General features: G+C 46.7%; 11 protein-coding genes and 2 long non-coding RNA genes across 21 annotated transcripts in view; 8 read left to right on the top strand and 5 right to left on the bottom strand.

Moving 5' to 3' along the window:
- LOC120641020 overlaps positions 1-2,531 on the top strand; it is a 4,753-nt gene extending 2,222 nt beyond the window's left edge. For both annotated transcript variants that reach the window (XM_039916973.1, XM_039916972.1), the window contains 2 exons: positions 1-1,670; positions 1,867-2,531. The exon at positions 1-1,670 is cut by the window's left edge. In XM_039916973.1, the coding sequence (XP_039772907.1) occupies positions 1-1,670; positions 1,867-1,870 (1,674 nt within the window). In that variant the 3' untranslated portion in view covers positions 1,871-2,531. The remainder of the gene's footprint in view (positions 1,671-1,866) is intronic.
- Positions 2,532-20,348: 17,817 nt separating this feature from the next.
- On the bottom strand, positions 20,349-21,494 carry LOC120643034. Its single transcript, XR_005662834.1, has 2 exons — positions 21,037-21,494; positions 20,349-20,615 (listed from the first exon to the last, which is right to left on the bottom strand). It is a non-coding gene; the product is annotated as an uncharacterized LOC120643034 (long non-coding RNA).
- Positions 21,495-22,007: 513 nt separating this feature from the next.
- LOC120641019 lies at positions 22,008-25,380 on the bottom strand. 3 transcript variants are annotated; one of them, XR_005662110.1, is made up of 4 exons: positions 24,968-25,376; positions 22,729-23,429; positions 22,384-22,479; positions 22,008-22,296 (listed from the first exon to the last, which is right to left on the bottom strand). It is a non-coding gene; the product is annotated as an uncharacterized LOC120641019 (long non-coding RNA). The 3 variants fall into 3 exon arrangements; XR_005662111.1 differs by having other exon boundaries at positions 22,008-22,291; positions 22,384-23,429; positions 24,968-25,380; XR_005662109.1 differs by having other exon boundaries at positions 22,384-23,429; positions 24,968-25,379.
- Positions 25,381-26,316: 936 nt separating this feature from the next.
- On the top strand, positions 26,317-27,885 carry LOC120641018 (disease resistance protein SUMM2-like). Its single transcript, XM_039916970.1, has 2 exons — positions 26,317-27,021; positions 27,218-27,885. Exons 1-2 carry the CDS (start codon positions 26,348-26,350, stop codon positions 27,219-27,221), a joined length of 678 nt encoding a protein of 225 aa, XP_039772904.1. The 5' UTR covers positions 26,317-26,347; the 3' UTR covers positions 27,222-27,885.
- Positions 27,886-54,691: 26,806 nt separating this feature from the next.
- Positions 54,692-56,006, bottom strand: LOC120641017 (flocculation protein FLO11-like). Its single transcript, XM_039916969.1, has one exon. The coding sequence runs from the start codon at positions 55,975-55,977 to the stop codon at positions 55,126-55,128; it is 852 nt and encodes a 283-aa protein (XP_039772903.1). The 5' UTR covers positions 55,978-56,006; the 3' UTR covers positions 54,692-55,125.
- An 8,718-nt stretch (positions 56,007-64,724) lies between these two features.
- LOC120641014 (protein EI24 homolog) lies at positions 64,725-70,407 on the bottom strand. Of its 3 annotated transcripts, XM_039916965.1 has the most exons (11): positions 70,195-70,407; positions 69,973-70,038; positions 69,323-69,473; positions 68,589-68,641; positions 67,784-67,903; positions 67,652-67,715; positions 67,431-67,516; positions 67,230-67,312; positions 66,601-66,677; positions 65,443-65,555; positions 64,725-65,169 (listed from the first exon to the last, which is right to left on the bottom strand). In XM_039916965.1, exons 1-11 carry the CDS (start codon positions 70,293-70,295, stop codon positions 65,124-65,126), a joined length of 960 nt encoding a protein of 319 aa, XP_039772899.1. In that variant the 5' UTR covers positions 70,296-70,407; the 3' UTR covers positions 64,725-65,123. The 3 variants fall into 3 exon arrangements, with proteins under 3 accessions (XP_039772899.1, XP_039772897.1, XP_039772898.1); XM_039916963.1 differs by lacking the exons at positions 69,973-70,038; positions 70,195-70,407 and having other exon boundaries at positions 69,323-69,966; XM_039916964.1 differs by lacking the exons at positions 64,725-65,169; positions 65,443-65,555; positions 69,973-70,038; positions 70,195-70,407 and adding an exon at positions 65,768-66,321 and having other exon boundaries at positions 69,323-69,966.
- Positions 70,408-70,482: 75 nt separating this feature from the next.
- On the top strand, positions 70,483-72,611 carry LOC120641015. 2 transcript variants are annotated; one of them, XM_039916968.1, is made up of 3 exons: positions 70,483-70,503; positions 70,574-70,721; positions 72,173-72,611. In XM_039916968.1, the coding sequence occupies exons 2-3, from the start codon at positions 70,646-70,648 to the stop codon at positions 72,385-72,387; spliced, it is 291 nt and encodes a 96-aa protein (XP_039772902.1). In that variant the 5' UTR covers positions 70,483-70,503; positions 70,574-70,645; the 3' UTR covers positions 72,388-72,611. The 2 variants fall into 2 exon arrangements, with proteins under 2 accessions (XP_039772902.1, XP_039772901.1); XM_039916967.1 differs by having other exon boundaries at positions 70,500-70,721.
- A 999-nt stretch (positions 72,612-73,610) lies between these two features.
- LOC120641013 (protein disulfide isomerase-like 5-2) lies at positions 73,611-76,327 on the top strand. Its single transcript, XM_039916962.1, has 5 exons — positions 73,611-73,913; positions 74,449-74,552; positions 74,637-75,007; positions 75,174-75,481; positions 75,700-76,327. The coding sequence occupies exons 1-5, from the start codon at positions 73,689-73,691 to the stop codon at positions 75,946-75,948; spliced, it is 1,257 nt and encodes a 418-aa protein (XP_039772896.1). The 5' UTR covers positions 73,611-73,688; the 3' UTR covers positions 75,949-76,327.
- Positions 76,328-84,588: 8,261 nt separating this feature from the next.
- LOC120641012 (cytosolic invertase 1-like) lies at positions 84,589-87,299 on the top strand. The gene is made up of 4 exons (XM_039916961.1): positions 84,589-85,268; positions 85,546-85,977; positions 86,062-86,620; positions 86,716-87,299. The coding sequence occupies exons 1-4, from the start codon at positions 84,834-84,836 to the stop codon at positions 87,009-87,011; spliced, it is 1,722 nt and encodes a 573-aa protein (XP_039772895.1). The 5' UTR covers positions 84,589-84,833; the 3' UTR covers positions 87,012-87,299.
- A 248-nt stretch (positions 87,300-87,547) lies between these two features.
- LOC120641011 (DExH-box ATP-dependent RNA helicase DExH7, chloroplastic-like) lies at positions 87,548-117,107 on the top strand. 3 transcript variants are annotated; one of them, XM_039916960.1, is made up of 34 exons: positions 87,548-87,964; positions 88,048-88,159; positions 88,406-88,605; positions 89,099-89,198; positions 89,333-89,706; positions 89,812-90,030; positions 90,257-90,368; positions 90,459-90,659; positions 91,205-91,284; positions 91,385-91,507; positions 92,490-92,576; positions 92,871-92,971; positions 93,265-93,322; positions 93,919-93,984; positions 94,079-94,161; positions 94,284-94,467; positions 94,937-95,095; positions 95,183-95,284; positions 95,381-95,533; positions 95,594-95,698; positions 96,106-96,246; positions 96,642-96,731; positions 96,942-96,998; positions 97,120-97,203; positions 103,726-103,824; positions 103,899-104,036; positions 104,179-104,249; positions 113,614-113,683; positions 114,071-114,169; positions 114,659-114,871; positions 115,256-115,348; positions 115,747-115,869; positions 116,137-116,223; positions 116,663-117,107. In XM_039916960.1, exons 1-33 carry the CDS (start codon positions 87,641-87,643, stop codon positions 116,215-116,217), a joined length of 4,302 nt encoding a protein of 1,433 aa, XP_039772894.1. In that variant the 5' UTR covers positions 87,548-87,640; the 3' UTR covers positions 116,218-116,223; positions 116,663-117,107. The 3 variants fall into 3 exon arrangements, 1 of the variants encoding a protein (XP_039772894.1); XR_005662108.1 differs by lacking the exon at positions 116,663-117,107 and having other exon boundaries at positions 114,696-114,871; positions 116,137-116,500; XR_005662107.1 differs by lacking the exon at positions 116,663-117,107 and having other exon boundaries at positions 114,663-114,871; positions 116,137-116,500.
- A 2,049-nt stretch (positions 117,108-119,156) lies between these two features.
- LOC120640132 (GRAS family protein RAM1-like) lies at positions 119,157-123,078 on the top strand. The gene is made up of 2 exons (XM_039916011.1): positions 119,157-120,472; positions 123,036-123,078. Exons 1-2 carry the CDS (start codon positions 119,157-119,159, stop codon positions 123,076-123,078), a joined length of 1,359 nt encoding a protein of 452 aa, XP_039771945.1.
- An 8,555-nt stretch (positions 123,079-131,633) lies between these two features.
- LOC120641010 (phosphoribosylglycinamide formyltransferase, chloroplastic-like) lies at positions 131,634-133,460 on the top strand. Its single transcript, XM_039916958.1, has 5 exons — positions 131,634-131,991; positions 132,077-132,188; positions 132,431-132,607; positions 132,880-133,006; positions 133,125-133,460. The coding sequence occupies exons 1-5, from the start codon at positions 131,649-131,651 to the stop codon at positions 133,236-133,238; spliced, it is 873 nt and encodes a 290-aa protein (XP_039772892.1). The 5' UTR covers positions 131,634-131,648; the 3' UTR covers positions 133,239-133,460.
- A 363-nt stretch (positions 133,461-133,823) lies between these two features.
- Positions 133,824-138,878, bottom strand: LOC120641009 (serine/threonine-protein kinase SAPK7-like). Its single transcript, XM_039916957.1, has 9 exons — positions 138,528-138,878; positions 138,339-138,413; positions 138,141-138,242; positions 137,998-138,051; positions 137,782-137,874; positions 137,456-137,548; positions 134,669-134,773; positions 134,464-134,562; positions 133,824-134,388 (listed from the first exon to the last, which is right to left on the bottom strand). Exons 1-9 carry the CDS (start codon positions 138,876-138,878, stop codon positions 134,056-134,058), a joined length of 1,305 nt encoding a protein of 434 aa, XP_039772891.1. The 3' UTR covers positions 133,824-134,055.
- Positions 138,879-140,733: the final 1,855 nt, after the last annotated feature.

Below are 140,733 nucleotides of genomic sequence, written 5' to 3'. Positions count from 1 at the left end.
AAAATAGATCTGGAAATACTTGATTTGTCAGGTAACAGAGACATGGAAAATCTGCCAGCAAACTTATCAATGGCAAAGAGCCTCCAGATGCTTATCCTTGATGGTTGCGACGGGTTAGAGAATGTTGCTGTGCCAGACGGGCTTCCCTCTTCCCTAAGATCATTTAGTTTTGATGGATATGGACCGGCGACCAAATGGATGTCATCCTTTAAGCTGCCCCAAGAATTTTCCGAACCGAAGCAGCCGCATGATGCAGATAAAAGAGATGCCAAAACCTCCAAGATATCCCTACAAGGCTGCACGCAATTGGAGAATTTGTTTGTACGCGGACTACCTAATCTTGTGGAGCTAGACCTCTCAGGAAGTGCAATCAAGGTACTTGACCTCAAAACTATGGTGGTAGATGTCCCAGAACTCAAGCGGCTCTTTTTGCTAGGTTGTGAGAACCTCCGTGCAATAATTTGGGGATCATCAGATGAGCTAAAGCTGGAAGAGGTGTGCATAGACACACGAGCTAAGAGGACACTTGGACTTACTCGGCCGTCCCTTGCCCAGCATAAGCATTTCCGCTTGCAGTTGCATGCTGTTCTCGCAGACGCGAGGCTCGGCAGGTCCTTGTTTCGCCTGCTGTATGATCAATATTATTCGATTGCAAGAGATATTTATTTCAATATCCATGTCACCTCTTCAGTTGAGTACGGTGGGGGTGTTGGGCTCGAAACGACAATCAAGGAGAAGACTGCAGGACCTAGTGATGGTCCCCAGCACCATGTTCTAGCGAGTCCGTATGGTGATGTAACCACCAAGATCGGCAACAATAATGTCCCAATGCTGGTGTTTCCACAGCCCCCGGCTCAACGGTCAGATCATCATATTGAGATTAGTAACGAGAGCCGAAGCTTGGGTACTGAACTGGGGGCAGGTGGCCGTACTTTAGGTTGGCTAACAATACGCTACGCCGAATCCCTGCACGTCCATGATGCCGCAACCAGCAGTAGCATGCCCTCGGGATACTGGGATCGCCTTATGTGGTGCCACGTGGAGAGGTGCCCCAACTTGGATACCATCTTCCCTGGAATCCCTGCAGAGGCGTTCGGTGGACATCAACTACAGACCATCTGGGCATCAGATCTCCAGATGGCCCGATGCATTTGGAGCCAAGGTGTCAGAGGCCACTATGCTTCCTTCCAAAATCTGCAGCACCTGCACCTGCGTTCCTGCCCGAGGCTCCAGTTCGCGCTGCCGGTGTGGGTCCCCTCCTTCCCCAGCCTGAAGACCCTCCACATCATCCACTGCGGCGACCTCACGCACGTCTTCGTGCTGGACGAAAAGTACCCGGAGGAGATAGTCGCCCGCGGCGTACCGTTCCCGAAGCTGACCACCATCCACCTGCACGACCTGCCGAAGCTGCGGCAGATATCTGAGGTCAAGATGCTCGCGCCGGCGCTCAAGACCATCAGGATAAGGGGGTGTTTCGGCCTGCGCCGGCTGCCGGTCTTGCAGGGCCGCGAGCCCGGCGTGAAGAGGCCGGCCGTGGAGATGGAGAAGGACGTGTGGGACGCGCTGGAGTGGGACGGGCTCGCCGCCGGCCACCACCCCAGCCTCTTCGAGCCGCCCGTGCACTCGCGCTACTACAGGATGAGGCGCCTCCTCAGGGGCACCGTTCTCAGGTACGCACACGGCACACTGCTCTGTAGTCTGCTGTACACCAAGTGTACATTGGTGAAACATTTTTTTTAATGGTTACGTTGGTGAAGTGTAATATGTTCTATTTGTAGGAATAAAATAGGCTCTCTTTCATTCTTCCTATCGACTGCATACTCATCACTTGCCATTTTATGACTCTCTGCCTCTCACATTGTCTAGGTGAATCCTGAACCGTGCGTCCACACTACTGCCGCTGCTGCCACGGGAGATGGGAGACTCGTTCGCCCTCTACGATGGACGCTGGTCGGGCAGGATTGCTGGCTTGCTGTGATGATACTGATGATGCTGCTGCAGGCTGCACAGCTGCCTTTGGTTGTGTTTGTTGTTGACAAGGGCAGGGGCCTCAGGTTGGCTTCCTGCTTGCGCTGCGCCGTCGATGGCCGAGTTGGCCTAGCGGTTGCCAAGTGCTTTGGAATAAAAATGCCACCGGGCTTTCTGCCTGCGCGCGTGTTGCGCTCAGACGGTCAGACACCGGCCGGCGTGTGTGCTCGAGTCGAGTGTGTGGCTTGCGATTGGATCCGAGACAATGAAGCAGCAGCAGTAGCTGGGTCTGGGTGTGTGCTGCTCAACTGCTGTGTGCGTGTGTTTGATGTTGTGTGGCTTGATGAGTGCCTGCTACTCCGTTTGAAACGGAGTGGTGAGCTAATAAGCAGCAGCTGCGTGTGTGCACGCGCGCAGGCGCCTGTTGTGGATGCACTGAGTTTGCTTGCTATGTAATGTTTGATGAACCAAGAGACAGCTGGTTTGTGTGCCTGATGCTGGCTGCTGTGATTTGTGAACCATTTATTGAGCTTCAATATATGGTGTTTGTGGTGTGTGCATTATTCTTGCGACAATCAGCTGCCATGCATCTGTTTCCACTTGGGACATGTTTTGGCATAGCCATCAACAGAAGAATTAGCTTGTGATGCGAGACTGAAGTGCCACAATTCTGATGAATTCTTAATTTTGCTCGAGTAAGGAGACAGGTTTTGTTTTCATGTCTGTGCCATGCATGCAGAATCCTTGCGTGCATGCTCTGTTTCTTCTTGATCCGCAATTCAATGAGCCGCAAGCCCGCTAAGTTTACTTGTTCTGAACATCTGATTCCGCTTCCACGGATCATAGCTCTTTTAGTCCTTTTTATATGAAGGGGTTAAAGAATGACTTTGTGCCCGCTAATCCGTTTCAGCTTTCAAGGCCGAGGGGCGGATCTCAAGGGGGGGCTAGGGAGGCTCAAGCCTCCCTACCTTACCAAGATCAATGGATACCCCCCTAAACCCCCTCTCAATTTTTGGGACCAAAGAATAAAGAAGGGGAGAGGAAGAAGAAGAGAAAGAGAGAAAGAAGAGAAGGGAGATGAGCTCCCTCTTGATTTGGTTGCTGGATTCGCACTGTTCCAAGGAAAAGGGATTAAAGAAACTATTTCCACAATTTCGTTTCCATACTTGAACAAACAACCCAACGATCATAGCTCTTTTAGTTTTTTATATGACCCTTCCAAAGCAGAAAAACAATGGAACAACAAAGCGCTCGAGTCTAGACTCAATGACTCCATTACGAAAAAAAAACAGATATTCATCGCCCTTTTAGTGATTGCTTTACTAGTGAGCATGTGCTTTGCTGAAGCTGGATGTCTTGCCATGTATTAAGGAAGCTCGGAAGTTTGTCACTGTCACCCGCTCTTCCACGCAAACTGTGAAATAAATCACAGCAGGCCGCATATATTCTCTCTGTTCCAAAATAACTGCAATTCTAGAGTTTAAAATTTGTCCTATAAAAAACACAAATTTTGACTCACCTATCACAAATGACAAGACAATTTTTCAGAAGATTCTCACAAAGGATAACTAACATCTCATTCATTTATCACAAAAGACAAAAATATTTTTATAATTTTACATATAGTATTGATTTGCGTGCTCGGTCCTAAAAATATATTTATTTTAGAATGGAGGAGTATGTGGGTCAAAAATAATTAAAAAAAGCCAAGCGTGTGTGTCACGTGCCAGCAGCACCACCATCTCATGGATGGGCCGTGGTGGCGGGCGCACCGTGTCCATGTACACCGTAGAGCTACTTGTCATCATAGGCATAGGGCCAAAGGGGGCCATGGCCCCCTGGATTTGCAAATTTTACACTAAATGAACAGTAATTTCGACATTGTTTATTACTGTAGCAAAAGGGTCCCCTCATTCTTCGATCAAGCTCCGCCATTGCTTGTCATCACGAGTTCCCCCGTGTGATCAGCGCGTGCCTCCGTGAGGCACGGCACCGTCCACGCTACACAGTGCGGGACTAAAAAGTCGTTGCCTCTAGGCATGGGCTCGTGTTTAGCCCACTAGTCAGACGAAGCGAATGAGAATCGGCCCAAATGGTGTCCAGTAACAGCCGGCCCAAGAAACCCCAACAGCGTGCGCGCCCACGCGCTTCGTCGTCAGACGTCAAAGCCGCGGCCCTAGGCGGCAACCCGCGCCGGCTGGCGCGCCGGTGCCGCTCGGCGTCACATTCGATCGGTGAGTTCGTCCTCCTCCGCTGCTGGCGCAAAATTGAGATCCGAAAATTTCTCCCTTGTATTGGAGCATCGCGCGCTTTTGGCTGCTCCAAGTCCAAGATTAGTTCAGTTATAGTAGTTTTAAGAGTTGCGTGATCATAATTCTAGCAACGGCCATTTATGATTGCTGCTTTAATTTTCAGTGGTTGAAGCTACGTGAGGTTTAGAGAATTTGCTGGCGATCGCGTCATGACACAACTAATTATTAATGAGCCAAAAAAGAGAGAAGAGTTTGACGAGGACACGAGGTTTGCTTATGCGAGGCTCATACCTGAATTTGTGTACCCTTAGCTTCTTCAGAATGCTAGGCATTGATCTTTTCAAAAAGAATGCTAGGCATTGATCACTGTCCTGACATGCGTGCGCTTCTATCTCGTCGAGGAACAGTTTGTTTAAGAAAAATGCAAACGGTGAAGAACTGAAGATCAAAAGATTAACAAACCAAAAAAAAAAGTTGGTGGTTGCTAGTTGCACACATGTCGTGCGCAGATGATCGTTCTGTTGCGTTTGCAGGACAGTGGATGCGTAGTTTCACGACCGTCCTATCCATCCATTAGCAACAGAACGAGTATGATAGCCACAAAATTCAGGTTACAATAGCAACACAAAATACAATTTTTTTTAGGAAAAAGTCTAAATTACTCCCCTCAACTATAGCCAAAGTCTGGATAACCCCCTAAACTATTGTTTGGTTCATTTTACCCCCCAAACTATCTCATTTGATTCAAAGTACCCCTTACTGTAATTTGTCTTTTTCATTTCTCCATGCATAGGTGGAGTTTTAAGTTGAAATTTTACAACATAATAGTACACACCATAACACATGTTAGCAAAATAAATCATAATTTTTTATCATTATTTTGATAGGTTAGGATATTTAATAATAAATTAATCATTGGGGTTCAAAATTATACGAAAACTAATGGGGGAAAATTATAAAACTTTTTCTAAATATGAATTGTTATGTCCATTGCTACCCAGCAAAATTTGAAATTAAAATTCAACTTGTGTATGGAGAAACAAAAAAGATAAATTGTGTTATGGGGTAAAATAAATCAAATGACATAGTTTAGGGGGTAAATTGAACTAAGTTATAGTTTAGAGGGTTATCCAGACTTTGGCTATAGTTGAGGGGAGTAAATTGAATTTTTTCTAATTTTTTATACAAGATTACAAAATTTGTTACACACACAATGCTGCAGCAGCAAGCAGCAAAAAAAAAAGACAGGGGGGGGGGGGGGGGGGGATCACATTTCCGTAAGATTGACCCGGCGGCGCGGGTGGCTGACATTTTCAACATAGTCATTGCGTCGCTGAGTGTGCATGCCGCACACGGTGCCACCTGCGCCAAAAACACGGAGAGGAGGAGGAGCGTCCTCGCCGTGAGTTGGGTGTGCCTCCATTGGACACGCAGCCAGTCCGCCCTCGGCAGCTTATGAAGCCGTGCGCGCCTGCTGATGTTTACGGTTTGGTACCTTAATTAGCTTCTTCTTTGCGATGCTAGCACTGCAGCGCGTGGGGGGTTGTTGCTTTTGACGTTGGACTGGAGAGACTTTGGAAAGGAAAAAGGAAACGGCCGGCCTAGCCCAGAATGGGTGGGCAGTGCACCCGCGCGGCCCAGTGCGGTGGGCTGCTGCTTCATTGAGTACATATACTAAAGCTCCAAGATTTGGAGCGCTGCCGTGAGTCGCGGCCCCACGTGGGCCCGGCGGTACTGTTCATGCGGGCGGGGGTACTGTAATTCACCTCTATACATGTGGGCCCCACGTGTTTAAATGTTTAGTTATTCTTTATACACAAAAATAAAAAATTGTATACTACATTCACCTCTATTACTTATTGGATTTTGTTTTCACTTTGTGAACTCGCAAAATATAATTGAATCATTCATTCATTTCTAATCCTAATCTTATGATTTTTTCTACCAAAATTAATAATTAGTGCAAGCTAATCCATCAACTATATCTGTTAACATACAAAAAAAAATTCCTACATGTACTATTTATACAGAACCAACGTGGGTCCTGTGTGGTATTCAGGTGGTACCCACATAATATTCAATTGGAATTCATTCATAAAATATATTTAATTATTTATTTACACGAACATAATAAACATCAATTACATCTACATGTGCTAGCCCCTACTACTTAATGGATTTTAATTCGCAAAATATAATTGTATGACAATTCATGAACTATACCTACTACAAATTACTAAATTTTTCTTTTACCCTACCAAAATCAATAATAAATATAAATCAATTCACATAACGTACCTACTAACATAAAACAAAAAAACCTAAAAATATATATATCTATACATTTAGCGTGCTCTCAGACTTTAAACTACTATACCTATGTACTTTAACTTTCAGACTTCATTCAATACATCAACATATTGTTAAAATACATCAACACGATATTATTTTAACTATAGCACATAATAATATATTTTTATTATAATTTTAGATCAAACCTTTTGCTACAAGCGCGCATAGCGCGCCAACCTATCTAGTTATCCTGATCTGCCGGCCTGGCGCTTTGAGCTGTAGGAGTACCAACCAGCAGCCACACGCACGCCACGGCGTCAACCATTTCCGCGTCCCAATCGGCAATCAACCGCCGCCGGCGTCGTCCGGCGATTCGGTCGGTCTGCCATGCCCGTACGTGCTCCTCCAAGTCAGCATTGTGCCCCCCACCCGCCCCTGCCGGCCTGCGCCGCTGACTGACCGGCCGGGCGGTGCCGTACGCGCCGGTGACCGCCTGCCGACGCTGCCGCGCGCGTCGAACGGTGAAGCGGACGCGAACTGAGCTCATAAATGGGGCCGCAAATTTCTAGCTGGGGGCAGACATATCCCGGCCGCGACGTGATAGCTAGGAAAAGGTTGACGAAGCTGTGAAGCGCCGCCGCCGCGCGCTTTTGCACCGACGGCCCCGCGGCCGGGCGGCACCACCCGTGCACCCACGCGCGCGCGAGCACCCCACGTACGATCCGCTACTGTACTGTACGCGACCTGTGTACGGAGGATGTGGCTTGGGCGTGTACGTATACAGACGACGACGGCCGGGCCGGGGGATCGGACCTGGTCGATTGGCAGTTGGCGCACGTACGTGCTCTCGGTCGCGAGCCGGGACGGAGGAGGAGGAGGGCGTGCGTGCTGCCAGTCTGCCATAGTTGGAGAATCGGAGATGGGGTTGCCGGGGGGATTTGGCCGGCGCCCGTACGGTACCACCCGCGCGGATAATTCTTCGATCGGGACGGTCCTGGCCGGCGGCGACAGCAGCGCGAGATGCGGATGCAGCTCGTGGTAGTGAGGGTCGGCGCCAAACCAAACGGCAAACGCATCCAGCTAGCCGCCGGACCGGACGGGGTCGGCCGTTGGGTTCGCTAGCTGATCGACGATAGGCGCCGTTCGGTCACCACTCGCAAGGATCGGAATCGATCGCGCGCGCGTCACGTCCCACGACCGACTCTATCTGTACGAGCGAGTCGATCGACGCGCCCATCCGGCATGCACGCATCTCCCTCGCCGCCGGCCCGATCTGTACGGGCAGGGACGACGCCGCCGGTGGCCGGCCGGGGCGGTGGGTGACACACAGCACAGCTGCTACCAAGTCAAGGCACGACACGGCGCTACGACTAGGAGCGCGCTCGTGAGTGATGAACAGCACCACGCGCTTTACACTTGCGATCGACAGCTCGAGGGGGAGAGCACGTACATGTGATTCTCCGGAAAGATCACTCTGGATCGATGGAATCTCGGCTCGTGCCCGCGCGCGCCCTCTGCCCGACGACGCTGGACGTCCGTCTCGTTTAGCTGGGGCTTGCAGTTAGGGAGGCCAACCAACCAGCCGCCGACGATCGATCGTGACCCAAGCCCAAAATTAAACTTACGAGGCTGATCTACATCCTAATTAAACACGCCTTCTATCTCTTGGCTTGACCGTGGCCCCAATCTTCGTCAGCTCGCCTCGATCGATAGGCACTCTGTTCGCTGCAACCAGCCAACACTGTTTTTTATACCAAACCAGCACCAACCAACAGTTATCAGTCAACCAGCAGTATTTTTCTCTCACAACAAATCAGCAGCAACCACCAGCCACAGCCAGCCAAACAGAGTGAGGGTTGCATTTGGGTGGCAGTAGTTACGTTTCTTAGTTTTATGTCACTGCAATTATATTGTGCCAGCATTTAATTTTGAACCCCTGATAACATTCCAAACAACTTTTAATATATATACTACTTCTCAATCCTGAAGAGGGGTAGAATAATTCAACTTGCGTTACGCGCAATCCTTTTCTTTTGATACCCAACCCTAATCCGCGGTCAAAGACTAAGCACGTACTGTATTTAGGAGTAGCATGGATTGCTTAGCTTGTTGCTAACTCCACTTCACCTAGCGCTTGTTGCCACAGTACGTATGTAAGGATCACCGAGGTGTCCGACCTTAGAGGGGGAGGGGGTGAATAGGGTCGCTAATTGCTTTCTAACCTAGGGCTTAATTTATTTGCATAAAATAAACCTAACACGTCCTACACATGCTAGTTATGAATAAGGTTTATCTATACAACTCTCTACTTACCCCTAAAAGACTTACAACTTATAGCCAATCCTAATCAAACTAACTAAAAAAGTAAATGCACGCAAGATAGAGTAAATGCGGAAACGTAATACGGTAAGTAAAGAGGTAAGAGAGAGAATATGCAAACTCCAGTGAAGACACCAAGACACACAATTTAACGTGGTTCAGTTAGGACACCAAGTCCCTCCCTACATCCACGGCCACTTGTCCAACAAGAACAAGTGTGATGCCAAGTCTCTTCGCTTGATCACCGTCTTGCGTTCGCCACCAAGGCTTCCAGCAAGCAAAGGCTAAGTGACGCCAAGTCACCAAGACAAGGCCACCTCCACCGTCTCTCTCAAAGCGTCACCAACGGCACCGTCTTCACTATTGGAGCTTCTCACCAAGAGGGGTCTCCTTCCCCACACAAAGTGTCGTTGCCTCTTTACACCAAGTCGGAGGGTCACACGACGAGTACACGATTGTTTGCCGCAACAAGACTTTGCTCAAGGGAGCTCTCGCAATAACTAATCCCTATACAAGTGCACAAAACACTCTCTCAAAGCTTCTCACAAGCTAGATATGACACTAAGCTTTGCTAGGATGGTTGGAGATGTTAGTTTGCTTGGGCAACACTTCCTTCAACTTTTCTGGCGTCCAACCATATGCAGCAACCGGCCTTAGGGGGTTTATATAGCCCACACACCCCAAAAGAATCGTTGGAAAAGTGTCTGTCAAAAAGCGCTATCACCGGTTAAACCGATGATCCACTTTGTGTCATCACCGGTTTGACCGGTGAGCACCTTTTTCCAACTAGCCGTTATACTTCAACGGCTACCTTAATCAACCGACGTAATCAACCGATGAATGCATCTTCATCGCCGATTTAACCGGTGCATGTAACTATCCCCGAGTTCCCGAAAACCAACTCTCTGGACAACTACACCGACGTTCGTTTTGCCTTGACCGCCGGTTTAACCGGTGCCCGTAAAACTCCTGCTGCTTCTTCGGCCTCCAAGTCCATTACACCGGTGAGTGTAAAACACCCAATGCCGGTTAATCCGGTGCCAAACCCTAGCTCGCAGCTTCTGTGTTCATTGCACCGATGAGTGCAATTTGCTCATCATCGGTTTAACCGGTGATAGCAAATTGTCTTCGTTTTGATCTTTTCGACTTGGATTTCTTCACGGTCTCTTCAATTCTTATCCTTTGGAACCACCATAGGTGCGGCCCTTCGGGCCTAACTACGCATATCTTCTCTTTGTCATCAATTAAACCTAAAAGTCTGAGAATGGTCATCTTAACAATCATATGTTAGTCCAAGTGTTGTGTGTGTCATCAATCGCCAAAATATTATATTAAAATATGACATGAGAGGCCATTTTCGCTACAATCTCCCCTTTTTGGTGATTAATAACAACACAACCAAAGCAAGCAAGATAAATTGCAAGAATATGAAATTGATACCAATTTGAAAAGTTAGAAACTACTTAGCTTGCTCGGATGACATTTCAATGCTCAATTTAAAAGCTACCGGCATTTGATTAGTCCATAGGACGAAATACTTCCGGCTTAATAGCAATTGTGAAACAATGGCTTGTGGCCAATGTAAGACAATTGTGTGGTTTGAACCATATGAGCAATGAAATTTTTTTTATACCTTAGTCCATAGGATCATCTCAAATTGCACTTCTCCCCCATATTGACTATGTACCTCCCCCTGTCACCATGCATCTTTTTGCATTGTATTTTCCATTCCTCCCCCTTGCTAATGGCATTATTTACTCCAAACTATTTTCCTGCTTTTAGGGTACATTTCTCCCCCTTTGTCATCAAACACCTAAAAGCTTCATAATCACTAGCAATAAGAAGCATTAGTAACAAAAGAAATTGACTAGTGATATAGTGTTATACCCACTAAATTTGGCATATCTCCCTTTGTTTGAGCAGGCTCCCCCTGTTTCAAAGCTTGTGGTACTCCTCATCTTAACCAATTGTAATGCCAATTGTGACTCGTAGGGTTAGTGTTCAAAAGAAATTTGAACTCATGGAGATAGCTCTAGGTGACTACAACAAATAACACTTGTAAAGCATATTAGTCACACAAACGTAAGTTATAGAGTTAGCTCCCCCTAAATGTGTGCATTAGTGTTTGAATCACTTTAAACAAATGTATGCACTTGTAATTCACATAATTGGGATTTTAACTTTATAACTTACTAATCATGGCACCATAAGCAAGCAATTGATATCAAATGCATTTTTACCACAAATATGAGAGATATCAAATTACAAGATATGCTATGAAGGACAAATGCCATGTGAGAGAAACAATTAAGCTCATGTAGGTTGCAACAAGATATGATAAAGCATAGACAACCTACCATATGAAATTTCTAGGAAAGCATATCAAATGAAAGATACCAATAGTAAAGATAAGATCATGCAATCCTAGAGAGGCATTGAGCTACAATGATGCATGAAGGATGTCAAATGAATTGAGATCATCCTTTTAGTTTGCTCATTACCTCATATGTAGGGGAGGGGAATTTGGGTCACTAATCTTTAATCCATAACTTGGCTTTACTTCAAATTTGCATGATGCATCCCTACTCATGCATCCCAAACCTTGTCAAGCCTCCAAATTCCCCGTTGTACTTGTTTGGTGCCTAAGTCTTAGGGACCCAAACCTTTTGAGAGCCATCCATGGTATGAATAATATCCTTGGGCACCCAAATAGGCCGGTTCCATCCATATGTTCTCCACCCCATGACATGAGCCACCACCTTGCCATTCTTCTTCTTTTCAAGTATGTAGTGGTTGCTCTTTTGCTTGATCTTGTGGGTGGACTTGGTGTACATGTATGAAGCCTTCAAGTATGGAGATGTGTTTTTCTTGATCTCCTTAGCCTTCTTGTGTCCCTTCTTGCTCTTGTTCAAGTTCTTGGGCTTGCCATTTTCTTTGGCCTTTGCTTTGCCCTCTTTCTCCTTACATTGGTAGGACTTGTGGCCTTCTTTGCAACACTTGAAGCAAGTCACAGTTTCTCCTTTCTCAAGCTTCTTCACGCCCGCGGAGGTGTTATCTTGAGAAGGTTGGACTTGCTCTTGAGTGTACTTTCCTTTGAGCCGCCTCAAGTCCGCCATTAGCCTTTCTACCTCTTGTTTGAGCTCATCATTTTCCTTAGCAATGAGATCATCACATGTTTCTACAATCACATCCTCATTGCAAGTGGTTAGATCACAAGAGGTAGACGCATCTACCTTGATGATAGGTGTTGCACAAGGAATATTGCAAGGAAATAATTTATCCGATGATGATTCATTTTTAGATTCAAAGCTCTCATATTTTATTTTAAGTTCTTTATGCTCATTGTCTAACAAATTGAATTTGTTTAGCAAATTCTCATATCTTGAGACAAATGAGGCATGAAGTTTTTCTTTAGCCTTAAGAGCTTTGATTTCTTCATTTTGTTTAGTGAGATATTCTTCTTGATTATGAAGAACCACCGTAGGTGCGGCCCTTCGGGCCTAGCTACGCCTATCTTCTCTTTGTCATCACTTGAACCTAAAAGCCTGAGAATGGTCATCTTAATAATCATATATTAGTCCAAGTGTTGTGTGTGTCATCAATCACCAAAACATTATATTGAAATATGGTATGAGAGACCATTTTCACTACAACGTATATATGCGCAAAATTATGTACACAACCTACTCCGTCTTTTGTTTTGAGCGAAGCGCAACTTGTTACATTCTCTCCAGCTAGTGACACGCCAACGAATTAATTCCATGCCTAGGAAACCTGCGAAAAGAGACGGGTCGCGTGCTGGTATCCTAGAGTAGTTCAAGAAACAACTGACAGCATAATTAGGATCACACGAATTGGGTAGTCCATTAGACCTTCGTTCAAGAAGAACTAGCAAGGTGTCCCGTGCAAATAGCGCGGGTAGCTAGTTTTTTGGTTCTATGCGTTATTGTTTTTATTACTTGAAAATAGATGCAGATAATTTTTTCAGATGATCTAAACCGATATATCAGTTCTGCCTTTTTCTCATTGCATATCTTGTGGACTATTTTTTTAACACTACGAAGTATTTTGGAACATGAATTCTAAGAATAGGTAATATGTTATATGCAAACATATATTTTGTATTTATGTAGCGCCTTATGTTTATATTATATAGAATATCATGAGCAAGAATTCATGTTTACATTTTTGACTGATGATACACATCCTTCCTTTGGAGTTTTCAACGTTGTACATATTTAAAAAAGATCTCCATGAGTAAATGTATACAATAGGAATAAATAATCTTCTTTCTTTTCTTTCCTCTCCAATCTCCAGTACCTAAACCCCTATGCATGCATGTCCCATAATGTCTTACGACTGATGCATTTTTTCCAATATATATTGTGAACTGGGTTTGCATATTCACTATCTCAGCCAGAGGTAGTCTTCTCCTTTGTGCTTGTGCCATCTCTCTTGCTTCTGTTCTCTAGCACCAGACGGTGCATGACTCTTTTTCCTTTTCAATCACTTCATGTAGCTTTCTATGGATGGGCATGGATTTCAAACATCAACTTCCAAACTTATTTGTTCTATATTACATCGGCGTTGCACATGACTGCATCACCTATCATTCCTTCTCTCCTTAATTTTATGAATCACAATTGTCCACTAATCACAATGCTACACACCAAGAAATCATGATCTTGCTACTTCTAGTTGTCACACCTTTCATTTTTATATTTCCCTTGAAATTTGTATATATTATTTTAATTTTAAATTAACCAATGTAATAGTGGTATTCAACAAACTTTTCATATTAATTTGAACCATTAAATTATCTAAAAATCAATGTTATCTGTCACCTTTTTATTAGTGTGGAAGTTTCAAGCCATATTTCTAAACACCGCTTAAATAATTTGCATATGTAATTTGTTTCACAAACTTAATAGAATTTAGCTATTTACTAATGATATTCAGTTAATATATACACTATTGTTAAGTGCTATTTTTATTATTTTTTAATTTCAAATTTAGTTATTTACTAATCCTATTTGAAGTGAACTCTTTGGTTATGTTCTAATTTTGTTTATTTTTTAATTTCTAATTTATCTATTTACTAATAATTTTTGATCATATTATTTTATTCTTAATTTTATTTTTTAATTTAACTATTTATTAATTAAATTTTGATTTGAACTCTTAAGTAGTTTAGACCGTTAGATCTTTATAAAATCTAATTGTGTAGATCCTTCTCATTTTAGATTAATATGAAAATTTCTAGACTCTCTTGGCAAATATAGTGGCTAACTTACGTTGCATAGTCGCAGTTTAGAACATCTGTTGTAACTTTGTTCTCTTTGCATTTGTTTTGTTTCGTCCAAACTCTGCTGGTGTTGTTTGTAGTTTGTGAACCGGTAGCGTCAAGATCTGCTATATACATAAATATCTGATGGTTGTTCCGTGACCCTGCTTGCCTGATGATTCTGATGCATATTTCACGCTAATCATGTGGCACCACCATGCAGTTAGTGTTTATGAGTTTATCTGATAGAGAACAATATCTTCTAAGAACCTAATTTGTAAGTTGCAGAACACCCTAGAAACTTCTTAATTAACAGCTTGTTGGTGAGTACTTCCTCTGTCCTGAAATGCAGGGTATTCTAAAGTTCAAATTTGTACTCAAATATAAGGTATCCAGAGTTGAGAGTGAACCCAACCATTTTAATTGTGCTTCGTTTTCGAGTTTTTCGCAATAGAAAGACGTGCATGCAGCTATCTATGGGGTGCATGTGGAAAAGGTGTATGAGAAAGAGCAAGCTACTTTAATTAGCACATAATCAAATAGAGTCCAAATGCTTAATAATTAGGGGTAGGAGAGTTTTTTTTACAATCATAATCTTTTCTAAAAACTCCAGAACGCCTTATATTTGAGTATGGAGGGTGTATTGCTTAATGGCATAAGAATGCTACAATACCTATTAATGCACACTTAAGATCATAGTTAAACGGTCCATTTGTTTAGGGCTGAACGTGTATTTATTTAATTTTAGCTCCCTCAAAAACCCTCTAGATAAGCAAGTATACGATACGTGGCCCACGTGGCGCGGCAGCTGGCTTCCATGCGCGCCGCCTTTGCTCCGTGAGACCGCGACCGTGAATCATCGGGTGCCCCGCCAGAGTGTGCCGCTACTGCCCGCCTGCCCGGCCACCCGCTCCGCGCTCCCCTATCACGACTAATTGAGTGCCGTGATCAGGGCTGGGCATCTGAAAACAGGCCACGCAAGCTGATGCCATCGTTGCCGTGCACGCCAGCTGGCTCATCCATGCCATCGACGTCGCGGCCGCGAAGGATTGCTCTAGGCGTCCAAGGCTCCAAGCGTGCGGAGGGAGGCGCGTCCTGGCGGCGTGCATGGCTGCGCTACGGCGGCGCCATCAGCGGCCTGCACCACGGCTCGACAAAGTTCCGGCATATGGGAAACGGCTGGCCATATAGTTTGGAATGCCGAGAGATAATGGACTGCTGGTCGGTCCCCACGTTGTCCAAGCATCTCCGGCTTCAATCTCAACAATTTTGAAATACGAAGACAATAAATTAATGGTATACATGTTTTTACTTTTTCACGAACTAATGTGCTGATTTTTAAATTAGAAAAGTAATTCTATTAGATATGGACTATTTGGTCTAGTCTAGACCATTAGATCTTCATAAAATTCAACAGTGTATATTTTTTTCTTTTTCGGGCTAGCTAGACCGTTAGATTTTCATAAAATCCAACGGTGCAGATTTTCTCTTTTTTAGATTAACGTGGAAATTTCTAGACCCTCTCGGCGAACGTAGTGGCTTCTTTTAACACTATTATATTAAGATAATAATAGATAGATACATATGATCTATGTATAGTCCTATCCTTTTCTTTTCAAAACTTACGGAGAACTAACAAGATTTAATTAGGTTGGATTTTGTTTCAAACGATCTCGGAATAGACCTGCACGTTATAGTTGAATTGACGTGACCTCTCTTTATTGAGTACATATACCAAGGGGCCAAGAATCGGCGCAACACGTGAATTCTGGCCCACGGGGGCCCACACAGCACTATTTCACAGCGGGCCATATGACTGTTCACAAGTGGGCCCATATGCACTGTTTAGAACTGTTCACAAGTGGGCCCACATGCACTGTTCACAAATGGGCCCCTCGCGACACTGTTAAGTACTGTTTGTGAGGGTTTTTTTTTACCTTTCCGGTATAAGTTTGCCTTCTGTTTTTTTTAAAGAAAAAACTTCCCAATATTTGCTTTCTAATATTTAAAACACTTGTTATCTAATATACACTTGAGACTTCCTAATATTTATAGCATCAGTTATCTAATATACACTTGAGACTAAAGTTCTAACAATATTTATTTATATGAACGATCCAGCATATAAAGGAGTAGCCTATGAGTTAATTTTACATCAACTGAGAATTTTAGATCGTTAAAAATATTTACCATCTAACTAACTGATTGTACTAAACCAAACTTAAAAAATATATCATAGCATCTTATCTGTACTATACGATCTCATAAGTCCATGATGTCCATAAAAGACAATAATACCTATCGTTACACACTACAAGTCTATTGTAAAATAAAAAATATACATTTTTATAAAAAAATTAATTCCGTATTTCACAGTAATATATTTTTTATATAATTTAAAACATCGTACGATCCTCTTTCGAAAACAGTAAAAAAATATTACTTCGAGATAGCAATTTCCTATACGGGCGCGCATAGCGCGTCTACCAAACTAGTTTTCTTTATTTATCCTGAATGGAGCTAGCATGCTAGAGTCCTAGTACAGCACAACCGCTAGACCTGTTATGCCGCTAAAACATTAGAGTCCGAATCTAATAAGGAATACAAATTTTTAATCCAATGTGGACTTTTATGTTATATGGATCTTTTATATGATATAAAATCTTCAGAATAATATAGACCGTTAGATCTTCATAGAATCTAACAGTCCAAATTTTCTCTTTTTTAGATTAATGTGAGAATTTCTAGACTCTCTCGGCGAATATGGTGGTTTCTTTTAACACTATTGTATTAAGATAATAATAGATAGATATGATCCACGTATAGTCCTATCCTTTTCTTTTCCAAACTTACAGAGAACTAACACGATTTAATTAGGTTGGATTTTGTTTCAAACGATCTCGGAATAGAACCTGCACGTTATAGTTGATTTGACGTGACCTCTCTTTATTTTCTTTATTTATCCTGAATGGAGCTAGCATGCTAGAGTCCTAGTACAGCACTACCGCTAGACCTGTTATGCCGCTAAAACATTAGAGTCCGAATCTAATAAGGAATACACATTTTTAATCCAATGTGGACTTTTATGTTATATGGATCTTTTATATGATATAAAATCTTTAGAATAATATAGAATGTTAGATCTTCATAGAATCTAACAGTCAAAATTTTCTCTTTTTTAGATTAACGTGAAAATTTCTAGATTCTCTCGGCAAATATGGTGGTTTTTTTTAACACTATTGTATTAAGATAATAATAGATAGATATGATCCATGTATAGTCCTATCCTTTTCTTTTCAAAACTTACGGAGAACTAACACGATTTAATTAGGTTGGATTTTGTTTCAAACGATCTCGGAATAGAACCTGCCCGTTATAGTTGAATTGACGTGACCTCTCTTTATTTTCTTTATTTATCCTGAATGGAGCTAGCATGCTAGAGTCCTAGTACCGCACTACCGCTAGACCTGTTATGCCGCTAAAACATTAGAGTCCGAATCTAATAAGGAATACAAATTTTTAATCCAATGTGGACTTTTATGTTATATGGATCTTTTATATGATATAAAATCTTCAGAATAATATAGACCGTTAGATCTTCATAGAATCTAACAGTCCAAATTTTCTCTTTTTTTAGATTAATGTGAGAATTTCTAGACTCTCTCGGCGAATATGGTGGTTTCTTTTAACACTATTGTATTAAGATAATAATAGATAGATATGATCCACGTATAGTCCTATCCTTTTCTTTTCCAAACTTACAGAGAACTAACACGATTTAATTAGGTTGGATTTTGTTTCAAACGATCTCGGAATAGAACCTGCACGTTATAGTTGATTTGACGTGACCTCTCTTTATTTTCTTTATTTATCCTGAATGGAGCTAGCATGCTAGAGTCCTAGTACAGCACTACCGCTAGACCTGTTATGCCGCTAAAACATTAGAGTCCGAATCTAATAAGGAATACACATTTTTAATCCAATGTGGACTTTTATGTTATATGGATCTTTTATATGATATAAAATCTTTAGAATAATATAGAACGTTAGATCTTCATAGAATCTAACATTCAAAATTTTCTCTTTTTTAGATTAACGTGAAAATTTCTAGATTCTCTCGGCAAATATGGTGGCTTTTTTTAACACTATTGTATTAAGATAATAATAGATAGATATGATCCATGTATAGTCCTATCCTTTTCTTTTCAAAACTTACGGAGAACTAACACGATTTAATTAGGTTGGATTTTGTTTCAAACGATCTCGGAATAGAACCTGCCCGTTATAGTTGAATTGACGTGACCTCTCTTTATTTTCTTTATTTATCCTGAATGGAGCTAGCATGCTAGAGTCCTAGTACCGCACTACCGCTAGACCAGTTATGCCGCTAAAACATTAGAGTCCGAATCTAATAAGGAATACAAATTTTTAATCCAATGTGGACTTTTATGTTATATTAATCTTTTATATGATATAAGTTAGATCTTCATAAAATCTAACAGTTCAAATTTTCTCTTTTTTAGATTAACGTGAGAATTTCTAGACCCTTTCGGTGAACGTGGTAGCTTCTTTTAACACTATTGTATTAAGACTAGTAGGGTGCACGTGCGGCACGCACGTGTTCGAAGAGTGATGTTATAAAAAAATGATCAAATTAAATATTAGGAGCCACCAGCAACTAAAACTCAGCTTTGGTGAAAACATATATAATTTCGTGGTGACGTAGTCTCGATTATGGGCCTAATAAAAATCGTGATTTCAATATATGAATGGAAACCTAATCAACAATCGTGATTTTAGAAATCCTGAAGGACGAACAAATTATCAATATCAACTTGTCAATGCAATGTTTACATACTTCTTATTTGGATGCACAGCAAGTCGTACAATATCCTAAATATGCATGCCTCAACTGCTCCCCAAATAACATGAGAATCAACTCAAATGATGAAGGAGATTCACTTGTCATCACGATTTGACGTCTATCTCCGATCCCAATAATGATTATACGATGTGTCCATCTCCACTATCATGGCACCATGAAAGCATGTCAAGAAAAACTAATAGCATTGATACTTCAAAAAAAAAGTATATATCAAGTGAAATACCTGTATTCAAGTATGAATTTTCAAGTATGAAAAATGTCTCTAAAAACAATAATTTTTGTACTTCTACCAGTGGGATCCACGTCCGAATTTTCAAGTATGCAAAATGTCTCTGAAAACAATATTTTTTATACTTCTACCAGGGGGATCCACGTCCTTGTTAGGATTGGCCAACATCTATGTAGTTGAACGTGAAACATCTCTTAATAAGGCAACATATAGTTGTCCATGAGAGAAAACAGGCTCTGGAAGATAGATCCCAACATTCGGTATAATTTGATCCTAAGCTTTATTTAATGGTACGTCTAATGTTATATTTAGATATTTTTTCCTGTTTGTCACTCACAGACATTGCGGCATATCGTTTCTTGTCCTTTTCTCTCCTAATCTCTGCTGGTGTTTTTTCATCATATGTTTCTGAAAAAAAATGTAATTTGAATTATTACAAACTCATAAATATAATACAATTTTGAAAATACCACAATAATAACACATTTATTTAATGTATTACCCATAGATTCAAGTGTGAACCCGAACAAAACACTGGAAGCACAAGTAGATTGAGGTGTAGTTTCTTCACAGTACACTGAATAAACAAATAAATTAAATTATCACTGACAGCATTATTAAACATATAAAATTAAATCAAAATCTGTACAAATCAATACGATTGTACCTTTTTTCAATTTATTTCCCATATCTTCCGGTGTGACCACCAACGTTTCGTTGGAAGCAAAATTTGCACTGTAACCTTATTTGGAAATCATGTTGTTATCATTCGAAGCACGCGCGAAATTGTGTTAAACCTGTTGACAAAGTAAAACCCTGATCAGAAACAATTGATTACATATTTTGCGTCGCGTTCGATAGACCGAATATATACAGGATACGTACCTGATGATGGATCAGTGGTGCCGTGAACAATAACCACATACAAGGAGATGATCAGGACAATTCTTTAGAAGAAATATAGCACACATGGTGGAAAACGTTAGTCATTGCCTTGCATACCTAGGAGCTAGCAGAGTAGCAGTGTCACCATACCACACAACTCTTAACCTGTGATGGGCGCCATGGCTCATGGCTGCAGCCATCCTATACTCCTATACTTCTGATTTGAACTTAGAGGAAGGAAAAAGACGTCGTGTATTCGATTTCACCATAGTATCCTTACAAGATCAGTGAGCTTGGGGAGTGAAAAATCCTATCATGCAATAGCCCGCTTCTGACCGTGGCAGCACAAGGCATACTATTTTTCCTCCTCTCCAATGTCATTTAGCAACTGTCTTTTTCTGAACTCATATATCAGCTCGACGATTCTCAACATAAGAACTCCCCCATGCCTCCCACAGCCACCAAACAACACCAAGATGAACCATGATTAGTAATTTCTATCTGCAAATTAAAAAAGGCACACCGAACTAAAAAGCAGAGGACAGTGTGGGAATGATCTCTGCAATCATTTAACAAGATTATGATAAAACATATAATTTCAGCCCTACTTATTTCTGCACCTGATTTGTAAGTCCAATGGAAAATATTCTTGAATATGTGATCATGTTTACTACATCACCTTCTCTTAGCTCAGAATAATTATATTACTGCTTTACGAGGCTTCATGCTAATAATGTCTAGGTGCAATCCTTATTTGCTAAGGTCAATGTGATGTTTTAATAATATTCAAGTTCAACTCTTAATCAGTTGTCCTTACTATAAGACATAATGATCTTTATTTCAGAAACAATCTACTTGCCTATCTGGTTGCATTTGTGATGAGCTACAAAACTGGAAAATCGAGGAATTCTTGTTTAATCACCTCCAAGAAGTAGAGATCACTGAGTTCAGGGGATCTGAAAATGAAGTTAACTTTGTGAAGCAGAGCTTTCTGCAGAGCTATAGATGTAATGCACCAGTCATTTAAAACCAACCTGTCAACATAAAGTTTTAAGAGAATGAACATGAAATATTTGACTAAAAGCAATAATTTCAACCATGTAAAGCAAAAGCCTCAAATGCATTAGATATAATGTGCCTGCTTGATTAGCGACATTCCTAATCAGATAGATTGACGAACACGTGGAAGAGCAGGTTCAACTTGCAAAAATCGAAGCTCAAGTTTAAAAAAACTACACCAGAAACAATGCCAGTATTCGTGCCCCTGAAACACGACCGGTCATCCTAACTGAAGCTCGGCCAATCAGTTTTTGCAAAACCAAAGTGTTTCAGCTGCAACTTGATGACTTCTGAAAGCAAATGAAATTTCAGGTATAGCATGTTGGTGTTGACAACCAAAATTGGCAGCAGCCTGTACAGACCGGTTTGACCGGTGCGCTCAAGCGGTCTGATCGGTTGAAGCGTCTGTAGCTGGTCTGGCACGACCGACCAGTCTGACCGGTGGGCCTGACCGGTCCAAGTGGAATCCGAGTACAACTAGGGTTTTTTGATAGATTTAGATCTTGTAATAGGATTTCTTGCGGGATAAGTCCATCCCACCCTATAAATATAAAGGGTCACGGCCGATTAGGGTATCCAATCGATCAAATACAAAAACTTTTATTTTTTTACTTTCTTTTTGCCCTAGTTTTTTCCCATCTATTGTCTGCTGTTCCTCCTTCGTCTCTACGTCGATTGAGGGCATTCTAGGTGGCCTGCCGACCCTAGAACAACCCTGCGTGCGCCTGCCCCGACGGGTCCTTCCCGGGCGACGTTCATTGGTTTCGCCGCCGGCCTGCCCGGCGACAACCGGTCTGACCGGTATACCCGACCGGTCTAACCGGTTAGACCGGTCTGAGCATCGGCGCTGCATCGTGCCGTCGCTCGCTGCGCATTCTAGCGCTTTGGTGTGTTGGCTCCAGATCTGCGTCAACAGTTGGTAATTCCATGATGCAGAAGAATGTAATATTTAAAAAACAATAGTTTTTGCTAGGATGACCATTTCCTGCAGGTCAATCGATTGAGCACGATGAAAAATCAACTACAGGCAAGTAAGAGCTTCGAGTCTACAGCTGCTGTATTGGATTTAGAAGGGCGCGGAGCAGTTGGCCTCTTCCCAGGAGAATACCGTCAAACCGCTGGCCTAAGAGAAAAATAATTACTAATGTACTATGATAATTTCTCTGGAGCATAAGTCATGTCTAAGAGAAATGTAATCACAAACTCATACCGTACTGTGGTGATACAAACAATTAGGAAGCTTGGCTAATTTAGTGATTCTTGATCAGTTCGCTGTAATTTTATTGTGGCACAAATCAGATTGGAACTGCAGATGTACAATTTCAAGAAAAAGTAAGTCCATATGTGCAAAACAAAATAAAGGAAATCCACGGTTGAACTTGGCCAGTTGGCCCTCTAAAGTAAAATAAAGTAACTTTTCTTTTCAAATTAAATTGTTCTGATAAATTGTGGTAAAGAGGACAAGTAACAATATAGTTTCTACATCAATTTATCATTCTCAAGTCAAACAAATTTGAAAAGTGTGTAAACTGCATGCATGGTATAAGTTGCCTACCTATGTTACCAGAAGAGCCTTCACTAACTCATCTTGAGATGATGCTGTTGATGGAATGAACATATTCAAATAAGGAGAGTCATTTGGAGAAAAACAGTATACAAGCACTGCAAGGGCCAATATGTTTCTTAGATTGATTGACACCTTTGATTGGGGAGCCATTCAGAATAACAACTTTTCCACGAATCGCAGTGAAAAGCTAAATGGAACAAACAGCATGAGTCCTTACAGCTGCCTCTACAATTTCAATTTTGATGGCCATTCGGATGGCAGGCTTTACCCTTGCAATAAGCCAATAAGAACCTTTCAATCTCTAGAGTCTCACATATTATAGAACAAGCAAGGATCATGCATACACATGTCAATTCCAACCAGAACAAGAGCGTTACAATTCACATACTTTTAGGGGCAAAACGAACTCCTGCACTTACTGGGAAGGGGAGCCTGACATGGTTGCCGTCCTGGATCCAGAGCTGCATGGGCCCGGCGAGCTGGAAGGGTGGCAGGGTGGGCTCGACGACCCCCACCCTCCAGATCTCAGCGAGCACCATGTCGTCGGCGTTGGCCTGGGAGACCCGATGGGGAGGTCATCGAAGTCCCAGCGGTTGATGTCCTCGAGCAGGCGCGCGAGTAGGATCTTCTTGCCGTCCTCAAGTCAAACTCGTATGACACCGCATGCCAAACACCTTGAGCCTCTCCGCCTGGAACCCCAGCCCCTTCAGGGTTTTTTACATATTTACCACTATTAGGAGAGGCATTCGCTCGTTTAGCACTCTTAAAATGACTCTTACATATTTAGCACTACTGTAGCTGCAGCTCCTATATTTTTACCACTTCGGCTGACGTGGCACGCCATAGAGGCATGCCACGTTGGCGCACAGTCAGCAGGGTCACGCGAAATGTCCTTCCTACCCCTGACCAGTTCCTCTCTTTCCCCCCCTCTCTGACAGCTGGGTCCCACAGATCCTCTCACTGCCAAGTGGGTCCCACTCGTCAGCTTCATCTTCTACCTTTGGTAAGCACCGTGATGGAGGGCGAGAACCTGAGCTGGGCTGGGTGCTCGATTCAAGAATTCGGAGCAGTATCTCAGCTACGGCCTTCGGTCTCCACCCAAACACCAACTCCATGAACCAATCCAGTCTCCAGTCAAAAAAAAAACTCCATGAACCAATCCCCACCATATCCACAAGCTCCATGGACGAGCTTCCCCGTGGGCACCCTGCCCGACAAGGTCCTCGTCGGGCTCACGCGCCTCCGCGCGGCGGACGCCCCGGACGACGCCATCCTCTCGGCACCGGAGACGAGCTGCCCCATCTCGGTGGCAAGGGACGTGACGGCCGCGACTGGACCCCGCAACGGTAAGCTCGAGCGTCTCGCCGGCGAGCGTCTGGTGGGAGAGGAGGGAGGAGGGGGCGAGGTGGATGCGGGCGGGGAGGACGTGGAAGAGGAGCAGCGACGCGAGGAATTTGGCTTTTGGGGCTCGGGAGGAGCACCACCCACCGAGTCCTCCTACTAGCATCAGCCAACTAACCATGCGCGCAGCGCGATTAGGAAGATGAGGGGGAATGGTGCCTGGCGCTCGGCTCCGGCGGCCCCAGCAGCAGCGCAGTCGCGGAGCGACGCAGTGAGCCGGTTGCGGGGCTGGCCGCAACGCACGCCCGCCAGCGGGCGGGTGGCGCCACATCGCATCGCGTCGGGGCGGGGCGTCGTGGAGCAGGCGAGGCGAGCGGCGGTTCCTCCAATCAACCTGACGCCCGCCGGTGCCGGCGCCGAGGTGGAGGCCCTGGTAGGCTTGGGCGGCGGCGGCCGGGCCCGCGGCGGAGTCGAGGAGGCCCTAGTAGGCGCGGGTGAATGGAAGGGGGCAGGAATCGGAGGTAGGAGATGAAACTGACAAGTGGACCCCACCTGACAGTGAGAGGATCTGTGGGACCCAGCTGTCGGAGAGGGGAAAGAGAGGAACTGGTCAGGGGTAGAAAGGACATTTCGCGGGACCCTGCTGACTGTGCGCCAACGTGTCATGCCTCTGTGGCGTGCCACGTCATCCAAAGTGGTAAAAATGTAGGAGCTGCAGCTACAGTAGTGCTAAATATGTAAGAGTCATTTTAAGAGTGCTAAACGAGCGAGTGCCTCTCCTAATAGTGGTAAATATGTAAAAACCCCGCCCCTTCACGATTCACGATTAGAGCAGACCGTAGAACAAACGAACCGCAGCAATAGGGGAATTTGTGCTCGAGCTCACCGAGATGGCCATCGGCACGGGGGACTTGGGCGCCGCCGCGGCGTCCGGCGTCGCGAGAGGCAGAGCGCCGAGCCGGCCAGGCAGGACGCCGTGGATGGAAGGAAGGCATCGAGGCGGGTCTGTTGCCGCCGCATCTGCCATGGAAAGGGAGGGAGGGGGTCGCCGCCTCGTTGGGCTAGGGATGGAGGCGGCATCGATGGGGAGGCGGCGGCGTGGGGGTAGCGCTTCCGCGAGGGGGAGGCGCCGCCGCCGTCCTCCGCAGGCACCTCGCGGATGGCATGCTCGCCGTGTCCTCCGTCGCCGTCTGCCTCGGCGGCGCCCAGGAGGCGATGACGCCGCTGGAGCTCGGCGTGGTCGGCGCCATGGCGGTCGCCAGGAAGACAGGGAGGACGAGGAGAGAAATCTCGCTGGGATGGGATGCGAAGAAGGAAAGAAATCGGGGAGAGAGGGAGAAAGAGATGAGCGTGCGATGTGATTCGTGGGAGGGCGAGGATCCGGGGCGACGATGGAGGGCCAGGAGCCGCGTTTGGAAGGTAATGACGCTGATTATTTGGGATGGGCAACCAATGGCCGGGCGGGAAGGTAATGACGCTGATTATTTGGGATGGGCAACCAATGGCCGGGCGGGTACACGAAGGTGGGTAGACGGAGGCGCGGTGTCAAAAATTTTAGAGTTTTGGGGGAATTGTGTGGCGCCGTGTGACGAAATCAGTTCACCAGGCCTTCTGTCAGCCATTTTGCGCTTACGCGTGAGTCTTAAAGTGGTGGTTTGTGAGAGGGGTGGATAGAAAAATCTTGATAAAATGTGTTTCAATTGTTTAGGTTCTTTATAGTATGAAATAGATAATAGATTGACAACGGACTAACGACTTTACTGGGCGAGCACAACGGTTATCTGTCTCTGCCCCCGCGCGCGCGTACACCCAAGCCAGAAGAAAAGGAAAATGCCTTGGCAATCTCTTCTTTAAACAAAGGAGAAATGTCTGCTGCTCTCTTTACCGGGCCATCCATGACTGTCTTTAACACAAATTACAGCTACCGCCGGCCATCTTCCAAATAGAAGAGGGGAACTATCCATTGCTTTGGAATAAAGAGAAGGGGGAATGCTTTGCTTGCTGTGGGAAGCAACGCACCCAGCAAGCAAAACGTACATGGAGGAAGCCAGCCAGCAAGCAAGGAACCATGCGTTGTGCAGAGAGAAAGGAACATAGCTGCCGACCGCCGTGGTGCCTCACAACAGTTAATCATCATATTGAGATTAGTAACGAGAGCCGAAGCTTGGGTAGTGAACTGGTGGCAGGTGGTGTCGGTACTTTAGTTGGGCTAACAAGATGGTTGGCCGAATCCCTGCACGTCCATGATGCCGCAACCAGCAGTAGCATGCCCTCGGGATACTGGGATCGCCTTATGTGGTGCCACGTGGAGAGGTGCCCCAACTTGGATACCATCTTCCCTGCAGAGGCAATTGACTTTGGAAATCAACTACAGACCATCTGGGCATCGGATCTCCAGATGGCCCGGTGCATTTGGAGCCAAGGTGTCAAAATCAACAGACATATGTATGGTTCCTTCGAAAATCTGCAGCACCTGCACCTGCGTTACTGCCCGAGGCTCCAGTTCGCGCTGCCGGTGTGGGTCGCCTCCTTCCCCAACCTAGAGACCCTCCACATCATCCGCTGCGGCGACCTCACGCACGTCTTCGCGCTGAACAAAAGGTACCCGGAGGAGATAGTCGCCCACGGCTTACCGTTCCCGAAGCTGACCACCATCCACCTGCACGACCTGCCGAAGCTGCGGCAGATATTTGAGGTCAAGATGCTCGCGCCGGCGCTCAAGACCATCAGGATAAGGGGGTGCTTCGGCCTGCGCCGGCTGCCGGCTTTGCAGGGCCGCAAGCCCGGCGTGAAGCGGCCGGCCGTCGAGATGGAGAAGGACGTCTGGGACGCGCTGGAGTGGGACGGGCTCGCCGCCGGCCACCACCCCAGCCTCTTCGAGCCGCCCGTGCACTCGCGCTACTACAGGAGGAGGCGCCTCCTCAGGGGCACCGTTCTCAGGTACGCACACGGCACACTGCTCTGTAGTCTGCTGTACACCAAGTGTACATTGGTGAAACATTTTTTTTAATGGTTACGTTGGTGAAGTGTAATATGTTCTATTTGTAGGAATAAAATAGGCTCTCTTTCATTCTTCCTATCGACTGCATACTCATCACTTGCCATTTTATGACTCTCTGCCTCTCACATTGTCTAGGTGAATCCTGAACCGTGCGTCCACACTACTGCCGCTGCTGCCACGGGAGATGGGAGACTCGTTCGCCCTCTACGATGGACGCTGGTCGGGCAGGATTGCTGGCTTGCTGTGATGATACTGATGCTGCTGCTGCAGGCTGCACTGCAGCAGCTGCCTTTGGTTGTGTTTGTTGTTGACAAGGGCAGGGGCCTCAGGTTGGCTTCCTGCTTGCGCTGCGCCGTCGATGGCCGAGTTGGCCTAGCGGTTGCCAAGTGCTTTGGAAATAAAAATGCCACCGGGCTTTCTGCCTGCGCGCGTGTTGCGCTCAGACGGTCAGACACCGGCCGGCGTGTGTGCTCGAGTGTGTGGCTTGCGATTGGATCCGAGACAATGAAGCAGCAGCAGTAGCTGGGTCCGGGTGTGTGCCTGACCACCTGCTGCGTGTGTGTGTGTGTTTGATGTTGTGTGGCTTAATGAGTGCCTGCTACTCTGTTTGAAACGGAGTGCCGAGCTAATAAGCAGCAACTGTGTGTGCGCGCGCGCGCCTGTCGTGAATGCACTGAGTTTGCTTGCAATGTAATGTTTGATGAACTAAATGACAGCTGTTTTGTGTGCCTGATGCCGGCTGCTGTGATTTGTGAACCATTTATCGAGTTTCAATAATGTATGGTGTTTGTGGTGTGTGAATTGTTCTTGCGAGCATCAGGTGGAGATGTTTGTATCCATGCATATGTTTCCATTTGGGAGTTTTGGCATAGCTACCAACAGAAGAATGTTGCTCTAGTACGGAGGCAGTTTCTGTTTTCATGTCTGAACCATGCAGCATTGCCTGCATTCTCTGTTTCATTTTAATCCGCAATTCAATGAGCTGCAAGCCTGCAAAGTTTATTAGTTCTAAACGTCTGATTCCGCTTACAAGGAAAAGGGGTTAAAGAAACTATTTCCGCAATTTCATTTGGGTCAGAATCTTTTTCCCAAAGCGGTGCTAGAACGTTAAAAGGTTACTTGTTTCAAGCATATTGTAGTGCGAGTGGAATTGCTTTGGCAAATGCTTCGTATGGTGGATATGGCTCTTTTTTTTTTTTGAAAAACCATGGTGGGTATGGCTTTGACGAGGTACGTATGCAGCTGATTGATCAAGCATGCATCAAGGCTAAATCTGAAAGTATAGCAAAGCCAGGATAATTGTTGCCAGTAGATGTTAATGCAGAATTAATCTCATTTCGTTTCACCATCGTTTCAGTGTTGTTTTTCTTTTGGCATGACCAAATACATCATCGATACATCAATTTAACAAGTTGTTGCACTCAATTAGACATTTTATAAATTGTTGGATCAATATGCACCCATATCGTGGGTGCAATTTTTTTAAAAAGATACTCCCTCCATTTCAAATTATAGTTCGTTTGATTTTTTACTGCAAGCTCGATCACTCGTTTTATTCAAAATTTATGCAAAATATCGCTTCTTTTGTTATTGTTTGCTTCATTAGTAAAAGTTATTCAAGAATAATTTAAATTTTACTATATTTGCATAGTTTTTTGAATAAAACGAGTGGTCAAACTTGAGGTTAAAAAAGTCAAACGAATTATAATTTAATTTGGGACTGAGGGAGTATACTTATTTAGATGCAAAAACTTTATCCCGTAAATATCACATTGGATATGCTGGCACACATTTGAAGTATTAAACATGGACTAGTTACAAAATAAATTATAGATTCCATCTGTAAATTATGAGACAAATCTAATGAGCCCAATTAATCTGCCATTAGAGCATGTGTTACTGTAGCAATTTAGAGTCCAATTATGACCTAATTAGGCTAATTAGATTCGCCTCGTAATTTACAAAAAAATTATGCAATTAGTTTTTTATTGTGTCTAGATACTACATACATTTGACGTACACATTAGATGTGATAGTTTTGAAATTTTATATTTTGCATCTAAACAAGGTCACATTAGCTTAGCTGCGACCGAAAGGCTCGGTCCGGCCTGGCCTAGCCCAGTCCGCTCTTCGACGCAAACCGCGATATAAATCACGGCTGGCTACAACTGGGTGGATCGAAAAATAATCTATATCTCTATCTATAGTATTTCTAAGGCGAGTGATGATTTCTTGGTCTGGGTGGGTCGAAAAATAATCTATATCTCTATCTATAGTATTTCTAAAGCGAGTGATGATTTCTTGGTCCATCAATCGAAATTCTAATCGGAACCGGATAAATCAATCGAAATTCCAATTAGAATCCGGACAAATTAATCAGAACCCGGATGATGAATGCCTCCTACGGTCACGACACGGCATGTACTTGAAGTGAAAAACCCGTAGCAACATACGAGCACTGTACTGGTAATAGAAAAATTTACCATAAAAAAGGCCAAGCGCGTATGTCACGTGCCAGCAGCACCATCTCGTGGATGGGCCCCGTGGGTGGCGGGCGCACCGTGCCCATATATAATGCCGCGTTGTTTGGTCGGCATTGCATCTGGCTCTGCGTGCGTGCCGCACGTGTTGGCCACCGTAGAGCTAGTTGTCATCACGAGTTCCCCCGCGTGATCAGCGTGTGCCTCCGTGAGGCACACCACCGTCCCCGCTTGACCGCCTTAGCCTATCCACACTCATTGTCCTTTAAATTCATTCTCTAAAGGAATATTCTCATTCTGATCATCGAGATTCTCTACTCTGTTCTCAATTTCACTGCACCTATTCATCCTCTATATTTCTACTCTATATCCCGGTCATCATCATTTTCTACTCACATCAACTCTACCATGCTTTCTATAGAGGCTGACGAGTGGGACCCAACCCTCCACTCCATCTCCAAATGCCGTCTCTCTCTCTCCACCCTCTCCAATTCTCCATTTCCTCTCCGCTCGGCGCCGTGCCCACGATGGCGGCGCCTCCTGCAGCCTCCCTTCGTCGGCACAAGGGTCGGCGGCTGCATTGCAGCTCGATACCACAGCCAGCGCCCCATGGGCATGCTGTGGTACGCGGTGGCGCCGCGGGAAGCGGTGCAGCGGCGGCTCGCGGTGGCACAGGCAGCCCGGAGCGGCGGCGTGGCGGCATTCCGGCTGATTGGCCGGCGAACGCGAGGAAGTAGGGAGAGCATGAGCGTCATGGGGGCGAGGGGAACCGATTTCTATACCTAGCTCGAGCAGAGAGAAGACGAGGGTAGGTTGTCGATGTGGAGGTGGAGCTCGGACGGTAATGGAGGGTGGCGGCCGAGGAACACTCGAGTCCCGGCGAGGTGGGGGTCGGGGCTGTGGTTGGAGGGGTTGGGGAGGGAGCTATGGAGGTCAGTGAGCCTCGGGTGGGGTGGATTTGAAATCCATGAAGGAAATCAAACGTATTTTGCCGGAGAAGGAGAGCTGCTCGAGCTCTGTTCTGCCCTACTCGGCGTGCGGCGTGCTGGCGCGGAGGCGGCCCGCGGCGGGCGTGTGCGCGGGCGGGCTCACGCGCGTGGCCGAGCCTGGGTGTGGCGAGGCGGCGGGCGGCACTGCCTCTCCTCCTCCGGGATCGTTCCCCCTACGGTGGTGCGGGCGCGCCCCTCCTCCGACAGCGTGGCGAGCAGGGCCGGGTGCCGGTCTTGTTTTGGCGGAGGGAAGGAGATACGGCCCTCACGCGCCCCTCCTCCCCCGCGGCGGCCGGCACGCCGCGTCTAGCTTCGCCCCCGCGCGCCCCTCCTCCCTCCTCTCTTGCGGCACTCTGCTCCGCCGCTGCGTGGCCCCGCGCTGGGCGGTTGGGAGGCCAGGGGCACGGCAGATCTTGGTGGCCGACCGACGGCAGGGCGGAGCCAAAGCAGTTTAGCACGGGAGGATCGGGCTGAGGCAGGGCGGAGCCTCAGACGGAGGCATCCGGAAAGATAGCGTGCAGGATAGCGAACGCCGCTGCGGCGATTTTTTCACTAAAGTGATCCTGGAGGGAGCTGTGGCGGGCACCGGTGCAGATAGCCTTACGAAGCGCTGCGTGCTTGCCACGCAACACGGTACGAGACTAAAAAGTCGTTGCCTCTAGGCATGGGCTCGTGTTTAGCCCACCAGTCGGACGAAGCGAATGAGAATCGGCCCAAATGGTTTGCACATGTGTCTAGTAACAGCCGACCCAAGAAACCCCAACAGCGTGCCCGCCCGCGCGCTTCATCGTCAGTGCCGCGCCCCTCGGCGGCAACCCGCACCGTCAGCTGGCGTGCCGGTGCCGCTCGGCGTCGCATTCGATTGATGAGTTCGTCCTCCTCCGCAGCTGGTGCAAAATCGAGATCCGAAAATTTCTCCCTTGTATTGGAGCATCGCGCGCCTTTGGCTGCTCCAACTCCAAGATTAGTTCAGTTTTATAGTTTTATAAGAGTTGAGTGATCATAAGTAAACTTATATCGCTCAACCAAAACGTGGCCTCCGGAGGCCTTAGCGCTATGTCGGCCAATTCCCTGCCTGCGTGTGTCGCTTTGGATTGTTTGCTTCTTACGATGCTGGTGCATGGCAGGTTTTGGTGGAGTTTGATGGACCTCACGTGGTTGTCCCTTTGGTTTGCATGGGGTGCTTTTCGTTGGCCCAGTTTGGTTTTCTGCGCTGGTTCTTCTGTTTCTCGTGTATGGCCATCATTTCGGCCTTTTCTGGTCTGTTCCATTCATCTTGCTCGGCGGCCCGCTGGGGCTGCGTCCATCCCACGCCACATCGCCTCTGTCAGCTTCCCTGGTGGCATCACCTTCATCTTCCACCTGTACCTGGTTTTTTTAGGCTGCGCCGCCGCTGGCTGCTCCAGTTCGGCGTCTGCAGTTCCTTTCCTTCTTCGGTAAGCTCTTGTCCCTGTTCTTTTTCTTTGGTTCCTTTCGGCGAGCTCTTGGATTTCCAAGCTCTATACTGCTTTTTGGCCTTGCTTTTCGTTTCAGTGTTGTACCAGTTTAAGGTCCTCCCTCGCCTTCCTTGTGATTCCCCTTTTTTTGGCTTCCTCTTGTTTTTTCTTGGTCTTAGTAGCGTTGCACCATTCATTTTCTTCAACTGCATTTTTCTTCCTATTATGGATGACAGCCTCATGTCTTATTCTCTTTTTTTTTGGCTAGGAATCATCCGCCTCCTTTGTGCTGCGCCCCTGGAGGTTCGAGGGCCTCTGGTACTTCAGGTGAGATTACTTAGTGCTAATTCTAGACTCTATCGCTCTTTATTATTTAGTCGCATTTCGTTGATGTACCTGATCTTAGTTATCGCTCTTTCTTTTCTTCTTTGATTGTGCCTGATACATCCTTTTGGGCATGTGCTATCAAAGAGATTTTGTTATTTCCATTATTTGTGTTGTATGCATGTTAATCCTATGCACACTCTGTTCAGTTGCATGTTCTGGATTGCAAACTCTTTCAAATAACATTTCATTACTGTTGTGCTCATTTGTGGCCTGCAATAGCTGTCAATTTGGTATGTTGTTTTGCTGTGCTCTGCTTTTCATGTGATTAGGTTCCCAGTTTACTGTCACAGAGGTTTCCTGCTACTTATAATGTTGTTGGCCTGCAGTGGCTTTTTTTTAGGGGTTCCCATTTTTGGTATTTTGCCTAAGGATTTTGTCTGCCCCTGATGTTCATTTTATCTATGGCCCTGTCTTCCTAAATTGTTGTTTATTTCCCTTTTTCAGTGTATCTATTTGTTTGCGTGAGTTGCGTACCTGTCTTGGAGTCAGTTTCCATGCATTCTAAAAGGCGAAAAAAAACTCGGTCGGCTGCATGCGCTTCATCTTCTACGTCAGCTCATTCTGGGTTGTCTGTTTGTCGTGTGCGTGATAGTGATCCAGTAAGTTTTCGTGACCTTAGGGAAGGCCGCCCAGCTGCATTCTTGTGTGCAGGTCTGTGGTTCATTTGGGGTCATCTTGCTTCAGTGTGATTCATTTTTTGCTCGATTGCTTCCTGTTCATGTCCTTGCTCGGTGTGTGCTATTATTCATTTGTTCATGTGTGATTTATCTATAGTTTTGCTGACACGAATAGTTGTTCTTATGAGTGTTCATGCTCTATTAAGTGCAGCCTCCTTGGCTGTTCCTCCATGGGGCATCATCGTCAGTTAGTGACTTCTCTTCAATATGTTATATATTGTTATGCATATAGAATTTTACTCCATTATTGAGTTCATCTGTGGTGGTATATTATTCATATAGGGGACCATTACTATCCTTTGGTGGCACCTGCTGATTCAAATGAGAATTGTGCTAAAAGAATGAGTTGTAATAGAGTCAAGGTGGCAGCGAGGCAAGGTCTATGTGTTTCCTCATTGACTGCCTGCTCTATTTGTTTCTCTATTTAATGCCTGCAATTTTGTGGCCGATATTGTTTGTAGATCGACTTTATCGTGCCCCTTTTGCTGAGCCTGTATTTTCATTTCCTAAGGAGTATATTGAAAGCAGGGCAAGCCTCCGATGGAGCATGAATGAACACAGCAGGAAAGTACTTTGAAAGATTATCATACTACTAGAAATAACACCCAAATCTTCACGTGCAGTAGCGTGAATAAAAATCCACAGTGAAGAACTGAAAGAAACACTGCAAGATACACATTGCAATACCCAACAGAATACCTGCCGAGCATTCTTGCCATAACGTTGAGCCGGATCCCATTCAGCAGCCCTCTTCACACCTGTCATCCCCTCTCTCACTTCCTTTGCTGAACCTGCCGCCATCGATGCCTCCAAGAAATGTCTGCTAGCTTCAGAAACCCCCACAGCCCCACTTGCATTGGCGCACTACATAACAGCCTTGTGGCCTCTCTAGCTGACAGAATGGGCATAGGTGGCAGCCATACTGCAACGCCACCTCAGCCAGTCAGGCACACCCCTCACCCAAAACCGTCCACGACTGCGCTCCATCCAGCCCACCCTTTCTTGCCCTCTGTCATCAGCAACTATAAATGGGCCAACATCATCCTTGCGGCACCTTTTGCACTACAGCCAAGGAGCCCAAACAGGCCACATTAGCATACACACACAACACATACAGGCGCAGCAATAGCGCCTATAGTGCGCCAATTTTCCTAGTAATTCTAGCAACGGCGGCCATTTATGCTTGCTGCTTTTCAGTGCTCGAAGCTCCGTGAGGTTTAGAGAATTTGCTGGTGATCGCGTCATGACACAACTAATAACTAACGAGCCAAAAAAAAGAGAGAAGAGTTTGACGAGGACACGAGGTTTGCTTATGCGAGGCGCCACCTGACATTGTGCGAGTCTTTTAAGTGTATGCTCTTATGAAAGTTGGTGCCGACCTCTATGCCTCTAAAAAATTTGTTCGCACTTGTGTGCCCTCGTATTTTTTTCGTGTGACCTCTGTGCCCTTTTGGACGGAATCGAGAGTAACGGTCACTAACGGAGGTGGAGAAAGACGTCCTTGCCCTTCTGTGGGAGGCGCTGGACAGAGAAAGAAATGTCTGTGCGCGGACCCCTTCGTCCTTCGTACCCGTCACCAACGGCCCAGCTCCGTGCTGCGCGAAAGAGGGCCGCGCCGGGCCGCGGAGCTTGGCCGCTGGCGCCATGGCGACGCACAGGAAGGGGCGGATATCAGAATGCCACGGCGAGGAGGGAGGAGGGAGGAGAATGGCCGGCGGAGCTCGAGCTCGAGGGAGACGATGCCTCGTTGGCTGCCCCCGCTCCTGCTCCGCTGCCACGCCCGGAGGGGCTGCTTCTCGCCACAGCCCTGCGTGGGCACCCACCATGGCCCCCACGCCATGGCTTCCGCGTCGCGGGCTGCAAGTGGGGGCCGCCCTGCCATGGCCACCGCGTGGGTGCCGCACTTGAGCCACGCCGCCCGCCCGCCGCCATGGCCACGGCGCGGCAGGGTGCCCGCGCAGGCCGTGCGAGGGCAGCGGGCGAGTGTGGGGGCCGTGCGATGTGCGGCCATGGCCTCCGCCGCAGCGCCTGCCTCTGCCATCTGACGCGCGCGCTGCTCCGCATGGGGTCGGGCGGGCGCCGGCGCGGGGAACAGGCTGGGCCGGCTGGCGCAGCCGGAGGGAGAGGCGGCGGCGGGGGGAGGGGGTGCGCCACGGGCTTAGGTTGGGTAAAGAGGCCCTTCCACTTACAAGGGCAATTTGGTCTTTTCACTACTCAGTTCTACCTATCAGAGCTTCTTTACCGTTAAGTTCTAACAGAAGGGCGCACGTGTCACGGAAAAAAATGCGAGGGCATACATGTGTGATCAAATTTTTTAGAGGTATAGAGGTTGATACCAACTTTCGTAAGAGCATACACGTAAAAGACTCACATTGTGTACCCTTAGCTTCTTCAGGATGCCAGGCATTTCAAAAAGAATGCTAGGCATTGATCACTGTCATGGCATGCGTGCGCTTCTATCCCGTCGAGGAACCGTTTGTTTAATTAAGAAAAAAGCAAACGGTGAAGATCAAAAGATAAAAAAGAAAAAAGTTGGAGGTTGCTAGTCGCACACACGCGAAGATGATACGGAACACAGGTTGTTTGTCGTGTGCCTGTAACACACGGCAAATAGTGGCAGGCAAAGAAGCTGTTTGCCGTGAATTTTATATCGGGCACACGACAAAAAGTTTGCCGAGTACTAAAAAGGACTCGGCAATTTTTTTTAAAAAAAAACTGATTTTAAAAATAGAAAATGATAAAAATTTAGGGCACACGGCAAAGCATGTATTACAGACGGCAAGCACTTTGTCGTGTGTAACACACGGCAAACAGTGGCCGGCAAAAAGGCTGTTTGCCGTGGTTCTTATATCGGGCACACGTCAAAAAGTTTACCGAGTGCTAAAAAGTACTCGACAGTTTTTATTAGAAAACTGATTTTAAAATAAAAAACAATAAAAATTTAATTTGGGAAGGACCCCACCGGCCAGCCACCCATCTGCTTCATCGAAGTCACAAAATTTTTTTGCGCTACGCGGCCGGTGATATTCGCACTCTGCACCACACACTCATTTATGTCTATACTCAATTTTCTTTCCCCACATATTATACTAAATCTAACGTAAATTGCTTGTTTGAGGCTCTAAACAAATTCAAATTTAAAAATTATCAACTACAAAGTTTAATAACTTTATGAGATCTACAAGTTTTATTTTGGCCTTTTTCCATCCGAAGTCATCTACAAAATTTTAAATTCACTTTGCCGTGTGCCCGATCTAGAGCACACGGCAAAGCCTGGTCATTTGCCATGTGTCAGATCTAGAGCACACGCCGTGTGCCCAAAAAAACACACGACAAAATAAAGCACACGGTAAAGTATGACTGTCATGTGCCCAACATTTGCCGTATGTTTTTTGAATGACATATGACAAAACAGTTGTTTGCTGTGTGTCTGAAAAGTTGTCCATGGCAAATTTTGGACACACGGCAAATGCGCGGTTTCTCGTAGTATCTGTTGCGTTTGCAGGACAGTGGATGCGTAGTGTCACGACCGTCCTATCAATCCATAAGCAACAGAATGAGTATGATAGCCGCAAAATTCAGATTACAATAGCAACACAAAAAACACATTGGGATACAATAGCCATTCGATTCAGATTACAGCAGGAGGGCTTTTTTTTTTGAATGTCGAGCAGGAGGAAACTTGTTTGATTACAAAATGTGTTATACACACAATGCTGCAGCAGCAAGCAGCAAAAAAAAAGAACAGCAGAGATGTAAATGGTACGGATATTTTCCGACCGTATTCGAATTCGATCCGGTCTGAAAGAGTTTTTATCTGTCCGTATCCGATTCCGAGTATCCAATATCCGTAATCGATCTGTATCCGAATACTAAAAAATTATATTTTTATGATGTCGATATCCATTACAATCTTATGCGACAAAAATTAATATTATTTGTATCTGACTCTGTATTCGAATATAAATATGAAAATAAATATTTGTCCGTACCCGATCCGTTTTAGGAAGAAGAATCGCCAAGCGCACTTGTCGTGCGCCAGCACGCCAAGTTCCGTAAGCTGGACCCGGCGGCGCGGGCAGCTGACATTTTCAACATAGTCATTGCGTCGCTGAGTGTGCATGCCGCCCACGGTGCCACCTGCGCCACAACACGAGGAGGAGGAGTGTCCTCGTCGTGAGTTGGGTGTGCCTCCATTCGACACGCCGCGAGTCCGGCCTCGGCAGCTTATGAAGCCGTGCGCGCCTGGCGGCCTGCTGATATTCACGGTTTGGTACCTTAGCTTCTTCGCGCTGCTAGCACTGCATCGCGTGGGGCTTTTGCTCTTGACGTTGGAAACTTTGGAAAGGAAAAAGAAAATGGCCGGCCTAGCCCAGAATGGGCGTCTTTTTCTTTTTTATATTTAAAAAAATAAAAATTTCAAAAATATATGTCAATTTTGAAAATTTTCGAAAATACCCCCGGTCGCCCGGCCCAGGGGCGACAGGGGTCCTGTCGCCCAAGCAACATGCGACATGACCCTAATGTAATTTTTTTTGAATTTGCAAAGAGGTCCCTGGCCGGGGAGAGGGCCCCCCAGGGGCGACAGAGCCACCCCGACGGGCGACGGGGTCTCCCACCCTATATAAGCCCTGGCCTCTATTCCCTTCTCATTTGAGACAAAAAATTGCACCAAAAATTCAGAAAAAAGAGAGGGGTGAGGAGAAGAAAAACGGCGAAGCTCTGCCGAATTCCGCACTTGTGATCTACCGGTAACTTCCGTATGAATCCGTTGATATTGCATAACAATTTAAATTAATTAGTGGATTAGCTGAATTAGATTTGGTACTTTAGAACACTCGTTTAGTATTACAATTTTAGTACTATTACAGAGTTGTTTTTAAATTAATTATGAATTAGAATAGAATTATAACAGTACCTTATTGATATTGTAGCATAAGGCAATAGAATTATGACAGTACCTATATTTTCACACATCGATTTAGTATACGATAGGTGCATTATTGAAATCATTGTTCGTTATTTGGCGCACCACACTATAGCGTCAATGTCTTCGTCAGGATCAACCTACATTTCGTGGAGCAAGTGTGAAGCCACCGTACCCGAAGGAATTGATGTGCCAATGTGCTTCTGCGGTTCGTTATGCAAGTTCATGCAATCTGAGGTTTCAGGAGATGACTACGGCATGAGGTTCTTTATTGTGAGAACTACGAATATGATCCACCTAAGCGATACGGCAAAGACCGGACCAAGGTAGCAGGACAACAGACGCTATTTGTCTTTGTGACCTAACATTGAGTTATGATTTTAATTTTTGTTGGACAAAGTCTCCTCCGCCTCTTTATAATTTTATGCAGTGGTTCAACACCGTGCAGTCGCAGCAGGCAAAGGACTTTGTGGAACAACAAGCAAGGTGGGCTGCTGAATGAAGCACGAGGAACAGCAAGAGGAGAAGCGCAAGAAAGAGCAAGAAGAGAACCGCAAGAGGATGGAGGAGGTGGATCGTAAGGCAGCGGCGGAACGTGAAGCTGACAGGGAGAGAAAGCGAGAGAGGGCACGCCGTGCGAAGGAAGCCGGGCCCGAAATAATTAGGAAGGGCAAATATCCTCGGTGCACTCAGTAGAGTAGTACCATGTAATCCCGGCATTTTATATTCCATAAGGCATGGTAGGTTTAGATGCAACAAGAAATTACCTTATCGCGTGCACATGCCACTGCAGTTAGTTGTTTATGTTTTCAGTTGAGAGCTTGACTCTGTGTGTTGTAATTTTTACCATTAATTTGCAGTTGTAGCCGGGAATCTATGAAATCTTTGAACTTGTCCTTAATATTTTCGGAGCTTTTCATGTCACTAGAACACTAAAAAACACACATTTAATTAATCTAACAATAAGAAATAAGAACTAAGAAATACATTACATAATATGAACCATCAAGTTTACATCATAATACAATGGTAATGAAACACACATCACACATGCAGTGGCATGGCAGAACCCGTTGCAAACTACGGTAAACAGATTCTGGACTAACCTAACATGCCTTAGGTAATTTAAAAAAAACACAACAAACACGATGATGCAGCATGTCACTAGCCGTAGGGTAGTTCTAGTAGCCGTACCCCCACACAGCAAACTGTGTTGAGCCTTCTCCGCAGTATCCATCTATTGCAGATGGTGCAGGCGGTGGTGGCTGAGGCGTAGGGTCCTTTTTCCTGTGACAAGGACAGTTGCAGTAAGGAATAGTACATGGGTCATCCTGTGAAGCGGCCGCATTGCTGCTATCATCATCTTCGTCATCTTTGTTAGCCTCGCTCACTTCCTCGTAATGGTTCACCTTGCATTCTAGATCAAAGATCTTTATCTGGAGGTACTCAATGAACTCCTGAACTGAATCAATTGGTGCAGGATCGACCCACCTAGTAAAACCATAGTTTTCTGGAGCATCGAAAGACTGCAAACAAATTTCATGTAAGGTGTCTCAATAAAGATAAAGAAATGAAACAACCGAGTATTACCCATGCGTGTGGACATTTAAAGAAACGCCGACCGCCATCCATCCCGTCGGTGCACATCTGCACTAAGCAGTCCTCACCATGTCTGCATTTTGGCCACGGTTCTCTACGGTTATCATATTGTCGAAGAGGAGTTTCATTGGTAAATTCACTCTTGTGCTGTGGCGGAAACTCAAACACTGGTTCCGGAAACGAATCAAGTCCAAGAGGCCCCTCCTATATTATGGGGTCTCCTTTTCTTCCCCCTTTTCCTTTTCCAAAACCGTAGTAATTCTTCCCGCTATACCCACCTCCAGACATTGGGTATACAATGAGCTTTGGTGTTTGAGTGCTGCTGGGAGTTCACAAACTTCGGAGTATTTATAGGCGCACAAAGGTCTGATACCCGGAGTGTGGAGTCTAAATGCACCTGAAAAGCGTACATGACAACACAGTGAAGAGGCTAGCTGACCTAACACTGAAAAGGCTATATTCGATTCTCGAACTGACTACCCGATGCATCTCTGTGCATGTAGAGCATCTAAGTGCATACAGACTCACAACTCTGCATTACTGCCGCTCGGTCGATCGCGCCTAGATGCCGCCTTCCCCACTATGCGCCACAGACATTCGTTGTAGAATGACAGGTCCGTCATCCTCGCCAGAGATACTGCTTTGAAGGTGAGCTGGTGTGGTTGCCATGTTGTCACATCTTTTTGAAATGGTGAAAGGGCACTGCTATTGGGTTGTTGTCTTTTGTCACGTATGTCTGGGCAAACAATGCGACATGTGGGAAACTCGTGATCGCCGTGCTGAGCAGTGGCAACCTGTGATCTCGTACTCGCAGCTAGATACACTATGGTCCCTATTTTGAGCTATACGAGCGTGTCACGATGTTTACACTATATGCGGTAGTCGTCGTCATCGTTGGCGGGATCTCGGCCGCTAACTCCTACCGCACCTAACTTGTCCTTCATTAAATCACGGAAAAAATTCGCAAGAACTTCCCTTATTTCACGAGCATTATGGAATCCACAAACATAACAAGTTCACATCAATAGTATCTATAGAAACAAATAACAAGTAAACTACCACAATCATAAACATCGGATGGAAATAAGCGATCCACAGCTATCTCATTACAAATAAACATCAGAGATACAAACATCAGATATATGTAACCACCCCTAGGGCGTCGGACCCTCTTAGCCCTCTGCTGGGCACGGACATGGCCCTCAGAGTAGGTGTGACGATCTGGAGACCTCACCTGTCGCTCAGGACGCTAAACGTGCTGCGGTGTTTGCTGCTGAGAGATCCCAAGTGGTGCTCCTCCTAGCTGTGGATAGCCCAAGACATCGGAGTCACCGTGCGCGCCAGGTGAGTCTGAAGTCAAGCTGTCGAGTTCGTCTAAGGTGAAGCCCTCGTTATCTGGAACAAACATACTCGAAACAAACCCTGCGTAACATATAAACGTAAACCAACATATGTTGCATGGTAAATTAGTGAGTGTATTGAGAGAGTGTTTTGTACCAGGTCGAAAGGAGGAAGAAGAAGGTCCGGCTCCCGCATCGGGGTAGAATCCTATGTATAAAATGCGGATGTTAGCGTACGCTCGTGTCTTTTGTCATGACATGTAGAAACCGAAATACGAAACATAAACTAACCTGTGTAGGCCGGTATCTGTGGCCCCGATACCATCCCTGGATACGGCCCGCCAACTGTTGGTGCCCCTCTAAATATTCCAGTATGGCCGAACGCAGTAGCTGGATCGTATCCTGTTTGTGATATTAGTAAATATGTAACAACACTTGATCTAATTTTAAAGAGATATCTACGTTACCTGGAGTTGGGTAGTACTGCGACGTCGGCCCGTGCACGGTCGCCGGACACGGGAACGACGACGAGGCCTGGGACGACCCGTGGCTGCCTTCGTACTGCACACAGCTTCCCAAGTTGTATACTACCTGATGCAACTGGTCACGCTACATCGACCATGCCTCTGTCTGTTCAAACTGGGTCATTGGGGATCCGGCACGTACCCTCGTCAGGTAAGTCGAGCAGTCCGTCTCCATCATGTTGCAAAGGCGAAACTGCATCCATTCAGTAAAGGAACAGTTAGAAACACATGAATTATCTTATGTATATTAATATATATATATATATATATATATATATATATATATATATATATATATGCAAATATGATCAAGAGACTCACCGCGCCAGCTAGTGCCTCCACGTGGTGCCGGGCATAGCCATCCTGAGGCCTCGCCTGGTGTGGCTGCGGGTGAGTGTCAACATAAACCAGACGAGCCCGAATTCGGGGTAAGTACCAGGTGAGGTAAATGCTAAAGGAGATGTCTGTGTGTGGTCCTGTTGGATGGACCAAGTGCTCGTCTGCATGTTACCATTAGTCCACCCATGGCTGCATCTTGGTGAGCCAATCATCAGAGCACGGCAAGCCACTCCTTGACAACCTACAAAAGTGGACCACGAAGAATCATTAGATTCGATACGAATGTATGAGACAAGTTCATTCATAATTACCTGTGGTCCTGGCGACTGACACGCTCCAACGCGGTGGGCACCGGAAACTCCAGGCGCTGCCCAAACTGTCTCCTGACCCTCCAGGGGCAATATGTCTCATCCGCGATGTCGTAAACCAGGACGGCTGTAGTAAACCACAGGCTCGCATTCGCGGAGCAGTGCGAAGACAGACTTGCTGGTGCACAGGTAGCCACTGCCTCAGGGCTGTAAGGCTCCCAGACAACGTCCTCGGGCGTCAGCATGTCGAGCTCCGAAACAAACTCAGGATATTTGCGTCTAACCTGCGCATGCGCCTAGGACCTCTGCAGTCCGAATAAGGAAAATTAAAAGTGCGCTAATGCATCATGTAACAATGAATAACAAAATTAGATTTGTTGTGAACGTACCTGACACCAGATCCAGAGAGTTCCCATAGTGGGTCTATCGTCCTCCTCGTCGCCGTACATGGCCTCGTGGTAAGGCTCGTGGCTGACGATGGGCTGACCAACGGCTAGCCTCTCGTACGACCAAAGTTGTAGCAGTAGTGGGCACCCCGCCAGGATAGTGTTCCCATGTGTCTTTATGCAGCCGTCGCAGAGTTCACGGTAAGTGGCTGCAAGTACCGTCTCACCCCAGCTGTAGGCCGGTACGTCCTCATCCCCATCCGCAATCTCCCGTGCATACGGAAGGAGAATCCTATCGATCGAGTTGCCATGAGTGTTGTTGAACATGATGTAACCAAACAACCAAAGCAGGTACGCCTCCAGCGATCTGGTCACACTGTACTCGTCGGCATCCGCAGCCAATAGGGTAGGCTGCATAAAAAATTAAGATTAATGGTTTGAACTGACAATGCAACATGTGAATTGTAACAATTAATCTTAAATATGCAATTAATACGTACTGTAAACTGTAGGAACTAGGTCTTCAAAGGACCTGCTGCTCGCGGGTGTGGGTTGATCGGACCTGCTTCTTCCACGCGGTCAACCAAGGCAAAACGGGCCTCCATACGCGGACCTACAGCCTCCCCGACGATAGGGAGGCCGAGGAGGTAGGCCACGTCCTACAGCGTAGGAGTCATCTCCCCACACGGGAGGTGGAACGTGTGTGTCTCCGGCCTCCATCTGTCAACGAGCGCCGTTAGGAGGGATCGGTCGAGCTGAATAGGCCCACCCTCGACAAGATGGCCCAAAGTCAGTAGACCGGATGGCTCGGTGCTCGGTGCTCAACTGCTGCAAAGAAAGACCTGTGGCTCGAGTCAATAACTGGGTCTAGCAAGGAGTCCATCTCCATACCTGCATTCAAAAATATATAAGAACACATAGGTACATATATGTTCCATACAAACTAGACGCACGATATTTATACATTACAGATAGGTTCGATACAAACTCCACGCACGATTACTACATATTACAGATAGGTTCGATACAAACTTCACGCACGATATTTATACATTACAGATATGTTCCATACAAACTGGACGCACGATTACTACATATTACAGATAGGTTCGATACAAACTTCACGCACGATAAGTATATAGGTACAAACTGCACACTGGTGGATCATGACACCGAGTGCCTTCCACGAGCAATTCTCGCCGATGGTCGTTTGAATGTAGGAGGTGCTCCATCTCTGGGATTTCCGGAAGAACCGACGTCGGCAGCATCGTGAAGTGCATTCTGAAGACATTTCTTGTAGTTGTGACCCAATGCTCCACATTGGCTGCAACGCTTTTGTGCCTTACTTACTTCGGACTCGTCCATACCATTCCGAATACGACGTGTCTGACGGCGGCCTTTGCCTTTCTTAGTGGCTGGATCAGGAATAAACATCTTATTCTCATTATCCTGAATGAAAGGTCCCACTATCCAAATCCCGTATACCTCATGTCCCCAGGTGGATACAGCTGCTTCCTTGCTGAAGTAAGGTGAAACAAAAACTCCTGGCTGCAACCCAGACTCTGCACATGCCGCAATGAGATGCGAGCATGACAAATGCAATAACTTAGGCTTCATGCAGGAGAAGAAGGCTTTGCCATCTACTATAATCAAACTCTCCTATACCACCCTATATCTACGGATACCACGACCAGTTCTATCCTTGCATAGAACCTCAAATCTATGCTCCATTGTACCTGTCGATATGACGCAGTGCAGTTTGGTCTTTTCAATCTTCTATTTCATATATTGTGTCACTCTTGTGCAAAACTGAATTTGGGGGTTACTGATGTTTATGATTGCAGCCATGTAACCCTCTCTGAAATACTTCATGCACCCATACATGATGAAGTCAACAATTCCCACAAGAGAAAAGGCACGACAAGAACGCATAACCATATTGAAACACTCTGCATGGTTCGTTGTCTAAATACCATATCGTATTCCGTTGGTATCATAAAGGAATGACCATTTCTCCTTGGGTGCACCTCGAATTCTATGTGAAAATGGCTTCTCAATTGAATCCCTAGCCTCTGCAGCCTGACTCATCCTTGTTCCTGATGCCCTTACCTTCACTAACTCTGCAGTCAACTGATCAAGCATCTGCCATAATGCATTGAATTTTCTCTGTTGATTTTGGGTGCACAACCTCTTAAACATGTTCTTAAGATCCTTGTTCTTGAAGTGGTCATAGAAGTTTGCACCCATATGCCTAATGCACCACCTGTTTTGGACATCGGGCCACAATGGAGGCGTTGTCGCAGTTCCACGTTGCAATTTTAGTATTGATTGTAGCAAACCTGCATGCCTATCACTAATAAGGCACACATCTGGACGTGCAACAACAATGTGAACCTTCACTCGTTCAAGGAACCAATACCAACTGTCTAAGTTCTCATTCTCAACAAATGCAAATGCGAGCGGAACTATTTGGTTGTTGCAATCTACCCCGATTGCGGTGAGTATCTGACCTTTATACCTTCCAGTCAGAAATGTGCCATCAATACAGATCACCAGAAGACAACACTAAAATGCCCTAACACAGGCACCTAGGCAAAAGAAGGCTCGTTGCAGAATACTTTACCCCCTAGTCACGGCTGGTACGAGGTATGTGTCATAAAAGCTTCCAGGATTTCTAGCAGCAACCTAGGATAACATACGAGGTAGGTTATCATATGATGTCTCGTATGTGCCGAACCGCATCTCGAACACCCTTTGTTTAGCCCGCCATACCTTCAAATAACTAATGGAGTACTGGTAAGTCTGCTCAATGTGTCGAACAATTATTTTTGGTTCATAATTTAGGTTGTCCATAATCAACCCATATATTTGCTTTGCAACAAAGTCGCATGATATATTGCGATGCGAGGGAAGAACTTCTGACAGCAAACAAGTGTGCTCTGTCACAATGGAACATTTCCAGTTCGACTTCCATTTTCCCTTGAATGCATGTACTCGCCATGGACATCCATCATTCACACACGTCACCTCATATTCTTTACTGCCAGACTTTACGACTCTAAATTCTCGTTTCAATGATATTGCATATAGTCTCACAGTATCTTTTACGGCTTCAATGTTTGGATTTGTTGCACCTTGCACTACCTCATTCCCTCTGTACTCCCACTCCTGATTTCGTACGTCTTCTGCGACATGATTGCCAAAACCATACTCCTTCCACTCTTTTGGCAATGAGTACTGCTCGTCATCAGATAAGCCCTCATATTCTTCCATCTCTATTGCGGTTTGGTCTTCTGCCTCCATCTCGTCCACAATATTATGTATCCTCTCTCCCTCATCAGCAAGGCCCTGTGGTCCGATGTTTTGGTTCTCTATCTCTTCTGACTCATCTTGCTCAACATAGTTGGTCTCTCTTCGAATACTCGGAGTTGCTTGATCTGCACCATGTTGGATTTCATTTTGTGTCTTCTCCCGGATTTGAACAAGAATGGCCAGAGGCCACTCACGCTCTAAAGCTGCTTGCATGTACTTCTGCCAGTCATCAGTGCTGTGTATCATCATCAATTCCCATAAATCACTTTCTACCTCCTAATTAACAAGAGACTGGACGATCATCACATGTGTCTCCGGATCAACACGGAACCCATGCTGCAGCCACTTACATATGGAACCAAAACTCCTCTCCAGAGGTTTATCTATGGCGCTAGATGTGCACTTAAAGGCAGAAAGGTCTACTCCATTTGGCCCATACAAAATATTGTAGTCACCAAAAAATACTTGAAACTGCATCTTGCTCGACATATCTGTATATCACATAATACTTATCGAGTTATACTCTTAACTTCACTACTTTATTCAATAATCCGTAAAAACTAAGTATGAATTTCAACTACAACATATAAGTATTCATAACTACGTGATGACACTCAAATTCTATACTGCATATGCGAAATTCTATTATAAATCGTAATTAATTTATAAACACGTCTCTAATAGTACTGCAATTGTAATAATAAACACGTAGTACTAATTTTCTAAACTAATTTACTACTACATAACTAAAGTATCATTAAACTCCTACTTAAATGGTTCTACTATAGCACTAATTAAATTAAATTACTCTACAATATCAATGGAAAAATACATAAGCTAAATGTACTAACCTGCAGATCACAAGTGCGCAATTTGGCAGGGCTTCGCCGCTTCCCTTCTCCTCACCCCTCTCTTTTTTTCTGGATTTTTGGTGGAATTTTTGGACTCAAATGAGGAGGAAACGAGGGTAGAATGCTTATATAGGAGGGGAAGGGCCGGTCACCCGAGGGGGGGGGGCGACAGGCCCCCTGTCGCGCCTGTGTGTGGGCCCCGGTCGCCCGAGGGGGGGGGCGACAGGCCCCCCTTCCACCCGCGCGCCCCCGGCCAGGGACCTCGTTGCAAATTTGAAAAAAAAAAATACATTTAGAGCCTGTCGCCCCCCTATATGGCGACCGGGGTATATTTTTGAAATTTTCCGAAACGGACATATATTTTTGAAATTTTAATTTTTTTTATATAAAAATGAAAAAAGCGCGCAGAATGGGTGGGCACCCACGCGGCCCAGCGCGGTGGGCTGCTGCTTCATTCTCCTGATCTGCCGGGCTGGTGCTTTGAGCTGTACCAACCAGCACTCCAGCAGCCACACGCACGCCGCGGCATCAAACATTTTCGCGCCCCAATCTGCAATCATCCGCCGCCGCCGTCGTCCGGTAATTCAGTCGGTCTGCCATGCCCGTACGTGCTCCTCCAAGTCAGCATTCTGGGCCCCCCGGCCCACGTACGATCTACTACTGTACACGAGACCTGTGTACGGAGGATGTGGCTCGAGCGTGTACGTATACAGACGACGACGGCCGGGGGATCGAACCTGGTCGATTGGCCGTTGGCGCACGTGCTCTCGGTCGCGAGCCGGGACGGAGGAGGAGGAGGAGGAGGGCGTGCGTGCTGCCAGTCTGCCATAGCTGGAGAATCGGAGATGAGGTTGCCCGGGGGATTTGGCCGGCGCCCGTACGGTACACGCGCGGATAATTCTTCGATCTCGGGACGGTCCCGGCCCGGCTGGCGACAGCGCGAGATGCGGATGCAGCTCGTGGTGGGGGTCGGCTCGGCGCATACGCGACCAACGGCGGTCGGCGCCAAATAAACCCATCCAAGCTAGCCGCCGGACCGGGCGGGGACGGCCGTTGGGTTCGCTAGCTAGCTGATCGACGATAGGCGCCGTTCGGTCAGCACTCGCGAGGATCGGAATCGATCGCGCGCGCGTCACGTCCCAGACGACCGACTCTATCTGTACGGGCGAGCCGACGCGCCCATCCGGCACGCACACATATCCCTCGCCGCCGGCCCGATCTGTACGGGCAAGGACGACAACGCCGGCGGCGGGGGCGGTGGGTGACACACACAGCAGCTGCTATCAAGTCAAGGCACGACGCTACGACTACGAGCGCGCTCGTGAGTGAACACCACGCGCTTTGCACTTGCGATCGACAGCTCGGTCGAGAGCAAGCAAAGCTTGCGCCACCTAGACGCCCTTGCAGGTACGGTGCGGCCAGGGCGGGGGAGGGGGGGGGGGGGGGCCACATGTGATTCTCCGGAAAGATCACTCTGGATCGATGGAATCTCGGCTCGTGCACGCGCGCCCTCTGCCCGACGACGCCGGACGCCCGTCGTTTACAGCGCATACGTATATACCATGACCACGCCCAAAAATTTTATCTTCATCTATTTCTAAACGGCGAACCGTTTCTACGGTATTTTGATTTTTGGTACATCATCAATCATTGACAAGCGGGCCAAAAGACACCTCCTACCTGCTCGTGCGGCACCAACCTGGTCCGACACGATCTCCAATCGCTGTCTGCTGCTCCTCCCCGTCCGTGGTGGTTCTCACCACCGTGAGCTTTCCTTGCCATTCCTCCACGGCTCCGCAACTCCGTAGCACCCGGTGCCCACGGCGCTCGCAGATGACACAGCCATCGCCTATCACGAAGGAGCAGCACGCATGAGGATCCCGCCGTAGATGGAATTGGCCAGAGGCGAGGACGACGACCCTGTTTTTCTTTCTGGTCAGGTGATGGGGGAGGAGTAGCATGAGGATCTTGCTGGTTTTCGACGAGAATTCGGCTTGTCCATAAGCTCATGCTCCGTCACCTGCAGTTGCGGACGTGCTGCCCATTTGTCATGGCCGGCTTGACATGAACGTAGGGATGCTACTGATTTTGCTGCGCATGAAACGCAGTCCCGCTCGCCGCTGGAACTTCGATGCAGTAGCTCCCCGTCCCTGAACACATGTTGCCTGGGAGGTTTGGAATTGGAACCATACCCCAGCCATCGAACTCCTCGCCCACAGGCCACGGCGTCTCCCCCCTCGCTTGTACAGTGCGGCCCCGTTCTCTTGAAGAACGATGAGACGGACTCGGTTGCATTTGTTGCTTTTAGTTGTCCGAAATTACAGCACACAAAAAGTTGTACAAAATGAATAATAATATCACACTTTCATAACGAATAACAATATCACACTTTCATAAAATCACATCTAGCCTTTATAGTGTGACGACATGTATATATAATTTTGTCCATAACAACGTACGGACATGTTGCCTAGTTAAACTTAAGAGGCTGATCTACATCCTAAACACGTACCTTCTATATCTTGGCTTCACCCAGCTCGCCTCGATCGATAAGGTTGCATTGGGTAGCAGTCACGTTTCTTAGTTTTATGTCACTGCGATTATATTCTGCGAACATTTAATTTTAAGGGTCAGTTGGATCCATGCCACTACGACTTCTTGAAATTGGATTTCATGTTGAAATCCATGCCATTGAGTGGCATGATTTTCAATGTGAAACCCAATTTCACGGAGTTGTGGTGGCATGAATCTAATTTTCTCTAATTTTAAACCCCTTATAACATTCCAAACGACTTCTCATATATACTACTTCTCAATCCAGAAGAGGGGTAGAATAATTCTCCTTGCATAACGCGCAATCCTTTTCTTTGATACCCAACCCTAATCCGCGGTCAAAGACTAAGCACGTATATAGGAGTAGCATGGATTTATTAGCTTGTTGCTAGCTCCACCTCACCTAGCGCCTGTTGCCACACTATATGTGCGCAAAATTCTGTACACAACCTACTCCGTCTTTTCTTTTTGAGCCAAGCACAACTTGTTACATTCTCTCCAGCTAGTGACACGCCAACGAATTAATTCCATGCATGCCTAGGAAACCACCGAAAAGCGACGGGTGGCGTGCTAGCTTGCCCGTAGTACGTAATAACATTATTATAGAGCTAATGACATTATTAACATGCCTAGAAATTAAAACCAACATAGGATTATTGATGATCCGCGTTACAAGCCTTCGGGCTCGAGGTTGGGCAATAAACCAAATCTCCATGAGCTCCGATCCTCCCCTTGATCCATAAGCAAGGTTGGGTGGCAGTTTTCTTGTGTCACCACACAAGCTTTTTAAATCCCTTGTCACATTTCAAAACTGTTCGAATAATGTTTTTAACGACCTGGATTTAACCGCGCGGCTAGCTGGATCATGCATTCCCTTTTAGCCCAAATCTAATCCGTGGTCAAAGACTAAGTACGCAGCATCTCTCATCGACTGCAAAACAAAGCTCCACGTTGCATTCCACTGTATACATGCTCTGAACTCTTGACACGGCTTCCTTACATTCTCCGTATATCTAGCTAGTAGCGACACACCAACAAGTTCCAAAGGTAGCTAGAAAACAGGTCTTAGAAAAACGATGGGACGTTTTATTATTAGAGTAAATTAGTAAAAAAAATCTGACTGCTAGGACGTCCCGATCCGGATTATTCTCAGCGAGTGCGATTTGACAGCGCCGCTGACTTGGGTCGCCGCATCATCACATCGTCGCGCAGGGCTCACATAGAGGTTATATGCATGCTGGTGATTAATTAGGGCACGGTGAAGTTCGGAAAAAATGAGGGACCGAAAAGGCGACCAGAGTAGGGTGAATGGAGCCGATTAAAATTTTCGCCGAAGCAAAAGTACGACCTATCTCCCAATTGCGCACCCAATGTAGGGAAACGGGTAGGCTACGCTAGCATCACTACCGCATATACCCAAGATACTTGCGAGTAGAAGATCATAGATCGTTACCACTAGACGCGCAGCGCAGCGGAAGAAGTCGCGCGTCGATGTAGAGGAAGTAGTCGATCACGTCCCACGAACCGAGCTCCTCGTACTTGATCCCAGCAGCCGATCAGCGCAGCAGTCGCAGCAGCGCCTCCACGGAGTCCACACGTACGGGGATGAAACGCCGGGCGTCGGTGTGCTAGCACCGCACGCACGGCAAGGGCGGCGGCCGAGAGAGGGCGGCGGCGGCTAGGGAGGTGGTGCGGTTATGTCGCCCCCTAGCCCCTCCTTCGTATATATAGGGCGTACTAATAGGCTTCTATCTCATATGCCCATTAGTAACCCTAATCCCTCTTGGATCAATATCCTCTTGGGCCTTTAAATCGTATTGTGATGATGGGCTCTTGGGCATATCACCAACACCCAACCCCTAGAATTCTATGTGAAGTGTGGAATAGCTATGAAAGAGCTAAACCAACACAAATAGACCCTAGGAACGAGTGAGAGAAAACACGGAAGCGAACGAGAAAATCTGCAAACCTCACAGCCAGGGACCGGTCAGATCGGTGCAGCACCCCGGTCAGACCGGTCGGACCGGTCAGACCGGTGGTCGACACCGGTCAGACTGGTTGCTCCCAGAGAGCCCGTGAATAAGGCTTCAAATGTTGAATCTTGAGCAAACGAAGTCCAAATCCAACAAAACTTGGAGGATACCTTCACAACTGTCCCGTGAACATATCCCCAAGAGATCTCTCCCAAAAGATTAAATGAACTTGAGAATTCGAGGGAAGATCAAAGTGGATTGGGGTTTACTCAAGAACGTGAAAAACTCCAATTCGTGAGAACTCGCGATTCCAGAGGGTTTGGCACTAGGCTAGATGGATTAGAATCGTCACAACGTGTTCAGGAAAACACGAATCCAAGGGCTTGTCTCCTTCAAACACAAAACACACCAAAAGAGGAGAATTCGAGCCCAAAAACGCAGGGGAGGACGAAAACTCAGCACACAAGGGTGAATCTTAAACTCAAGAGACTCTACTCCCACGGGCAGGTGAGAGGGGACTTAAATACCCCAGCCGCGCCCAGACCGGTCAGACCGGTCGGAGCTGCAGAACCATGTACACGATCTCATCTGACGGCTGAGGTTCTTTCTTCGAAACGAAGTCTTCTCCGCGATGCCGCCACGTCGATGAAGATCCGATCCGCGGTTTTGGAGGGTCCGCGAAACCCGGGTACGTGGCCGGTTTTGAGAAAACCGCCAAAACTCCACGCGCGGGAAGATTCCCGCCTTCACGCCGTGACCCTAGACGCCGTTCCCGCCTCGGCCTTCTGACGGCCCTAGACGCCGCCCGACGCCCGTCACCTCCTCGCCCGCAGCGAGGCCCTAGACGCCCTCGACGCCCGTTCCTCCGCCAGTCCTGAGACCGATGTCCGTGCCTTCACGACTTGGCGTCTTCAATCGCCGTCCGCCAGCTTGGTTTTGTGGCGCAAACCAAGAAACCCACCATCCGTCGCTGCTTGTGCCCTCGATCCAGGAGTGGACGCCACAGCTGCCGCCCGGCCTGAGCTCCTCCACGGCAACTCTCCGTCGACACTCGACGCCCGTGTACCTGCAATCAAAGACCAAGCATACGATCACACCACACGGTTGACAATTTATTCATCACAGCCAGAAATGAGTACTGCTCATTGCTCAGAAAAAAAAAATTAGGGCGCGATCGAGCACATTCTCCTCCTGCGTTAAAGAACAGCTTCCACAATTATTGGCAATATCCGGCAGCACTGTGCGTCCACGCATGATTTCAGGGCCCTGTTTGGATCGAGTAGCCCGAGTAGCATGCGCGATTCTCACGTGTATGGAGTACTAAATAAAGTTTATTTGCAAAACCTTTTCACGGATGGGTGTAACTTTTCACGACGAATCTAATGATAGTAATTAATCGATGATTGGCTACAGTAACCATCCTCTAATCGTGCGGTCAAAGGCCTCATTAGGTTCGTCTCGCGAAGTAGCGCAGGATTGTGGAGTTAGTTTTGTAAAATAACTTTATTTAGTACCCTTAATTATTGGTCAAAATTTTTGTACTATTTATGTTACACACAACCAAACAAGACCCACGGCATGACAGTACTAGCACACTGCTGGTAGCTCTGCGCTGAAATTAAGTTCCTGCCAGGGCACGTACGGGGGTCAAGCCGACGTGACCGCGAGCACGCAGCAGCCGGCTGGCCTGGCCGGCCGGCGAAAGCGAGCTAGACTAGTCCAGTCTGCATCGCACATGTGTGCGCACGCGTGTGAGAGTACGCAGCACAGGACGCCCCCGCTGACTTTTGAGAACCGGTGTCTCGACTCGGGCTGCTCCAAATTTTCCATCACATCAAAATCATATCAAAATATTAAATATAGCAAATGACACATGCATGGAACACTAAATATGGATAAACAAAATAACTTACTGCACAGTTTGGATGTATGTTACGAGATGAATCTTTTGAGTCTAGTTAGCCCATAATAAAACAATATTTACCACATATAAAAAAATACTACCGTGTTTTCAACTTTATTTTTCGCAAATTTTTCGCATCTAAACACAACCTCCGTGAATTTTGGCGATCCCTTGTACTCCAAGGTAACTTTGTCAAACAAGTAGAATTACCTTCGCGATCGAGGATGGTAAATAATAGCAGTGCTTGTTGTTGCTGAGCGCCAACGACCTCGAGAGCTCGGGGTAGCCGCTTTCTCATCAAGTCATCTTCTTCCGGTTGGTGCTGATCCCACTGATTCACCCCAGATTGGTTATTATTACCAGTGCCACTCCAGATTGGCGCACGAGGAGCCTGGCGTTCGCGGCGTTTGGAATGGTGGAAGTGGGTACTCTGCAAAAGCACCGACGTCAGGTTCTAATGGATCATAATCCTAGGCCTCTCTCCACAATCCAATTTAGTACTCATTTTCTAAGCTTAAAATTGTATAAGTAGACTATCTAGGCTAAATTTTAAGGCATTTTACCACTTGTATAGTTGTGTGTGTTTCGAGGAGCCTTGGACGTGCGGCAAATTGTGCGGCCGCGAGCAATGTAGCCTATCAACAGGAAGTGAGTGCAGACTAAAACCGAGTTAGTTTATAAGTTGATGTGATGCTATGTCGTACTACCTCCATATCTTTTTATATGACGTTTCAGACCAAATAATTGTACTAAAATAAACTAAAATTTTATGTCCTAACGACATGTAAAAAGATATGGAGGGAGTAGTTAGTTGAACTCAGACCTATATGAATGTTGCGAACGGTACTGTGCTAAAAATCCTTTTGTGTTAAGTAAAACAAGAATCACGTCTTGGGGCCCCTACATATCAAGGTGCGGGTCCTAGCGGTGGCACACTGGCACTACCCCAAGAGCTGAATGTGGACAAGAGTTGGCGGTGGGAAGGATCGATCTGGATTATTGCTTGATCCCCGCCCAAAGGTGATGAAAAACTGACATTTTAAAAGGTTTAATTCATATCAAACAAACCATATGTCGCTTGTCGATGCTCCTCAGGCTAGCTAACCATCAAACATCACCCCCGGATCCGGAAGTGATTTGACGGACACCAGCCCTGACGTGAATTACAATTATTACCCAAAAAACAAAAAGCTTTCCAGGAACACAAGGCGTTCAGCTAGCCCGGCGCGCGCACCACTTGGGCACCAGCAGAGGAGGCAGCAAATTAAAGCCGGTTCCGTGGTCAAGACGGCCGGCGACGTGACCCAACCGACGCTCTCGCTGTCCCGTTCCCGTCCCCGTCCCGCACCGCGCGCATGCGCCCCGGTCGCTCGCTCGCCGCGGTGCTCGCCCTTCTACGCCACCGCGCGCCACCACTTGTCCGGCGAGGGGCAGCAATTATATAAGGAAGCTAATCGAAGGGAACACGAACACTGCACACTGACTCCTACTCTCCGTTCCCCCAACAGTTGATGGAATGGAAGTGTGTTCGTAAGTTGTGTTGAAACAGGCTAGTATGTTATTAGTCAAATGAATTTTCAAAAACAAAGTGGAAAACAGAGTAATCACAGTGAACACACAATGCAGTGTCAGAGGAAGGACAGTATCATGTCCATCTTGCCACAAACAAAAGGCACATTATTCTGCCCTTTTTTTGCTCCCATGGAACACAGTAGCAGCAGCTTGCTGCCAATCAGTGACCAAGCTTACAACCTAATTAACGGAGGGACCCAAGCATGCGGCATCAGTACATCACCGTTCACCGGCAAGCAGCTGCCGGCACACCAAGTCCGTCAGTAATCACCGTGCGGGATGGATTAATCAATTATTGCCTGGAGGAAACAAGCAGAGCAACGCGCACATGGGGGAAACGCCAAACCACCTTAATTACAGCGTCAAGGCAAGCGTGATTAATCCTAAGCACATTCTTAATCGGGGCCAGCACCCCACACGCACACACGCAGACGCAGGGCGCCATCGATGTATCGGCGAACTCACTAGTAGTATGTGACGCGCGCGATCACACGGCCTTCGCCGGGGAGCGTGGCCGGCGCGGCGGCGGCGTGCCGGCGAGGCAGTCGCGGGAGCGGGTGCACGACCGGTAGAGGCTCAGCACGGCGAGCCAGTCGGTCAGGGTGGCGGCCAGCGCCGGCGGCCGCCGCTGCCGGTGCCGCCCGGGACGCCTCGGCTTCTTCGCGTCGCCGGGGACGACGAGGTAGCCGTCCGCGGCGGGGAAGGGGCCGTCGGCGGCGCCGACCTTGCTGGAGAGGAGGGAGGGCGGGAGGGGCAGCGGCAGCGGCAGCGCCGCCGACGCCGACGCCCTGGCCTTGCCGCGCGGCGCCGCCTGGCGCGCGGGGGTCTTGGGGATGCCCGGGCGGTGCTCCCAGGAGAAGGGCACAGCGGAGGCGCGCAGCGGGGAGAGGAACCGGTGGTGGAACGGCGAGGGCGCCGGCGAGAAGGACGGGAAGGAGAAGGAGAGCCCCGAGGAGGCGGAGGACGACGCCGAGGAGGAAGCCGAGGACGCCGAGGCGCCGGAGGCCGCCGAGGTCGGGACCGCAGAGGACGAGGAGGAGGACGACGGCGGGAGGAGCTGCCGGCGCCGCCGCCGCCTGCGCCGAGTGGCGGCGGCGTCGGGCGCCGGTGGCGGGGACGGGGTCGAGGACGAGGAGGGGTTGGGCATTGCCGTGCCGCGCGGTGTTTCTTGGTGGACGGTGGTGGCGTGGCGTGAGCAGAGGCAGAGCGCTGGAGCTGGAGTGGAGGAGCAGGCCCGGAGCGGCGGCGTCAGGCAATTTATGGTCGGGCCATGGCGCGGTGACGTGATCCGGGTGCGCAGGTCCGGTTTGATCTCGGTAATTTTCTGCGTCCGAGGCATCGGATCAAGGCGGTAACAGTAATGGAGCTGTACTGTTAGGGTAGCGTAGGGAGCAGCTCCCAGCAGACTCGAGATCGAGGGAGGGCTCGTCTTCTGTTTACCGCGCGGTAATTCGTGTGGTGTTAGTGGTGCTGATCATTTTTACCGACTTATAGTAACTTTGGCCGCTGATACGTGAGGAATGTGAGTATTCTGCTCTGCCTGTGATGAGTGAATTGTCAATCGTGCGGTGTGATCGTGCGCTTGGTCTTTGGATTGCAGGTACACGGGCTTCGAGTGTCGACGGGGAGCTGTCGTGGAGGTGCTGTGGCCGATGGACCGTGCGGTGGACGGCGGTGAAGGGCAGCCAGGACCGGAGCTCAGACCGGGCGACAGCTGTGGCGTCCACTCCTGGATCGAGGGCGCAAGCGGCGATGGAAGGCGGGTTTCTTGGTTTGCGCCACAAAACCAAGGAGGCGGACGGCGGTTGAAAACGCCAAGTCGTGGAGGCACGGGCGTCGACGGCGTCTAGGGTCTCGCTGCGGGCGAGGAGGTGACGGGCGTCGGGCGGCGTCTAGGGCCGTCAGGAGGCCGAGGCGAGAACGGCGTCTAGGGCCACGGCGTGGAGCGCGGGAATCTTCCCGCGCGTGAGGTTTTGGCGGTTTTCTCAAAACCGGCCACCTACCCGGGTTTCGCGGACCCTCCAAAACCGCGGATCGGTACTTCGTCGACGTGGCGGCATCGCAGCAAAGACTTCGAGTCGAAGAAAGAAGCTCCGCCGTCGATCGAGGGTGTACAGCGGGCTGCTGCAGACCCGACCGGTCTGACCGGTCTGGCCGCAGCAGCTGGGTATAAAACCCCCCACCAGCTCGTGGCTGGTTGAGTCTCTTGAGTCTTTTGTTTACTCTGGGTTTTTCCTTCTCCCTGCCCCTGTTCTAGGTTAGGGCCAAGGACTCCAACGCAAAGAGAGTTTAGATTATAGCTATTCTCTTCAATCTAGTGGGTGGATGATGGGCGGATGGCTCTAGCTGTTGTATAGGTGAATTCCTCTGAGATTTAATGGATAAAATTTGTTTGTGATTCACTTGTGTGTGCTGAGCATCTCGTCCTCCCTTTCTCTCTTGCGTTTTGGGTTCAATTCTCCTTTTTGGTGTGTTTCTTGTTTGGAGGAGACCAACCCTTGAATTCGTGGTTTGATGGACTCTTTGTGACGATTCTAATCCTTCTAGCCAAGTGCTAAACCTACTGGAATCGAGAGTTCTCACGAATTGGCGATTTTGTGTTCTTGAGAAAACCCCAATCCTCTTTGATTTTTCCTCGATTTCTCTCGATCTGTGAATTTTTTGGGAAAGATCTTTTGGGAATATGTTCATGGGGTAGATGCGAAGCTTTCCTCCAAATTTTGTTGAATTTGGACTTCGTTTGCTCGAGATTTGACATTTGGAGCTTTGTTGGCGGGCTGTCGGGGAATGACCGGTCTGTGCAACCGGTCTGACCGGTCTGCAGTTTGAATTCCCAGCCCGACCGGTCTGACCGGTCTGTGCAACCGGTCTGATCGGTCTCTGCAGTCTAGTTCTGCGTTTCGACTCGCTTTGCTTCCGCGCTGCGACCTGGGTCTTCTGCTTCGAGATAGCTTGTCCATAGCTATTCTCGCTGATTTAGGTCCGAAGGCTTGCGGTGAATTTAGGACATAGGCCGACGTTTCAGATTTCGGAAAAAATTTTGATCGGCTCCCATTCACCCCCCTCTGGTCGACAGTTTCGGTCCCTCGATACGTGAAACATACTATATGTAAAAATTGACATAAAAAGATAGGGTCCTGCACTTTCAAAATACTTAGTTTCATGTTTTCCATACTAGTTGTTGCTCATTTTCATCTTATAAACCGTGTCAATATTCCGAACGTTTTGAATCGGAAGGAGCACAAGGACATGATCGAGAGAGGGGCCACAAAACAAGCCATCGTGACCCTTGAGTCAAAGAAAAAAAAAATCCCTTCAAACTCCTGAACTTAGGATTCTCAATGTACCTTAATCCTACCTCATTAGTATACAGTACTAGTAGTAGGCTCGCAGCTTGTACGAAAGGATCTTACATTTGGTAAGGAATTTTTTTTTTGAAAGAAGTTTTGGTAAGGAATTTTGTCACCAAGGAATGAGAGAGAGGCAGAGAGCATTTTCTCGTGCAGTGACCCCCGCTTTGTTTCCTCGACACCTCCTTTTCCGCGGGAGGCGAAACAGTGCGACCGAGCGAGACGCCCAGCACTGTTAGCCGCCGAGGTCCTTTCCTTTTGCCGATTCCGAGCAGAGGTCCGGCGCTCACTACACGTACGGACAACCGCGTCACTGTTGGTTAGGATACGGGAAACGCAGCGGTCACGTGATCAGCCGGGCTAACACATGCTTAGCGCTGGAGCTGATAATCATGGTAACATAACTAACATCTCTATGCAAACAATGAAAATTTCAATCTGATCATCGGATCAACATCTAAGGGGCATGGGGGATTGGATAATTTTACAATCTGAATCTGCCCTTGAATTGGGTAATCACACATTTGCAAATTCCCCCTCACACCTCCTTACGGCTCTTTCTTTGGATATTGATCCGATGGTCCAAATTGAAGTTTTCATATTTTGCACCTGATATGTTCCTAGTAATCATTTGCGTTTTGCCTCTCTAACAACCAGCTAGCAGTCCCGTAACCACGAGTTGATTACGTGGTTGTGCCTTGTGGGGCGCTGCTACCTACTACTTTAGTACCCCCCCTGAAATATAAATGTGATCCTCTTATCACCTCGTGCTGCAAGGTTTTGCTGCTGAAATTGTAGGTACCAAACCAATGAAGCCATGCATCAGATCGATCAGGGCTTCGGATCGAAATTATCTGTAAACAACCAATAATTTGGAACGGAGGGAGCAGTTCCTTTCTAAATTTCTGTGGTGAATTCGGGCGATATTTCCGTGTCCCCTTTTCATATCCAAGAAGATATCATGTAGAAGAAATCAAAACAGTTCCTCTGTAGCCTGTACTAAAAAGTAAAAACTGACCACCGCCGGTCACTCGCGCTGTTAGCCGTCTCCCTCGCTCTAACTCCACCGAAACTTGAAAAGAGCATGTCAAAACTGAAAGCCTCGCCGCACTACCGCAACCAGCCACCAGCAGTGGTAATCAAGTAGCAGCTGCTATCTGCGCCAGTAGGTGCCGCGTCGTCCGCGAGCTGACAGCCACCGCCATTTTTCCCTCCACTGCTCACGCATCCACCGTCGCCGGCTGACCGGCCGCTCCCTCTGCAGGCAGGAGCCGAGCCAGCCAGGGTCCAGTCGGCAGGGAGCAAGCAAGCACCGAGCATGCGCGCACGGTCAGCCGGGGGTTTTCCTTCTCGGGTGGCGACAGGCGCCCGATCCCGCCGCGATGGCGCGGGTGGGCTTTGCCGTGCGCTGCCCATGCGCTCGGTTACGCAGGCGCGGCGGCCGGCGGGTGCGTAGGTGGGTGGTTCGGCTCGGCGTCGGCTAGCCAGCTTCGTTGATCGTGAGCGTGAGGAGGGAGAGAGAAAAAGCCATGTCGCGCGCGTGCCCCGTCGCGGCGGACATGATTGCTAAGCTACCCCGGCCGGACGGCGACGGGAGGAAGGCCGAAGGCAGCCGGCGGCGGCCGGGCGGGCGCATAACGCACGCCGCGAGCCGGCGAGTCGACTCGCCGCCTGTGTTTGCGTTAGCTAGGAAAAATGGTTAGCAAGCGTATAATACTGTTTTCCCGTCGTATCTTTGTTATCGTGGTGTACTGTGTACATATACTTATATGTTATTCTACATTTTAAACGTAGCAGTTTATTCTACACCAATAGCTAGACTGACTAGAATTACTAAATCAATTTTCAGCTAGCAGTTCAATAACCGGCGAGCTATTACTGAATATTGTTTAGTAACTTGATAAATTTAGGGGCTGTTTGTTTCTCGGTACCAAAGTTTAGTTCCTATCACATCAAAGAGAATCTTTCTATTTAAGAGTATTAAATAAAATTTATTTATATTTTTTTTGACAGATAAGTGCTAATTCGCGAGACGAATCTAATGAGCATAATTAATCCATAATTTGCAACATTGATGCTACAGTAACCATCCACTAATTATAAATTAATACATCTTATTAGATTCGTCTCGCGGTTTATCCTTAGGGTTCTGCAATTAGTTTTATAATAAAACTTTATCTAATATTGTTAAATATCAAGATCGTTCTCTTTGATGCAACAATGACTAAATTTTAATCCCTGGATCCAAACACCACCTTAGTTCAATATTTTGATAATTATTTTTGCTATTAATAGAAGATAGGTGGAGAATAATTTCCTAGCATTGCACACGCGTACACGCATGGCTGGACAGCATGAGAACAAAGGCAAAATCCGCAAAGACCAGGGACAGCGCTTGTCGCCTCCGAAAAGAACAAGGCGTACCTCGCGTACGTTTCAACGCCTTTTATTTGCAAAAAATCGCAGCAGCCTGCCTCCGAACAAAAAGTACACTGACTGACGGATGGAAATGCATGCTGTGACCTGCCCGCTGCTACCAAAAAAAAAAAAAGGTGACGTAGTAGACCACAATAGCAGCCGGTGTGCGTGACGGGGCTTCGTCGCGGTTGTTGTTATGCGCTGTAATCATACAGTTGCTGAAATAATCCCCGCAGTTAATCGCTACTAGGTGGCGTTGCGCCTTCCTCCTTTCTTTTCCTTTTACCTTTCCCCCCTGGAATGGAATGGGACTGTGTGCTCGCAAACACCTCACCTGAACTCCTGACGACGACAACGCTTTCACCCTTCACGCACGCTTCCCCGCCACTTGGGAGATCCCCCCCCCCCCCCCCCCCCCCCCCCCCCCCCCCGATCCTTTTTACTTGACACGGACGGGGACATGAATCCTAACGCAGCGCTGCTGATGATTCTCGTTCTCGCTCGTTCCTGCCTTTCCTGGGGAACGAACCAAGTAGCGGTGATCGAGAAACACATGTACACGTACACGCTATGATCATGGTGGTTGGGCACACATGCCGGCATTCTTTCTCGGCGAGCATCATGAGGGGCAGGAAACGAACGATCAGTTGTTGCTCCATCCTCGCTCGACAGAATCCGGCACTGTTGTTCGCCCAGACGATGGCGTTTCAGAATGCGTGCTGTCGAGTGTGGACCAAGGCCCAACCGAATAAAAATTGCTCGGGGGCGCGCGGATGCGCTACGCGCGTGTTTCAGTGCTTGTGCGCCGAAAGATTCGGGATCATCGTTCCTAATCCTTTATGACATCGATGATCCATGGATGTGCCTGGATGGTAATGGGCATCAGTCTGCACTCTGCAGTCGTGCGGATGTGTGTGCATGCATGACGCGTGCAGGCTACCAGCAGCAAAGCAAAGGCGAAACAGGAGTAGATTATAATGCAGTGCAGGAGTACTAGCTAGCAATAGCGCAACGAACCCCATGAAGATATTGGAGATGCCATTAGCTATTTAGCTACATGATCTGAACAGGCTTGAAGGATCAACGAACCACACACACACACACACACACACACACACACACACACACTATTATTAGGACTGGTGCTGGTCCTGCGACCTGAAATCTGCCTGTGCGTGCGCCCAGAGTGTAGTGCTGCGGCTCCACCATGATACCTACTCCTATCTCAGCTTCGTTCAGCTCGAGGTCGTCCGAGATATTAATGAATAATCTCAAAGGGTTCGGCATAACAACAACCAATTAATGCCGAATCATTTGGAGCATTGGATTTTTTTTGTTACCATCCAGACGGCCAGACCCCACATCTTGCATTGGGAAGTTAGAAATGGAATGCAGGAAACAAGAATTATGCAGAAAGCAATTCAGTTAGGTCCTGCAGGAACACGAGAAAAATCCCCGCGCTCCGATGAGGCTTATTAGACGCTGGATGTTAAATGACGCGGCACTAGCGTGCAGTGCGTTTGGTGGCATCAGGCACATCACGTAATTGGTGTGATAGTCACTGTGTTCGGCTGGTCTCCAGCCCTCCAGCGCTACAGTTTTTCCCTCTCACATCGCTCCAGCTCCAGGCTTCAGCCACCAGCCAAGTAACAGTATTTTTCTCTCACACCACTCCACCTCCAGCCTCCAATTCCAGCCTGCCGAACGCAGTGAGTACTCGGAGCACTGGTGGATGGCAGCATGGTACGCGAGTCGCGAGGAATAGAATGTGCAGCCAGCATGAACGCAAGAAAGAAAGGAAGAAAGAATAGGAGCAGCTCCAGCTGCCAGCAATTAGATGGAAAACACACTCGAGGCAGCGGCATCAGGCAGGGTCCAGCAGCATACACCTCCTGGATGGAGATTGCTAAATTAAACTAAGATTCCACCCCAGCTTAAGCTTGAGAACCAATCATCGTACAAGTTGCTTGTTCAAAAGGGGCGCCAAGGGAATGGACAAAGCTACCCACATTGGTTACTGTTCACCACAGGCTAGCTAGTCAGCCTCTGCTTGTACGTATTCTGCTGCATGTCTTTCTTTTATTTTGCCCCTTTATAAAAAATGATGGCGTACGTGGAGCCGTATTTTAGTACGCACTAGTACATGTTAATTATTATGCATGTGGAAGCAATAGAAACATTAAAGCGGGACGCCATGGATGGTCGCGGCGTACTCACGTACGAGGAAGAGAGGATGAGCAGACAAGAAGCTACTAGCAGACGATGCGAGCTGGACGATCTGATGGAATCCTGGGCCCAGGGGTGTGGTAATGGGCCATGGCCTAGTAGCCTCTTCACAACCCAACAATGCTCTTAAATTATTTAATTTAAAATTGTATAAGATTAGAGTCCGGCCCTTTTAGGGCCCGGCCTTTAGATTTTGGGTAATTGGTCTGTGGGACATCCTCAAATGATGATTTTGTGCCATGCACACTCCATATTTCGAATTTGTGCACAGCACACTGTGATTCTATATTTTTGTCTCCAACACACCGCAGCACATAAAAAGACTTCTTTGCCCTTGAAAAACCGGGCCCACCCGTCAACTCTCCCCGGCTCGCCCCGAAGCCGCGCACTCCGCCGCACCACCGCCGCCCAGCCCTGCTCGCCGCGACGCCGCGCCCGCGCCGGCCTTGCTCGCCACGCGCCGCGGCCCGGCGAGGTGAGGAGAGGCAGAGGGCGGGCGAGCCGCCGCACGGAGGGAGCTCCACGGCCGGCGCCCCTGCTTGCCGGAGCAGGACGGGCGTCGCTGCTCCGTCCCACCGCCTCGACGCGCCGCCGCCGCCGCTGCCCGAGGGCGCAACGCCGGAGGCCGCCTGCCGCGCCGCGACGGAGGGATGGCGCCCCTGCTCCTCCTCCCCCCTCCCGCACATGCGCCGCCGCTGTTCCGGCCCGCAAGGACGAGGAAGGCCGGCACGGGGAGGGCCGCCAGGGAGGAAGGTCGGAGGAGGGACGCCGGGGTTCGGGGGCGACCGCGTCGGGGAGGAGGGCCGCGGGCCATGGCCGCCGCGGCGCCCGCCGTCGAGCTCGAGCCGGGCCGTCCGCGCACGCTGTCCTCTGCGGTGGAGAGGGCGAGCTCCCGGCGGCGCTCGGCTAATGGAGCAGGGGAGGCGCCGGCCCCGCGGAGAGCCAAAGAGAGGGAGGGCCGGGGAGGAAGTGAGGGGGACAAGGGAGGGAGGGAGGAGCGGCGTCGGGAGAGGGAGCGAGCACCGCTGCCGGTGCGTGCGCGGCGGAGGGAGGACAGGGAGAGAGAGGTACGGGGAGGGAAAGGAGGAAGGAGAGGGAGAGAGCTGACGGTGGGCCCGATTTTTGCAAGGGCAAAGAAGTCTTTTTATGTGCTGCGGTGTGTTGGAGACAAAAATATAGAATCACAGTGTGTTGTGCACAAATTCGAAGTATGGAGTGTGCGCGGCACAAAATCACCATTTGAGGATGTCCCACAAACCAATTACTCTTAGATTTTCTAGTTCAAAATATTAGGCCCTTTACCACTCCTACCTGGGCCTTGTCCGGCGTCTAATTAGACCTGATAATCTCAGGGGCGGCTTTCATTATAAATTCAGGCAGCAGAGGACAATTCTGTGGTGCTTTGTTGTGCCCAGCTGAAACCAAGGAACGGCATCCAGGGTCGGTGTCGGCAGCGGCTAGCCCTCAATGATAGAGGCTACAGCATCCATCAACCATCCATTCAGCTGAAAACACCAAGAAATTTCAATGTTTTCTTTTTCTAGAGGATGAGCAACTATTGGAGATACTCCTAGGACCATGGGAAATTTATGAAGCATAGGATAATACGGTTAGTCCCTGCACATCACCTGACCTTAATAAAAGAGTGGTTAGGCGAACAGGTGTGATAAACAGTTTGGCTTCAGGACGCGAGCAACTAACAGTTCAGCGAGCCTTCTAAGTGGCTACTACCAAAGTACAGGCACAATGCGCCGATTTAGTACAACGATGAGATTTAATCCTAGAGGGCAGATACCTCAATGGCATCACTGGAAACTTGCATGCTACAACATTACTAGAAACTATCAACACCAACGGGTACAGGAGTGGTGCGTTAATTAAAATGTCATATGGGTATTAGTTCTCGTGCCACTTCATGTTCCATCAGTCTACAAGAATGTGAAGTAACGGGAAGGAAAGCAACTTTAAGCTGGGCACATACTTAATCACTGTCATATTCTTCATTCTTGAACAATGCCTGCAATTAATGAACCAGATACAGAGAAACCGTCTGAAACCGAAACAAGATGAACCAATGCGTTCGTGCAGTTAGTTGGTGTAAAATGAGAGCAAATGTATGAAACTCTGGTACCAAATCTACAACTGACACCAGTAAATGGATGGAGAGAGAAGATGCAATTCGTATGCACATAAATAGAGTACATAAATATGGGTGGGTACCATGTAGACAACGCGGTACCTCCCTCCCCCCCCCCCCCCCCCCCCCCTCAAAGCTTCCATTTAGCAGAAATGTATGTATGTTACAGCAGCAGTGTTACAGGGTATTTACAGTGTGCGAAAATATATACAGCCCATTCCGCATTATGGAGAGTCGGGCAGCTTATCAACAAGCAGCTTTGTGACAAGCACAATGCAGCATCTTCTTTGAAACAGCAGCGTTGTGATAAGCACAACCCAGTGGCATCTTTCCTTGAGTATTATTGTGGATCTTTCATTCTTCTTTCTGCACCACTGGAAACAGCTGCAGTGCCTGTGTCCTGTAGGTACCACAATTTTAGACATGTTTTGAACTGTTAATATCAGGCCCCTTTGGTACCAACCAAAGTAACAGTGCTGGAGAAAACCATGACGCTCAAAACTTTGGAAAAAGATTGAACATCAACTATGCAAGTAACAGTGCTTGAGAAAACCATGAGGCTCAAAACTTGGAAAAAGACTGAAACATATCAACTAGGCATGACTTGCTTATGAAATTCGCTACTTGAAAGGGAACCGAACGCCCGCTGATGAAGGGAAAGTTGGGAGCTCACGTTAGTCGCTTTGCAACAAAGAACACAGGTATTCTTTGTAGTTTCCCTTCATGTGCAGTTCTCAGTTCATCAATTACTTGCTCAGCTTGAGTGCCTGCAGCAGTCAAGACAAACTGGAAAAGCAATGTTGTCAAGTTGGACTCCCGGAATTTGCTGCATATTTGTTTGATCAATCATAAAACAAATAACGAGCAGTCCTACTATGTCTTAAAGCACTCTAATCCAAAGAGTATATAATCTATGAGGCAAGGACTTCACCCTGGAAAGAGGAAATTTCAATATCTCAAAGCTCCTCCAGGGAAACAAGTGGAAAACAGAGAGAACATCAAAACAAGGAACATACAATTGATAACAAGTGTACATTGCTGTTCTTCTTCTTCCCATACAAACAAATCTTATGTGCCATGAAGTTCAGTGCTTGTATTCTAGGAAGGCATGGTGTAATTACAATATGATCATACTTTCAAAATGGAGGCTGCAAGGTCTCATCTAGTACAAGTTTCCAGCTAAATATAGACTACATGCAGACTTATGAATTCTTCTTTTTAAGGTAAAACAGCAGCGAAGAAACATGCTGTGGTATATAAAGAAAAAAAAAGGAAAAATGTACAGATGCCCAAAGGCAGGGAGCAAAAAAAAGAGTAGAAATAGAGAGCAAGGAGACAGAAAGAAGCTAACTAGAGCTACTGTACAAGAGGGTCAAACCAACTCATAGTATTGGATCTTATGAAGCCTTCTAAAACTGTATGTTTGCAGAAGTATTTCATCCTTGAATCCTTATGAATTCCTTCCAATAATCTAAAATGGTATCATCAAACAACTTGTTTTTGTGAACGAAAAAACTGCAGCAACTTATGAGCAATGTACAGCTTCCTTTTCCTAGCCACAAAGCAAATGTACAAATGGTGCAACTTAATGTACTATCTATTAGCTATGTCCAACAATAAACCACTAGTGAGTTTCTGACAATTTTCACAGCAATGAACTCGAATGCAGTTATATATCATAAAAATCGACTGCGCGTGTTTGACAAAGAAGGAAACAGTGTAAAACCTTTGAAGATTGGAAACTCTTAAATTTATCATATGTAATGTACCAAAAGAGAACATTTTAAACGTCAAAAAATAAGAACTGCAACTGAAAAGTTTTTAACCTTACCAACGGGTAAAGTATGGCCATAAGTCCATAACTTGTAAGAGGAGAGAAGAAGAAAATTGGTAGAACACATGGAGCCCCTACATAGGAACAACCAACAATATGTCAAAATTACACAAAAACCAGCTAGAGCATATAGATTATTTAAGAATATGAAGAAACAATATGATGTCAATAAAGCAAGCAATTTACATAAAAAGGTAAGGGAAAGGAAAAACAATGCTCATTTACACAAGGTATTTGACTAAAACCTAAAGTACAATTGAAGTTTCCCAAATCACAGCAAGAAAATAGTTCTGAATGGTTTGGAGCCTATGAGACAAATGGTTGTCAATTTACATTTGGAACTTATAATGAACATCTTGTGTGGGAGCTTTCAGCACTGGTACGGCCTTTTTATGTACGGTTTCAACTTGGTGCAAAAAGTAACGCCTATTGTTTTAATGTATGAACAAGCTGAACAGCTAAAAAGATTTAGTAATCCATAATCATGGAAACACTTCAATAACAACCTAAAAGTGTGAACGCTTGCCACAAAAATACCCAAACACATGTAAAATGGATTACGTCATTTCAAACAGACAAAATGTGTACAAAATATGTAGTTGTCAGATAATGAATTGTCAACATACCAAATCCAGCAAAGAAGGCCCAATTTGATTCAAAGAACTCAAGCCTTTTATTCAGACTCACTGCAAAGAAGTTCCACTTGTACCTGGCAAAAAGTTTACCAAAGTTCAAGGTAACAGAACTATGTAAATAACCCTGCAAATGCAACACACACTGAAAAAGAATAGTTGGAAGAATGATGAACAAGATTCAGACATACTTACTCGAAGCAATAGTAGGCATACATCAATGACAGCAGCAGGAAGTTCATTGCCTTGCCAAAGTAAGGTACATAACCAATCACTGAAACCTGCATGGCATTTCATGCAAATATATGGAAAACAGTAAATGACAAACCAATAAGACCGGGAGAAATGAAGTTCAAATAGATATCATCTGTTGAATTGTGTGTCCAATGATACATGAAGGGAACATAGCATCATACCTCAACAAAGAAAATGGTCAAAAGGAGGATTGAATAGACCTGTTCCCCTATACCAAGTGCAACCCTAATATCAAAATAATCAGCAACAGAGCAGCAATCAGGAACTACCCATTTCCACATGAACACACCTACCTGTCAAATCCTTCAGGTTGGTCTTCTGGTTCAGTTATGTTGTGAGCATTCAACGCTCGAGTTGAATCCAGGCTCTTCCTTTTCACAACATCCAAAGCATGCTTGGCAATGTCATTATACCTGACATAAGATGGTCCGCATCACAAAAGGGATAACAGGGTGCTCCCTTGTTTAGTCTCTGAAATATGCATAATTCGATGATAACAAAATGTGCATCCATACCTGTAACAACAGGTGACTTCATTAAATACAAGAATAAGTTTCCACATAATCAAAATTAAAACTTCAAAGACCAAATCTAGCTCTGTTTTCATGTGCTGTTGAAACCTAACCAAGAATTCAGCAACAGACAACACTTGTGTTTTTTTTAAGAAAACATAGACTGGGCAAATTTACCTGCCTGTTGCAAATATATAAATGTTCCAATGTTTGCTAAATACATATCTCCGAAAGCAAATAACAAACTTACGCATAGAAAGATTTACTCTAATCATGTTACTCCCAGATACTGAAAAACAGTAAATCTACTTATCGTGTCATGGTGCACCCAAAAAACAAATTTTCAATTGGCTACAACAAGGTGCTTGCGCAGCTAGCTGGAATATTGGACCATAGTTGCTATAGTGAACATATTACTTCATTAGCAAGAGAAAATGGGCAATTTTTAAACCAGAAACTGTAAGCTATTAGCTCTATTATTGACTGAAACCATGAAACCAACAGCGTACTTGCAGAAAGAAGAAAACAATTTTTCTGGCAGTACAATAGAAGTTAGAGATCATGCATTGAAAAGGATTAAACATACCAAAGCGTACTTAATATGAAGCTGAAGACGTAAAGTGGATAAAACCAAAATACCTGAAATAGATATTTAGTTATGTGAAACCAAAATGTTATAATAAATAATATGCAATGCATAAATATTTAAAGAAAAGAATGTGATAGAATAACACGGAGATTACAGTGCCGATGCCACACATATTATAAAGCAGTACATGACATGATAGTAACAGTAAGCATTATTCTTAGATAAGCTAGTAACAGTAAATGTTATTTTAAGGGAGATAGTTATGGTAAATTGATAAGAATTTGATAGTTTGTCCCAAGGCATCCTGCAAACTAGTGGTGCATGCCATAGAAAACTTTGCAGCATATGGAGAGCCAAGTATGTCACTAGGAAAACATTAGTGATGCTTTAACAAAATAACATGTATTATGATTCGTCAACCTTTATTGCTACGAAAGAACAGGTCTTCCTATCTCACGTTCTATTTACATGAATTATTGCAAAGGTAAGTGTCCACCAATATCTGTTATTCCACACATGTTTCTTAAAATAAAAATGTAATCCAAATATTAAATTTCACATTAGCTAGCTAACATCAATAAATCATGTACCGTTCAATGCAAATTGAATAACTTAGTGCACCATAATAGATTTGAAATTTGAGTGTTAATGGGAATACCAAGAACAGAAACATGATCAGTAACATTTTTTACAAATAAAAAACATATCTGCATATAAAAGGTAGCGCTTACATAAAAAATCTCAACAAGGCCCGAGCGTAAGAATGAATAAATAGCTATAGCTGCCTTGTGATCACAAAGATGCTGTCCACCCATTTGATTGCATTGCTCAGGTAGAATCCACAATAGAGTCGGAATGACCACCGATTTCAGGGTTAGCAAGCTATGAAGCACAGAATTGTTTAGAAGTTTATTCAAGAGAAACAACACAAAAATAGGATAGGCAGGGACATTGAAAACAATATCACGAAACAAGTGCTGAGAAGTAACAACTGACATGATTATAAATAATATATTTTCCCTATGTTTAACACATAGTAATAGAATTGAAGTGACAGAGAACTGGGAGAAGTCAATGTCCACTATTCCCTGCATAACTCCAAACAGCCCATCAAACTCCACCCTGTTCACTAGTTCGTCGGGCAAACTGGCAGAGGCAAATGCATAACAACATTCCAACCACATAACATTCTGATGGTGTTTGCTATGCTATCCTAGTAGTCTCAGCACAAAGGACAACTACAACTTGTACAGAACAACACTTAGCACAAAACTGTACAATCTACTCACAAGTTCTAATAACTTTAGGTCTTACCACACTCCAAAGCTACAACAGACACATAATCTAGTCGAGATTCGAACTCAATCGCGAACCACCGTACCTCCCCAGGAAGATGAGGCCATTCAGCAGGAAGCACTGTGCCATCCTGATGGATAGTGCCCTCGAGCTGCATCCAACCAGAAATCGACAAGGTTATAATAACGGAGGATGTAACCGACGCTTAGAGCGGGTTCAATTAGCTCTAATTCTCCCCCCAAAAATCAAATAAAATTGTAAAAAACAAAAGGATAGAGAAGGGGGTATTGAACAGAGACGGAGGGACCTGGCGCAGAAGGAGACGACCCGGTGGAGGCGCGCGGCTTGGAGGAAGCCGGCGAGCCAGAGCACCGCCGCGGGCCTCGCTTGCGACGCAAGCGACTCCATCGGCGAGGGGGACGGGGAAGCCGGGAAGGGGAGGCGTCTCGACTCCGCCGCCGTCCGACGATTCGATTCGAAGTCATCTGAGGCGGAAGGCGGACTCTTGTAATACGTGTTCCGATGTCGAAGGCGTCTTTGTTTGAACACCGGAGGCGTAAGTGTTCTTTGCTCACTGGGCCGAGCCTCTTCGCTTAGGAAAGGAAACACAAGCGGCCCAAACGGGCTCTCCACGCAACGCAACCCCCTCACGAAGCCCGACCGCGACAAATCATCACAGTGAGAACCCCCCTCTCGCCCACCACCACACCAGACCTCCGGCGGCGGCGACCCCAGTCGAGAACACGAAGGCGACGGCGATGGCGACGGCGCTCAACCGCGGCCTCCGCTCCGGGATCCGCCTCCTCGCCGCCGGCGCCGAGGCGTCCAAGCCAGGCAAGCGCCCCTCCGATCCCGCGTCCCCGGGCCTTGACCTCCCACCGCGGGCCGATTTAGGGTTGCGGCGGCGCGATTCGCTTCGGTCGGGTGTTAGTTTTCCGATGGTCGTGGTGGTATGGATGCGGGCGGCGGTAGATCCGTCGGTTACTCGGAGAATAGTTCTGGTCGCGTGATGAAATGGTTGGGGTTGATAATACGTATTTGGGTTGGGGGGGGGGGGACAAGATTTGTCCGCGCTCCGCTGTGACTATGCTTCCGATCGGCGTTATAAGATCCGTCGGTGCGTATATTTTGGTGAATGAATAAGGCGATGCACTGAATTAGGTTTTCCTGCCATTTCGGTCTTACATGTGGTGATTGGGAAATGCCTGCCCTTTTGGCTTTGGCCTTTGAGATCGAGGCTTGCCGAGTTTACAGCATCTGATCACTCAGAAGTCAGTAAGTATAACAGTTAACAATGCAGTGATATCAACTCTGCGGATCCTTTTGTATCATTCCAATTTACCCGAGATGAGAGTGAAGGAGCAGTACGCATGTGCCCTTGTGTTTTATTTTTCTTCTTGTGTGCTTACCGTGCCTCTTACCGAAGTTTGTTCATTCATGTGTTTTAAAGGAGGTAGTGCCAATTTGGACCCAAAGACCTCCAACAAATTGGCACTACAACAACAACAACAAAAGGCTATGTTGTTGTTGTTGTAGTAGTAGTGCCAATTTGTTGGAGGTCTTTGGGTCCAATTCCACTTTGTTGTCGTGGACCTGACAGGTCTTTGAGGGTTTACAACTTAGAAATAATGGTCCCAAAACTTGATGGTTAAATAGGGTGCTGGTTATTCTTTTGCTGTGCTATGTTATTATTTATCCTTCGAAGCAAAGGAGGTTTATGCTTTTTTAGAAGGTGTGATCTCACACCTTCTATCTGGAACCCTGCTGGTTGTAATCAGTGCGCTGGTCCCATGGTTTCATCAATTGGATTATGCGAACTATTTTATTCAGAAAGAAACCAATCATAGCTTCGTTTATGCATTTCATTCGTATCAATGCCAAGAGTTCAAAATCCTATGTTCCTTGACTGCATGTTTTAGAGGTGAAAATGGAAAAGCGGCTTGAATATTGGACTGGTGGGAAACTGGAGGTGATTGTAGTTGTGAATGAACATTAGTCCACTTTAGTTTTTTGGCTTGATCATTGTATTTCTGATATTGAACCATTACTATTAGTGCCTTTTAGTTGGTTGGCTTGATCATTGTATTTTTAAGGTCTAACGCATTTGTGAACTTTCTATTGTTAAGATCACTTTGAATTGCTGATCAGTAGATATTTGTGGATGCATGGGCCTATTCATTATACTTTGGGTTGTTCCTTACCTTTACTGTGAAATGAAGTTGTGGTCTCATTTATTTTCTCTCTCCCTTAGTAACCCTGATTGCTGATTTTCTTGGATTCGCCAGCTTCTCGTGGATTCCATGCCACTGGTGTGAAGAGAATGGGAGGGCACGGCCACGATGAGCCGTACTATCTCCATGCCAAGCACATGTACAACTTGCACAGGATGAAGCATCAGGGGTTGAAGGTGACTCTTTCCGTGCTGGGAGCAGTTAGCATCGGCGTTGGAGTCCCCGTGTACGCAGTCATTTTCCAGCAGAAGAAGACCGCCTCAGGTTGAGCGATCATGCTCTCAAAGCCTACATATTGGAGACTTATTTTCAACAACATTTTGTGAAGTTTTAAGCTTGATTCTACCTTGGTGGTTGCTTATTATTACCATGTTTTCTTACGAGAAGTTGTAACCTCGTTTCTTGCCATGTTTTCAAGTAGGACACAACTTTCTGTTAATAATATCGTGGCTTGAACTTTCCAGGCTGTTGAGAAACCTCAGCAGTGATATCATTTGTTGTTGTGCGGTTTCTTGTCACGCTACTTGTGCTGAGCACGGGTACCCGGTGTTACCTTTTGAGGTGTCACTTGCTTACCTACTGTAGATGGCTAGATGCTATGGATTAGAGCAGGGCTGGATATGAGATTCCGTGGTGGTCCACGTCACATTACCGGACCAAAGTCCTGGTGACGGTGACAATGCAGGTTTTAGCTGCAGAATATTGCCGAACTTGTGGATTTGGAGGTCGAGGCAAAATTACCTTAGCTGTCCGATTTTAGGAGCGTTTCAGAAATATAGAAATTAACAATGGAGTTCTTAAGATTATTTCAGAATTTTCATTTAATAGAATCAATAAAAAGTTGTTACTCCCTCCGACCCACGTTTAGATTTTTTTACGAAGTCAGACGCTTTTTAAATCTGACCAATAGTATCTCTAAAAATAAATTATTTCAAATAGGTAAAGCTACATATTATAATAGTTAGTTTGATGATATCTATACTAATATATTTTTTTATATTATTTCAAACAGAAAAAGCTACATATTGTAATGTTAGTTTCATGATAAATCTATTAATATATTTTTATATTATTAGTGCCTATGATTATTTTACTCGTAGTTGCTATAATTCTAGGACGGAGGAAGTATAACCGTTGTTCGTCTAAACAGTCGTTTAGCCTGTTTAAACACCATTTAAACACTACACAATGATACACCGTTTTTGTTTAATCGATTGTTTTGACCATTTAAACAGCCGCTTTTTCGTTTAGACACTCATTTTGTTTGAATAATGGACTAAATGGCAAATGACCGACTGTTTATTGTTTAACGTTTAGGATATACTGCAACAACATCCAAACCGTTGGAAAGTAAGGCGTTGATGTAATCTTAAATTAAGGTAGGGCTTAAATTCAGAAGAAGAAAAAAGAGTAGTACTATCTCCCTGAAAAAGTGAAAAAAAAAATCAGATTCGGGGGAAGGATAAATGCGAACTTATTTCCCAATAAACCCCTTCCCCTTGGAAGCTGGTCAAGTCCCGTGGCCCTCCTTCCAACGCGGCGGAGATCGAATCGAGCGCCCGCCACGGCGATGGGGACTCGAGTCCTGCCGCCGGCGCTGCTTCCTCTCCTCCTCCTCCTGCTGCTCCCGCTCTCAGCCCGCGCCACCGCCGCCGCGGGCGAGGAGTTCCCGCGCGACGGGCGGGTGATCGACCTGGACGAGAGCAACTTCGAGGCCGCCCTGGGCGCCATCGACTTCCTCTTCGTCGACTTCTACGCCCCGTGGTGCGGCCACTGCAAGCGCCTCGCGCCCGAGGTACGAGCGCTGACCTGTCCACTGGGCCTGCCGACCTGCAACTTGCTGCTGGTGCTAGCCCTGCGAGATGCGATGCGAATTGGGATGTGTTGGGGGTTGGGACACCGTGGGGTTTTCTCTGTGGATCTTGTTGCGTCTGTTAGTGCTGTGGCAGCCGGTTGATTGGGATTCTGGGATCGCGTGTTCTTTGCGTGGTCCCATGAACTCAAGCAGTGAAGCAGGCGAAGTTGGGAGAATACAGAACTTACTATTTTTCAGGATCAGGATATTTGCTCGATTGTTGAACAAAGCCTGTTATTGTTCAGGTATTCAATAAATAGTGAGATAGGAGTGTGGCATCACCTGAATTAAGGTAGAATAGCTTATATGGAAGAAAAGAAACTAAGCGCAAGTACAGTATGTTTGTGGCCAATTAATAGATTCTCAAAATATACGCCTTGAACTTCTATAAAAGACAGGAACTGCCAGTGGGTTCTTTTGCTGGGGACTTTTATCTTGGATTGAGAAACTGAAAATTTCTATTTTGTTAATGCAGTTAGATGAAGCTGCGCCGGTGTTGGCAGGGTTGAGTGAGCCCATCGTAGTTGCCAAAGTAAACGCTGACAAATACAGGAAACTTGGATCAAAATATGGAGTAGAGTAAGCTCGTGTCCCTAAGTATTTTGGTTTCACTGTTGAGTATAGATTTCTAGATTGCTGATGCTTCTTAGTTTCTAAATGCAGTGGGTTCCCTACCCTGATGCTTTTTATCCACGGGGTCCCAATTGAATACACTGGTTCAAGGAAAGCTGACCAGCTTGTCCGCAATCTGAAGAAGTTTGTTGCGCCAGATGTTTCTATCCTTGAGTCAGACGCTGCGATAAAGAACTTTGTTGAGAATGCTGGTACAAGCTTTCCTATGTTCCTTGGTTTTGGGGTGAATGAGTCATTGATTGCTGAATATGGAAGGAAATACAAGAAAAGAGCTTGGTTTGCTGTTGCAAAAGATTTCTCCGAGGATATCATGGTAGCCTATGATTTTGATAAGGTTCCAGCACTAGTTGCAATACATCCGAAGTATAAGGAACAAAGTTTATTCTATGGCCCATTTGAAGGTATTTGCTATCCCTTTCTTGTGGTGATGATTGGATTTTTTTATGTTATGATGCTTAGTCTGTGAAGTATTTTGAAGTACCATATATCGGCTTATGTCCAGTTGAATATACCATACATAGACATTTTGCTTTCCCCATAACTGATGATATTGTTTTTTGGACTTAGGAAATTTGTTGGAAGATTTTGTACGGCAATCCCTGCTCCCTTTGGTTGTCCCAATCAATACGGAGACACTAAAAATGCTGAATGATGATGAGAGGAAAGTTGTTCTCACAATTTTGGAGGATGATTCAGATGAAAATTCTACACAACTGGTACAAATCTTGAGATCTGCTGCTAGTGCGAACCGTGATTTGGTGTTTGGATATGTTGGAATCAAGCAATGGGATGAGTTTGTGGAGACTTTTGACGTTTCCAAGAGCTCACAGCTGCCAAAGCTGCTGGTGTGGGATAGAAACGAGGAGTATGAGCTAGTAAGTAAAGCTTCCTCAGTAATCAATATCTACTCTGTGTTACTGGTTGTGCACGATTCAATAAAAAGTATAATTTTATTATTTCCTATTTGTTGACCTTAATTTCCATGAAAAATTTGATGCTTGATTAAGATATAAACTGCTACTATTTCTCTGCTCATCATCAAATGGAGAATTCACTATGTCCGGGATAGAATTAAAAATGCTTCTTTGTGAAGGTGGATGGTTCAGAGAGATTAGAAGAAGGTGACCAAGCATCCCAAATAAGCCAATTCCTGGAGGGATACAGAGCAGGAAGAACCACAAAGAAGAAAGTCAGTGGCCCTTCTTTCATGGGTTTCCTGAACTCTCTGGTCAGCATGAATTCGCTGTACATCCTTATATTTGTCATTGCTCTTCTGGTTGTTATGGTGTACTTTGCTGGGCAAGATGATACTCCTCAGCCAAGACGAGTTCATGAAGAGTGATGGAGGCTTGGGGAGCTTGTTGCAACTAAAGATGGCAGATCTACCAGGAGATGTAGCTCAGAGGTTAAATCTCAAACTTCCAACTGACGCGATTCCTGAAGAAGTGTGGTTTTAGAAATTGATGCTGACATTCTTCAATTTCTATTGGCAATCAACTACATCTTGCCTGTTTGCAGTTCTAATTTTTGTCCTTCGATCCGTTTGTTATTTAGAGCTTAGAAAGTAGCCTCTGCTTGTGTATTTTAGAAACTGCCATTTCAGAGTTCATCCTGTGCATTAAATATTTACTGTGAAAATATATTTGTCGTCATACTCGGCTACTAAACTTTTGTACAATTAATACAGGATATATAAAAGTGCGTGATATTATGCTATGCTCCTTACTGGTTGTCAGTTTGTCACTAAAACATTGAAACAAGCCATTTTGTTGAGGAAGGTTTTTTCAGGGGTTCAGCTGTATAGCCATTTCATTGATATTTTTTTTTTCCAAAACAGGAGCTCTGCCAACCTTGATCAATAAAGGCTTTGTCTTCGGTTTTGGTTTTTTATTTGATAGGTTCACTGGGAAAAAATCTGAAAAAAAAAACAGAGGAGAGTTTATTACAGCTGACATCCGTGTTACCAACAATTAAATTTTGGAGTTTAGCCTCAAATCTCCATTTTTATAGGGCTTATTAGTATAGGTTTTGAAAAGGTCAAACTTTTTTATTTTGATCGTCGCTTAGTGAAATTATATGCATGCTTACTGTATGAAACTTTGTGCCATTAGATCAGTACTTCAAAAATATTTTAACACGACGTTGATTTTGTAGCAATTGATGATATATTGCAAAAGGATTGTTGCGGATACAAAGAATTTTGGTTGTTAGTTCCGTGATTCTGTCCGGCCGTGCATGAATCAATCCTCCTGCGGTCCAGTCCAATTTCGCTTGGGCCTAGTGTCTACTACATTACTTTGGCTCGTCTTGCGAAATCTTGGGCAGTACTATAATTGTCTTGTGTATCTAAATGACTGCATCTCTGTAGAACTCTGGGAACGTACTCCTCTTGGTTCAGAATAGATGTTTAGCGTATTAAAATGGAACTAGAACATATGAAATGAGCACTTGGCTTTTGACAGTTTTCCCAACCAACACTGTATTTGGCAGTCCAGTTGATAAATTCCAGAAAAAAAAACGAATCCGTGCGTAGAGATGGCGCAAAGCCCTTTTTGACAGCAGCGTGTACACAGAAAGGTGTCCCAGCTCCACTTCTGCCACGTCCTGCTTGCACAGCGCCCGCCCTTCTCGGCAGTCCTCTCCGTGAAGTTGAAGCTCTCTACCTCACCCCAAACGCGGCCCTGCTCCTACACCCATCTGGCCAACTCCTGCTGCTCGACCCCACTACCAGACCGATTGGCCATCGCATCCGCACCGTACGTACTCTGCGACTAAACCCGACGCGACCGGCTGCCCGGTTCGCTTGCTCTGTGCGTGCCGGGGTCCCGATCCAAGCGAGCGAGAGGGTGGTCAGCGTCCAGGATGCCATCCGTGCTCGCACGCTTGCTCGGAAGGTCGAGTGGATGCAGGGCACCGAATGAATGAACGACAGAGCACACGCACCGAATGCTGATCCGGGGGTGAAGTGCCCGTGCCCCGGTGGCAAGGGCACCGCGCGCCGCCGGCGCCATCCTCAACTGGAACAGTGGCCCGAGAAACCCAGAGAGAGAGTCGATCGGATGCTAGCAGGCAGCGAAGCTGCCAGCCGAGGTGCCCTGCGCCGTGGGACGCCGGCGGCGGCGAGTGTACGTGCGCGGGCCGGCGCCGGGTGTGGCCATGTGGGTGGACGCGTCGGCTGGGCTCCCCCCGATTCATCATCGCGAGTTGCGGGGGTGAGATTAGCCGTAGCCTCGCGGTCGCGGCGTCGGTAGCGGCGGCCGGTCGCGTCGTCGGGGCGCGGTCACCGTGCCTAGCGCGCGCGCACGTGCGGCCGGCGCGCCGCAAGGGAAGGGAAGGCTAGCGCTCGCGAAATTCAAAATTCCAAAACTATCACATCGAATGAGAATCTTACATGCATGGAGTATTAAATCTAGACGAAATAGAAAACTAATTGCATAGTTTGTTTGTAAATTACGAGTTAAATCTAACGAGCATAATTATAGACCATGATCAGACACTAAATTACTACATTAATTACTACAATAACTATGTACTAATGATAGATTACTTAGTCTAAAAAAATCGTCTCATAATTTACAGACGAGATCTATAATTAATTTTATAATTAATCTATATTTAATATTTCAAATATGAAAATATTCCATTTCAAAATCTTTATGGCCGCAACTGAACAAAGCCTAGGCCGGCGACCCGGTCACCGACCTCCTCCGCACGTCAGTTCGGTTAGGCCTCCGTCATAGCAGGCTGCGTGCAGTGATCCGCTGCAGGCGGCCCGTGGGGTCGCCGTCGCGTCGGCTGTGCTCCATGGCTTCCATGGCCTGCAGGCAACGTATGCTTGTGCAGGAGTTAGCTAGCTGCGACCTCATAACTAAGCCAGATACTCCTGTCCTCGCGAAGGTACTGGAAGGCCCACGGCCCTTTGACCATGAAGCTAGCAATAGCATGATCACGATGAGTAATTGACGCAGAGGTCCATGATTCGTAGTAGCAAGGTTGTGACTTGTGACACCCCGGCCGGCTTGATGACTAATCATGCTCGTCGAATCATGCCGCTGGGTTGTGCCTGGCGAACGGCCACGTCGAACGGGGCGCGGGCGGCCATCATTCCGCCGGTCGCCGTCGTGACATCCGCGGGGATTCAGACGGCCGGCCGGGCGAGGGACCGCGGGTTCCCGGATAACAAGGCAAAGCTGGTCAAAAGGGACGCCACGGCCAGCCAGCCAGCTCCCCGCGGTGCCACATGGCCTCTCCGCCACCGCGCGGGCCGTCGGCGTCGGCATCTCGCCGGCGGCCGCTCGCGGCGGGCCGCCGCCCAGCTGCCGGTGCGGAACTCGTGCTTGGCCTGGGACCAGCGGTTTGCGCACGGTATGAGCTGCAAGACTGGCCTGGCCTTCTGATCCTGAAACCGGCCTGAAGCCGGAGCGCAGCACCAGGTTTTCAAGCAGCGGCGTCAAGCCGAAAAAACAGCGTGAAGGGCATGTCAAGGTGTCAGGCCAAACTACTACGATCATTCCCTAGGTGTCAACTGCAGGGCATCCGTATATCTGCACCAGGAGGACTCTTCTTTTGGGTGTGATTAGTTGGTGAAAAATTTTGGATTTTGGCACTGTAGTACATTTCGTTGTTACTTGATAAATAATGTCTAATAATGGACTAATTATGCTTAAAAGATTCAGCTCGTGGTAATCAGTTAGACTGTGTAATTAGTTATTTTTTCAATTGTATTTAATATTCCATACATGTATTCGAAGATTCTACGTGACGGATATTGTGAGAAACTTTTTGAGAACTAAACGGGCCTTTATGTTCTTCTGCATCTCAAACTCCTAGGGTGTCAACTGTCAAGCTCCCGTACGGTACGAAACACCAGCTTGTGTTCGCGGTTCCTGACCGTTTTCTTCTCCGTGATTCCGTCTCACGCATCCACGGACCCAAGGCATTCCCTGACCTTCATGTGGTACTTGGAATTCATGCGTCATGCTCTGGCAATTGAGACAGAGCCTGTTCCGTGGCCTGCAATCTTTCTCCCACGATTCCGTCCCGTGCCTAGGTGCGTGATGACTGACCGAACGCGACGATCATTCCGGAGTAGTTTTTTTTTTTCCTCAAATGATTCACTCGGTTTCCCTTTCAGCAATGATGCGTTTGATACCCGTTTCGTCTCCCCCCTTGTGTGGAGACTATTAGCCCGGAACCCACACGACGTGACTTGCATTTACTCGCTGTTCTGAACATGTGAAACTGCCCTGTTTAGTTCCTAAAAAATTTTCTACACTACTCGTCACATCAAATTTTTGGACACATACATAGAGCATTAAATGTAGTTGAAAAAATAACTAATTACATAGTCTAACTGATTAGCACGAGACGAATCTTTTAAACTTAATTAGTCAATAAATAGATATTAATTATCAAATAACAACAAAAATACTACAGTGTCAAAACCCAAACATTTTCGCGAACTAAACAGGAATGTGTTTAGTTCGCGAAAAGGTTTGGATTTTGGTACTGTAGCACGTTTTGTTGTTACTTGACAAACAATATCCAATTATGAACTAATTAGGCTTAAAAGATTCATCTCGTGCTAATCAGTTAGACTGTGTAATTAGTTATTTTTTTCAATTATATTTAATGTTCCATACATGTGTCAAACGATTCGATGTGACGGTACTGTAGAAAATTTTTTGGGAACTAAACAGGGCCTAGGTTTCTTAAATTGTTCGACTCGAGATGTGCTCCACCTATTGGAGATGCAAGTGGCTGAAGAAGTTCATGGCCGCGTTTGGCTAGGGGGTGAAAAAGTTATTATAAAAACTTTTAGCAGCTTTGACCACTAATTAGAGATATTAAATGAAGTTTAATTACAAAATCACATCTACAACTATGGTACTGTAGCCGTACTGTAGTTAATGAAGCCTTTGACCGTACGATTAGAGGATGATTAGAGGATGATTATTGTAGCATTACTGTTGCAAATTATGGATTAACTAGAAAAATACTGCGCTGTTGGCGCCCCCGAGAGGCCCGTCACGGATATATATATGTGTGGTTATAAAGTTTTATTACTGGCTCGGTCAAATTTGATTTGGGTTGTTAAATGTATGTGTGTGAGGTGTAGACTGTTGAAATATGTCTATGGATCGTCCATGCGTTCGTAGCGACAAAATTTGTATGTGGTAGTCATTATAGGTGTCAATGTTGTGGTATATGCATTGTGTAAATGTGCGAGGCGATTAAACCCGTCACAGATACACATTAAGGAGGTTGGTTTCGCAAAACTCTAGGGGGTTTTCTGTGAATTTGATGTTCGTCGAGTGCAGATTAGTTTCGCCAAGGACCGTTTTTTTTTTCCATAAAGTTGCCATCAATAGAGTGCGTGTCGATTTCGTTGAAGTTCAGGTGGTCTTTTGTAGACATTCACAAAGATCGGGGGCTTTTTTGTAAAATTGCCATCCATGGACTGCGGGTTGATTTCACCAAAGTTCCAGGAGTTTTTCGCCAAATTTACGTTCCCAGATCGTCCATGCATCTGTAGCGAGAAAGTTTGTATGTTGCAGTCATCATACGTGTCAATGTTGTGGTATATGTAGTGTGTAAATGTGTGAGGCGATTTAACCCGTCTAAGCGGGTTGGTTTTGCAGAAGTCTTGTGGTGTTTTCTGTAGATTTGTTGTTCGTGGAGTGCAAATTGATTTCACCAAAACTCATAGGATTTTATGTGGAGCGACTTAGGTAGAGTGTGGGTTGATTTTATTAGAGTTCAGAGGTTTTTTTGTTTGAAAAACTATAGTAAGCCCCACATATAATTGGTTCCGTGGGCCCCACATATGGTGGGACCCACGTTGTCGGGTCCTATGTTGCCCACATGTGGGACCCATGTCCACAGGTCCCACATATGGGGTCAAATGCTCTAGAATTGTTTCTGGTCGTTGGATCGACCGATCCGACGGCCCATACATTCTTGCCGATGTGGCCACTTCCTGATGCAAGGAAATGAACTAGGATTAGTTATATAGATAGACTAGAAAGCCATGCGCAGCGCTGCGCAGCCAAGTTATTGTTCCAGTATGTAATTAACGTTGAGTAGATTATGTTAATTTTTTTTAAATGCATGTGATGTTTTGGTATGTAAGCTATGTCCTGTTTTTAGTTTCGAAGTATTTTAGGTTCATGTTAGCTACATGTTGACTTATATTTTGGACTCTCTATTGTCATGACTTTATTATTTAAATAGAACTTTATTATTTAAATAGAATATTATTTTGGGTAGGCAAATGGAACCATTATTTTTTGTTATATTTACTATTTCTGATTGTAGTATTTTTTGGCATCATTTTTTTAAATTTTATTATGTAGTAAAGCTTTGGGTTATGAAATTCTTAGAAATGTTTGTATTCAAATCTTTTTTTTAGTAAAGATGTTCCAGGATCCTACGTAAATATTTATGGGGATGAACGAATGTGAAGTTGTAGTATATAATAAAGGTGTAGATTTAGAAATTCTGAGCAACTTTTATTTTAAACACTTTTTATTTGAAGTCGTTTTGGTATTCAAATCGTGGAAATAATGGATCACATGTAAGCATTTGTGCATATGAAGTGAGAAAGCGTTTTGAATTAACATTTATGCAGATGAACGAATGTGAAATTGTATAGTTTATAATAAACTTGTAGATTTTGAAATTCTGAGCAACTTTGTTTTGCCGCGGTGGGCCCTTATTCCACGTCTTAGTATTACAGTTGATGCAGACTTTAGTTTTTGGGTAGAGTAATAGTCGTTGTATGTAGGCAATGTATATTTTTTTCAAGCAATGTAGATAAATCGAATTCATCGTTTTGTTATTTTCGCAAGTGTCATGGTCTGCATAACATATAAAAAGTATATATTTTAGACTTTCTATTATTGTGATGCAATTATTTAAATAGTATATTATTGTGGGAGGAGAGCTATAATTATTTAATGGGCGGAGTTTAATTTCTAATCATCATGAAATTTGGCAATCCATATAAACATTTATGCAAACAAATTATAAAAAATACTTTGAATTTGAAATTTTATTGTATAGTGAAGCTTTAGGTTTTCTAAATTTTGAGTAACTTTTGTGATGAGCAATTTCTAATTTGAAGACGTTTTTGTGTTTGAATCATAAGTACAACGGATCTCTTGTAAGCATTTGTGCAATTGAAGGGCGAAAGCGTTTTGAATTTTAAATTTTTCTCTATAATAAAGTTATTCGAATTGTACGTATGATGCTGCTCGTGTAGAAGTAACGAATAGAATGTGTTGTGATTTAATTTAGTTGAAAACTGAGGGTTTTCCTAAAAGAAATCCTGAGAAAGGTTCAGGATGGTGGGTTGATTTAATAAAAATTTAAGGTTTTCTTTGCAAATTTTCCAGAACCGGGTTGGTTGGACTGCGGGTTGATTTGGGGGAAGTATGAGGGTTTTTTCGCTAATTTACCTGAGGGAGGAGGCTGGACGACGGGTTGATTTACCTAAAGTTCAAAGAGTTTTTTGCAAAATGGCATAGGAGTGCACGATCTGAACCGTCGGCCGGGCCGATCCGATGGCTGGGAGCGGTTGGCGACGTGGCGCGCTCCCAAGTCAGGGAATCAACCCAGATTTCGATTGTTAAGATTAGGCTCATTAGATTCAGCTCACAAAGTTGCACCTATCTATGAAAATGTTTCACAAATAAACTTCGTTTAGTACTCCATGCATACATTCATTTTGTTGTGAAAAAATTGGGCAACCAAACATGGCCACATGTCTCCAGTCGTCAAGTAAACATACACATACAGAAGTGAAGCGCCTGTGTTGGTCGGAGGTGCTACAAGGTTGGAGTAGGAAGCAGAGTTTGGAAACTCTGTGTCCGCTTCTTGTAGAAGAAGATGGCCTGGTGCCGTTGCGGATGGGTAATCTACAGCATCAGGTATTCAATGCAACTTCCAATCAATGGAAAATGTGCAAAACGAAATTTTTAACTGACGCTATAGGAGCTTGAGGATCCATTGACTCATTCTGTCAGATACCGCCATGCTAGTACACAGTACACCGTAACGCAATACCATCCTGCCCACCCTACCTTACAAGATTGTAAGATTGCACGGAAGGTACTACGATGAATCTAACATCGATCTCAAAGGCGCATTCAGAAAATAAAAAAAACATCTTTCGGAAGAATTTGTGTCTTTTCTTCAAGTTGAGTGGTTTTGCACCGTGAGAGGAGTTGGCGACTTCGTGCAAGACCACAAACACTGCTCAGCAGAAATGTTCCTAAAACTATATGCGTGCTTGCTTCTATATGTTCATCCATAATCTGTTGGGAATCCTCGAAGAGAAATCTGTTGAGAAACCGAGTCATCCCTTAGTCATCCGGCACCCCTGATGAGCATCAGGGCCGTGTTTGGTTCTTTTTCACGTTTTTACTGTAGCACTTTTGACCAAAAATTTAAACTATCAAACGAAGTCTAATTACAAAACCACCTCCACAACCCCCCGTGTAAATCTCGAGATGAATCTAACGAGGCCTTTGACCGCGCGATTAGAGGATAGTTACTGTAGCATCACTGTAGCAAATCATCAATTAATTACAACAATTAGATTCGTCTCGAAAAGTTACACCCGTCCCTAAAAAGGTTTTGTAAATAGACTTCATTTAGTACTCCATGCGTACGAGATTCTCTTCTCGAAAAACGTACGCGAAAATTTTTTCATCTAACCACCAACACACGGCCCAGATCAGACACCCAAGAGGCAACCACCCCCAAGCAAGCACACGCAATGACGCAAACGGCAAGCGCCAAGCGGAGCGGAGCCAGTCCCACTCGGACGCCGCGCCACCTCAGCGCCGGCCGCACAAAATCCTACGCCGACCACCACCAGCTCCCCCGCCACGTGGGCCCGCTGGTTGCCCGTCCCCACAGGTCATCCTCCGGCGCCAGGGCCTTTATGTACCCACCCCAGTCCACAACCCCCTTCCCGCGCCGGAGCAGAGCCAGCCTCCGCAGCGCGCGACGCGGCTCCTACCCCGACCCCGACTCGCCGCTCGCCGGGAAAGCACACCCAGCTCCGGCGAGCCATAGACAATCTCCGCCAAGCTTTCCGCCCTCACTTCCTCTTAGCCGTCGTCTCGCCGGGAGGCTAGCTAGGCGGTCGAGTCGCTTCTATTTCTTTCGTCGTCGCGCGGGCAGGCAGGCAGGCGCCCGACGGCGGCCGCGGCGTGCGAGATGGAGTCGGCGGCGGCGGCGATGCGGAGGGCGTCGTCGCAGGCGTCACTGGCGGACCCGGACGACTTCGACCTGACGCGGCTGCTGAACCACAAGCCGCGGATCAACGTGGAGCGGCAGCGTTCGTTCGACGACCGCTCCCTCAGCGAGCTCTCGCTCTCCGGCGCGGGCGCGGGCGGCCGCGGGGGCTGGGGCGCCGGCGGGTACGGCGCCGCGGGAGCGGAGAGCTACGAGAGCATGTACTCCCCCGGCGGCGGGCTGCGGTCCTACTGCGGCACGCCGGCCTCCTCCGCGCGGCTCTCGTTCGAGCCCCACCCGCTCGTCGGCGAGGCCTGGGACGCGCTGCGCCGCTCCCTCGTGTCCTTCCGCGGCCAGCCCCTCGGCACCATCGCCGCCGTCGACCACTCCGCCGGCGAGGTGCTCAACTACGACCAGGTACGCGCGCGGCACGGCAACGGCGTGCTGCCTTGCTCGTCGAACACACTTTCCTGCTCGTGCAGGGTAGTTGTTGGATTCTGTTACTTCGATCGAGATCTTTCCCCCCTCTCTCTCTCTCTGATTTTTTTTTGGAAAATACTTTGGTTATTTTGATCGAGATAGATGCTTGAAAAACCGTATAATTAGCAAAACAAACAGCTCTGGAAGAATATCACTCGGTTGAATATTATAAGTTGGGCGTGTGCTCATTTCTTTCCTGGATGCATGTATGCAGGTGTTCGTGCGTGACTTCGTGCCGAGCGCGCTGGCGTTCCTGATGAACGGGGAGCCGGAGGTGGTGCGGAACTTCCTGGTGAAGACGCTGCTGCTGCAGGGGTGGGAGAAGCGGATCGACCGGTTCAAGCTGGGCGAGGGCGCCATGCCGGCGAGCTTCAAGGTGCTCAAGGACCCCAAGCGCGGCGTGGACAAGCTGGTGGCGGACTTCGGCGAGAGCGCCATCGGCCGCGTGGCCCCCGTCGACTCGGGCTTCTGGTGGATCATCATCCTGCGGGCCTACACCAAGTCCACCGGCGACATGACGCTCGCCGAGGCGCCCATGTGCCAGAAGGGCATCCGCCTCATCATGAACCAGTGCCTCGCCGAGGGCTTCGACACCTTCCCCACCCTCCTCTGCGCCGACGGCTGCTGCATGATCGACCGCCGGATGGTAAGTCAAGGCGGCGGCCGTAACTTATTAAGCAGCGTAGAGAGCTCATCAGCTGATCTGACCGGCCGGCCGCTGGCGCTGCAGGGCGTGTACGGGTACCCGATCGAGATCCAGGCCCTGTTCTTCATGGCGCTGCGGTGCGCGCTGCTGATGCTGAGGCCGGACGCGGAGGGGAAGGAGATGATGGAGCGGATCGTGACGCGGCTGGCGGCGCTGAGCTACCACGTGCGGAGCTACTTCTGGGTGGACTTCCAGCAGCTCAACGACATCTACCGGTACAAGACGGAGGAGTACTCGCACACGGCCGTCAACAAGTTCAACGTCAACCCGGAGTCCATCCCGGACTGGCTGCTCGACTTCATGCCCACCCGCGGCGGCTACTTCGTCGGCAACGTCAGCCCGGCGCGGATGGACTTCCGGTGGTTCGCGCTGGGGAACTGCGTCGCCATCCTCGCCTCGCTCGCCACGCCCGACCAGGCCGCCGCCATCATGGACCTCGTCGAGGAGCGCTGGGAGGAGCTCGTCGGCGAGATGCCCGTCAAGATCTGCTACCCGGCCATCGAGGGCCACGAGTGGCAGACCGTCACGGGGTGCGACCCCAAGAACACGAGGTGGAGCTACCACAACGGCGGGTCCTGGCCAGGTCAGCCACCATCTGCAATTCGATCCTGCACTGGTTTTCTTTTTTCTCTTTTCCCTCCATTGATTTTCATTGATTGTGCTGTTCAATTGCTGCAGTGCTGCTGTGGCTGCTCACGGCGGCGTGCATCAAGACCGGGCGGCTCAAGATCGCCCGGCGCGCGATCGAGCTGGCGGAGGCGAGGCTGGCGAGGGACGGCTGGCCGGAGTACTACGACGGCAAGCTGGGGCGCTACGTCGGGAAGCAGGCGAGGAAGTTCCAGACGTGGTCCATCGCTGGGTACCTGGTGGCCAAGATGATGCTGGAGGACCCCTCCCACCTCGGCATGATCTCCCTCGAGGAGGACAAGGCCATGAAGCCCGTGCTCAGGAGGTCGGCCTCGTGGACGGTGTGACCGTGTGAGGCGGCGCGCGGTGACTGCTCGACTACTCGCGCAGTGGTGGTTGGTCAGAAAAAAAGAAGACACATTCATCAGAAGTTTGTGTTTCTTTGGGTTGGCAACGACTCAACCGGCGTGCATTTGCAACTCCATCCTTGCTTTCCCTATTGGATGGAAGCGTGCGTGTTCAATGTTTAATTTTGGTTGCCTCCCATGTACAATTATGTAAGTCTCGTCGAAAATAAGAAAACGTCGTCGAAAAGATTTTTTAATATATATTTCGTTTCCATGCAAGAACAATAAGATGACAAAATTTAGGGGAACCTAAATTTTGAATAGGAGTCGAAATGAACGTTCGAAAATTGAAATGTCGAATTTGCGGGCGTGTCTACGTGAGAAGAATTTGCGAAAAACGGAAAAAGGCTGGTAGCCAAGCCAAGAGGCCCAAGCCCAATCGCCACGAACGTAATGTGGGCCCCACGATAATATCGGCAGCAGCAGACCGCTTGCCGCCGTCTTCCCAGCTAAGCGCTAAACCCAGCAGCAGGCTGCAGTTCCCCGCGATTCCGGAATTCCGAAAGCCCGCCGTCGCCGGAGACGATCAGGGGGGCAGCGCCCTCACACTCCCGCGCGGCGGAGGCCAAATGGCGCCGAAGAAGAAGCAGCCGGCGTCGAAGCAGAAGCAGAAGCCCAAACCCTCCTCCTCCTCGTCCTCCTCCTCCTCCTCATCCGCCGCCGCCGCCGCGGCGCCGCGTCTCCAGATCTCGTCGGAGAACGAGCGCCGCCTCCGCCGCCGGCTCCTCAACTCCTCCGCCGCCGCGGGCCCCTCCCCGGCGCCCACGGACGGTCCCGGGGCCCGCGGGGAGTCGAGGGAGCAGAAAGCGCGGCGGCTGCGTGGCGTGTACGACAAGCTCGCGCTCGAGGGCTTCACCTCCGCGCAAATCGAGCAGGCGCTTTCCGCTATACCTGTGAGTATCCCCGAGTGCACCGTGTGTTCGAACTTCGAATTGGCTGTTAGCTGATGATTTTTGTGCTTTTTTTTGGGGGGCAGGATTCGGCGACATTTGAGTCGGCGTTGGACTGGTTGTGCTTTAATCTGCCAGGCGATGAGCTCCCCCTTAAGTTCTCCAGCGGTGGCACCAGCTCCACCTCCTCTCGCACAGGTATGAAATTTGAAGGGTTTATGGTCCAGTGCTTCCAGGCAGTGAATACTGAGCAGTACAGCATGTGTAGACATACATTTCTCTGTGCGTGGGCTTGTGTCCTCATCAGTCTGCGTGCGTGCTCTTGAACATGCATTTGTGATGTGTGAGTGTTCTCCTGCATGTGCACACAGAATACACTTTACATTACATCATTGATCATTTACTTGAACCATGTGCTGATTGCATTGGCGGTGTGTGTTGCAGGAGCTGAAGGTTCTGTTAAGGTACTGTCCACAGCCAAGGAAAATTGGGTGCCACAGAGTCGCGAACCTGAGGAGGTGAATGCTAGCACTGAGCAGTTGGAAATCAGAATTGGTGGGCGGAGAGAGGAGAATGTATCATTGGATGATGGGCGGTCATCGCAAGCTGCTTGGATTCGGCAATATATGGAACAACAAGAGGAGGTATTGATGTACGAACAAGTAATTTTATCACCTGAGTTGAGTCATTGAGTCCTAGTACTCTTTGAACATTAGTTGGAGTTTGTTAACCTTATGTTTAATACAGCTTTGACTATTACCTGTAATAGCTCCATGCTAGTTAAATTAGGGAATATAATGGAAGTACTTGTGATGACACATGATTTATGTTATTTTCTTGTTGTCAATGTAAATGATGTTTTTACATATTAATAGGAAAAATATGGAAACTTGACGGCATTAATCTTGTATCATATGGATTTTTATATGACATTTTAACTGATGTTCGAATTTAATGTACACAACATTGGAATACCCACAACATTGGAATACCCTACGCATATGAATTCACGACAGATTAAATTATTCGTCTACCAAGTTCTTTCCAATCTTCCTCTATCAAATCTTTCTGTTCTTCCATTTGTTTCTTTTTATGTCTTGTTTTATGGTATTGTAAGTGTGACTGCCATTGATATAGGAGGAGGATGCAAATTCTAATGATTCCTCCACATGGGAAGATCACTGCTTACAAAGTTTTGAAGTTGTTGAAGCAAAACCAAGTAGGCGGAAGAGCAAGGGTAACTTAATTATTGTATTATTATATTCATGTTATAACTCGTCTACTAGTTCTTAATAACTTGGTCCTGATAAGTTTTTGAGATTTCTATGTAGTTCAGACAGATCTATCTTATGATTTCGTCCCACTTTACAGCTGCAAAAAAGAATTCCAAGCATGGAGTCTTGAAGGAAGATACAAGCCATTCTGCACATTCTGTCTCTTCAAATTCTGAAACTACAAATGTTGAGGGCAGTCAGAATGATTTAGGGGTAGCTGAAAATAATTCTGACAGTCTAGGAAATATTGATGAAGGATCTGATTTGAAAAAGGGAACTCCTAAGGATGTTGTCGAAACTTGCACGAAGGAGATAGCAGAAGAGGAGGTAGAGCTTGGTAGCATGTTTTTTGAAGACTCATCTGCTTGGGATGCAGTGGCTCCAGAAATATTGAAACAGCAAAAAATAGAGAAATTATCATATGATGGTTATGGCCATCTTCTTGGGAGCATAGATGATATATGGAAGAAGGTCCAAGTGCTTTTCCTTTTTCTTCATATTGATGGAACATGTTTCACGTTTGACTTGTGCTTCTGCTCTGCACCTTTTCTAACTGTTCATTTTTCCCAACTACAGGGAGATTCTGGTAAAATGCCAAAAGCTGTTCTACAAAAGTTTTGTCAGAGACTTGGTTGGGAAGCACCCAAATATAGTAAAATATCTGAGAAAGGTGGTAAATTTGTGTATGCTGTTAACATTTTGCGGGGTGCTACTGGCCGTGGTAAGAGTCGGAAGGCTGGAGGCTTGACGAAAATTCAGTTACCTGAAATAGATGAAGAATATGGATCTGTTGAGGTCACCTTTCTGTTACTTTGTATGATAACACTTATTATAAATATTTTATGTCATCTAATTATTATTCTGATACATATGCTCGTGTTGTCAACTTGTCATGCTTTGTGATAATGACTATCTTTATACCTGCATGATACAGTGAGATTTTAGTTCATAACTACTCACAATAGAATAACCTTATTTGTCCTTATCTAAATTTGCATTATTAAACTGAACTTGTAAACAGGAAGCACAAAGTCGGGTTGCAGCTTTTGCTCTATATCAATTCTTTGCTGACCTCCCCTTACGTCAGCTGCTTACTGAGCCATACTCGTCACTTGTTTTAAGATGGCAAGAAGGTTGAAGCTATTGATTCATATCTTCTTCCTTACTGACATTTGAATCATAATGAGTCTTAGTGTTACACATTGCATGTTTTCATAAAACAGGTGAATTATTGTCAACATCAAGGGTTCTGGATACTGAAGATAGTCGAAGAGCTGGCTTTGTAGATATGTTATTGAATATGGATGCAGATACATCTCATATCGAAGATTCTTCTGCTGGTGGAATACTTGTAGATTCTGGGGATACTAAAGACAACAAATCTGTACATGAGAAGAGAGAGCCTGCCATGATGAGTTGGATGGGTAAGCTGTCAATACAAGTCATCAATTCAAGTACTTGTTTCTGAAACATATTTCTGAATAATGTGATAAACAATCTTGCTTGGATGATTATCATTCCCCCCTTTCCCAGACATGCTTGGTTGTCACTGATGGCAGTCATTTTACTTACATTTGGCATATTCAGTAATTGCATTCACCTTCTTGATTTCCTTGTACTTTCTGGGCAGTGGCAACATCAAGGTTGCTATCATATGGAATTTCTTTCTTTGCCACTTTTTAGGATGAATCATATGGAACAGTGTACTATCTATTGACATGCACGAAATAAGCTTTGATTCTCTACCACATACATATTCCTTGAGTTAATATTTTTTCTCTTCTAAACGAAATGGTCAAATAAGTCAAAGCTATACTGTCATTATTGTACCTCTATTGCTTCTATCTGCTACCCTTCTAATTAAAATGGTCAAATGAGTTAAAGCTATAGTCTCATTGTTGTAGTTCTAATTCTTCTACGGAGTATCTGCTAATAATTAAAGTGTGATTTTTTGTTCTTCCACAATTAGGAGTGAAATCCCCAGAGCATACAGAGAGTGCAATTTTGAAAAAGCAGTTGGAAGACAAAAGGAAGCTACCGAATTACTTGGTATGCAATGAACGGGCAATCTAATAATAGTATTTTTCAGAATTACGTGCTGTTTCTTTGTCTGGTTACTGATGAATTCTTGTGTTCACCTGGAATTTAGAAAATGCTGGAAGCAAGAGCTTCTCTACCAATAGCTAAACAGAAGCAACATTTCCTACAATTTCTGAAAGATAATGATGTAATTGTTGTTAGTGGAGAAACTGGATGTGGGAAAACAACTCAGGTACCTGTTCTTCCTTTTCATTCAAATTATTTTACATATCAAATATCAATTATGTCCTGTGCCAATAGTTCCGAGTGGAAGACAACATGTCGTGCATCATATATTCATATCATACAACCATTCACTCCCTTTGTAGATGAGTCTGTTATGTCAATAATTTGTTACAGTCTCATTTGTCTCCTTTATCTTCTCAAACATGCAGGAGAGTAGTGTATCATTTTACTAAGAAAGAGAACCCAGCTGTGCAAAACTACTCACACATCACACACACCCACATCCCTTGATACATAAATACATGCACCACTGAAATAAAGGAACGGCCCAAACAAATGCAGCAGTAAGGCCCAAACAAATGCCCTGGTAGCTGTGTAGATGGGCAAAAAGTTGTTTCATTTGAGTTCTCTCAAAAGTTTCTTACTATTTGCTAACAACATGATGCAGCAGCTAGTGTAGCAGTAACGCTCTCGCCAGTCCTGGGCAACGTCCTCTGGTCCTGGATTCAATTCTCACATAACAATTCAATATTCCTTCAAACAGCAGCCACATTGCAGGTGCCGACTTAAATGGTAACGTTTGCAATACACGGTGGGAGTGAGCCCAGCCTTCATTCTGTTCTTTGCAAGCCCATATTGTACAAACCAGGCTAGTGAATCTTCTGTGTCAAAGTTAGGATCAACAAAAACCGAATCGGCAAGGCTGGTAACCGGCCTTAAGCCCTTAACAGTGGGCGGCGGTATTTTTTTTTGGAAATAGTAGTGTCAACAATGTTAATTAACTAGTCTCATTATTAATCTCCTTTCTCAGTAAACGATTTCTATATTTTGTTTCATGATATGTACAGCAGTGTTTCTTGATACGATGTTTATATTTGTATATACACTCTTCTCAATACTTTGTACTGAATATGATGCAACTCGAACTTGTGTAGGCTAATTATAAATTTCCAGAATTATGAATTCATGAATATTTTTCATATTTGCAGGTGCCACAGTTTATTTTGGATGACATGATTGATTCTGAACTTGGAGGCTATTGCAATATAATTTGCACGCAACCCCGGAGGATAGCGGTAAGATCAAGATGCAGATCTTTATCTTTTCTTCGAGGACAACATCGTAACATTAGCAGTGGTATTATGCAAAAGTTGCATGCCTTATTCATGAAATCACTTGCAAGGCTATATATTAATTGAATCTCCCATCACAACTGATTTGCATTATCAGGAGATCATTTGTTGTGGTGATTGCTCTTTTCATATTTGCTAAAGCTCCAAACTTTACATAATCACAAACTACCTATACCTTTAATTTTATCAAACAGATATATAATAGAACGTAACTTGGATTGGTCTACATATGTATAGGCCATTTCTGTTGCGGAGAGAGTGTCTGATGAAAGGTGTGAATCTTCACCTGGATCAAATGATTCACTGGTTGGATATCAAGTTCGTCTTGACAGCGCACGGTGCGTTTCTTTCTCATGCACATGTTCAATGTGCACAGTGCTTACAATTTGGCATGTGATCCCTGAAGGTTTATTAGTATAACTTGTAATTGGTACATAATGTCTGATATTTTCTCCTGGGTAGAAAATCCTTTCTTATGTGTTAACCCCTCCCTCTTTCTCCCTTTGTACTTTTCCTTCCTTCCATTTTTACCTCTTTTGTTTTCCTTTCCCTTGGGCTTTGTACCATTTAGTTTTGTATGTATATACCACATGTCTTTCAAAAATATAATACATTTTTTTTATTGTTTTAGGAATGAGAGGACAAAACTTTTGTTCTGCACTACTGGTATCCTTCTCAGGAAATTATCGGTGAGTAGTGTCCTCATATGCATAATAATTGTTGTTTCATGCATTTTTCTTAATGAAAGATATCTGTTTTTTCATTTTTTCTGGTCTAGTTAATGATAGGATTCTTGATCCTACTGCGGCTGCGTAGATTATTGGGGGGGGGGGGGGGGAGGAGTACGTGGCCTGGGCAGCTGGCGGCGGGTGGGTGCCGTGGCTGCGAGAGGCGGCGGCGTTGGAGGGTTGACAAGGGGGCAGGGGGAACAGGAGGGTTTCGGATGGCCCCTTGAGGCCAGCAATAAGATAATTGCCTGCTTAACCGATGGTTTAGGGATATTTATATCCCTGCCTTACAAATCCAAACTAGCTTATGGAAATAATAACAAAATATTTAGGGAAACAAATCCTAGCCACTTGTGTGACGGCGCCGCGGGTAGTACGTGATCACTGGGGCCGGCGCCTGGCTTGGCTGAGCCGGTTCCGGCGCCTGGGCCGGCTGGGCCCTAACAGTTAAACTTGAAGCTGCCTTTCAGCTAATAAAAGGAGGAATCTAATTTTGTATCATGTCCTGATGGTTGCTAAAATATAATATAATCTGTTATCCATGCTATATATTTCAGGGAAACAGAGACTTAAGTGATGTTACTCATGTTGTCGTAGACGAAGTACATGAACGTACTATTTTGGTATATACTCATGTGCTTTATCCTTTTTCATGTTACAAAATGTCATGTGTGTTCCTATGCTAATGAGGTAAACAATCTTTATTTTTCCCTTCAGAGTGACTTCCTGCTTATTGTTCTTAAGAACCTTGTTGAGAAACGCTCCAATGAACAAGGAAGGAAGTTGAAAGTGATTCTCATGTAAAATCCATCCCCTTTTGGTTTGCTATCTTTACTTCTTTTAGTTTTTGCATTCTCTTTCTTACTGTTTGCATTTGTTGTCTTGCTAATCTTGTTTTTATTCCAATGTTCTTTATAATCAGGTCTGCGACGGTAGATTCAAGCCTATTTGCACGATATTTTGGAGAATGCCCTGTGATTAGCGTTGAAGGAAGAACACATCCGGTTTCAACTCACTTTCTTGAGGATGTTTATGAGAAGATGGAGTACTGTCTTGAATTGGATTCTCCTGCATCAGGAGCGTATTTCGCACAACATGGAGAAAAGGTTTCATTTTCTGAATTCTCACACCTGATAGTGTCCACATTCTTCATCTGTTGGAGCCCTGTGATTATTACTGTTTCTTTTGTTTGGCTAGAACTTGTATATATTTCTCTTGCTCATTGTATTTGTAGATATAGGCTTGTTCTGTTAGTCTTCTGTGTCTGATACAAGAGTATGGAAAATCTTGTTGGTCGTGCAACTTCTTTTATGCAATAATGTATAGCACAGTTTATCAGCCCAACATGAACTAAGTATTTGATGTGTTGCCTGTAATAAAGCTAAGAATTCCCTGTTTGGTACTTATAGGACTACTTTATGGGCAAGAGTATGGTATGTGTTTCCGCAACTGTATGTTCTGTCACTGCCCATGAGATCCTCAGGGCTAACCAATTGAAATCCATTATACTTGGTGTGTGTGTTTTTTTAGCATTAATGCTATACTTACATTTATTGTTTTTTTACTCTTTTCCAGTGGAAGCATGCTAGCAGCTCAGTGAATAACCGACGAGGCAAAAAGAACCTTGTCTTATCCTCATGGGGTGATGAGTCAACTCTTTCTGAAGGCTATGTTAACCCTTATTATGTTTCTGATTACTATAAGTCATACAGTGAGAGAACCAACCAAAATCTAGTGAGTTTCTTTATCTGAACCATACTTCACACCTTCTGTTTTAAAAGTATTTTGGTTCTGACTGAATATTTTCTGTTGATAACACAGAAACGGTTGAATGAAGATGTGATTGATTTTGATCTATTGGAAGACTTAATATGCTATATTGATGAGAACTGCCCTCCTGGCGCTCTTCTAGTTTTTCTTCCTGTAAGGGTTTTACATCAGTTAAATGTTTTGTTTGCTAATATGTATCTTACGTTCTTGCATTAAAGGGCATATCCTTTCCCACCATAAATGCTGCAGGGAGTTGCAGAGATTGACATGTTGATTGATAGATTATCTGCTTCAGTTAGATTTGGAGGGGCATCATCTGATTGGATCCTTCCTTTACATTCATTACTTGGACCCTCTGATCAAAGAAAAGTGTTCCAGTCTCCACCAGATAACTTCCGCAAGGTGATTACCCCCACTCCTGTCCTCACAGATATACTGTGTACTTACTACATGATGTTGCAGGTTATTGTTGCCACAGACATAGCAGAGACCAGCATTACAATTGATGATGTAATATATGTAGTCGATACTGGAAAGCACAAGCAGAACCGTTTTAACCCACGGAAGGTCAGATTTCTCTTATTTTCACCTGTAAACATGGAAAAAATAGAAGATTATCTTTTATAAATGAGTTTGAAGAAATATTGTAAATGAACACATAGACTAGTGCTTGAACGTCTTGGCCCTAATACTGGAATCAACTGTTGTAGTCTTCTACCTTGCCAGATTGTGTTCATTTCATGGTTTGCTTGCACACTTGGACTTTCAAATTCACTAACCAACGAGTCCTAACACAAAACTCAAATGATGCTCAATATGGCTGTTTGGTTAGCTCGACAGTTCTAGTGTTGGTGCATGAGCTCTCTTCACTTCATTATGCGTCGTATGTTGACAGACAAATTCCTATGAAACAGTATAATCTTAGAAAGTGGAACAAAAGTATTTAAAATTTCTTTTATCTTGTATGTTTGCAGAAAATGTCAAGCATAGTAGAAGATTGGATTTCTCGTGCAAATGCAAAGCAGAGACGCGGAAGGGCTGGTCGTGTGAAGCCTGGTTTATGTTTCTGCTTGTATACCAGGCATCGGTTTGAAAACATTATGCGTCCATTTCAGGTTATCACTGGCCCTAGTTATGTTTTTCTAATGGTTTCCTATCTGCCTCTCATATAAGCCAGTTATCTCTCCTGGTGCCTTTTCCTTTTCGCTATTCCCTATATGGTGACCATTCTTTCTGATACGCTTCCCCTTTTCCCTGTCGGCTACCTCATCCTTCTAATCCGTCTCCAATATATCAATCAATTATAGGGTAGATTAATTAATTGCAAACCCACATCATGCACAGAAGCGAGGAGGCTGTGTTTTTCATTTGTAATATGTGGAGAATATGTTTCTTTGACACAAATGAGCTATGTTTTATGTTATTGTTAATATCGTTGCCAAAGGCTATCAAAAGTTTCCTAAATAGCACATGTAGTCTTGGGGAATTTATATTCAGTCTATGCTTGAAGGTGCCTGAGATGTTACGGATGCCTTTGACTGAGCTGTGCCTGCAAATAAAATCACTTCATCTCGGAGACATCAAATCCTTCCTGCTAAAGGTACATTTCCCTCTGTTTCTCGCAATCACTCTTTCTTCCGATTTCATCACATTTTATGCAATATCTGCAAGTTTTATGTAACTTTTGCCCAAGAGGTTGAGTTCCTGTGCATTTTTTTATAGTATGTCGTGACTTTATTTGTATTAGTTCTGCTGTTGTGCATATCGTTCTGTTAGTGATATGCTCACATTTTATCATGTCTTATTCCAGGCAGTAGAGCCCCCTAATGAAGAAGCTATTTCCTCTGCAGTTGACTTGTTATACAAGGTTCTATTCTTTCTGTTTATTAACCATGTATACATTGTAGTAAGTGAAAGTATGCATAGCAATATTGGCATTCCTTTCTGTAGTTCTCAACTAAACACTATGCTGCCATTGCTTTATCTAGGTTGGAGCATTTGAAGGACATGAGGAGTTGTCACCTCTTGGGTATCATCTAGCAAAACTGCCTGTTGATGTTTTGATCGGAAAGGTGTGGCTAATTAACATGAATAATTTCAGCAAAGTAACTTGATTGTGCTGTTTACATTGTGGAGTTTCTCATTAATGCTCCAGTAACGCTTAATAGCAGACTTTTGTCACACGATCCAACACAAAGTACATTCTATCCTCTGTCGTCCATCTTGCATTGAAACTTTTCCCCTTGAAATTTCAAATTTCAGTAAACTAATTCTTTAATTTTTATTACACATCTCGAGAATGTTCCGAGCATATCGCCTTATTTTCTATCCTTTTATGTACAAGAATTCATGTTAGACTGTCATAGAGTCGAGCTTGAGCCGAGCTTGAGTAAGCCGATATCGTAGTTCGGGCATGTCTCAAGTGAGCTAACTAACAGAACAATACGTGCACCTTTCAGCATTAGGCATTACATATGATAACATAAACTTGAGGTCCGCTTGAGTAAAGCTTGAACCTAAGCAAACTGTTTAAGCTCAACAATTTGCTTTGGTGAAGGCTCATGGCCTGCTTACTTAAAATTAGAGCCATGCTAAAGTCGCTTGTCGAGCTTGAACTCTTCGGAGAGTCCTATTCACTTTATTTTTTCTCGAACACGCATGAGAGCTGCGTATCAATATACTAAGAAGAAAGAAGGGTCTAGCACCAAGTCACCAGTACAAAGTTCTTTTTTATGGGAGAAAAAACCTAAAACCCCCCTCCCAAACACACACTATATTACCCTTTTAAAGAATTCAACCCATGACCAAGGAGACCTATCAGGCTAACCGTTAGGCTGCAGGGCGAGCAGATGAGTAATTCCTTGTCGTGGTGTGCAAACCCACAGTCGGGTGGCGTAGTGCACCCGCCTAAACCCAGAGGGTGAGTACTTGGGAGTAGCTAGGATTAGTCCAATCTAGATGCAAGAACACGATGAACACAGCCGGTTTAGAGTGGTTCGGGCCGCCGGAGCGTAATACCCTACGTCCACTGTGTGTTGTATTGTTTGTGCTCTCAAGAGGTTGAGAACGGGATTGTTCGGAGTGAATCCGAGCTTGTGTTGTGTCTGCCTTGGCTTGGCTTCACTTGGCCTGTGAGAGTCCGAGTGAACTTGTCCTGACTTTACGTACTCCTCCCTTTTATATCTCAGGGGAGGAGTGTACATAGCCGTTGGGTCCCCGACAGATGGGCCCAGCGATGTAGTATAAAATAACATAGTGTACAGACATTATGGCGTTGCAGGCGACGGAGACCTTATTCCTGGGTTTCCTTGCTTTGCCCGTGGGAATCTTCCGTCCGGCATAGCCATGCCCTGTCTTGTCGAAATGGCGCCAGGGCGTAGCTTGCGGTGTAGCTTGCTGTAGCCTGCCCCGTAGCTGAACGGGCCGTGTAGCTTGTGGCGTAGGCGGTATGATGAAAGGGTGCCGTGCCGTCGTATCCATTTAATGCGGCAGACGGGCTCTGCGCGGATGCAGCGCATGCGGCTGCACTGTGCACCTCGGTAATATGCGGTCTACAGTGAGGCCTGACAAAAGCTGCATCGCGTGCCGCGGCGGCAGAGCACACCTCAACCACCCGCATTGAATGCGGTGGGTGGGCGAGTCTTCCAGCAGAAGACTCGCGCCCGCTCCTGAGCCTGCGGGACACGTGGCGCCCCCGGACCCCGCCCCGGCGGTATATTGGTTTTACGCGCGTGGGGGGTCCGGACGGACGCGGGGAGGTCCCGGACCCATATAGGGGGTCCGAGCCCTCGGCTGTTGGCGCGGAGCTTCCCCTCCTCAGGGACACGTGGCGTCACCGGACCCGTTCCCAGAGCGAGAACGGGTCCGGGGCCGTTGGCCTGGTGAGGCAAGTCCTGGACCCTTGGGGCCCGGCTGCTCCGCCCCTTAGGGCGTAGTTATGGATAACTACGCGAGTCCTGTCTTACTGCAGTAGGAGTGGGTATCCCTGCTACAGGGTACCGACATTCCTCAAGCCCCAGCCAATTCCCACAAATGCAGTTCATCTCTAATGGTAGAGAGAAGCCCATTCAGACTAGGCTGCAGACCATCAAAAACACAACGATTCCTGTGATTCCAGAGAGACCAAGCTACCAAGATTACAACTGATTTTAGGCCCTTTTTTGCTTGGTCAGCCACCCTTTTGCTCACCTGATCCCACCAGTCCTCGAAGGAGTGATCACTAGGTTGTTTAGTTAAAACTTGCAGACCTAGTCGTTGCATAACACTGAACCTTATTTGGCGCGAGAAGACACAAGATAGTAGCAGGTGATTTATTGTTCCCTCCTCTTGATCACATAATGGACAAAGTTCAGGGTGCAGTAATCCTCTCTTAGCAAGCCTATCAGCCGTCTAACATTTGTTATGTGCGACCAACCACATGAAGAATTTACACTTACCGGGCACCCAGCTCTTCCAGATCCTCTCCCAAGATTTAAACTGAATGCCACCAATGAACATTGCCTCATATGCTGACTAAGCTGAATATTTCCCTGTTGGTGCGAATTGCCAAAATGTGAGAATCCTCAACTTCTTGCTGCAGCACCACCTCGGCTAATACAACAACAACAACATAGCCTTTTTTCCCAAGCAAGTTGGGGTAGGCTAAAGATGAAACCCGAAAGAAATAAGTTCAAGGTTCAGGCACATTCATAGCTAGTCTCCAAGCGCTCCTATCCAAAGCTATCTCTTTAGAGATATTCCAATCCTTAAGGTCTCTCTTAACCGACTCATCCCACGTCAGTTTAGGTCTACCTCTACCCCTCTTTACATTGTCGACCCGCTCAAGAACCCCATTACGCACCGGCGCCTCAGGAGGTCTTCGTTGGACATGTCCAAACCATCTCAGCCGATGCTGGGTAAGTTTCTCCTCAATTGGTGCCACTCCGACCCTATCCCGAATAACTTCGTTCCGGACTCTATCCCTCCTTGTGTGCCCGCAAAACCACCGCAACATCCGCATCTCTGCTACACTCAGTTGCTGGACATGTCGCCTTTTTGTAGGCCAACATTCAGCACCGTATACCATCGCCGGACGAATTGCTGTCCTATAGAATTTGCCTTTTAGCTTTTGTGGCACCCTCTTGTCACAAAGGATGCCAGAAGCTTGCCGTCATTTCAACCAGCCAGCTGAAATTCTATGCCTAACATCTTCATCAACGTCGCTATCCTTTTGTAGCACCGATCCTAAATACCGAAAAATATCCTTCTGGACCACCACTTGTCCATCTAGATTAACGTCTCCCCCCTCATGCCTAGTCGCGCTGAAATCGCACATCATGTACTCGGTCTTGGTCCTACTAAGTCTGAACCCTTTCGACTCTAACGTGCGTCTCCACAGCTCTAACTTCCTATTAACCCCTGCCCTACTCTCGTCAACTAGCACCACATCATCAGCAAAGAGCATACACCAAGGGATCTCACCTTATATATCCCTTGTGACCTCATCCATCACTAAAGCAAATAAATAAGGCTCAATGCTGACCCCTGGTGTAGGCCTATGTTAATAGGAAAGTCAGTTGTGTTGCCATCACATGTCCGGACAAACGTTTTCGCATCCTTGTACATATCCTTAATGAGGGTAATGTATTTAGTTGGGACTTTGTGCTTCGCCAAGGCCCACCACATGATATTTCTCGGTACTTTGTCATATGACTTCTCAAGATCAATGAAGACCATGTGCAAGTCGTTCTTCTGTTCTCTATATTTCTCCATCAATTGTCGTATTAAGAAAATCGCCTTCATGGTTAACCTTCCAGGCATGAACCCAAATTAGTTTTGGGTCACACTTGTCAATCTTCTTAGGCGATGCTCGATAACCCTCTCCCAAAGCTTCATCGTATGGCTCATCAGCTTAATCCCACGGTAGTTAGTACAACTTTGAACATCACCCTTGTTTTTGAAGATAGGTACTAATATATTTCTCCTCCATTCTTCCGGCATCTTGTTTGACCGAAAAATGAGATTAAAAAACTTAGTTAACCATACTATTACTCTATCTCCTAGGCATCTCCACACCTCAATGGGGATACCATCAGGGCCCATCGATTTACCCCCCTTCATCCTCTTCAAAGCCTCCCCGATCTCTACCTCCTGAATTCTCCTCACAAAACGTCTGTTGGTATCGTCAAAAGAGTCATCTAACTCAAGGGTAGGGCCCTCACTCTCCCCATCAAACAACTTGTCGAAGTACTCTCTCCATCTATCCATGATCTCCTCATCCTTCACTAGCAGTCGATCTGTCCCATCCTTAATGCATTTGATTTGGTTGATGTCCCTTGTCTTTCGCTCGCGGATCCTAGCCATCCTATAAATGTCTTTCTCCCCTTCTTTCGTGCCTAGCCGCTGATACAGGTCATCATACGCCTTACTCTTTGCTACATTCACAGCTCGCTTTGCAACCCTCTTCGCTAATTTATAGCCCTCGATGTTGGCTGCACTCTTGTCAAGGTGGAGACGCTTGAAACACTCCTCCTTAATAGCCCTTTGCACCTCGTCATTCCACCACCAGGTGTCTTTCCCCTCCTGTTTGCCTCCCCTACTCATGTCAAACACCTCTGAGGCCACCTTCCGAACACATGTTGCCATCTTTAGCCACATGTCATCTGCGTCTTCTCCTTCTTCCCAAGGCCCCTCACCTAGCATCCTTTCCTTAAACGGTTGTGCCGCTTCCCCTCTAAGCTTCCACCACTTTGTTCTCGTAATCTTGGCACGTTTGTCCCGGTGGACACGTACCCGAAGACGAAAGTCCGCCACCACAAGCTTGTGTTGAGGGACAACACACTCCCCAGGTATCACCTTACAATCTAAGCAATCACGTCTATCCTCTCTCCTAGCAAGGATAAAGTTGATCTGGCTCGAGTGTTGTCCACTACGAAACGTCACAAGATGAGATTCTCTCTTCTTAAACACGGTATTCACTATCAACAAGTCGTAGGCTAACGCGAAGTTCAACACATCCTCCCCCTCTTGACTCCTGCTACCATACCCAAAATCCCCGTGCACTCGCTTGAACCCTACATTAGTCGCACCCACATGGCCGTTGAGATCTCCTCCTATGAAGAGTTTCTCGCTGGTAGGCATGGTACTAACCATGCTATCTAGGTCTTCCCAGAACTGCATCTTGGTGCTCTCACTAAGGCCTACCCGAGGGGCATAGGCACTGATCACATTCAAAACCGAATCTCCAACTACCAACCGGATTAGGATAATCCGGTCGCCTTGCCTTCTAACCTCTACGACTCCATTTTTAAGGCTCCTATCAATCAAGATGCCTACACCATTCCTACCCGGAGTTGCTCCCGTGTACCAAAGCTTGAAGCCAGTATCCTCAACCTCCTTCGCCTTCTGGCCCTTCCATTTAGTCTCCTGAACGCATAGAATATTTACACGCCTCCTAATTGCTACATCAACTAGCTCTCGCAACTTACCCGTTAGGGACCCTACGTTCCAGCTACCTATACGAATCCTAATTGGCTCGGCTAGCTTCCTTACCCTTCGCACCCGTCGAGGGAAATGCGAAGACACTTGCTCATTTTTCACTACACCCGGGCGTAGATGTAGCGCGTCATTCAGGTGACGACCCGACCCTTGCTCACTTATCATCGTACCCAGGTCATGATAAGACGTGCCCTTGGGGGATGGCGACCCGGCCCTTGCCCATTTATCACCACACCCGGGTTCCGATGTAGCGCGTCGCTAAGAGGGTTACGCCCCAACGAGTTTCTTGTGGGTTTCAAATCATTAGAGTGGCTATTTTTATGTTGGTTTGCCAAAACCTAACGCAACCCTCCTCCTTTATCCGGGCTTGGGACTGGCTATGCTGAGACGACTCAGGAGAGAGTCTTCCAGTCAGCATAGGCGGAGTTCCACCTCGGCTAATAATTCCCATAAATCAAGATACTTAGTCAAGACAGACACAGTAAGAGCTCTAATGTCAGCTACCCATCTCATATAAGTAAGGGCTTCATGAACTTTTCTTTTCTTCGCTTGACCTGAAACTGAACTGAATAGATGTGGCACAAGCTTTTCAAGGCTATGTCCATGAAGCCATCTGTCGGTCGAAAAGAGAGTATTCATGCCACTGCCAACTTCTGATATTATTGCCACTGAGAAAAAAGCTCTGACCGAATGATGCGCTTGTATGGGGGGGAAAAGCCCATGGCTTCTCTGGTTCTGTTTTCTGTAACCAAAGTCACCTCATTTTGAGAGCCCATCCTATTCACTTTGATCTGTGTAGGCCATGCCCCTTTGCGCATCTACATCATTATAAGCAATTATCATGCATTATTTTTCATATCTGTTGGCCTCTTGTGCATTTCTGTATGTAATCTGCAGTAACTTCCGGATTCTTAAAAATCAACAGCTGTAGTTACCTTCAGAGTTCTTAATCTGATGACAGGCAGTCCTCTTCCCGGTTCAAGAAAAAAAAATACATGTAGTTGATTATAGTATTTAGTTTTTTTGCTTTATACATCTTGTTATGAATTTATAGTTCTGATGGATCCCTTTTTTTTCACATTCTGATGATTTGATTCATTTTTCATATGCGACCGCAGATGATGCTATATGGTGCTATCTTCGGTTGTTTATCATCAATTCTTTCTGTTGCTGCTTTTCTGAGTTATAAATCCCCATTTATCTCTCCGAAAGATGAGGTATTATGTGACTTCAATGATGAACAATTTATGTGACCTAGACGCTGAATTTCATGACTCTTTTTTTATTACAGAAGCAAAATGTAGAGAAAGCAAAAGCTACACTGTTGAATGAGAACCTTGATGGGTCTACTTCTGCAACAGATAATAAACAATCAGACCACCTGTTAATGGTAATTGCGTACGACAAATGGTCTAGAATACTGCTTCAGGTTATAAACTACTTCCTCCTGTTCTAATATACACTTTTTCTGTTGTATGGCAACTTTTAATGTGCATTTAGGATCATGTTACTTTATCATAAATTTTACTGTGTGCTTGGAGGATTTCTAATAAGCTGGTTTTGAATTGCAGCATGGAGCTAAGTCGGCTCGTCAATTTTGTCATTCATTTTACTTGAATAGTACGGTGATGCACATGATCAGGTTTGTTTCATCAGAATTGAAATCATGTTTATGCAGAACCTGATGCAAAAAGCAGATGTCCTAAGGCTTTTTTGGACGTTTGCTTACCAAGTAGTGGGGTTATTCTCAGTCTTCAACTGTGAGATTGGGGTGCTATTGTTACCTTTGGATGATTAGACAAGTGATAATCTCCATTAGTCCTAGGTGGACATATATGTAGCCAGGGTATGGGCCACTATGGGCCTAGATAACATATGGGCCTTAACACCCCCCTCAAACTCAAGGCGGATCTGAAGCATTGAGTTTGAGCAAATGAAGACGATGATGCTCTCGAGTTTGTGCTTTAGTGAAAAAATCAGCAAGTTGCTGCTCTGATGAAACATACTCAAGAGCAATAGTTTTCTGATGACAATGAGACCGTGTAAAGGCTGCATCAACACCAATGTGCTTCGTAAGTTCATGCTTGACAGTATCATTAGCAATCTGAATGGCTCCAGTGTTATCACAAAGAAGAGGTGTGGGGGTATCACAAGAAACTCCAAAATCAGCTAATAGCCATCGAATCCACACAATCACAGCAGTAGTAGTGGCAAGTGCTCTAAGTTCTGCCTCTGTACTAGAGCGGGAGACAGCAGCTTGCTTCTTGGACTTCCAGGCAAGAGGAGAAGAACTAAGAATAATGCAATAACCAGAGACAGAACGGCGATCTGTTGGATCACTGGCCCAAGTGGAGTCTGAATAGCCATGAAGCTGAAGTGAGTTGTCATGAGCATAGAATAAACCCCGAGAGGATGTCCCACGTAAGTATCGCAGTACACGAAGCAAATGTCCAAAATGAATTGAAGTTGGAGCACTCACAAACTGACTCAAAATATGAATAGCATGAGCAATATCAGACCTTGTGACTGTGAGATATACTAGACTACCAACAATATGGCGGTATCGAGCAGGATCTTCGAGAGGGGTACCATCCGTAGGACGAAGCTGTAAGTGAATATCCATAGGAGTGGCAGCTGTTCGAGTATCAGTAATACCAGATCGAGCAATCAGATCTTGAATGTATTTAGATTGAGAAATGTAATACCCCTTGTCAGATCGTGAAACCTCAATGCCCAAGAAATAACTGAGAGGACCTAAATCAGTCATCTGAAATTGTTGACTAAGGTGCCTCTTGACCAAGGAAATATGCTCGGCATCATCACCCGTGATCAACATATCATCAACATAGAGAAGAAGCGGAGTACGACCACGTGAAGAAGTATGAATAAATAGAGCCGGGTCATGAGGACTAGGTGAAAAACCAGCTTCTATTATCACGGAAACAAAATGCTCATACCAAGCACGGGGAGCTTGTTTGAGGCCATAGAGAGCACGACGAAGACGACAAACCTGTCCTGAAGGGTCATCAACACCTGGAGGTGGGTGTATATAAACTTCCTCATGTAACTCACCATGAAGAAAAGCATTCTTGACATCCATTTGAGAGATAGTCCAAGAACGACTGGCAGCTACTGCAATCATAGTACAAACGGTAGTCATATGCGCAACGGGTGCAAAAGTCTCCTCATAGTCCCGCCCCTGAGTTTGCTGAAATCCGCGAGCAACAAGACGAGCTTTATACCTCACAAGAGATCCATCTGATTTGGTCTTGATTTTGAACACCCATTTACATGTAATAGGTACATCATGGGATGGCAAAGGAACAATTTCCCAAGTACCTGTTCGATCAAGTGCAGCAAGCTCCTCTGACATAGCATTCTGCCATTCTGGAAGGTTCAGCAACAGCAAGGACAACACTTACATGAGGAAAACCCAATTTATCAGGAGGAGCAATAGCAGCACGATCCCGTAGATTATACCGCGGACCAACCTGTGACTCATTGGAAATAGAATGAGACTCATCAGTAGTGTTAGATGCATCTAAAACAGGAGTATCAGGACTGGCCGAAGGAGAATCAGATGGAAGAACTGTGGGAGCTTTGGGACGACGGGTGTAAACTTGTGTGACGGGAGGTTTAGCTGGTGGACATGGAGGCTGTGGTGGACATGAAGGCGATGGAATAGGTGGAGGAAGACACAGAAAGCTAGTGGACTCTGTGGGGGAAGATGAGGATGGAGTGGAAGAATTATAAAGGAAAGAGCGATTCTCATCAAAGATCACATCACGAGAAATATGCATACGACGAGAGGAAGAATCGTAACAACGATGACCCTTATGTTCAAGACTATACCCCAGAAACACGCGCTCAACTGACTGAGCAGTCAACTTAGTCCGCTCACGCGGTGCAAGCAAGACATAACAAGTGCAACCAATAACTCGAAGATGATCATAGCGAGGTAGAGTACCAAATAGAACTTCACCAGGACATTTTCCAGACAATGTGGAAGACGGTTGTCTATTTATGAGATAAGCAGCGGTAGCAACAGCCTCACCCCAAAAATGAGAAGGAACAAATGAGGAACTCAAAAGGGTACGAGCAGTCTCAATGAGATGGCGATACTTGCGCTCAGCAACCCCATTCTGAGCATGAGCACCAGAACATGAAAGCTGAGGAAGAGTACCCTCAGAGGCCAAAAATTGGCGAAGAGCATCAGATATGTACTCGCCACCAGAATCAGAACAAAACACTTTAATAGAAGTGGAAAACTGAGTATGCACCATACGAGCAAAATTCTGGTAAATGGAACACAACTGGGAGCGATGTTTCATAAAGTAAATCCAAGTATATCGAGAGTGATCATCAATAAAAATAACATAATACTCATGACCACCCTTGGTGGGAAAAGGTGCTTTACCCCATACATCAGAATGAATACGATCAAAAGGTCGAGCTGAATGAGATGTACTAGAAGAATATGGAAGTTGTATTTGTTTTCCAAGTTTACATCCCTTGCACTGAAAGCTAGACTCAACAGAAGTATTGCCTAGACAACAACTACTTATTAAGGTCGACAAACGAGACCCACATAGATGACCAAGGCGATGATGCCACATGGCAAAAAGGGCAGATGATGATGCAACAGATGACACATGAGCTGTAGAGGTAGCGGAAGCAGGAAGACTCAATGTTGTAGCAGAACCGCCCAAATTAAACCGGCTTAAGTGCGCTAACTATCATCTTAATGGTTAATCAAGTTACTGTGCACTTAAAACGGTATAATCCGGTCGTCTGTCGGGTTAAGGATCGAAAAACACTGGAAGTCTCGCACGAAGACGAGCACAGATGATTACAAGCAGACAAAAGTTCTCAAAGTTAACTTACAACAGAGCTTTACAAAATGAGTTTTAAACAAATTATCAGAGTTAAACATGCAGCGGAATTCAAATAGAAGTTTAGTTTAGAAAAACAATGACAACTACGATGACGTGAGGACGTCACATCGAGCCCACCGATGTGAATCCTAGTTAGCTCCAACCAGCAGCAAATACCTTAAAACAGAATAACAACAAACCCTAAGTATACTAATACTCAGCAAGTCTTACCTGACTATGGGTATACTTAGCCCACTATCTAGACATGCAAGGTCTTTTTGGCTCTGGAGTTTATTTTGCTGAAAAGCTACTAATAGTGGATCCTTACTGTTAATATTTTAGCTCAAGTTTAATTTAACAAGTACCAACTAGATTTGTCTGAACATCTAAAGCACGCATGGTTGATCACATTATCTTTTCAGAAAACCACATACATCTCATATGCTCACCTTTCCATTTTTATCTCAAACCTTTACTACGATGTGACAAAGTGACCAAGGTTCTCTTAACCGAGAGAGACGATGAATCGATCCGATTTAACCTTGCAAGGTGGACCTAACTCACACGACACGTGCAGCCACGCCGGACCACATATGTCAACTGTTCCCATCATTACCCCGACGTCTGAACCACATGCCAAAACCCGAGTGAATGGGCCCCTCACAGCGAACTCCCAGAGAACCCGAAGGTGACATACAATCCATCACCCGCCATCATACCACTCCCAGAGTAGCAGGTCGCAGTTCAAAGTATCGTTGCAAATCAGGTAATTAACTTACCGGTTTCGACTACCTCCTACTTCCGGCATGTGGTTAGTACTGTTCAAACTCGGTCAACACTGCCAACAACGGTACGGTCCTCAATCGACACAGGCGGAGGCTTAGTTTCCATCCATTCCATATCCATAACCAAAATCATCTCCGCATGGTCTCCATTTCTCTTTCCTCATTAATTCATTCTCAAGCCAAATTGCCATAAGTAACAAAAACATAAAGCTCGCGACTGACAGGAATCACTCGACTTCTACCGAATCCTAGTTAAGCATGGCAATACTAACGATACCTGTATACTAGTATAGACTCATAGATACCTAGGGAGAAACATGCATACTAGGGTTACATACAACTCCTAAAAACGTAAATGCACAAATACTTAAATAAACATTGAATACTGAAATTAGAGGTTATGCTCCGGGGCTTGCCTGGAATTAACACTAGGTCAGTGTTAGTACTAACAAGGCCTTGGGCCCTTTCGACTTGGAGCCGAGTCTTCGGTTGCTGCAGCGGGTCCTTCTTTCTTCAAGATGTGTCCACTCAACACCGTTTTGTGGTTCGGTTCCGTGCTGACGTGCTCCACGTCCACGCGCTATACATCTAGCGTACCTAAATGAGATGCACCAAGACAGATGCAAAAACATAACTTACATGTATAAACGGGTAACCAAAATTTACCAGCATGATGAGCTATTGATAAAGCATGCAACAATATTTTTCCAACATTTATTGATAACATAAAATATTTATTTTTATCCTCAACAAGACAAACTGAACAAAAACAGATTTACAAACATGCACATAGTTTCAGGGCACGAAATTTTTACAGTGAATTTAAACGTGCAAATAGTAAGCTACTGCATAAATTTCATAATTTTTGGACATCCAGAACTACAGATATTAAATAAACACGCTTAAACAAGCATTATTCATGATTAAATCAATACATCACAGAAAAATTAAACAACCAGCAGGTTAAATATTTTTCCTAAGTTATACATGTCAAAACAAAGCTAACCCAACTGGTTTTACATTTTTACCATTTTTCTACTATTTACTATTGATTTTCAAAGCTTGCAATCACTTAAACTAACATTTAAATTAGAGCAAAAACTATTTAAAAACTGAAGATCAACCTGTAAGGAAAGTTGTAGATCTTGGAACAAGGAATCCAACAAATTTTAGTTTGTATTTTTCTGATTTTTCTATGATTTTTAATTGAATTTAGAAGTTTACTGCTTAGATTTGAAAACTTAAACTAAAGCTTTACAACGGGGTCCCTGGAATTTGCAGAAAAGACCCTGGAAAGAATTGGGGGCTTGCAAATTGGCCCTTAGCCGGATTTGGGAACAGAGGAGGCGGCGGCGGCCGTGTTTCCGGCGACGGCGGTCGCCGGCGGCGAGGGGCCAGGGGTGGAGGAGCACAAGTGGAGAGGGACCTCGGGCGGCGTCCGGGTGGACCTGGGGCGGTCGGAGGCGGGCCGGCCACGGAGCTCTGCTCCAGGCGGCGGCGGTGGGTGGCGACGGCGGCGCTCCGGCGGTCGTGAGCTGCGAGGAAGGGGTCGGGAAGCTTCAGTGCGCCGTGGGGAAGCTAGCTGCGGGGTCGATTGGAGCCGAGGAGGGTCGGGGAGGGGTGCTCCACGGCGAGCTGGGGGCGGCGGCGGCCATGGCGTGCGGCGGCGCCTCTGGCGCGCGGGCAGGGGCTCGGCCCGGCTCTCTAGGAGAAGCGGAGCAGATGCGGGGCAAAGCGGAGTAGATGCGGGGCGAAGCGAGGCGGCCTGGGACGCGAGGAATCGCAGCGGGGCGGCGGAGGATGGCCTGCGCAGGGGCTGGCGGCGGCTCAGCTCAGCTCGGCCTAGCTCGAGCTCGAGGAGAACGAAGGGGAACGGGGCACCGTGAACTCGAGGAGGATAAGGCGCACGGGTTGGGCTCGGGGAGGATAAGGTCGAGGACGACCGGCATGGGCAGCACAGGACGACGGCGCGACGACGGTGAGCGGCGTTTGGCGGCGTGGCACGCGGAGGGGCGCCGAGGGCGCGTATCGCCGGCACCAGGTGCCAGCGAGGAGCAGGTCGGGGAAAAAACGGGGGCAGGGAGGCGGGTTTCGGTCAAGGCGCGACGTGTGGGCGGCCAGTGGCGGTGCCGGCGTGAGGGCCTCGACGCCGAGGCAGCGACGGCATGAGCAGAGGAGGAGATGTGGTGATGGCAGTTCTGTAAATAAATCAAAGTTCAAAATTTCATTTTGTAAACTCAACTTTTCTCCAAAAATTTAAACTGTGCTCCGAAAATTTTGAAAACCAAAGTTGTTCAAGATTTTGAGATCTCCAATTTTTGTTTCAGGGAAAACTTCATTTGAGGATTAAATCATGTTTTAAAATTTGAAATTTTGAAACCAAAGCATTAATGTCCTATTCAAAGTAAAATTAAAAGTTTTCTTCAAATTTTGTGCTGAAACTTGATAAACCATAAACACGAAAGTTTTTCACCATTCCAAACTCTACAACTTTGTTTTTAGGCAAAAGTTTATTTGAGCAAGAATTTAAAAGTTATTTTTAAAGCATGTTTCATTGGATTTGAAAACTAGTCATCATATCATGTGTTGACAAGCTAGCAAAACAAAATGTAATTAAAAATATTTATGCAAGCACGGTTAGTGTTAATGACGATATCAAACACCGGATTAACCTTAACTACAGGTGATTAACACCTGGGGTGTTACAAATGTGTCCAAAACATAGAGGCTAGAGGAACCTCTACGGCGCTGGCCAGTCCCAATCACTCTCCCGGTTCGACGATCCTGAACAAAACAAGATGAGTCATCAAATCCAATAAAACAATTCTGATCGGTAATCTGTCCTACTGAAAGAAGATTCATGGACAGCTGAGGTACAAAGGAAACATTAGGTACAAAAAAATGTGGTGTAGAAAGTGAACCATGAGAAGTAATAGGACAAGATGTACCATCCGCTGTCTGAACAGAAGCACCATTATGGACTGCTTGGCAATTAACCAACTGAGATTTATCAGAAGTCACATTGAAAGAAGCGCCTGAATCAAGGACCCAAGAGGACTGAGGAGCATGAACAGGTGAAGCAGCAGCAACAGACACAGAGCCCCGAGGAGGAGCATAGGTACCATGACCACGAGCCGCACGACGAGCACAGAACTCAGCTAGCTTCTCTGGATACTTAGCGAAACAATGCTCTGAACGATGAGTAGTCTTCTTACAATGTTCACAAGGGGTGGAAGTATCAGCCACACGAGACCTGTGAGCAGCGGCAAGAACACTCTGAGGTGCCAACACTGAAGGAGCAGATGACAATGAACGAAGTCGAGCCTCTTCAGCAGTCATTGAGGATAGAACCTCTGATAAGGATGGAGTGGGAGATCTATTGAGAAGCTGCGCACGAACAGGCTCATATTCAGACCTGAGTCCCATAACAAACTGATACATCATGAACTGCTCAATGAACTTGTTCTTCTTGGAGCACCCATCACAATCTGCAGTAGATGAAGGGACCATAGATAGCACTGGTCCCATGTAACGATCAAAAGCACTATAGTAGTCATCAATGGTCATGTCATCTTGCTGAAGTCCACGAAGGCCTTGCATCAGAGTATGCAGATGAGCACCACTAACATGAACAAATCTGTTCTTTAGATAATCCCACATCTCCTTAGCTGTTGCAAAGGGCTGAAGACTCATCATCAATGATGGTTTAATACTTGTGACTATTACAGTCTTGACCCTGCCATCATCATTAACCCAAGTAGTGATTGTACTAGCATTAGAACCATCAGCTTCAGCAACTGGTTTAGTGTCAGTAAGATGTGAGACAAGACCATATCCACCAAGCACTGTCTCAACACAAAAGGCCCATTCTCTATAATTGGAGCCATCAAGCCGCACAGGGATGGTGATAGCAGTAGGATGCGACATGCTGGTATATGTCCAACAATAGCAAAGACCAGTACCAGTAACAAGAAATGAAAATCCTGCTCATAGATGAAAAACACGGCAGTCTGCGGCGCCTGATGAAGATAGACTGACTCCCGCGACAGCAGCACCACGACAGGCGGCGATGTAGAGGAGACTGCGACGGGCGGCGTTGGAGAGGAGGCCGCGATGGCGGCGTCGAAGAAGAGGCCGCGACGGGCGGCAGGAGATGGGCCGCGACGATGGCGCAGGGTGGGCCGCGACGGCGGCGATAGACGAGCCGCGACGGCGGCGTGGGACGGGCCGCAACAGGCGGCGGAAATGCAGCCAAGACGGATCCGCGACGAGCGGAGGCGACACCGACGAGGACGAAGACGGCGCGGAGGGACGAGTAGAGGAGCACCAGGAAGAACGCCGCGTCTGCGACGGGCGGAGGAGACGGCGCAACAGGGGAGGCTGCGACGGCGGCGGAGCAGAGCGCCGGGTGCAACAGGGGAGGCCGCGACGGCGGCGGAGCAGAGTGCCGGCGGGAGATAAAAATGGATCGGGGGTAGGGATTAGATTAGTCCTAACCCTAACCCTAAACCATGCTCTGATTCCGTGTTACCTTTGGATGATTAGACAAGTGATAATCTCCATTAGTCCTAGGTGGACATATATGTAGCCAGGGTATGGGCCACTATGGGCCTAGATAACATATGGGCCTTAACAGCTATTATATTTCAAATGGAAGAACTAGTTCTATTGCCTGTTTTCTAAACAAAATTCTCCTCTAAACCTAACCCAACGGGGAAAACAAATACTCCAAGTCAATCCGATGAAGGTAGTAGATATATGAAGATGATCAGCAGCTCCTTTTAATACCAGTTCTCATTAAATATGGAAACTGCATTTTTGTTTTTGGAGAATATTTAACTACATATTTAATTGAAATCCATTTGTCTGTCTTTTTTTCGCTGCTATTGTCTATGCACTTTATGTATGACCTATGTGGTTATGGTGCACAACACCTCTAGTTTAGCAGGTAACATTGTGAATCAGGTGTTGATAAGCATAGGTTCATAAATCATAAGTATGCTCCTGAGGGATCATTGTAATTGTTTTCTTTCAAAGCTCATAGGTGGACATGGAAAACCCAATTATTGGTTAGGAACGTTGCAGCTCCCTTGTATTAATTATGGAAATGCGACATTTTGAGTTGCTACTGATTTTGTGGAAGGAACTGTTAGTTTTTTTGTTTGTTATGTTGTTTTCCTTACAGATATCTTGTATTGCATAATGATGTCGATTCAGAAGCTTCTTTTTTGCTATCATTAATCAGAAAATATGTTCAAGCTTACCATAAAAATGTAGAAGTTACTAAGATTCACATGTGATATGTTTATCCACTACAAGTATTTAATCAGATATATTTTCTTTGCAGGGACATGCGTCTTCAGTTTGGCACATTATTAGCTGATATTGGACTTATTGATCTTCCTAAAGATAGTATGGTATGTTTATTTCATAGAGTTGGCCGTTTGTGTTTTCAATGGGATGTTTGGGTTGAGAACAAGTCTGCTCTCTCTTCCTTTCTCTCTTCCTCAGACAGAAAACATTGAACATTTACTTAATAGAAACAAACTTTAGTAGACTGCAATCCATGCACTTAACTTACAAAGTTGATCATGAATCACTTATGCTTTAAATTCAGTTCAACCTAAGTTAGTAAAAAAGCTGGCAAGTTCATAAGCAATGATGTGCTAAGGTAGTTTGGTCAGTTCAATCCAATAAATATCATATACCTCTCTGTCAATACTACTGTAAATACATTTTCTCTAATCTGAATGGAAAGACATCAAAGTCAGTCTTCAACTATGAATTGGTTTTTCTATTTCCAGAGGCCTAAGGAGGGGAGCAGGAAAAGTAATCTTGAGATCTGGTTTTCTAATATGTCGCTTCCATTCAACACGTATGCTCGCTGCACCTCAGTTATTAAGGTAATAGCATGATTTATGGTCCTTGTATACTGATACTAGTCATTTCTTTTTGTTTACTTTCAAAAGGAAAAATGACACATGATTAATTTGGAGAATATTGATTCTGGTTGCGATATTGCAGTGTCATTGATTGAATGACTATGTATCTTCATGTATATGGTTCAAAAATTGATAAGATCTAGTGTACAAACTGAAATGAATACAGTGTAAATTGAAAGCTCACTTACATTAGATAGGAATAAATTTACTGCATGACTTTGTTCTTGTTTTTGGTTTGAATGAGCCTGGAATTCTTTTCAACTGTCAGCAACTTTTGGACATGTACCAAAAGTATGTTTAACTGTGTTGATGAAATGATCTTGTACCGTTGCTTGTTGTAAGTGTAATGCTATCACTATGCTTATCAAATTACTAATTGTTCACTTGGTAGATAGATATGATGTCAACACATTGTACGAAAAATGCTTGCATGACATTTGTGTTGTGCAGTCAGTCATATGTGCAGGTCTATACCCTAATGTTGCAGCATCTTTGGAGGGTGTTGATCCTGGAGCTCTAGGTGGACGAAAGCCATCTGATATTCTGTTCAGTAAGGACCGTCCTAGATGGTATGATGGAAGGCGAGAAGTCCATATACATCCATCATCTGTGAACCACAGCTTGAAAACTGTTCAATATCCATTTTTGGTGTTTCTTGAAAAGGTATATGCTTGTTTATCTGACATAAAAGGGATCATTACCATTTTGTTCCATAGAGAAGTTTGTTATGCATTTGGTATGCTTCTATTTATACTGCTTTTGTGTCAACTGTTATCAATGGCAAACGGTCTAGACTCTAGATATTACCTTTGCTTTCAGATTATGCATAAGAGTGGGTCTTGTATACCCGATCCATAGAAAAATTGCATGTCCAAATTTATTTGCTGAGAGTTAAGTACTCTGTCCAATTTGAGTATATTGTTGTACCAAGGAATATGGATTATCAAATTTATTTATGATCACCACACCAACCAAGATGAACTTGGGTTATCAATTTCTGATGTTGACTATTCATTCTATTATTCTATCTCCGGTTCTTATTTCCAGGTTGAGACAACGAAGGTGTTTTTACGTGATACTAGCGTCATTTCTCCCTACTCACTCCTCCTGTTTGGTGGTTCCATGGTGATCCAACATCAGGTACTTTGACTCTCATCGAGCACTAGACATAATGGAACGTCATCATCCTCGTTATATCTCTACCGGAGGCACTTGGTTCTTAATTTTCTGATTCTTTTGGAAAGATTTTGTCCATGTGACTTTTCCGGTGGTAGTGTGTTGTATGTTGGCACTTTTCGTGTATTGTCCATATTCTATGCGAAAAAATGGAAATGGGCACCACATTAGGAAGAGGGTATACTTTAGGTATTTTCGTTTGACCCAGGTCTATATGGTCATGTGGAATTGTGGATCAGATAGAAACCTTCCCCCCCCCCCCCTTTTGGAGTTGTCCTAGAAAGCTCGTGTGTATGGTCATATAATATATGATTCTTGATATCTGAATTCTCAGTAGGGAAACTGATAGTCTTTGTTTCCAGACAGGAGTTGTTGTTATAGATGGATGGTTGAGGTTGTCTGCTGCTGCGCAGACTGCTGTTTTATTCAAGCAACTTCGAATAACACTTGATGCTGTTCTGAAAGAACTGACAAGAAAGCCAGAGGTATGGTGTGACTTCCTGTTGTTGATGTGAAAGGGGAAACATGAAAATTTTATGCGTTCTAGCATCTCTGGACCATCTCTTTATACATTTGCTTAATATCTATTAACTGTATATGCAAGAAGTATAACTTGCTTTGAATATAGACAGCTTCACACAATGTAAAGACACTTTCTTTGTACAAAAGTCTGCTTAACAGAGCTCACAGAACATAATGCCCTCATGCTGCAAATCCCTTTCTGATTAGCTGATTTTATTGTCTTGTTTCAGATGGCAACATTTGTTGACAATGAAGTGGTCAGGTCCATCATTCATTTACTGTTAGAAGAAGACAAAGCCCAATTAGCATAAGTCATGGTAATCCTATTGATCTCTAGTTTTCTTGGAACTATATCGAAAGTAGAATCATGCAGATGGAATAGTCATGACCTTTTTGAATATGGATCATTGGGATTTTCATGGAAAATGTTTCCTTCATGTTTTGAAGGATTATATGGTTACATGGAACACTTGATTATATATTGAGAAAGTTAGATCTGATGATATCCATTTAACAATAGGAAGTAGTACAGCAATTCTCATGATTAACACTTTGATTGATCAGATATAGCATGATTACCATTTTAATTGATCATATGCTATTATTTCTTCAATGTTCTAGTAATTTTATTTTCAATGGCTATTTTCTGTTATTCTACATTAGGTCATCGAATTATTATGTGCATAACGGTTGCACCCTCAGATAATTGCAGAGTTTGCTGAGTTTGGTCATTTTGATATTTTGGGTTCTGTGTAGGCATCAATTTTGATTCTTGCTGTGCACATCCGGGCTTATATCTGCAAGCATTCTTACTGCACAGTGTGGGTGATTTCAATGTGGAAGCTGCATAGCGGAAAAGAGGCTTGCAATATATATTGGCGAGTATGCTTGATTTTTATGTGCAAGAAGTTTGCCTGGATCTAGGGCACGCTTATCCCATTTGGGTAACTTATATACATCAAAATACGGAGCAGAGAAATCCCACAGAAGCCTGCATTAGTTAAATCTTGCATTTGGCGACCGGAAAAGAAAATGAAAAACCTACGTAACTCAGAACAACAGGTAACATAGTGCGTTGGTGGTGACAGTTGTATTAGCATTTGGAAACGTAGAAGTCGCACCTTCTGCAATTCACGAAGTCGTGATCCATTCTGGATTACAGTTGCAAATAAAATTGGGAATACATCTTCTACAAAGTGCACCGTTCCGAAGCACTGTTATTTCGCAAGATTTTGCTGTCCTGGGTACTCTTTCCAAGTTTCCAGAACCCCAGAGAGTTGACTGCTACTATGATATAGCGCCCGATAGGGTAGTGCTCGATAGGCTCTGAATGGATGTTAGTTGCATTCTAGAACTATTGACTAATATAGAATGGAACCACGCAGAGGGCAGTGAACAGGACGACATGAACACCGTTAGGGGTTAGGGGTGCAAACGGGTGACCTAGGTGTATCCCCAACTCTCTTTAATTCAAAATTTTATATTGCTTTTTTAAGATGAGATTCTATTTTAAAAAAGGAGTACAAAATTTTAAATTAGAGAGAGTTGGAGGTGGAGTAATCTATTTGCACCTACGAGGATTTGTATGGTCCGCGACAATCTTATGTTAGGATCTTTTACTTCGTGAAGCTTCCGTGATGAGCACGGTGCTCAATTATGCTACCACATCGTGGACTACGGCTGTAGACAAGTACAAATGTTTTATGCCTATCGAGGACAGTGAACAGGACGACATGAACACCGTACTTACTACCTATCGAGGATTTGTATGGTCCACGACAGTCGTACGTTAGAATCGTTTACTTCGTGAAGCTTCCGTGATGAGCACGGTGCTCAATTATGCTACCACATCGTGGACTACGGCTGTAGACAAGTACAAATGTTTTATGCCTCCCAAGTTCTTGTTTCTTCAACCACGGGCTCTTCACACTTTCAGAAGTCAACTTCGTACCGGTGGTGGGACGAACCAACCATTCCTTTTCTTGGCCTTTCCCTTTGCCTTGCCTACCCTCTGTGCTGTGTCGTCATGCCTTAGCATGCAATCTGCACCTCCTTCTGGACACCAGGCATTCACGTCAGGAAAACACCTACTACTACCAGCGAAGTAGCCAAAGGTGAGGAAACCCCAAATGTATAAAGCAAGGCTAGCAGCTCTACGCGATTTCATTTCCTGAAACTAGAGAGAGAGACTGAGAGAGGAACAAAATGATCCAATCCAACTGTCTCATATCTGTAGGACCACTGTTTCTAGAACGGATCAGGACAGTGACCGGTGGACCTCATCGATGGTTGATAGCCTGTCTGATAGACTCGAGGGCCACCGTCTCGCAGATGCCCTTTTTGCTCCTTTTTGCTCTCACACCCTTTGGCCAAAGGGGGCGGTCCACTCGCCTTCCCTTCGTCGCATCTTCTTGCCGGCTCCTTTTGCTCCTCCCCTTCCAACCACCCCTTTCCACGATTTTTACCGGTTCCGTGTCCAGACACAAAGTCGGGTCCACGGAACGTATGCTCGATGGGCCTTGACGTACACGATGATGCCTCCTCAAAGTCCTGAGTCCAATATCTTGTGCTAACTTGGCAGAGACTCCACTAGCGTCCCAAAAACCGAATTAAACCGTATGATTATCGAGCCCATCGAGGTTTCTCACAGCTACTATTATTATTATCATACACCCAAGTGGCAGTTAAACCATAGTCCAGTGTAGAAGCACACCTTTCAGCACGAAAAAAGATGCCATCCGAAGCTCACATACGACATGCCACATCCACATCGTACAACTAAACTGACCTCTAACCTGCATTAGTCCCACATTGTTAACACTATCTTTGAACAATGTTTCCGAGTGAGGCCAGGGGATTGGTGGCCTGGTGCCGGGTAGACAGGACAGGAAGATCCTCCTGAGCACAGAACAAAGAGGCAGCCAGCGAGCGCGCCACCGGCATATCCTATCCTTGGAACCCAAGGCCGCGTCGTCGCCGGGGAACAAGAAGCCAAAACGAACCGGGCAGCATATCGGAGCATTTCTTGCGTCCAAAGCTACACGCTATTCCCCACTCCTCCTCTTGCCAAGATCTCCTGGATTCCCCTGGTGGCTTATATATAGCCTCCGCCGCGGCCGAGACCGTCCCTTCTTCCTCCCCTCCGGTTCCCCTAGCTCCTCTCCGTTGCCGTGTGGGTTGTGGGTTCTTTAGATTTCTTGGAGAGGCCACGAGCTGAGGTCTGTTGGGACGTGGAAGCTGGAAGGCGTGCATGAACCTGACGTTGAGTCTAGCCGTCAATGGTGACGGCACGGGCACGGGCAAGAAGCGGAAGGTGCGGGATGGTGTCTTGGACGACGACGTGGGCGATGGTGGTGACCGCGGCAGGGTGGTGAGGCTTCTCCAGGCGAGGGAGCGGATGGTGGCGAGGCTGGAGTCGGACGATCAGAGCAGTGGCGGCGGCCTGCGGCTGATGCAGTTGCTCCTCTCGTCGGTGGCGGCGGGGGAGGCCGGCGACGTGCGCGCGGCCACCGCGGCGCTGCACGAGGTCTACCGGCGCGCGTCCTTCGGCGGCGGCGACCCCGCCCCGCGCGTCGCCGCCTACTTCGCGGACGCGCTGGCGCCGGGGCTGCGGCTCCGTTCGCCCGCGGCGGCGGCCTCTCCGCGGCCGACGCGCGGGGAGCAGTTCCTGGCGTACACCATGTTCTACCAGGCGTCCCCGCTCTACCAGTTCGCGCACTTCACGGCGAACCAGGCGATCCTGGAGGCGTTCGAGGCCGGTGGCCGCCGGAGCCTCCACGTCGTCGACTTCGACGTGTCGTACGGGTTCCAGTGGCCCTCTCTGATCCAGTCCCTCTCGGACGCCGCCGCCGCCGCCGACGCCGACGCCGCGAGCACGAGCGGCTCCCACGACGGCGCCCACCGCAAGGAGCCGGTGTCCCTGCGGATCACCGGCCTCGGGACGAGCGCCGACGAGCTGCGGCAAACCGAGGCGCGGCTCGCGCGCTTCGCGAGCGGCTGCCTCAACGTCCGGTTCGAGTTCGAGGGCGTCGTGACGAGCGGACCAAGCAGCGGCCGCCATGAACGCATCAGGAACGACGACGACGGCGACGCGACGGTGGTCGTCAACCTGGCGTTCCCGGCCGCATCACAGAGCTCGAGGACAAGCGCAAGAGAAGCGTGCAGCGCGCTGGCTCGCATCCGCTCCCTGAACCCTTCCCTGGTGTTCCTGGTAGAGAGAGGCGGAGGCGGCAATGCCGCGCCGCCGAGGGGTCGCTCGAGCTTGGTTCCGCCGTTCACGGCCAGCCTCCGGTACTTCGCCGCGGTGTTCGACTCGCTGCACGAGTCCCTGCCGGCCGACAGCGCCGAGAGGCTCGCCATCGAGAGGAACTACCTCGGCACGGAGATCCGCAACGCCGTGGCCTGTCTAGACCGCGGCCACGGCGGCGGCGGCGATCATCACTCGATGGAGCCTTGCAGCACCGCCGCTAGCTGGAAGGAGATGATGGAGAGCGCGGGGTTCGAGGCCGTGGCGCTGAGCTCGAGGACGGTGAGCCAGGCGAAGCTGCTGCTGAAGATGAAGAGCGGGTGCGGCGGCGGCGGCGGCGGCGGGGGGTTCCGGGTCGTCGAGGGCGGCGGCGGCAGGGCGATGTCGCTGGGGTGGCGAGACAGCGCGCTGATCACGACGACGGCGTGGCGGCGCCGGCGCCGGCGCCGATCGATCAGCAAGACATCCAGCTAGTACGACATGCAGTGGGCACAGTGTGAAGCCGAAGATCTCGGTTATTCGTCGACCCGATAAAGTATACTTCATCTTCTTCTTGGTTTGTTCGATTGGTTCGTTATCGAGAGAGAAAGGTTTGGCTGTTAGATTCTCTTGTGCTTTTCTTCGTTGATGCGTACGTGTAAACAAGATGCCAAGAGCTGCTATGCGATTGATACGTACATGAATAGACAAAGCATCATTTAGATTCGAAGCAATGTCCTTTCTAGCACACCAATGGATGAACCGCGTCGAAATGTGGAGTCGAGTCGAAGCATATGATGAACCGGTTAGATCGCTGCAATAATTTTACTGATATGAACTAGTTTTAATACAAAATAATGAGCTGACTAATGCACTACTAGCTCAGAATGAACTGATCCATCAGGCTGATTGTGAAGTTGACCTTCTTGCTTCCATGCGATTTCAATCAAGTCCATAAAGTAATAACAACAGAGACAAGTTAGCAATCCTTGCGCATTGACTTGTAGCTAGCTAAGTACTACATTATAAGTTTAAAAAAAAAGTACTACATTATAACAAAAGTTGCAGTCATAGAAAGGACATGCTTCGATCATATACTTTGAACACACGACTCCGTGCTTCACTAGCATTTGTATGTGAGTTACTTGACTCCCATGGTAAATCCTCTCCCTCGAAGGAAGGGAAAAAAAACTTCTGCAAAGGTAGTAGTAAACAATCTACAAACGATGCACCAGCTGGTCACAAATAAAGGATTCTACCTTTAATTTGAAAGGATAAACAGGCCGGACGGTCGGTCGTCTGACCTCGCCAGAGAGTGGTTCACCAAACCGTTGGTCCGCACCCACTAAAGATCCTCCGCGGGGACGACGATCGGCGACGGCGTCGCCCAGACGCCGCCATTTGTGCCACCGGGACCTCGCGCTCGAGCTTGCATCATTGCTAATCAAATCGGCTGACGGTGTCCTTAATCAGTTAGGCTACAGTGTGGAGATAGGGATGATGCATCAGAGATAGCGCGACCGCCCTATCATCCTCTGCCATTCTAGCTACCACAAACAACGCATGCATTGGCCCCGCTGCACGCAGGGGGGCCGCTCTGACTTTTGCGTGGCATTGACCCTGACCGAGTGACCATGCGCTCATCTCACGCGTGTGAATTGCCTGAAAACCTGACCATGTTCATCTCCGTACCCTGACCATAGCCCGTGGACAATTGGACGGACGACGAGGCTCCAGCTCAGCTGATGATAAGGCAGTTGCATGCGCTGGCGCACATGGACCTCTATCTCTATCTCTACTATTCCTAAAGCAAACAATATTTTTTTGATCCGTCAATCGGAATCTGGACAAATCAATCGAAATCTGACAAATCAACCGGAATCCCAATCAGAACATGAACAATCAATGTCTCGTATAATCGTGGCACGGATGAAATAGACAAACACAAAGTTGATGATATTATATAAATTTATTATATTACCCGTAACAACATACGGTCACTATGCTAGTCAAGGACTAAACAACACGCCAGCGTTCGAGAAAGGAGGTGTGAAAACCAGCTCGCGTACGTCAGGCGACCGGCGCGCCACCGCGGACCCGCTATGCGTCTTCCGGAGATGCTCCGAGATCTTTGGCCGGATTACTTTAGCTCCGGGTTGATCGGCGCCTGACCAACTTTTTTCCACGACGAGGAACGGAACATCCTAACGCTGAATTCCGTCTCCGAAGTCCAAGCAGCAGCAGCAGCAGCCCGGTCGGAATTCGCAGCCCCGGCGGCCGTGGGCAAACAGGAAAGCTCCTCCTCCTCCGTCTCCGTTTCCATCGCACCGCACCACCAAACTTCGTCCCGGGCTTCCTGCAGTGCTCGTGCTCCGGCGGGTGGGTTAATGGAGAGCCTGGAGCGGAGCGCCGAGGAGCGTGTCCGTCCAAGGAGCTAGCGGACAGAGCGTGGGTCACGTCGTCGGAGCCCGCCGGCCCGGTGGGGGAGATTCCGTCTTGATGGGCAGGTGGAGTGGCGCCGAGCAGCCGCCACCACGCCAGCCGCCTGCAGGGGGGAGAGGTAGGCTCGCGATGGAAATGGAATTGGCATCGCCGGCCGCCATCGCTTTTGGCTTCGCTCACGGGAGATCCCCCCCGAATCCGGCCTTGTCCTCGCCGACCGCGTCCGCGTGCGCTTGGAGTCGGAGGAGAGGCTGCTCCCCGGGCGCTGTCGTTTGCCGTGGCAGCGACCCCAAAATGCGCGCATCCGCGAGGGGTGATGGTGATATCGTCGTCGGCTTCCGGGGAATATCCCAGTGCGGGTGCACGCGACAGCGACGCCCCTGCGATCAAAATGTTCCGACACACACACACACATTGTTCCAGATTATTGTCATTTTGGTTTGGTTTTTGCTCTGTGGACAGGCCGATTTGGGTGCGATATTGTACTGATATACTAATATACTAGGGCTAGCGAGTACTCACTCCGTTCTAAATTATTGTCACTTTAGTTTCGTTCTAAGTCGTTCTTGTTTGATTCTGATCGTGTTCATCAAAAGATAACCAACATCAATTTTATTTGATTTAATAGAATATGAAATAAATAGATATACTCACAATGCATTTTTTTTAACGCATGCGCACTCACATTTATAAATACACATACGCAAACCCTATCCTACGAGCATCTTTGAAAGCTGTAGCAGCACCGCCCAAATTAAACCGGCTTAAATGCACTAACCATCATCTTAATACTTAATCAAGTTACTGTGCACTTAAAACGGTGTAATCTGACAGGCTGCCAGGTAAATCCCGATTAAACTACTGTACTCCAGGATCACAATTGCACTAGTAGACCCGTACGAAGACGAGCACAGGTAATACAAGCATACAGAAATCTTCAAATTAATTTACAACACAGGTTTTACATAAAAGATTTAAGTACAAATGACAGAGTTCAAAACACAACGAAAGTTTAAGACCGAGTTCGAAATACACTACGATAACCACGACGACGATACAAGTGAGCTCCACATCCTGCCCACCGATGTGATGCCAACCTGCCCAATCTTCACGGGGAATACGGGGCCACTCAACGGTCCACCCAGGAGGAAGCGGCTGTCCAATCCAGGACGCGCAGACCTCCTCGAAGTCAGCGGGAACACAACCTGCTCAGAAGGGTTACAACAACAACCCTGAGTATACTAATACTCAGCAAGGCTTATCCGACTTTGGGTATACTTAGCCCATTACCTAGACATGCAAAGCTTGTTGGCTCTGGAGTTCTTTTGCTGAAAGGCTGCTAGCACTGAATCCTTAATTTCAATATTTTAGCTCCATTTAGTACAACGAGTATTAACTAAATTCTCCTAAACATCTAGAGCACACATGGTGGATCAGATTATCCTTCAGTAACTCACAAACCAACCTTTTTCCATTCCGTTCTCATTCCCCTTTCTTACTACGATGTGACACAGTGACCAAGGCTCTCATATCCGCGAGTCACGGCGAATCGATCCGATTTAACCTTGCAAGGTGGACCTAACCAACACGACACATGTAAGCCCCGTCGGGCCACGCGCGTCAACTGTTTCCATCATTACCACGACATCTGAACCACACCTGCTAAAACCCAGGTGATGGGCCCCTCCCGGTGAACTCCCAGAGAACCCGAAGGCGGCATCCTATCCAATACCCGCCAACTCCCACGCCCAGTGTAGCAGGTCGGAATTCAAACTATCGTTGTAAAGCGGTACACAGCTTACCGGTTTCGACTACCTCCTACTTCCGGCATGTCGTTAGTACTGTTCAATCCTCGATCAACAATGCCAACAACGGTACGGTCCTCAATCGACACAGGCGGAGGCTATATTCCATCCATTCCATATCCAAAACCAAATTTATCTCCGTCCGGTCTCCATTTCTCTTTCCTCATTGGTTCATTCTCAAGCCACGTTGCCATAAGTAACACTATCTTAAATCTCGCGAGCGACAGAAATCACTCGACTTCTACCGAGATCCTACTTAACAGAGTGTTTCTATCGACAACTGCATACTAGTATTGACTCACGGTGCCTAGGAAAACATGCATACTAGGGTTCCATACAACTCCTGGATCTATGGGTTATGCTCCGGAGCTTGCCTTGCAGGTCAGCGGGGTTAGCAACTTCTTCGGAAGTGGGCTCGACTGCGTCCTCTTGCTGCTCTCCCGCTTGCGGCTCCTGGATCGGCTCGGCGATCAGCTCGTAGGCGACTTCGTTTGTGGCGTCTACACGTATGAAAAAGAATGACATACAACAGTTAGGACACAGTGCGATGCATGAGGGCTCAAGATGCGATGCAATGCGTTACAATGCAAAATGAGCCACAATCAAGACCGACCACATTAATTGAGTAATCATAACAACAAGGCTAAAACCGAAAGGGTGCGGGTGCTGATAATTGGTTTCAAGACTTCAAAATATTTTAGCCTGAAGTGTTTCCTTCAAAACAACAGCTACTAAACTACTTAAGATGACTAATCACCCATCTAGAGCACAAGAAAAACATAAAACTACGGACTTAGAATTAACTAAAAACAAGAATCGGGAATAAAACCAAAGCTAGGAACTAAACAAAAGTAAAGGCATAACTTGTTGACATAAAATATTAACGAAATTTTACCAGATCAACATGATAAAGATAAGGAATGCCACAGAATTGTTCCAGCTTTTATTGATGACATAAAGTATTTATTTTAGCCCTAGCAAGCTAAACCAACACAAATAGATCTACACAAAAGTGTACAGCAATAGATCATGAAAATTTTACAGTGGGTTACACATGAAAAGATGAGGCTACTAAATTAATTTCAGAATTTTTAGATCAACAGAACTGTAGATATTAAATAAACAAACTCAAAAACAAAGTAAATTCTAGCAGGGATAAAACTAACATTTGACATTCATGAGTATTTTTCCTCTGAAGTTCTGGATCTAAGAAATCTAACAAAATTTGGTTTGCATTTTTAGGATTTTTTTGTGATTTATTATGCAATTATGAAATTTCGGCCGAAATAAAATAAATGAAAAACATTTTAAGGGGGGGCTGACAGCCGGGCCCCACATGTAAGTGGGCGCCGGCCCAGCTCCAGTCCCCCTCCTCTATTTCGCCAGCTCGGGCGGCCGGCCGGCGCGCGGCCAGGCGGGCCCGCGGCGGCTCTGCCCCCGCCGGCGATGGCCGGCCGGCGGCGTGGCTCGGATGGACCGCGGCCAGGGGGCGGGGTGAGGCGACGGCCGAGCGGCGCGCGCGTGGCGCGGCCCAGAGGCGCGCGCAAGGCGGCCCGCGGCGGCGCCATGGCGAGGGCGGCGGCGCCATGGCGAGGGCGGCGGCGCGCGGCGTTCCCCGCCGGTGGTGTTGTACCGGCGGCGCGGCAGGGCGGGCGACGGCCAGGGGCCCAGGCGGCCCTGCGGCTCACGGCGACGCCCCGCGAGCGCGCGCAGGGGGGCCCGCGGCGTGGGCCGGCGGTGGCACGCGGCGGCCACGGCGGCGAGGTGGAGTTCCGACGCCGGCGGCCGCGGAATCAAGGGGAAAAGAGGCCGGGGAGTAGGAGAGTGGCATGGGGAAGCTCACCGAGGGCTTGGTTTGCGCGAAGGAGGGCCGGAGGTAGGAGAGCGTCGAGCGGGGGGAGCTCCGGTGAGCTGCGATGGCGGACGGCGGTCTGCGGGTTCGATTCGGGCCGATTAACGGCCTAATCGAGGTCGGGGCGGTGCGGCGTGGGTGCGGGGCGAGACAAGGAAGGTTAGGGGCGCGAGGAATCGAACTGCGGCGGCGAGGGTTGGCCGGCGCGACGAGCTCTGCTCGCGTCGGCTTGACGTGCTCCGAGGAAGGAGAAGACGATGGAAGCGAGGAAAAACGGAGACGGCACTGCGACCGGATAAGGACGCGCAGCGCGGCGTGCGAGGATCGCCGACGGCCGACACGTGGAGGAGGCGCCGACGGCCACAGTCGCCGGCATGGGCGCCGAGCGACACCGTGGCGAGCACAGGAGGAAACAGTGACACATTTTGACTGATTTTGACCCGTGTTTGACCGGCCAAAACTCAAATTTTGATATAGAAACTTGAAATTTGGCCAAAATAGAAGTTGTAGAGGAAGAGAAGATCTACAATTTTCATTTTGGGCGAAAGTTGATTTGAAACTCGGATCATGGGGAAAAACACGATCGAAAACGATTAAAACGAAGTTTACTAAGCGTACTCGATTAGCGCTAATGACGGTGATTAGCCTTAATTAGTGATTAAGCACGAGATTAGCGTTCAAATTAACACCGGTGTGTTACAAAAACTAAGCCGACAAATTCTCGAGATTGATAAAATCGCCACATACGTCTCGCTGTCTACGGAAATGTCGCATACCATTGAAAGCACAACGTCGTTAAATCATATAATATTCGCTCCCATAGCAAGTCGAACCCAGAACTTGAAGTGCTACCGAGACTCTTATAACTATTAAACTACGGATCCTTTCGCAAGTGCATTTTATTTGATATCGTGGAACTTCATGCTTTCACATGTTGGTTCAAGTTTAGAAATGTTTGATAAAACTAGAGTGATGCTAGCTAACAAGTAATTTAGGACGAATGGCGAGGGAGTAGCACACAGCACATGTGCCCCGAGAAATTCCAAGGCATCTCCGCGCGTCGCTCTCCTGCCATCGTTTTCTCGGATACGCTTTGGGCCACGATGTGATTTGCGCGACAGCTTCGGTCGAGCGGCCATGGGTTACGCTTATGAGACGGTCAGGTCCTGTGTGCGAGCATCTTGCAAAATATTGTGGAGATATCCATTAATCCATCCATCGCAATGGTCGAGGAACAACTATGAGGCCAGCCATTGGTGCTTGTGGAAACTGCCGAATCCAGTGACGCGCCGGAGATCGTCTCCTGCTTTGTCCTTTTATTTTAACCAGGTAAATATATTCATAACTTACTATGAATAAAATTAGTATAACTATCAAATATGTATAGTTGCATGTATGTTAATTTGTGTGAATTTTTGTGATCGAGTTGTGGACGGAGGGCTGGTCCAACTTGTATACGAGATAGGACTAAAGTCCACTTATCAGTGACACAAAACGGACTGCACTAAAAATTCAGATGGAAATATTACGTGCTTTATAAATTATATAGATTAGTTAAAATCTTTCACGATGCGCACACACAAACTAGGCCACGAAGTACTCCATTTATTTGTATTTACATGTGACATTATGTTTGTCCTAAATCAAATTTGACAAACTTTGACAAAATTTATAGAACAAACCTAATATAATATAATATCTAAATAAAAACAGAGGAAATAGCTCTGGCTAAAGTCCACGGTGGGCAAAACCAGAGCGACAAGCTGGATGGATCCACTGTCCCAGCCAGCCAAGTTCCAATTTCCAAGCAGCATCGCCTACCCGCAGGGATGTAAGTGGGTACCCATTGATATTTTTGAGTTTGTTATTTTAGTTCATTTTCTCTCCCAAATTAATTACGTAGTATGTCATTCTAGTTCATTTTTATCAAATTTTGGGTCGACCCAATCATCCAAAAGAGGTGGACTCTACACGGCGTTGCCCGACCAGCATTTCGAAATCCACAATTTCCCCGCAAATTTTAATCGATTGTATTTTAAAAAAGAGCTGTTTAAAAAATCACTAAACTACTAGGTGCTTTTGTCGGGGAGACAAAAAAAAATCTCCATGGGCGAAAATAAACGGGGATCTCTACCTCGTCATAGCCCAGCCCAATGGAATGGGACGCGGGCCGTCGGATCCACGATTCCGCCGGCCGTAAGGCCCACGCGTCTCACGGCTTCCGGGTTTTTCTTTTTCATTTTTATATTAAAAAAACAAAATTTCAAAAATATATGCCGAATCGGGAAATTTTCTCCTAATTGTCGATAGGGTGCCTGTCGCCCATCCAGTTGGCGACAAGACCTAAATGTAAAAAAAATTACATTTAGGTCCTGGCGCCCAGGACGCATTAAACAGTGAATTTGTAAAATCGATATAAAATCGTAGAAAAATCAAAAAAATACAAACTCAACTGTTCTAGATCATATGAAACAAGATCTACAACTTTTGTTACATAAAGTTTTTCACTTAATCAATGTATCTTGCTCTATTTTAAATACCAGTTTAATGCACTTTTATTTAAATCTCAAGACCCATCCTTTGGATGCATGTCATCTTTGGCCAGAGTGTTGCATATGGTGAGAATAGGCTTGTACAAAATTGGTAGGCCCAGAAAACATTTCTAGAATAATTTTTTAAATTAGATCTTGCAATATGTCTAGTTTAAATGGGTTATTTATCCATGCTGCTATGCTGAGTTTTAGAAGTCATAACTTTTACAGTACCATTATTTTATTTCCTAAGAGCTATAAAAAAAGTTTAGTAAATTTTAGATAAGCACAACTAGACCAAATGAATTATTTTAGATTTTTTTAGGTACAAGAACTATTTTTTCTTGATTTAGTGCATTTACCTTAGTCATAATTCATTTGATCCAGTTGTACTTATCTAAAATTTACCAAACTTTTTCTATAGCTCTTAGGAAATAAAATAAGGCTACTGTAAAAGTTATGGCTCCTAAAACTCAATATAGCAACATGGATAAATAACTCATTTAAACTAGATATATTGCAAGATCTAATTTAAAAACTTATACTAGAAGTGTTTTTTGGGCCTACCAATTTTACACAAGCCTGTACTCAAGACATGCAACACTCTAGTCAAAGATGACATGCATCCAAAGGTGGATCTTGAGATTTAAATAAAAATGTATTAAACTAGTATTTAAAATAGAGCAAGATACATTAATCAAATGAAAAACTTTATGTAACAAAAGTTGTAGATATTATTTAATAGAATCCAGAACAGTTGAGTTTATATTTTTATGATTTTTCTACGATTTTATATAATTTTACAAGTTTACTATTTAATACGCCCTGTGCACCCGGACCTATATTTAGGTCCTGTCGCAAACTGGATGGGCGACAGAGGGGCGACAGGCATCTATTTTTGAAAATTTGCATATTCGGCACATATTTTTGAATTTTTTTAAATATAAAAATGAAAAAAGGCGCTTCCCTTCTCGCAGTAGTGGCCTTGTTTGGTTTTGTAGCATGGTAATAAATAGTAAATTTTGACCGCTAATTACGGTGTCAAACAAAGCCAGTTTACAAAACCAACTTCAGAATCCCCGCGCTAGTGACTCTGAAGAATCTAATGAGGCCTTTGACCGCACGATTAGAGGATGGTTACTGTAGCATCACTACAGGTAATTATCAATTAATTACCGTCATTAGATTCGTCGCGAAAAGTTACACCCATCCCTAAAATTTTTTTGCAAATAGACTTTATTTAGTGCTTCATGCATGCGAGATTCTTTTTTCGGAATGTGTGCGTGCTAGAATTCTAGCATTGCCAAACAAGACCAGTATCACTTGTGTTGGGCCTTCCGCCCTCTCGCTTTCGGGGGTTTTACATTTTTACCATTATAACGAATGGCACTCATCAGATTATCATCTTTAGATTGACACCTACAACTATACCAGCAGATAGAAGTTTAACTTACAATTTTACCACTTTTGCACATGTGGCAAGCCACGCAGGCATGACACGCTGGCACCCAGTCAGCTCGCTGGTGTCAAATGTCCTTCCTACCCCTAACCTCCTCTCTCTCACTCCCTCTCCAACAGCTGGGTCACGCAGATCGTCTCACTGACAGGTGGACCCCACTCGTCAGATTCATCCCCCACGACACCGACCACGACACCATGGTGGCCGCCCTTGTGACGCGCGCGCTGCTGCCGTCCGCCCTCCCCTTCTCCCCAATCGCCTTGGTCGCCGCCGCTCGCCATGGCCCCGCGCGGACGCGCGCACGCCACCGCTCGCCGCCGTACGCCGCGGACGCGCGCACGCCATCGCGGACGCACGCCACGAGGCCTTGCAGGGGCCCTGCGTGCGCGCCGTCCTCTGCCGGTGCGAGGAGGGCCGCCGTGGAGGGGCGGTTCCTCCGCGTGAGGCCGCCGTGCGCAGGCCGCCGCGGCCGCACGCTCGCCCCGCGGCCTGGCCGCCGCCATGGCCTGGCCGCCGCGCGCCGCCATGGCCGCCGTCACCGGCCGCCGCCATAGCCACGAGAGAGGGGCACCAGAGAGGGAGGAACGAGGGAGTACAAGCACGCCGAGCCACCGCCGCCGCCGTGCTCGTGGGCCGCCCCGAGCCGCTGCAGACGCCGTGCGGGCCGTCCGCCGCGCCGCTCCTCGCACTGCCCGGCCGGCCTCCGCTCCGCCTCGCGAGTCGCTCTGCCGCAGTCGAGCGCCGCCGTGGCCCCTCCGCCGCCGGGAGGGAAAAGGCGCCATCGAGGAGGGCCGGAGGGGCGCGCCGGCGAGGAAGGTCTGAGGAGGGCCGGAGGGGCGCGCCGCGGGCCGAGGAGGCGAGGCCGGCGGAGCGGCCGCAAGTCGGGGAGGACGCGACACCATGGTGGCCGCCGAGCGCGAGGCCATCGCGCGCAGCTGACGGCCGCGCTCGCCATGGCCGCCGCCTTCGAGGTGTCTCCTACCATAGGTGGGAGATGAATCTGATGAGTGGGGTCCACTGCCAGTGAGACGATGTGTAGGACCAGATGTCAGAGAGGGAGAGAGAGGAGCAGGTCAGGGATACGAAGGACATTTGACATCAGCGAGCTGACTGGGTGCCAGCGTGTCATGCCTGCGTGGCTTGCCACATGTGCAAAAGTGGTAAAATTGTAAGTTAAACTTCTCTCTGCTGGTATAGTTGTAGGTGCCAATTTAAAGATGATAATCTGATGAGTGCCATTCGTTATAATGGTAAAAATGTAAAACCCCCCTCGCTTTCGGCTTTCCCCCCGACTGGACTGGTCGGGCTTCGAATATTGCTCTCCCAAATTCCACCGCGCCGCCGCCCCCCCCCCCCCCCCCCCCCCCCCCGGAGCAGCCAGCCTCTACACTACACCCTCCACCCACACCCAGCTCCTCTCGCTTGTCCATGGAAGCGACCGCCGCACCACCGCCTTCTCTACGCCCGCGCCGCCCGCTCAGCGTCAGCCCCGCTCCCGCCACGCGGCCGGGCCCGAAACCTAGGCCGTGGGGCCTAGCGGCGAGCCGCCGGGCCAGCGCCGTCAGGTGCGAGCTGCCCCGGCGCCCGGACCCGCGCCCCCTCCGGGCCAGCGCGATAGTGGAGGACGGTGGCGACGCCGGCGGGGTCGGGCGGAGGAAGCGGCTGGCAGTGTTCGTCTCCGGCGGGGGCTCCAACTTCCGGGCCATCCACGAGGCCGCGCTGGCCGGGGAGGTGCGCGGGGACGTCGTCGCGCTCGTCACCGACAAGCCAGGTGAGGAAGACCGCGTCCCGCCAGCTGCTCGGGTCGCGGGCGGATGGATGTTTTTGGGTTCGAGGGTGACACTTCTGCGTTGCAGGCTGCGGTGGTGCGGAGTACGCCAGGAGCAACGGCATTCCGGTCGTTGTGTTCCCGAAGTCGAAGAGTGCGCCGGAGGGGGTTTCGGTTCCTGAACTGCTTCATGCGCTGAGGTTGTTTCTTGCTAATGCCCCCTCTCCATGCGTGCGTCCTTGTCTGTGTCATTCTGAAAGCAACCACGTCAGGAAAATAACAGGGGTGAAGCGTGTAGTTTTGAACAATTCGCATACCCTGCTGCCATATTGTTATTGTTTACTCTTGACTGTGGACACTCTGTGGTGTACTGCATTCCTTGTGCCTGCCTTTGTATCACGCTAATATTCAGATTCCTGGCTCGTGCTTACCAATGAAACAGGGAACATGAAGTTGACTTTGTTCTTCTTGCTGGTTACTTGAAACTTATACCTGCTGAATTGGTTCGGGAATACCCAAGATCCATATTAAACATCCATCCTTCTCTCCTTCCGGCATTCGGAGGCAAAGGCTACTATGGTTTAAAGGTTCATAAAGCAGTTGTTGCCTCTGGTGCAAGGTAATTCAGACTTGCCTAGCATTCTACCTATGCAATTCACCTGTGGATTCCCCAATAAAACATTGCCTGTATGCACAAACCTGTGTAATTTCATGGAACATGGCAAACATTCTTTTCAAATTGAGCATGTATTTACAAATTATGTTTAAACTACATTTTGTGTTAAACATTCTTCTCAAATTGAGCATAGTATTTACAAATTATGTTCTTTGATTTTGCATTTCAATTATGTGGCTTCTTTGACTGTCATTTGACAATAATTTTCGATACAGATACTCTGGTCCAACTGTACACTTTGTGGATGAGCACTATGATACAGGAAAAACATTAGCGCAGAGGGTTGTGCCGGTGTTTGCAGATGACACACCAGAGTTATTGGCTGCAAGAGTCCTCCATGAGGTAAAAGTCCATACAGACTAAGACAGTTCCAATTCCAATATTCCATCGACACACCATTGAAGTTAATCCACAACACAAAGTATTTATCATTTCCTTGTTTGAATAATCTGTCATCCAGGAGCATCAAGTCTATGTTGAAGCAGTTGCTGCTTTGTGCGAGGACCGCATTGTATGGAGAGAAGATGGCGTCCCACTCATCAAAAGCCGGCTAAATCCAGATGTGTACCTCTAATTGACGATTCTGGCACCCTTCTGAAGCAATAAAAATTGTAAAGCCCCGCCAGTTTTCCCCAAGGCAAGGGGTACTTAACAATTAACATAGTTGTCATTTAAACACTCCCATTTGCTGGAAGTGTTGGGAATGAGAAATAGCGTTTGATGAACTGCGGTATATGCATACTGCATAAACCACGGTTGGCTTTAACGGACCACTAAATAATGTGTTTGCCCCTCCTGGAATTCTTTTTACCGTTTGAAATTTTTAGATGGGCAAAACTTATAAGCACTCACTGGATCATATGATGCTCTTCCATTGATGGAAGGTTCTCTACAGTACATGATACATAAATTGATGGTCGTCCCTCTGAAGAGACGGCAAATTTGCTTCAAACTTACCCGCCACAGCATCGCCAGGAGGTTTCCCTGGAAAATTCATGGATGTAGAAATCGAAGGCAATCTGTGCCGAGGATTTAACAGAGGCAGGTGCATTTGCCTATTCATGATTTCACCACCTATTGTCATTCTATGTGGTCATTGTCCCAGCGCAAGTGAACAGATAACAGATCCATAAGCACGTGCAAAGGCTGCCTGAGTACATGCTCAACGAGATGTTTTATTCCATATTTTGTGGCACTTGCTAGCTTAATCAGTCCTTACAAATACAGTGTTGGAACCACTTCAATAATTTACACTGTTGCAGCATCAAATAGGAAAAAATGAAAGAAAACTTGAAATCAAGACCACAAACTATCAGGAATGTAGGGTATGAGGTTCATCATCAGTTGCTACCACAGTACATCTGTTTGCGATCTCTCTCGTGGCGAAACCCTCAGCTGATCTGAAACTCACCGCTGGCATGGACTTGTTTCACTTGCTTGTCATACTCATCCTCGCCATCCTCTTCCTCCTCGGCCTTCTCTGGTTTCTTGCTGTCCTCCTGCTCGTCCTCCTCTGCCCAACCAAAGCCAGCCACAGGGGTGGAGGAAGGAGGCGGTGTACGTGCCTTCTCGACGATCTTCATGATCTCCTCCTCGGACTGCACAGAGTAGGTTGGAGCACTATTGTCCTTCTTGTAGTACATTGCCTGAGCAGCTTCTGTGAGCTCCCTAGGCAGGTTCTTTAGGAACCAGGGGTGGTTCCTGATCTCCCTAATCGTTATTCTCTGCATGAAGTTTGGAAATGGAATGAAGCCATTGAACCGCTTTAGGCTGATCTGAGCTTGAAATATATGGGTTACCTTCGCGGAGTTTGCGATGAAGATTCTCGAGAGCAGTTCCTTGCAGTCTTGGGATACATGGACATACTCCGGAATTTTATATTGGATTGACATGATCCTCTATGAAAATAAAGAATGCAGCAAGAACAGCATTAAGAGACAAGAACTTTGGTGGGGGGGGGGGGGGGTTAGATTTAGCAAAAGGAGAAGTATTTTTAGTTGTTACCCCAATCGTCTTTCTGAAATTCTTGGGGTCGTCAGCGTCCTCAAAAGGATAAGCACCGACCAGCATCACATAAAGGGTCACTCCACAGGACCACACGTCGGCTGTCTGAACCATTAATCAAATGTTGCAAATATGCTAAGAAAAATAAGTAAATAAACATAAAGGCAATGACAAAGCAAGAAAGTTTGTACTAAAGAACAATTCTTTCCAGTAGGATATTAAGACAATAAGACGCAGTTATGGTCGTCAATACAACCTTCAGTGGGGCTACCTATTCTATTATGGCACAGGCCTTCTAATGAAGAGAACATTCAAATGATGGCTCTTTAGCACTATTATGTTGGATTGTTTATAGACTGTATTTCTATTGCTAGAACCTATGCATCTCACCATCGCATTGGCTATATGCCTATATGTAGTTCAATCAAAATGCCTAAAAAGGTGGAATACAAGGTTCAAGAGCTCTTCAAAGCAAGCAAAACTTCAGCTATGTTACATTTGCATCAAGCTTCTAAAATATATGTGATTTCGTAGAGCAACAATTTTAAGTGGGTGAACATTTGAGCTATGTCAACTCAGCTATAGATACAATGGGAAAAAAGATCAAAGCTGTAAAGCATCATGCAATATGTTCAGATGAGGTTTTCTATTCGGCTGACGACAGGTGAAAGATGGCATCAGAGAATCAGTACACTTTTGTAAGGAGTTTAGGAGCTCGTTTTTCATCAAATCATTAAAACTATAACTCTTTTGGGATCTATGCTGTGTTTCTTTTCGCCTTTTGGGAAAGAAGTAGATAGCAACTGTGATCATTCTGAACTCCAAATAATATGCATTCACATGCATCTGTCTCAAGAACTGCTGCAGGCAATGAAGTCAAATTCACCCATACAAAACTCAGGTTGACATGGAGAAAATTAAAGGTCACTACAGTATTTTAATGCAAAAGCAGAGCTTTATGACATAGAAGTGGGCACCATACGGTTGGGCAGATGGATGCCACTTTGGTCTCAGCGTAGTATTGAAGGGGTTCCAGAAATCAACATTTAAATAATATACTAGATATTGTGTCCATAAACTATTTATCTCTGACAAGCAAATACAACAAATTTTGCAGCGCTGGAAAGGAGAAGTGCAAGCAGACTAATATGGTTTCTTGCATAGCAACAGAACAAAATGCAATCACTGTGTGCGGTGTCTGACAATGAGAAAAATAAATAAGGAGTAGAAAATAGCTTCAAAGGACCACAAGAGGCCAAAAGAGAGGTTCAGTCTAACATGACTGCTTGAAAAGGATTGGGCTTGAGGGCCTCTTGTGCTAACATCAACCAGATGGTCTGCAGCACTAAAACCATGATGGTAAAATGGCTAGGAAAAGGACATAAAGCGTGAACTGAACCTAATAAGAGGACCTGTCAAGCAAAAACAGCGAGTTGCCCAACTTGATGCGCCATAGTGGTGCGTTGTTATCCCAACAATCTTGTCACAAGCATGGATTTACCTTATTTTCTTAGTCGCCTCCTTTCAAACTCCTAATGATGGAAAAACAAAAGACCGTTTGAACATTGCATGCTCCTATACAAAAAAAAACGCAATTCTGCATCGCCATTCGCCATCTTCAACCTCACCCAAGTCAAGTAGCACTGCTGATCAATATCTTTATCCACAGAATCTCATGCTTTTCCTCCCAGCTGATCTAACTTTTCTTTGAGGCCACAATTTATTAGAGCAAGCTGGAGCGACCGAGCGTACAGACTACAAATTCTTGACCACTAAACCGGTCTGAATCCAATGAACCTAAACCGGTCTGAATCCGATGAACCTAAACCTTTCGCTCCCCCCCTTCGGCTAGCTGTGCATGGCGTGCAGGGAAAGCAGGTGGAGCGAGCATCGCCACCAAAAAGCATGATATGTGATCCCCGGAGAAACAAGAGAATGTGAATGTCCAAATCGAGATCACACGGGAAGGAACATACGTATCCTCGCATGATCTCCTTACGCTTTTCTGAATGATTTTTTTTTATTTTTTCAACACTACCCACTGGGAGGATACCTGCACTAAGTTACTAATTCTAGCACCAGATCTCATTAGCTACAGGAAGTCAGGAAGAGCACAGCGAGTAATAACAACTACTAAGTGACAGTATGACACTGTGACACTAGTGTGTGAGTCAGCATGGTCTGAGGGCCCATCGGATAGGTTGCTGCTGGCCCCCCAGCTCGGCAACGGCCAGAGCGAGCCCAGAGCAGACCTGAAGCCCGAATCAGACGGCGTGCGCACTGCGAGGTCACGGATCACGATGCACCGGAGAGGGGGCAGGAGGCAGACACGAATGGGCCTCGGCGGGCCCCACTGCCCGGCGTCAGGACGGGCCTGTCTGCCCGGCCGCGGGCAAGCAAATCCCCATCTCGGACAAATCCCAAATCCATCATCAGCCGGCAGAGCCCCAGAGATCTCTGCAGCCAAGGGACTATAGACCTACAGCGGTGGCAGTGTGTCTGGACCTGGTCTATAGACCTACACCGTGTGACAAGGTGGGCTCAGCTGATGACACGCTGTGGACCGGGTGCACGTGGACTCTGGGAATGGCATCGAGGACGGCCCGTTACGTGGACTCCAAGGGGGCGGGTACGTGCACGCGGCTCGCGACAAGCGAGACAGTATGGTCACTGCGAGCGGGCCCCACTCCTGCTACGTCACAGGGGGAGGAAGAGAGGGGGGGGGGGGAATCTGACGACGGAGAGAGAGAGAGAGGAGAATCTGACGAGAGAGAGAGACTGACTGACCTTGCCGTCGTATTCCCGGCGGGAGAGCACCTCCGGGGCGATGTACGCCGGCGTGCCCACCGTCGACTTGGGCTTCGAGTGCAGCAGCGACGACTGCAACAAAAAAAAAAAAGGATCGCCGCGGAGAAGAAAGGCGTCAGCGCCACAGCCAGAGCCAATGATTTCTTGTTGCTTGTTCATTCAGGCGAGAAGTAACCAAGAGATTTTAGGCGGAGGAGCATTTCCAGGTGAGCAAGGAAGGGTGAAAAAAGGGCGCCTTTTGACGGAAAAGCTCGTCCCTTTTTTTTTTGGAAGGAAACCACCGATCAGGAGGGAAAGCACGGCACCTTGGAGTAACCGAAGTCGCAGATCTTGAGGCGGGGCGCCGGGCTGCCGTCCAGCAGCGTGTTCTCCAGCTTCAGGTCGCGATGGCAAATTTGCTGCAAATGCACGACGGATTTCGTGTTGGACACTTGTTTTGTCAGCACAAATTAAATGGTGTACTACTAACTCTTCTTGCTGAGGAAAAAAAAGGATCAATCATTTCTTTTTTCGGTTCTTACCATGAAGTGGCAGTAGCTCACGCCGCAAATCAGCTGCTGGAAGAAGTACCTCGCCTGCAAGAACGTCCATTTACACGGGTTAGCGCAAGAAGAAATCCCAGCACGAGCTACACGTAGCCGCCTGATTAGTAGCCGATCCCGACCTCGTCTTCGCTGAACCTGCCGGCGTTGCAGATCCGGTCGAACAGCTCGCCGCCGGCGGCGTACTCCATCACGATCGCCAGATGCGTCGGCGTGAGCACCACCTGCGAAAAAAAAGGAGGGGGGAAATAAATTCGCGCACAGATTCTTCACCGGGAGCACACAGAAACCATCACATTTCTCGAGCCGATTCCTCGCACCTCCTTGAACCGGATGATGTTGGGGTGCCGCAGCGAGCGGTGGTTGATGATCTCCCTCGCCACATTCTCGTCAATCTGCGAACCGCGAGGCACGCGCAGTAGAGGAGAGGCAGCACCCGTCAGAGGAAAAAAAATAAACACCATGAATCTCGCGAGAAGTATCAGAAGGCCAGAGCGGCGCCGCCGCACCTTTTGGCCGCGGGGGATGTACTTCATGGCGACGAGCTCCTTGGTCTCCTTGTTCCGCATCAGCCGCGCCACGCCGAAGTTGCCGGCGCCGATGTCCTTGAGCAGCTCGTACTTCTCCATGGCTCCGGCGAGCTCGGCTCGGGGGAGGGCCGCGCGCGAGCGCTTCCCGGTCGGGTCGGACTGGCGATGGCGAGGGAACCTCCCGGGAGGCTTTTGGAAGGTTCTCGCTGGGGTTGGAAAAGGGGGTGGAGGAGGAGGAAGAGGGAGAGGGAAAAGCGGAGGGGGAGGGATTCGAAGCTTTGCTGCTAGTCCGGTTCTTGGCTGGGATGCGTAGAGACTACGAGTGTACATAGGTGGGGTAGCCCAGTGAGGAAGAGCTCGTTTTATATTAGGCGGTTAGTTTAAACTTCGCCATGATACGGTGTGCTTAACTGATAATGAACTTTTTGGGGATTCTAAATTACGGTCCTTCCAACTCCGTAAACACAAAAAAACCGTAAACGCAAAAAAGTGCAAAGAAATCTTGCTAATTTGAAGTACTAAATAAAGTCTATTTACAAAATTTTTTGCATGGTTGGACTGTAAATCGCGAGACGAATCTAATGAGCCTACTTAATTCATGATTTGCTACAGTAATCATCCGCTAATTATTGATTGATCATGGATTAATTAGCATCATTAGATTCGTCTCGCGATTTACAACCCATCTGTGCAAAAAGTTTTATAAATAGACTTCATTTAGTACTTCAAATTGGCAAGATTCCCACGCAAAATTTTTTTACGTTTACATGTAAAACGAACTAAACAGGGTCTACATTTTGAACCTCTGGTTTGTTGCGGTTTTGGGCAATCGTCCTTGCCGGCCAACTGAACCGTCTGTCAGTAGGAGCAGATGCAGCTATTTTTACCGATGCCAAATTTAAGTTTAATTTAACGGGGGAAAATCAGATCAGAACATCTGACTGAAGTTTGGAACAGTGTCCAGAAGAATACGTTTGAGATCTTCAGTAAACAGAAGCACGCAATCCAGACACCCTGCAGCGTGACGCGGGATGCGGCGCGGCCGTGCGGGGGATGATATGATGGCCACCGGTTTGACCCGCGGAGCGTCGAGCCGAGCCCAGGGAGGGAGGGAGGGGGCGAGGGATCTGCGCTGCGCGACGAGGGCGGCGCATCCGTCGCATGGGCGGCGGCACGTGAGGGCCCGCCGCGTACGAGTCCGATGCCCGCCGGTGCCTGCGCTTGCTCCCGCTTCGTCGCTGCTACGCCCACACCCGTTAATTTGGGCATGGATGTGCCTTGCCTGCTGGCCAAGCAGGAAAAATATATGATGGTCCATGGAAAAATATAGATCTTGTAGCGGTGGACTGTTCGCGGGGCCGTGGACCACGCGCATCGACGTCCATCCACGCGTGCACGCCCCGCGCGCCGCCGCCGTCCGCCGGCCGGCAGCAGCAGGAAAAACTATGAGCCGGCCAGCAGGGCGGCGCGCGGGGCACAGTGCGAACGACGCCGCGCGCGCCGGCCCCGCCCGGAGGTCAGGATATGGGCGCCGCGCGCCCGCGGCCCCGGCATGGGGCTCCCCGCGGCCTCGATCCCTCCCTCCTACCTGCTGCTACGACCCATCACCCCGCCGCCGCCCAGAGGCCGCCGCGCGATCGTATCGCTTCATCCCCTAGAGCCCGTTGACCGGAACGGAATGAAACGCGCATCCGCGAGCCGCTGCCCGCTGGTGAGTCAGATCGCGACGATCAGAGGACGTCCTGATGAGGATGAGGCGGCGAGGTGTCGGTGACGACCTCTGCCTTTGCTGTACTGTTTAAGCCCCCCCCCCCCCCCCCCTGCCTGCCCCGGCGCATCTGCCACGACTCGCTGCTCCCCCGCGGATCGATCGATCGCTCGCTGCTGCGCGCACCGGTGCACGCGGTCACTGAGTCACTGCATGTCCCGGTCTCCCGGCTCTCTCGCCAAGCGCGCACCGTGCGGGGTCGGCGACTGAGCTGACCTGCTCGCTCGATCGGCATTGACTTCTCCGGCCGGCCGGCCAAGGCCAAGCATGACGCATCGATTGCATGTGCCCCGCCGGCGGCCTTCGACGTTGCCGGTGCTCCCCTGCCGTTGCTTCTGGAGACTGGATGGCGTAGTGAAGATCCGGAACAAGCACGCATCGATGCATCGTCATCGTTCGGAAATCCGGTACTGGCTG

This window comes from Panicum virgatum, chromosome 7K (genome assembly GCF_016808335.1).
Source record: "Panicum virgatum strain AP13 chromosome 7K, P.virgatum_v5, whole genome shotgun sequence".
NCBI classification, from domain to species: domain Eukaryota; kingdom Viridiplantae; phylum Streptophyta; class Magnoliopsida; order Poales; family Poaceae; genus Panicum; species Panicum virgatum.
Note: the sequence above shows the minus strand (reverse complement) of the source record. Positions and strands in the feature narration are given on the sequence as shown.

Bases quoted from the DNA above. Each gene is read 5' to 3' on its own strand.
- LOC120641018 (XM_039916970.1), top strand. From the start codon at position 26,348: ATGCCCTCGGGATACTGGGATCGCCTTATGTGGTGCCACGTGGAGAGG.
- LOC120641017 (XM_039916969.1), bottom strand. From the start codon at position 55,977: ATGCCTCGGACGCAGAAAATTACCGAGATCAAACCGGACCTGCGCACC.
- LOC120641014 (XM_039916963.1), bottom strand. From the start codon at position 69,775: ATGTGGTTGGAATGTTGTTATGCATTTGCCTCTGCCAGTTTGCCCGAC. The intron at 67,517-67,651 runs GTATGATGCTAT...AATGCCATGCAG, and splicing joins TGACCATTTTCTTTGTTGAG to GTTTCAGTGATTGGTTATGT. The intron at 65,556-66,600 runs GTAAGGTTAAAA...TTGCTTTTCCAG, and splicing joins TGGCCATACTTTACCCGTTG to TTTGTCTTGACTGCTGCAGG.
- LOC120641015 (XM_039916968.1), top strand. From the start codon at position 70,646: ATGGCGACGGCGCTCAACCGCGGCCTCCGCTCCGGGATCCGCCTCCTC. The intron at 70,722-72,172 runs GCAAGCGCCCCT...TGGATTCGCCAG, and splicing joins CGCCGAGGCGTCCAAGCCAG to CTTCTCGTGGATTCCATGCC.
- LOC120641013 (XM_039916962.1), top strand. From the start codon at position 73,689: ATGGGGACTCGAGTCCTGCCGCCGGCGCTGCTTCCTCTCCTCCTCCTC. The intron at 73,914-74,448 runs GTACGAGCGCTG...TTGTTAATGCAG, and splicing joins GCAAGCGCCTCGCGCCCGAG to TTAGATGAAGCTGCGCCGGT. The intron at 74,553-74,636 runs GTAAGCTCGTGT...TTCTAAATGCAG, and splicing joins GGATCAAAATATGGAGTAGA to TGGGTTCCCTACCCTGATGC.
- LOC120641012 (XM_039916961.1), top strand. From the start codon at position 84,834: ATGGAGTCGGCGGCGGCGGCGATGCGGAGGGCGTCGTCGCAGGCGTCA. The intron at 85,978-86,061 runs GTAAGTCAAGGC...CTGGCGCTGCAG, and splicing joins GCATGATCGACCGCCGGATG to GGCGTGTACGGGTACCCGAT. The intron at 86,621-86,715 runs GTCAGCCACCAT...CAATTGCTGCAG, and splicing joins CAACGGCGGGTCCTGGCCAG to TGCTGCTGTGGCTGCTCACG.
- LOC120641011 (XM_039916960.1), top strand. From the start codon at position 87,641: ATGGCGCCGAAGAAGAAGCAGCCGGCGTCGAAGCAGAAGCAGAAGCCC. The intron at 89,199-89,332 runs GTAACTTAATTA...CCCACTTTACAG, and splicing joins AAGTAGGCGGAAGAGCAAGG to CTGCAAAAAAGAATTCCAAG. The intron at 91,508-92,489 runs GTACCTGTTCTT...TCATATTTGCAG, and splicing joins GATGTGGGAAAACAACTCAG to GTGCCACAGTTTATTTTGGA.
- LOC120640132 (XM_039916011.1), top strand. From the start codon at position 119,157: ATGAACCTGACGTTGAGTCTAGCCGTCAATGGTGACGGCACGGGCACG. The intron at 120,473-123,035 runs GTGCGGCGGCGG...CTCTGTGGACAG, and splicing joins CTGCTGAAGATGAAGAGCGG to GCCGATTTGGGTGCGATATT.
- LOC120641010 (XM_039916958.1), top strand. From the start codon at position 131,649: ATGGAAGCGACCGCCGCACCACCGCCTTCTCTACGCCCGCGCCGCCCG. The intron at 131,992-132,076 runs GTGAGGAAGACC...TCTGCGTTGCAG, and splicing joins GCTCGTCACCGACAAGCCAG to GCTGCGGTGGTGCGGAGTAC. The intron at 132,189-132,430 runs GTTGTTTCTTGC...CCAATGAAACAG, and splicing joins GAACTGCTTCATGCGCTGAG to GGAACATGAAGTTGACTTTG.
- LOC120641009 (XM_039916957.1), bottom strand. From the start codon at position 138,878: ATGTACACTCGTAGTCTCTACGCATCCCAGCCAAGAACCGGACTAGCA. The intron at 138,243-138,338 runs GTGCGAGGAATC...TTTTTTTCGCAG, and splicing joins ACATCATCCGGTTCAAGGAG to GTGGTGCTCACGCCGACGCA. The intron at 134,774-137,455 runs GTCAGTCAGTCT...TTAATGGTTCAG, and splicing joins GCCGGGAATACGACGGCAAG to ACAGCCGACGTGTGGTCCTG.